Source organism: Castanea sativa, chromosome 1 (genome assembly GCF_040712315.1).
Source record: "Castanea sativa cultivar Marrone di Chiusa Pesio chromosome 1, ASM4071231v1".
Taxonomy (NCBI): Eukaryota; Viridiplantae; Streptophyta; class Magnoliopsida; order Fagales; family Fagaceae; genus Castanea; species Castanea sativa.
Genome location: NC_134013.1, coordinates 87,513,193 through 87,635,088, shown reverse-complemented (window position 1 = coordinate 87,635,088; position 121,896 = coordinate 87,513,193). Strand labels below are relative to the sequence as shown.

Sequence of the window (121,896 nt, the reverse complement as noted above, 5' to 3'; positions counted from 1 at the left end):
GCATTGGAATGTATAGATTGTATCGACAAATTTTAGAAAACCCTTGATAAAAGAGGGTCAAAATAACTAAAGTTTGTTGTAGAGTATATATATACTGCCGTGCTTATTTTAACCTCTTCCCATTGAACACTATAATTTGTCTTTTACATTTTTATATCCGTACGTGTATGGCTGACTGAGTCACAGCTCATTTTCTATATATAGAGTAATATCACCTATATTACCATCTTGCATTTTGTAGGAGACCCTTATCGTTAGAAATAAATCAATGGACGGTGTGATTCAATGCTCTGCAAACTTTGTACCTTTGACACCTGTAGGTTTCTTGGGGAGAGCAGCCATTGTGTATGGTGATGAGGTTTCTATGGTTTATGGTACTGAGAAAACTACTTGGGGAGAAACACATGAACGATGCATCAAGCTTGCTTCTGCTTTGGTCCAACTGGGGATTTCTCGTGGTGATATTGTAAGTTTGACACTTTGGTCCTCAATTGCTTCACTCTTTATGTTTCATGAAAATAGATATTGAATCACATAACATGTAATCAACTTTAATTAATCTGTTGATGACTATAGTCGATCTCCAAAATTCTGGGACTAAGATTTAATAATTGTTGTTGCTATATATATATAAAAGATCAAGTTATATTTGATATAACTTTCTATTAATGTTATGCCATTCAAAACCTTCATATTAGATTAATATTTTAAAATTTCTACCCTTGTATACTTAAAAAACAATGGGAGTAGATTATCATTATCTTGTCATTGTTACTATTGTACTTCTTATTTTTCTTAGAAACTGATATGTGTTTCATTTTTTTTCTTTTATAAGTATGATAGAATTTAATTTATGGTGTCCATTCCAAGATAATTGTTCCTTATCATTAAGTTAATAAGTCAGTTGGTTTTTAGTGTAAATATAGGGCTCAAATTCTTAATCTCTTCTTAGACAATAAGATGCATTACCAATTGAGTTAAGTAGAACTCACATTATTATGTGTATGTGTATATATAATTATATATAGAATGACAAGATCAAATGTAACTTTTTATTAATGTTACACCTTTCAATACTTTCGAATTATATTAATGTTTTAAAAATTTTATTCCTTGTACTTATAAATCAATGGGAGAAAATGTTATTGTCAACGTTACTATTGTCCTTATTGTCATTGGATACCCTCTGAAATTCCTTAACAAATTGAGTAATTTAATCTATAGTTAACTTTGATGCTTACTGTTTTTTTTTTTTAGTAGTGAGAAACACCATTAATATCTAGCAGTCTATAATTTGAACCCTACCCATAAGAGTTAAGACCCCTCAAACATTTTGTGGTAGGGGAGGTACCAACTCTACTAAGAAGTGCGGTAGTTGATCCTTACTATTGGAGATTATAAAGTTGGAAAGAAGCATTATTTGTTTAACTTTGGTTGATAACTTTGATGGGAAGTGGTATCAAAAGTTATATATATTAAATGGTTTCAAAACACCATGGAAAACACCATGGACTAAGTTGATACAATCAATAATTGAAAAACAAAATTTCTCCAACTCAACATTAACTAAAATAGTAATTTGACAAATATATATATATATATTAATTGACTTTTATGGTAGTGGAAGTCCTTTGATTCCCTCTTCGACTCGTTTACTAATTGGAGTGGCCTTGTGGTAATGCGTTTCACGAAAATTAGTACCCTTCAAATATATAGGATCCTTGTCACCGCTAGGAGACAATTTCCCTTATTCAAATAGATTTAAGATTCCTAGGATCTCATTGAATAATTTAAAATCTTTTTGATAAATATTGAATAATATAAAATCATTTAGAAATCATTTTATAATTTCAATGCTAAACTGCATGTGTATATTATATTATGAAAGATTTAAAAATGTATAGTGGAGACTATATGTTTAAATAAAGTCTAAAATTAATAATATGTATACAATGTTTGGATTCTAGTGTATTACATAGATTAAGTGAAAGTTTAATCATGTATATATAAGTTCTACTCGTGAGTTTGTATCATTTGGTATCAAAGTCAAACACCACGTCGAGTAATCAAACATAGCTCATTGAGTGTATGACCAAATAAGTTGAGGCTTTATGATCAGATCTCCTAAAGGCTATATTAAAATAACTAATAGGTGAGTGGAGTTACCAAGAGGAGAAAGGACTACCATCGAGTCAATGTTAATAGAGTGAGTCATTATGGATGTCGATTGCAGAGCATGATAATATATTATAATCCTAATATCTCATATGGATTAAGTGTAAATTTAACCATATATATATAAACTCTTGGACAATCTCCCCCTTCAAGCCAGTTTTCAAGGTACATGTAAAGAAGTATAAACATAGATTAGTACAACAAGTACAAAAGGCCCAGCTAAGCTTGAGCTAAGAATAAACATAATCCAAAAATTCCCTCAAAACTCAAGGTGGGCTATAGGACTTTGAGTTTGGAACCAAGTTCATTAGAGCACCCTAATGGATGGAACATAGTAAAATTATCAGCAAGTTAGGTTGGTCCTAATACTATGGTCTCAAATGAGATAATCGCCAATCAAGAAGCAAAAACCTATGTTGGAGTAGCAATCAATAACGTCTCTGTGGAGTTTCCATGAATTGACTTAGTTGATAAACAGCATAGGAAATGTCAAGATGGATATTTATCTCCAAAAAAAATGTCAAAAAAAAAAAAAAAAAACATAGCATGTATGTTTCATATATTAATACACACAGTCACACACACGCGTACACGCTCATTATATAAACACGTGTTCATCTTATAGTCATTGATTAGTTTCCTTTTCTTTCCCATCATAAATGTACGTATGATCTTTGTGAAATTCAAAAGCATCTGTTTAGATTATGATTTTGGTCCTTGAATTCTGTGTTAAGTACCAATTTTATAATTGAACTATGATTGTGTCTATATACAGGATTGAAAAGTTTGAAAGATGCTCGATTTGTATTATTTGATAGCCAAACTTTAATGGGAAATAAGATATAAAGTAATATATACTAAACCGTTCCAAAATCTTTATGGAATAAGTTGATATGATGATCAATATTTTAAGAATAAATTGCTCTAACACAAAATCAATCATTGATTAAATCAATCATTGATTAATAATTTAATATAGTAATTTGGCCAAAATATATTAGAGTGACCTTGTGGTCCTGCCTAAATTCGCACCCCTCAAAATGAGAAGAATCTTACCTAAGTCGGACATGACTTCATCAAGATCAATGTCACCACAATAACATAATTTACCTTTAATTTACTTAATATATTTAAGCTTCTCCCCACTAAGAGGTTCCTAGTATTGCGTTGAATAATCAAATCATTTGGAACTTTTGCTTGTCATTATATAATTTCTAGAAGCTTGGCATGTACTCGTTATTACACCTAACAAAATTGGACCCGAACCCGTTAATTTAACCCGATTCAAAGGGAATAACTTGACTCATTGGAAAAACGAGTCAACCTGCATCGAACCAGTTTTTTAAAGAACTGAATTTTGTATAAAAATAAAATGCTTATTTTTTTATTTATTTAAAGATAATATACAATTTCGGCTTTCTTTTGCTCCAATTACTGGATTATACTTATGAATTTTAAGTTTTATCATTGCTCCACGACATTTAAAATTTATAGTGATAATATATTGTACCTAAAAATTTATGGTCTACAATATTTAGTTTTTTTTTTCATTTGTTTATGGTGATGATATTATTAATAAACAATGGATTGTGTAAACTTAAAATTCTGGGCATTATTATTATTATTATTCTTGCTTGTGGAAAAATACAGGTCAACTCATAACCCAATTAACTTGATCAACTCAACCTACTCACAACCCATAATTTAGGATGACCTATTTCTGACATGAACCCAATTAGCTCGACCAGAACCAGTCAAGTTGCCAAGTCTACCCATATGTGAATATGAATGCACAACCATGGTTAGGTACTGTGAGAAGAGAGCAAATTAAAGTGATTTCACTGTACTCTTTTTTCTTTTCTTTTTTGGAGAAAAAGTCCATTGAGGTATTATTATTCTACTGTTAAATCAACCATTACAAAGGAAAAGCAATCAAAAGGAACATTCTCCATCCAAATAAAAAATGGGGAAGAAAAAGTTGTACTCTTTTTTCTTTTCTTTTTTGGAGAAAAAGTCCATTGAGGTATTATTATTCTACTGTTAAATCAACCATTACAAAGGAAAAGCAATCAAAAGGAACATTCTCCATCCAAATAAAAAATGGGGAAGAAAAAGTTGCTCTCCTAGCTAAAGCATGCACTACAACATTTCCTTGTTTATAAACATGAGAGAAAGAAAAATTCTGTAAAGAGTTTTATTACATGAATAAGGGTGTCTTTTATCAAGTGACCATAAGCAGATCGTAGAGTATCTCCCTACTTGAGGAAGTTTATGGCTATTTCAGAGTTGTCCTCAAAGATGGATTGGCTAATACCTATTATCGTCTCAGTTGGACTAGGTTTTTTGTCCTCAAAAGGATAGATTTAGACCCAATGGGATCTAATATCTAAAATAGACATCTTTGCTTTTGTTTCTATGAGCAGGTAGTGGCTTTTGCACCTAATGTTCCAGCGCTCTATGAGCTACATTTTGCCGTTCCAATGGCTGGGGCAGTTATTTCTGCACTTAACACCAGGTTAGACTCAACCATGTTAGCCTTGTTATTGGAACAATTGGAGGCCAAAATTATTTTTGTATACTATGACTTCCTTGAAGTTGTTCTTGGAGCATTAAACATACTTTCCGAGAGAGAAGGCAAACCACCCCCACTTGTTTTAATAGCCGAGTGTGATAAAAAATCATTCTCAATTGTTGAAGCAACCCCACCAAGTGGCCTAGACTACAATGACCTTCTTGCAATGGGACAACCAGACTTTGAGATAATTAGACCCAAAAATGAATGTGATCCTATTTCAGTGAATTACACCTCTGGCTCAACTGGGGTTCCTAAAGGAGCAATCTATAGCCACAGAGCTGCCTATCTCAATTCACTAGCGACACTTTTTCGCATCAATGTGAGAGAAAAGCTTGTGTTTTTATGGACTGTTGACATGTTCCGCTGCAATGGGTGGTGTTTTCCTTGGGCAGTGGCTGCTCTTGGTGGCACCAATATCTGCCTCAGTAGTACTCTCACAGCCAAACTTATATTTGATGCAATTCTTGTTCACAAGGTATGATAAATTACTCAAACATTTCTCCCTTAATAAATGAAATTTCCAACTTTTTAAACGAAAGGTAGAACGGAGACAAGGTTAGGACATAAAAAAATTTAACTCTAATATCATGACAAATTATCTATTGTCCCAAAAATTTAAGTTGTTAACAAAAGTTGAATTTAATCACTTAACAAGTATTCTGACAGGTAACTCACTTGTGTGGTGCACCCATCATTTTAAACATACTAGCAGAGTCTCTTGCGAGGCCATTGCCATTCAAAGTGGAAATTATTGTTGCTGGTCCATTACCACCACCCCAAGTTGTGACCAAGGTTATTGAATTGGGCTTCAATGTGAGCCATGGCTATGGTATGACAGAGGCTCTTGGCCCAGCCATTGTTACCCCATGTACACCCGAGTTGCAATATAGTTCAACCTTGGACGAAAATGCCAAAACAAAATGTCTTGAAGGGCTTCACAACCTTATAATGGATGGGGTCGATGTAAAAGATCCGAATACCATGAAAAGCATACCTCTGGATGGGAAAACCATTGGTGAGGTAATGTTTAAAGGCAATACTATGATGTTGGGGTACTTTAAAAAACCAAAAGTAACTCAAGAAGCTTTTAGGGGTGGATGGTACCATACTGGGGACCTTGCAATTAGGCATCAAGATGGTTATATAGAAATGAAAGACCGTGCAAGGATATGATCATTTGTGGGGGTGAGCTTGTAAGCTCACTTGAAGTAGAGGCAGTGTTGCTAAGTCATCCAAAGGTGTTTAAAGCTGCTGTGGTGGGAATAAATAAGTCTTGTGCATTTGTGAAGTTGAAGGAGGGGTGTGACAATTGTGTGCCAGTAGAGATTATTGAGTTTTGTGGGGAGAGATTGCCAAAGCATATGGTTCCTCATAGTGTTGTTTTTGGGGATTTGCCACTCAATTCAACTGGCAAGATACAAAAATTTGTTCTTAGAGAGAAGGCCAAGACCATGGGTATGCAAAATGGCTCTCTAATATGAGCTCCATTGATTGCACAACCATTGTACAATGTTTGTTGCTTGTGTGCTTGTAAGATGAAAATAAAGTAACTTGAGGTAGATCGATTTGAAATGTAATAATGTCCTAATCAAGGAACAATGCACACAAATAAAGCATGAAACTTGAACTTATTACACCATGTGCATTTGTCTTGGAATATGGTCCATTGTTACATACCACTACAAGTTGTCCCTATAACAACTACTTGCAACCAAGACAAATGGTGAGGTCCTCCAACTTAACCTTCTCTATCCTACACCTAATGAATTTCCCAATGGCTTGAATTTTCATTTTAAAGTTTTAGGTTTTATATTGAGATAGGGTATGTTTAGGATATTTCCCAATGGCTTGAAATACGAACAACAAAGAAAAGGATGATTCATTTGAAACCTCCTCTGAAACACACTAGCTAGAAGGATACAACAGTTGTTTAGCAAAATAGTCAAGAAAAAGTCATTGATTGCTTTGCAAAGAATCACACTGGATAAATGTGTGGCCCTGAACAGAAACATTACATGATGGTGTTGTCTTACTTTCCCATTATTCTTTGTCCATACAAGAAGTACATTTATCTTAAAATCATCATTGGAGACAGATTCAGTTAGAAAAATATTGCATATATAATTGCTAGCCATAGTGACAATAATGTGAATGAAAGAGAAAATTGGGTAATGAAATTTAGAGAGGCAATGGCCTTATTTATACTATTAAAAAAACATAACTTTTTGAAAAATATGACTATTAGGAAAGAATAAAGAAATAGTGAAGAAACCACATCAAATGGGATAAAAAAAAAATAGAGAATATGTTAAAAAGTGTATTTGAAAAAGTAAATAGAAAAAAAAAATTTTTAAATGAAATTTTTTTTTTCAAATTTGAATTAAAAAAAAAAAAAAGGTGTTGTAGGTACTCTAATTTCTCAACTGAAGACCCTTCCTCAACCTTATATATTCATTTCTCAAAAAAAAAAAAAAAAAACCCTTAAACATTCACTATCTTGACAAACCCACTCCAATCATACCCATATCAACAACCATCACTCTTTAGACCATCATTGCCATTTTGGCCCCATGTCACATGCAAAATTCTTCTTCAAGCCGAACTCATCTCCTATATAACCCACCTCATTCACCAAAGTCCAAAACTCAACACCAACCACCATATGAACATGGCAACAAAGCAGGGTAGGGACAAATTATAGGTGTCCCCTCCTCCTCCTCCTCTTTGGGTAAGGAAAATTCATGAGGATCTGGAATGGGATAAGTTGGGTGAGTTGGAGATATTTTACTAATCCAAATGAAATGGCTCCGCTATTGATAAGATAAAAATAAAACATTAAGTAAGCTAATGACTGAAGTAGTACCAAGAAAATAAGTAACAAGTGTTTTGAATATGGTAATAAAATATATATATATATAATAAAAAGATTGAATTATATGAGTAATTTAAATATAAATTAAATAATATATATATATATATATATACACACATATATTTCAGGATAAGACATGGTGGGACGAGTACAACCCAGACTCATTGCTTGCAGGAAACAAGCCACCGATATCGATTGAAGTCAAAATCCACCATTTTCCATACAATCCCACTACAATGTCAGTTGTGTCTAATTTTATGCGTAAATAACTGGTTGCTAGCTTCTCTTTTTTTTCTTTTTCTTTTTTTTCTTTTATTACCTACCAATTGGAAAAACAAAAACAAAAACAAAAACAATTGATATATCTGTCCGTGTTCGTAGCCCAAAAAAAGAAAGAGGGTAAAAATAAGTTGACGGTCAATATAAAATTTAATTACTCTTCTATAAATGGATTCATCACATACTAATATATTGAAAATTCATTGCTGACCCTCAAAATTTTATAACCTATCAATTCATGAGTCGTATATTTTATGTGGCATTCGAGAAAAAGTACTATGACTATAATTTTTGCTACAACTTACTCATGTGGCAAGTCATAAGTGATGGAGTTGTGAACTTTATATAGATCTACCAATTTTACTCTACCGCTCACAACTTATCACTTAAACAAATTGCGACAAAAATTGAGGTACTATTATTCACCTCGGAGAAAATTGTAGAGTTTAAGGAGGAGAACTGTACCGATGCAATGAACACTGAATAAACCATCAGATTCTTTTGGAATCAGAATCCTAGCGCCATGCCATGTGCCTTTCTAAAGGTGTTGGGGTCCTAGCCTTAGGGACCATGTATTCACTTATCCAAGAGCTCAAATTACTTTTCAAGTGGTTTGTGAAAGTACTGAAGTACCTCTATACCAAATTATACTAAACAGTAGGACAGTATCGGACTGCTTAAAAGGATTGTCATTTTTTTTTAAGGTTTAATTTTACCCTTTTTTTTATCTTTAACATTTCTATCAAATTGGTCATTTCAACAATGTACATTATCGTTAAGTTTAGTTAATGACATTATATCACATATATGAATGTTAATGACATTATATCACATATTTAACAGACGGTAGGTTCAACTTAACACGAATGTTAAAGTTTAAGAATTGATGATAAAAGATTTTTTTTTTTTAATCTTATTAAAAATAAAGTGGACAAGAAAATGGCCATTTGTGAAGAAAAAAAAATTTATTTTAAATTTTAAAATAATATTTTAAGTGGATTTTCACATCTTAATATATTAAGAAGATAAAAACAATGGACAAGAAAATGATCAAGTATGTTGTAAAATAGTTTGTGATTATAACATTACTTATTTTTATAATTATAATAATATAAAATATTTTTTCTTTTTAATGAAAGAAAATATTTTTCTATATAAATACATATGATATGTATAAGCATCTCATTTATGTAAGATTTCATAGAAGAATGGTGGTAAATTTAAGTGATTTCGGTCGTAACTCAACACAAAAATAAATAAATAATAATTATTATGCCTTCTATTTTTTAAAATAAATAAATCAAATGTCCCATAAATCTTGCAGTACATTTAATTACGAGGGATATAAAGGCATATATACCTTCTTCCTTTTTTCTTTTTTGTCAAACTTTCTCCAATAAATTTTATCACAACTTATTAAAATTATCACCTACAGGTAATGAACAATCACTTTCATATAAATTCACTACTTTCTTTCACTATTTACAGTACGTTTGGAGTACAGTGATGTGGTGTTTCCTTTTTTTCATATTAATAATAAACTCTACCATAAATTTAAATAGTGAAATCTATCATAAGGTCCCATTTAAGGGGATGGAAAATGAGGAAGGAAAAAAAGGAGAGGGGAGAGGGTCCTTAAATAGTGACCTTATTTAATTTGGGGTGATTTTGGTGGGGCCCATTGGGAAGAAAATGGGAGAAGAATGAGAGGCTAAGATAGAAAATTACTCATTTGCTATCTACCTCTCCTCTCTCCTCGTTAGTTTCTTTTTTCTTTTCATTTTTTTAACATTTCAATGTTGATGGTTAGTTATTTTTTCCTAAATTTAGGGTTTTTTTATAAATTATTAAAAAAATTTACATAATAAATGTATGAGAATAAATTTATATAAATATTATTTTTTATCATCTATTTTTTTCAATCAAATAAAAGATTTTTTATTTTTTTACTTTTTTTACCCCCAACAAAACATATGTAAGTAAAAGTTAAATATTTTTCTTTTTCCTATTTCTTGATCCTCTCAATCAGTGAAACACCAAGAATTACCGGTGGAATCCGAGTTGTGACAAAAAATATTTCAATCAAAAGTTTTCACACACAAGTTACTCCATTTTTGTGATTTTTTTTTTTTATGAAATTTCACAAACTTTACACGTGTCCCTACTCCCTAGACTTTTCACAAACATTAATTGGACGTGAACCCTACTAGACAGTTACTAAAATGCAAGGTAGTACGTGTTTCATTCTGCTTTACATTCCCAATAATTGCCAAGGACGACGTCATAACTCGTAATAAATAGAAAAGGCCAAAACATGTGAAATATGGAGGGAACAGTACCATTAGAAATAATCCTACCAAATTTATTCCAAAAAATTTTATAAAATATCAATGTAATAAGTGATTATTGATAAATAAAAAAAGTGAGGTTAATAGTGAGTTTAAATAAAAATTAGTAATTTATAAAAATGTTTTAAAATAATTGATGGCTATAGCATTACTATTGAACTAAAGTCCTAGAATGATTGTCCGATCTAAGTGATGGGATACAATAACATGTTTCAACTATTGATAATTTGATCATCATCGTAAACTCTTTATACGATGATTACTCTACAAGTATGAGTATTTATGGAGTTTGAATGATAAGGGTTGAAATTCAATTCTCCATTAAAAGAAACTTTACACACATATATACTTAAATTATGTTAGAATAGAATTTCTACTTTGTAAAATAAAATAAAAATCTATTGAAAAATATAGGAGCAATATATATTTTTGAATTATTAATAGTATTTGTTTCTAAAAAAAATACTAATAATATTTTTTTATAATCGATTTATAATATTTATAATGTGATCGAATCAATGCATTTTACTTTAATCACAATTCAAAATTTCAAATAATTAATAATTATGAATAAAATTGTAGAAACTATTTATGGCCTAGTATTTTGACAATTTCTCCTGATTTTCAATGATATAATATATAGAGGCAGATCAAAATCGAATGAATTGAACCGACAAATCTGGTTGAGAGTTTGAAAGCAATGGACAATACTATCAAAACCAGCATCTAATAATTTGTCATAAATTGTTCCTCAAAAAAAAAATTATTATTATTATTATTATTCATAAATTAAAAGCACAATTCAATCATTTTGTTCACGTTATTGTCGGTGTAAGAACAGGACCAACCCCTATAACTAGTCATAAATTAAAAGCACAAGAAATCATTTCTTTCTTCTGACATAATAGATGGCATGTAAAATTAAAGAGTAGTGTTGCGTTTATAATATCTTTATAATATTTTCACATCAAATTATAGGTGGTTAGTTGTTATTGGTTCAAATTTAAACATAACACTAAAATTACTTTTATACCCCAACAATAACAACCAGTGCATACCACTTAGAATTTGTTGTGAAAATATTGTGAATATATCATTTCTCAAAATAGAAAGGATCATGCTAATGAGTGCACTTAAGATAATGATTAACAATCCATTTTAAATATCAAACTTTTAATCATATTTATTGATAGATAATTTAATTGCAACAAAATTGATAATAATTTTATTATTTTCCATTTCATAATTCCTCTCTCCTTTTTTAGTTAATCCCAATTAAAAAAGTTAACTTTTTTAAAAGAACATTATTGAATACATTGTGTTTTTTATAAAAAGAGTATATTTTTAAAATCGGTTATCTTTAGTTTAAACTCAAATAAAGCTAATGAAAAAATGCATTAACTTTATAAATACATTAAATGATATGTTGTGTTTCCTATCAGTTCAACTAATATATAGTCTATTAAAAATAAAAATAAAATTTAATATGGATTTTTGCCAACCCATAAAGGACATGGGTTTGAATCCCACTTCAACTAAAACCAATTGGTACTGTAGATAAACCATAAAGTATAAATATTTTTTCTTTTGCTTTTTTAAAAATAGGTAGGAATAAAGATCAAATTGTGGTTTTCCTATTTAAGACCCGGCTTACCCAAGATCCAGTGTGAAGCCGACACGATTCCAAGACATGATAAAAATCAAATACATGTTATGCATTTAAATCGTGTCAGCTCTAATGCACTAGAGCTAAGTCTTGCTGCTCTATTTATGAGTGACTATAATATCATCCTAACCACAAAGTTGAATAAGCCATATCACTATTCTATACCCCATGCTACCCCACAAATGTAATACATGTTTTTTTTTTGGCTGAAAAATGTAATACGTGGTTATAACATAACATATGATATCGCTGGACTGTAATTTGCTTTGTATGGTGCTCATACTATGCTAATTATTGCTGCCAGAACGTGTTTGATTAAGACATCACTAAATACTTATCAACTTTTCTGCAATTTTCTCGTAAGTCATAACAAATGCAATCAATGTGCTCACCAAACTAATAATTCACAGAGTCACCAACTCAGTCTCACACGCCATAATATATTCTCCACCGCCACGAGTGTGACATTGTAGCAATCACATTTTAAGAAAAATAGTAGAAAAGAAAACACACACACACACACACACAACCATAGCCATTCGTTAAGCTTGTTCTTTGATTCTGACTAAGCTTTCCTCCAGCTAAAACCAGCTTCGCAGGTAAATCTCTGCGACCCACATTTTGGAATTTTCCGATGAACCTCTGCATTATTAGCTAACTATGTGTTTCAGTGGCTGGAATAAAATTCTGTCTTCGGTTTTTTTTTTTTTTTAATATTACCCACCTCCTTAAATTTTAAAAATTTTCTCTTTCCCACACGTTTTTCTAAGCAAACAAACGGAAATGAGTTATTTTAGTGATAATGCTGACTGCTGAGTAATGGGTTTGAAGTAGTTAACAGTTGCAGTGCAGAGGTTGTTACTATATCCGTTAGTTACTTAGTTGTCTAATTGGTTTCGGAGAAAATTGAGGGAAAAGATTGAATTTTTTAAACTAGTTTTTTGCTGTAACCTGTGTGAGTGGTTTTGGAATCCATAATAAGGAAGAATTCTATGCCACATTGTAGTTTTGTTCATTTTGGTGGAGGTCTGTGTTTCCTGGTAGCCTTTTCCCTGTGTTCTCTTAGCATCCAAACAAAACAAAAGTGTTTTCAAAGGACAAACCTGAGGAATTTCCTCTAACTAACCCACCTATTATGTGGCGGTTCAAAAGACCATCCACTTGTATTAAATTACATGATTCATTAAATAATTTAAACAAGCCACATGACTATTCGATAGGTAGTGTGATATAAGTACATGTGGACAGTCTTTTGAATTGGTGAGTTGGAAGAACTTTCTAAAATTCTGACCATACTTCGAATGAGAGCACATTTTCATATGAATAAATGTGAACAAAGAAAGAATGAGGAGAAAGGCATGGTATGGTATTAGTAACTTGTTCTTTTTTGAATGTGGTATTAAGTGTCACTTACATGCTGTTTGATCATTTGCAGCAGATTGCCTTGGATCTTACTCCTGATTCGAAGTTTTCTTAGTTTGGTTATCGCAATATGGAAATAACCCAACTGTCTGGTTCACTGGCTTGTGGAATTAATGTTAAGAAATGTGAAAGAAGATCAATTAAAAACATGGCGAAAAGATTTGGGTCCAAAATCTCAAGGGAAGGTCATCATGTTCATTACTTTGCAGTGTGTGATAATAGAAAATTGAAATTTAGCAATGTTGCTAGGCGATGTGGGTTGATTAGCGAGCAACAAACATCAGATTATGAGTTGAGTGCTTCTAGTTTGGAGGTTCAGGATATTGTAGCATCCAAAAATGTGACTGTACCGAGCAAGAGAACCTTGTAAGATGCCAGACTTAAAAACCTTTTTTATTTTTGCATTTTTGCTACTTGTTATTACAAATGAGTTTTGAGTATTCATTAAAAAAATTGGTACTTCAAATAGTATTGCATCACTGTGTGAGAACTCAGTGAAGCCCTGAGCTTTTTTTTTTTTTTTTAGCTACAAAGTTCTGAGCTTATCTTTTGATTCTAGATTTTTGTGAATTTTATTGAATTCCTGAAAATTTTTACAGTGAGATTGCTGAGACAGCCTCAACCAGTGAATCACACACTCCAAGTGTCCAAACTGAGCTTATAATGCTTTCTTTACCAGCAATTGCTGGACAAGCAATTGAGCCCTTGGCACAACTGATGGAAACTGCTTACATTGGAAGATTGGGTTAGATTTTTTACTCAATGAGTGCTCTCTATCAAATAAACCGCTACGATTAAACAATGGGTAATCATAAATAGTGGGGATGAAATCAGCTTAATGACATGTGTCATATCTAAAATTGCTGCAGGGCTCCTTTTAGCTTGAGTCACTATTGTTACTAAGCTTGTTCTGTCTTAATTAGCAACTTTTTGTCTTGATTTTGGTTGATGTGCATAATTGGTCATCAAATATTGTCAGCTTTGTCTACCAACTATACTGTCTGGTTTAGGTTTAGTCAAAACTGAGTTGATGCACAATTGGCTCCAATCACTTCCATATTCAAGAGATTATTTTATTGATTGATTGGGAGGGACGCACTTGGAATATGGAGCATGTAGGCTGGTTTATAAAGGCTCCATTTTTTGTCACAGAATTAATGAGGGAAAGGAAAACCATCTAATTGCTTGAGAAATTAGCTTCCTATCATAAGAATTTTAACCATTTTTCTTTCCATTCCACCCTGTTTCCTGTGATCTAAATGGAATCTGAGAGTTTGGGGTATCAATCTTCTAGGATTTTTGAGTTTATATACTCTTATGTTGTTCACATTTGGCGTATTAAACCTTTGGAATATGATGCATCATACAACTAATGGAAGAAATTTGGAGAGTGTGTAGTTGGATTTTCATTTATTGGTTACTTTCTCATACTGATTCTTGCTTCCTTCGGCTAAAGTTAATATTTTGTGCAAAAGTTCCTTTTTAGCATATGCTAAATAAGCCCTTGGTTTTACCAATTTGAAAAGGGCCCTTGGAGTTGGCATCGGCAGGTCTTTCTATGTCAATTTTCAACATCATATCAAAGGTTTTCAATATCCCTCTTCTCAGTGTAGCGACATCATTTGTGGCTGAAGACATATCAAAGAATGCAAGCAAGGAATCTAATTCAGGTGAAACCACAACAGATGCTAGAATTTCTTCTCTTGAACTTCAAAGCATGCCATTTTGAGTTCCTCGCTTACATTGGGAAAAAAAAATGAAACACAAGATAAATGACCCTGAATATTGAATCTTGTTCTCTATTTGAAATAATTGATGTACAGCTTTTGATGGAATGGGTGAAAGAAAGCTTCTACCCTCAGTCTCTACTGCCTTACTTTTATCAGTTACAATTGGTACTTTTGAGGCTTTGGCAATGTATTTGGGGTCTGGAATATTTCTGAACATTATGGGCATATCATCTGTGAGTAAAACTTTGCTAAGAGTACATATGATATTAGTGCGTTCCTATTATTTACCTCCTATTGACAAGTAACATTTGCATTGTAATTTTGATCTCACATTCCGTTTTCCATTTATAGAGTGAACTAACTTCTAATGCTTATTTCTGTAAAAAGGCTTCATCCATGCGCATTCCAGCAGAAAAATTTCTTAAACTTAGAGCAATTGGTGCTCCTGCAGTTGTTGTTTCTCTGGCCATTCAAGGCATCTTCCGTGGATTTAAGGACACAAAGACCCCTGTATTATGTCTAGGCAAGTGCTCAGCTTACCTTCTGAAACTTATATGAGGAAAGGAATATGAATGTCATTGGACTGCACTGGTATTCTATGCGATGAGCATGTGTCACTGTTCCAACATAAACCTGTATATCACAAAAAACAGTCATTTTATCTTGGCTTTTTTTTTACTATTTAAAGCATTTTCAGGAAGATTTAAAGAAAAAACTATTTTTTTGATGCATACTAACCCACCCTAATTTATATATATGCCGGCTAAAAGCTATTATAGCTGTATAAACCACCCTGTGATTTTGCACATATTTGCCTCCCTCTATTAGTCACATGTCTAATGCTTCAAGTAGTGCTCATCTTATGGTAATTTTTGGGTATACAAGTGTGTGTGGAAGTTCACATAGAGAAAAAGTAAAGAAGTTGATGAATTAATATGACCTAATTAGGTCCAAACCCATAGGCTTAATTTTTTGGGTTGTGTTGTTCCTATATAACATATTAAGGTCTAAATTGTAGTCTCCCCAAGTTGTTATCTACATAACAGGTGGAATCAGAGGTATGGTAGGTTGTGGCAAGGTGGCGACAAAATGTGTGTACTTGGAGCTCACACAAGTGTGCATTGTACAAGGCAAGCCCACAATGCCCATATAAATTATCTTGGAAAAAGGCCCTAGAATATAGCATTGTCAACAGTGCTAGATCAATGAAGAATGGCAAAACATGAGGTTCCCATAGATATGAACAGGGTTCCTATGGAGGGCGGGAAAAATTAAAGAAGTAGAGAAATTATTATAACATAATTGGATCCAAATTCATAGGCTTAAACTTTGGGGTTATGTAGCGTCCATATATGATATATAAGGGCTCAATTGAAGTGTTCCCAGGGTGTCATCTCCCTAACAGTAACCCCCCCCCCCCCCCACATCCCCTCTTTCCCTGGCTTTCCTTTGATCTCATTGGAATATAACATTAAATAAGAACCTGATAATGTCAAACATCACATGTGCAAGAACGTACAACTACATTACATATAATTTATTTTTCTTAATGAATTTAGTAAGATGGCCGCTATGATGCAATGAAAGTGATATATCAAATCATAAAAATGAAATCACTTTATTCAATTTCTATTATTAAATATTTCATCAATCATAGAACTCTGTTGATATTGATTTAGCTCCTTATTGTTTCTATCACAAAGTAAATGTTATTCTACACATGCCAGTTCCCATGGATTGAATCTTTTGCTTACAACCAAGCAGACCTCCAATTCAGCATTATCTATCAGATTTTTTGTTAACTAACTAATGGATGTAAATGATTTATTTGCAGGACTCGGAAATTTGTCAGCTGTGTTTTTATTTCCTTTACTTATGTATTATTTTCGCTTGGGTGTAACTGGTGCTGCCATTTCTACTGTTGTCTCTCAGTATGTGCTTCAACTGTTAGAGTTCTTCCTTCTGCTTCTGTTACTCATAGCCTCATAACTGAAACTATATGCTTTCACATTTTCCAGATACATTGTCACCATTTTGATGATCTGGTATCTTAATAAAAGGACTGTATTGTCAGTTCCCAGTGCAAAAAGTTTGCATTTTGGTGGCTACCTAAGATCTGGTGAGTTTTATTCTGCTCTTATATTTGGTTTAGGGACATCTTCTTTGACTCTTTTGCTGATTCCATGTGGCTATAATGGTAGTCATTCTCTCCTTTAATTGGATCTGTTATGTGTTTTTCATGTTATATAGTCAAAAAAGTAGGACAATCAAAATTTTGCATTTTCTGGATTGATTGACTGGTTTTTTAATAATGCTTTGATGTTTCTAGACAAAATTCGAAGCTACATAACATGCTACGAAATGGTGAATTTAATCACTTAACCACTATTTTAATATACCACCTCATGTGTGGGCCCAAACTCCCTCTTAATAAGTGGGTCCCAAGTCCCAACATGTGGAATGTTTAACTTTCAAATGGGAGGGAAGATGAAGACAAGGTTCAAACTCAGGACCACTGCTCTAATACCATGCTAAACTACCACTTGTCAAACGGTGAATAAGCACATTAATTTTTTCCACTTTCAATGTATATGACTCAGTATCTAATTCTTTGTGCACTGATCACTCACATACCAGAATTTTTTGCTTAGGTGGTTTTCTTCTTGGGAGAACCCTAGCTGCTGTTTTGACAATAACTTTGAGCACATCAATGGCTGCTCGTCTTGGACCATTAGCAATGGCAGCTCATCAGATATGCTTGCAAGTGTGGTTATCTGTGTCTCTCCTTGCTGATGCACAAGCTGGATCTGGTCAGGTATGCAATGTGTAATCACAAACCTTTTCTATTAATCTCCTATAAATCCTCCCTTCATTCAGAGTCTCCTAACTTTGTTATTTTCATAAATTTCTAATTATGGTAACATCCTGTTACACTTGTATATGTTAAAGAGAGATTAAGGTTGATACTTTGGCAATCCATTGCCTTTAATTTTCATGACTAGAAACTCCTTGGTTAGCCTACCTCAGCTTTTCATATTCTGGAGTTAGATTTAAAAGTTTCATTGATACCTATTTGTTGTCCTCACAGCTAAGGTGTTTGCATATGATTGCAAACTCCTTTTCTTTGCTTTTGTTCTTGTTAAATCTTGTGATTGCATCATTATTTTAACATGTTTACATTAATTTACCAAATTATTGAAGAGCATTTATTGAATGTAGGCTCTTATTGCAAGTGCCCTTGCTAAAGGTGACTACAGCACTGTGAAAGAAATCACTTACTTTGCTTTAAAGGTGACTTATTGCATGTTGTTATTGTTTTAGTTTTAGCACATACTTTGAAATTGAAAGAATGTGTTTCTTTTTTCCCGTTTCTCCCTTTGGGATTATTTTTTATGACATCATATATGTTTCCTCAGACGGGGCTATTCACTGGCATTTCCTTAGCTATCATATTGGGCGTGTCTTTTGGGTCATTAGCTACATTGTTCACTAATGATTCTGAAGTGTTAGGAATTGTAAGATCCGGGTTGTTGGTATGTATCTCTGTTAGCCTTGGATCATGTCCAATTTTTGTTATATGTTTCATCATTTTGTTTATAAGCTCCTGCCTAAATTTGCTACAGTTTGTCAGCGCCAGTCAACCTATCAATGCTCTGGCTTATATATTTGATGGCCTCCATTATGGAATTTCAGACTTTTCATATGCAGCTATCTCTATGGTAAGCTGCCTTGTCATATTGATTAACTATTTAGATAAGATAGTGGTCATGATATTAATCCATTCAATTAGTTTATATCTTTTCTTTTAACATATGCAAATAATTTTCAGATGGTGGTAGGGGCAATTTCTTCTGCATTTTTGCTCTATGCTCCCTCTGCTATTGGTCTTTCGGGTGTTTGGTCCGGTTTAACTCTTTTCATGGGCCTGCGAACAGTGGCTGGATACATGAGGTATGTGCAGAATTGTGTTAAATTTTTTTTCTCTCTCTTTACCTTCACTATCCTTTGCAAATTGCTACAAGGTTAAATTGGACATTTATAAGCTATGATTCAAGTTGATATGGCACATAGATAATCAAACTTTTGGTCAAGCTCATCACACACTTGTATGAATGTGATTATACTGTATTTATTTGAGGTTTCTGCATATCAACCACACTTTAGTATGCAGTGGATGAATTTGGATATGAATATTAAGATTTTGCTCTTAGCAACACTCATAAATTTAAATGTTAATTTTGCTTAGCGGAAAACAAACTTTGACATTGACTTCACATACAAGATCTCTTGAGATTGATATTATCATGTTATTCTGGCCATAGTTTTAGCATGTGTGATGGTCTAAATTCCAACTGGCCTCTTGTGTTTCCAGATTATTATCCAAAAATGGTCCATGGTGGTTCTTGCAGGAGGACATCCCTAGCTTAAAGGTTAGTCGAGAGAGGAAGCAAGTTCTTTATTTACAATGTTTTGTTTATTAGGTTAGATATTTAAAACAGCATTTTATCTATAACCCATGACCTTCATGTGAATGTTTATTACCGATTCGTATATTGTGACACGATATTTTGTGCTAAAGTAGCCCCAAATTATATCTATCTAAGATTCCAACAGTCTTACCAAAGGTTACTGCAATATAAGCAGGACAGTGAGGGAAAATCTAATTATAGCTAAAAGCATGGGGCTCCTTAAATCACAAGTAAACACTATGAAATCCACTAGATGAAAGAAAATAAATTGACACAAATTTTATTGATAATTAACTGCAATTTTCATTTTACAACTTAGGGACCAATTTATAGGCTCCATAAAAACCAAATTCTCAAATACCATATTAATACACTACCATATTTATAATATTACACGAAAATATCAAAGATTAACATACAACAAAAATTGACCCCATGTTCTGTTCTACATCATATACAAAATCCCTTTCTATGGTTGAAAAGTGCTAGGTAGGATGGCTCAATTTTTGTTAATGGAGGTCCCACGAGAATCTGGATTCTAGGATAAAGAGAGCAAGGGTGCCTTCACCACTACAGCTTTTTGATGAACCTAAAATATTGATTCTATAAACTAAGTTTGTTTACTGCGGAGAGGGTTCTCTCTATCTCTCTCTTTCTCGTGATGAAACAACATATACTATCACTTTGTGTTAATTCCTACTATCCAATTTTGGGGTCTTATAGTTTTTTATTTACTTCTGCATCAGGTTGCCATTTGAGTTGCAGAAACTTCAGGCTATGAACGTGTGGGCACACCTGTTATAATAGGAGATATAAACCAATTATTATGTAACTATTCTTTTTATTCCGTCTTCCTTTTATATTTGTTGTGTGTATTCTTTTTCTTTTCTCTACCCAGTTGGCAGGTAAATAGGAGTTGTGGTTGATGTATAGTTGATGTTCTGCAACTCAGATTTGCAAATCATACATTATTCTATATTCATTTGGTTTGGTTTTAAAATCTCTGCCACTGGGTTATAGATCATAAGGGTTGAAATATGAGGGGTCAATTTGTCCCCTATAGGCTATTATGTTCTGTTGTATCAGACACTTGCAACAAATATTCAATATTGTTAACTCTCTCTCTCTCTCTCTCTCTCTCTTCAAATGCTGGACAAAACTTATATTTATCTAGAAAAACTTATTAGAATTTGAGCAAAATAAAAAATAGTAGAAATTGGATAAACCTGAGTTACAGTGCCAATCGGCACTTATGAATTTTTCATCGTTCTTTTTGAATCTTCATGAGATGCACACTTATCCAATCAACACAAGGGATGAATATGAACTAAGATAACTCTCGAAGACTATGATTCAAAGTTCAAACTACATCACCTTGAGCTCCCACCTCTATAAATAAAGGTAGTGTTCTTGACAGTAGAAGCACTCTTTTAGAGAGCCATTAAATTGACTGCAAATCCTTTTTAGCAACAACACTCTCATCCAACAGCCATGATATTCTGAGCTCAATGTGTATGTAGGTATAGAGCTATAACCCTTTTTTTTTTCTACACGAAAACTTTTTCTATAATGATATCGGATGAATGCAACGATGAACATGTTCTCATAATTTAGGGTTTGAATATACTTGAATGCTCACATCAACAAAATTTGGTTTTATCCAACCTTAAATTGTTGCTTTGATTTTTCCATGCTCACTTTCCTTCTTTATGGCATGTTTAGATGGTTGTATTATATTTGTATGATTGAATGATATGAATTCATGGTCATTAATTTCTAGAAGACCGGTTTAGGCAGGCTAAAATGGGTGCCTAATCCCTTTGCATTTCCATAGCCTAGCTGCCAAACTTAGATTATTGGTTCTAGACTTTTCTCAAAAATAAAATAGTTCTAGACTAGTATTTATCCACGTAATTTTACTTCTTTTTTAAGAATGAAATCTATGGTCCCCAAGAACTTTTCTAACAACGGTGTTTGGGCCGCAATTTATTTATTTGTGGGCTATATCACTGTCCTACAGATTAGGCCTCAAATTTGCTTGGTCCATCTCATCCCAACTTTACTACCAATACTCCCGTCTAATTTCCCTCTATTCCCCTATGTTTCTCTCTTTGTTTCTCACTCCCTAACTTTTTTCCAACCCTCCCCCCCCCCCCCCCCCCACTGTGTTTACCCTCATCTCCTTTTATAGTCTCTCATTAGTGGGACTGTCATCATGAGTTTCCCACTTCTCACATATTCCCACATCTGTCAGTATCCTAGGGGATCTTCGCTACCTCAGAGGATCCTCTTGGAACTTGTTTTCAGATATCAAATAGTGTTTGGCAGCAAATTCTCTTATAGCACTATCAATTCTCGATTTCCAACCCCTACTAGATACGCATTCTACCACGACTTCCTTCATTATTAGTCGGTATTAGGCCAATCACTTAAAGACTTCCTTGGGGAGCCATTCCTTGGACTTGTTGTTCTAGCCTCTAGACCAGCTTGCTGTGATTGGGCCCAAAGCCAACTTCTTCCATACGGATAGTGCTCCGTTCGTCTAATGGACCTTGGGCCTTACACTGGGCCCTAATAGGATAGGCTATCACGTGCCCGCCTAGCCCAACCCCCACAAAACCAAAACCATATAATTTACATAATATGTACAAGAAAACAAAATTTTGTAGTTTTCCATTTTTATGTCTACCATGATGTAAATTTAACATCTCTATGAAATAAAGTGATGTATTTCGTTTATTTCTAGGTTTTTTTCCCCCTTTAATAAAAATAGATGGCAACTTCAATCTAAAACTGTCAATTTTTGGGGAATAATATCATTAGTCAAGCCATCATTTTGAAAAACAATTTTAATTTGCTCGATCTACCCTTTTACGTATGATCAATCCCCAAAGTCGTGGCTTCTTACACATACTTTGCATGGCCTAGACCTTTTCCTTGGTATCTTGTGGACTGTGGTGTGTGAATTTTTATGTCTCTCTTCATCATTTTAAAGAGCTAAGACTATTCCTTTCTCTAGATCCTCTTCTTTGATCACATCCACATCCTCTATTTCTTTGGCTCTATTTCTTTGGCTACGTGCATCGTTTTTCATTCAGTGTAAGATTATATTATAGAACTGGTTCCAAAACCTTTTGCTTTTTCTTATTGAATCATTTTTTACTGACCTGTAAAGATCCCATGATCTAATCAATGATCTTTGACTCTAAATCTTTTCACTCTTCAATTGCCACAATGACCAAATTTTGAAGCTAATGTCTGAAGGATTTTTTCTACCACCCAAGCATCATTCAAAATATCACCATATCTTTTAATTGACTTACAATGTCCAATACTCTTAAAAATATTTTTTGATTGATTTACAATGTCCAGTACTCTTAAAAATAATTTAAAATCTTTCATGTGTATAGTTTCAAAGTTGACTCTCAATGCTTGAAAGTGAACTTTTTGTTTTACATCCACATCCTCTGTTTCACTTTAGAGAGTTTTTGGAGAATCTCCCACTGCTTGCTTGAATAGAGTAGCATTTACAACTTTTTCAAAAATAGTTTTATTCAAAACCTAATAGATCAACGTAAATGTTTGTTCATATTTCTCTTCCAAGCCTTTTGCAATTGTTTCATATTTAGAGTCAAAGATGCTGCATCTTATGACTCGACATAAGCAAGAGACAAAGCTATGTTTGTGAGCGGGGGCCATCACAACCCCTCCCCCCCCCCCCCCCCCCAACAAAAAAAACAAAACAAAAATAATAATAATAATTGTATAAAGTAGGGGAAAATTGAGACCCAATTCATTTTTGTCAAAGCTGGCCCCCCTAAGAAAAAAGTTCCACCCACCCCCCCCAAAAAAAGTTGTCCACGTTAGTGTCCCCTTCAAGTTTAATTTAGGACCTTGAAGCTTCATGTTTTAGTATTTTCACTCTTTTAACTATTAGCTTGTCTTTACCTTTATCTTTTACTATTGAAACCCCTTATATATCAGACCATTGTTTCACGCATACAATTTCCAAGCTATTGAAACTCGCTCCCCCCATCCCCATCTTTTTAAGCTTCCATCTGGTGCTCTATTCTCTCATTATCACTTAGCATTAAAGTCCTCCATCTTCCTTAACAAAGAGTCTTGAGCTTATTCGAAGCTTATAGTAAAAATGGCTTTAAAACTTGATGGCTACTAAATTCTTCTTTCTCCCTTTTTCATTTCTATTTATTTATCTTATGGTTTATGATTTTTTTCCTTTAATTTATCAAACCAATTAATAGGCTTTATTCAATTTTTTTTTTTTTAATCTAGAACTTCATATTGGCTTGTATTAATTTTGTTATATTTAATTTATGTTAATATTATGTCTTCTTGTAGATGTAGTCTAAAACTCTAGATTTCTTATATTCTTATATTTAACTTCTTGAATGTTTATGGTTGTTCAAAGCTATAAAAGGACTTATGACTGTTCAAAGGTATAAAAAAAACATAGGGAGATAGTGACCTTAAAGATGCTCAATTGGTAGTTTACTTCTTCTTTTTTAATGTAGTTTAGTTTTGTTAGTATTTTGAGTTCTTATAAGAATTACATTGATTAAACTAATGTACGAAGGCGTATACATAAATTGCGAATCAAGAGGAGAACTTATTCTCACCCCCTCCCCCCAAACAAAAAATCATATTTCCAACTTTCATCTTGATTTAGAAAGGAGGAAAGCATTTGAATGTGTACTGCACCATACAACTTGAACTCTCTTTTTTTTCGATACATTGACCCTTAAGAGTAGGAGGGTCTGAACTCATGAATGTCTTAATTTGAAACATGTGAAGATTTTACTTGAGGTACAAGTCTCTTGACATACAACCTAGATTTTTAAGAAAAAAAAATTCGATAGTTACAATAAGGAATGAGATATGAACTCTTGACATCTTTGTTGAAACTTGAAAATACTTCCTATTAAATTATGTAACTTAACAAGTTTATTACTTCATACAAAACTCATTTTTTGTTGTTCATTTATTTCATTTCATAATCTAAATCAAGTAATTCTTAAGTACTCTTTAAGCACGAAAAATGGTGGGGTCTACTAATCTATATCTATATCTATATATTACTAAAAGTTAAAGCGTAGCATTTAATAATACTATGCTCACATTGAGCCACATCAATAACCACGTCGTCATTTTTTGTTTCCAATTTTTTATTTATATTTTTTTAAACATTTTCTCATTTAAGGTGACTTAAAAACTCCATTATTTAAAAATTAAAATATCTTTTAACCATTATTTTTATTATTAATTTTCCAAAACTCTCCCTCCCTTTTACCTCTTCATCTCTTCACTATTTTCTACCTTAATATCATTCTTTCTCTAACTTTTTATCTTCCTTTATTGTGATTCCCCCTATTTGTATATACTTTCAGTCTTAAAAAAACACTCATCTACAAGTGGTTAAATGTTCATCTACTCTCCCTCCCTTTTACCTCTTTATCTTCAACTAAAATAATTGTGTATACTTTTAGTCTTAAAAATACACACATCTATAAGTGGTTAAACATTCATCTTGGGTAATTTTAACTTTTCATATAATTTTACCTTTACATATACATCTATTTTAATTTAGATTTTTTTTTCAATAAAAAATTTTAATTTAGATATTTATAAGTAAACAATGAAATAATGATTCATGAATAAACAAAAAAAAATTATCTATACATATTTATCTTGTGCAGTTGTAACTTTACATATAATTTTGCATTTATGTATTCACCTACTTTAATTTAGATATTCATAACTTAATAATGAAATCTATAAAAAAATGTAATTAAAACAATCATATTTCTACAATTCAAAATATTACAATTTCTTTTTCAAAAAAAAAAGGCCTTTTATATTTCCTTGGAATTATTTTTAAAATTTTTTATAAAACCTTTGACATACCACTAACCTAACCACTTCATACATTAAAAAAATTTAAGACTCATTATTACTTCTGTTAATATATTATGGATATCTTAATTGATTGAAACCAAACTAGAGAAATGACTTTCATATTTCCTTGAAAATTTAGAAGAAAAAAAAACCCCTTTGACATACCACTAATGTAACTATTTAAGCCATCCATGATATCTACTTCTTATTGATAACCATAAAATTTACAACTAGTAAGAAAACATACAAAGTAATAAAGAATAAATGAAGGAAGAAAAAAAATGAAATTAAATGTCAATTAATAAACATTATTTGGAAAATAAAAGAATGGTCAAGAGGAGTAAGAAATAAAATAGAGATGGCTATAAATTTAAACTTAAAACTAATTAAACTTTAACTAGGAAAATTATATATATAATCATAATCTTCATACACCAAGACTTAAAAAAAATTTAATGAATAGTTCTACCTCTTATTTAATGTCTATATTATGCAAATTATCAACCAATAAATATATGATAATGGTAACAAATGTTATAGACAAGATTATGAAAAATATGATTAAACTATTTTAAAAAAACTCTTTATAAAGTCTAGGGACTAAAAAACTATCACATGCAACACGCAGGTTTGTGACTAGTTAAATTCATAATGAGCCCACTACGAATGTGAGAGGATGGAGTACAATTTTCCTGTACTCCAAAAATACTTAAGAAATTCTCATCTAAGGCTCCGTTTGTTTCAGGTGTAAATGAAATCAGGAAAATATTTTACACCATCACGTGTGTTTGGATGCACAAGTAAAATATGGTCAACTTAAAAATGAGTTCATTTGACTGTAAATACAGCCCCTTCACCCGTAAAACCATTTACAGACCTATTTTACCTTCAAAACCCATTTTTCGAAGTCTCACACCAGAAGAAAGAGAGAGAGAGCTAGAGGGAAAGTCACAAACTCCGCCACCCACCCCCGAATCCGGTCAGATCACGCCGCCCCATTCCCCTCCACGCATCACTCACAAGTCATGCCAAGCCCAAGCCAAAGCACGGAGAGATTGGCCGCCAATGAAGCCTAGATCGTCATCCTCAACCCACGGCCCCGCCGTCATGCATGCAACCATGATTTAGGTCAGATCGTCTACTCACGATCTCGTTGCCACCACCCATGACCAATCTCGTCATCTTTTTCTCTCGATCTCGCCGCCGCCACCTCTAGATTAACCCACCCATGACCAATCGCCTCTATCTCTTCCTCGATCTACCTCTCTTTTTCCCTCAATCACTCACTCTTTCTTCCTCTCTCTCTCTCAATTTGATCGAGGATGCAGTATTTGATAAATGGTTTTTTGTTTAGAGTTTTTTTTTTTTAAGTTTATATATTGAAATTTTTTATTATAAAATTTGTTTGGAAGCTGAGAAAATTTAAAAAACTTGTAGAAAATTAGCATTTCAAAAATGAAACTAAACACCTGAAAATATTTTCCAAAGCAATTTTCAAAATGCAACCAAACAATTGAAAATATTTTATTTTTCCAAAAATATTTTTACCTAAAATTATTTTACAGTAAAATACCTAAATCAAGTTTGCCTCTCAAGTCTCAACAACAAATAGGATCAAATCTAACGCTCAAGTGAGTTGTCCGATCGAATCAGTATAGTGAATGACTCAATCTTTGACTTGGAAAAAAACGAATCAACTTCTGCGAGGACCTTTGGAAATCGCTTTTGGACACAACGGCGAACTTTGTCGTCGCCTATAAAGTCCAACATGGTAATATATGCTCCATTAACATTTTACACGTAAAATTTGTCCAGCTTTCAGCAACTTCACACGAAACAATGTTAGGATCATAATTATTTATACAAATTTCGCTACGGCTCGCTATTCGAGTTGTGACTGAGAGAAGTATGGAATTACCACTTTTTTTTTCATTACTTACAATTTGTCACGCAATGAGTCGAGGCAAAAGTAGTGACTTTGCTGTGGTCTTAGCATTTTTCATTTCACACTCACCAGTGGCATGAACTAGATACCAGTAGAAATCAGCCACGTCACTCTCCAACGTAGTGGGACTGTTTGGTCGTTTGCATGTGAAGCCTAGTTTTTTTTGTTACAAGGATACTTCTCCCATGTGGGTTTGGTTGGAAACTTGGAATGGATTTGGAAAGAGAGTCAGAGTGGACAGCAATTTTAATGCAATGGAAAGTGGGTTTACTTAGAAAATCCCAAACAAATAACAATAAACTATAAATATGCACATGTTCCAGTGCAAACCAACCACATAAACCTTCACCTAATGATGCTAAAAAAGACTACAAAAGGATCTCTCACGTTTGCAAATTCAAACTTCTCCATTTCCTGGATATTTCACTTTCACTTTCACTAACTTTTCTCACTTGGGTCTCCATATTTTTGGAAATATATTCTATTTTTCTCTATAAAGTGCTTTTATAGAGTTGCATTGAGAGTTCATGGGCTTCTGTTGTTGTTATTCCTAGTGTGGGAAATGGCGGAAGTGTTTAGACAAGGGAGGTCTCTGGCAGAGACTCCAACATATTTGGTTGCTACAGTGGTGACAGTTATGGTCTTTGTGTGCTTGTTAGTGGAGAGATCAATCTACAGATTTGGAAAGGTAAAGCAATATTGAAGGTTCTCGATATTGTTCTATTGCTCTGTTTGGTTGCTCAAAAAAATGTGGGAAAATGAGAGGTTTTGAATCTTTGGATTTTTCATGTGGGACCCACTTTAGTGCTTAGTTAATTGTGTTTGGAGATGTTAGGGAAGTATCAGTTTTTTGTGATTATGCTGTGTTTGATTGCTGATATATTGTGTAAAGATGAAACGTTAAGGTAGTGTGTAAATTGAAGATTGAGTTTTTTTATTCCTTTGGAACCAGCATAACTATTTAGCTTGATTTAAGTGACACCAATGGTTAGCAGAGTAACAATCTTGTGATAATGTTGTGCTTGGTCAGTGCAAAATTATGAGAAATAGATAAAGATCTCACATAATATATAGGAGAAATAAAACTAGTGGGCTTTTTCTTTTTAAGTTTGGGAGAATAAACCATAATGCTGAACTTTTGCCCTGATGTTTGGGATATGAAATAGATTATTTGGCTCATTGGGGTAAACATGAATTAGCTAGTGAAATGATCTTTTTTCAAGTTGAAAAAGAAATCAAAATCTCATGTTTTCTGTGTACAGTGGTTGAAGAACACTAGGAGGAAGGCTCTTTATGTTTCTTTGGAGAAGATTAAGGAAGGTGAGTAATTTATCAATGCCAGCTCTCACTTATGTTGATTGTGGCAAGATACCTGATATGGGTTCTGGGTTTCAAGCTTTGATTTTTGCATTTGTTGTTGATTGTGTCTGCCTCTGATGTAGTTTGTTTTTGTTTGAGTGAGACTCGATCTCTGAGAGTTGAGACTATCAAATCATTCTTTATGTGGGAATTTGGTTTGATTGTAGTTGACATTGTTTTCCTTCTTGTTAGAGATGATGCTGCTTGGGCTTCTATCTTTGTTGTTGGCACAATCTGCAAGGTGGATCTCTGAGATTTGCGTAAATTCATCTCTTTTCAGCAGTAGGTTCTATCTTTGTTCCGAGGAAGATTACAGCATGAAGGAGAACATTATGATTAAAAGTTCTTTCTCTTCTACCAATGTTACTGATATTCCTCCAAAAGGTCTTTCAACAAATCAATGTGGGGAGGTAAATTAACTCTCAATATTTGCAAAAGTTAGGATTTGTGGGTGAATTGACCTTACTGATGCCAATAATTGATTGCAGGGTCGTGAACCATTTGTGTCATACGAGGGTCTTGAGCAGCTTCACCGATTCTTATTTGTTCTTGGGATCACACATGTTCTGTATAGTTGTGTGGCAGTTGGTCTAGCTATGAGCAAGGTGCATCATTCTTTATTTATATGACCCCATCTGAGCATGTTCACATTGAGAGCTTCTTGCTCTTTTAAGGGGCTGCTTGGATATTACATGAAAACAAATCAATCTGTATTGTGTTTCTATAACATTGAGGGGGTCATTCAAGCTTATCAAAGATGAATTCATTCACATTTTGGAGCTTACGTGTGGTTCTTTCTCCTTTGAAGGGGTGCTTGGATATTGCATGAAAACAGTTTGATCTATTGTTTTACTGTAATATTTGAAAGGCATCAATTCATCCTTTGAAATGGGGTTTTTCAAAATCATCAAAAATTAAGCCATTTAACGATTATACAAAAAATACAAGGATGGATCATTACCAAGATATGAGATTGAAACTCAATGTTTTCTCTGAAACATGATATGGTCTAATCAGTGTGATAAGATAGACTCACTAGCTTTATGGAGATCCCAACCCCCTTGGGGTTTGACACCCATATATTTTTCTTCATGTTGCGTCTATGTTAGGTACACATATACTGATTCGAATGCCTCTTCGAATACAATTATATGATTTCATTTTATGTGATGTTCTTTGCCCCTAAATTACCTGGGAGGTTTATTCACTTCTTAATTGCTTGGCTTTGTAGATTTACAGTTGGAGGAAATGGGAAATTCAGGCTAGCTTACTGGCTGAAGAGAATTTGAGAGGTACTCAACAAAATTGAACATTGGAATGATTAGTTGACTAGTCTTTGTTCTACCCTTTAGTTGTGTGACATTTGAATTCCTTAAATATTATCTTCTTCTTCTTCTTTTTTTTGAGGATCCTTAAATATTATCATTATTCCTCTGTTTGCTTACTAATAAAAAGCTGTGAGGTGTTTACCTGCCTATAAGCCCCAGAACCATTCAGCCCATCTTGTCCTACTTTTCCAAAGTTTGCTGAGATTAGATGATTTTCCACTTGAGCCAATCAAAGTTGCATTTTGTTGTGCCAAGAGTCTTATTGTTCAACTGGCACCTCCTAGTGTTTCCAATAGAAATGTCTATGGTTAAAAACCCCCCCCCCCCCCCCCCCCCCCCCCCCATTGCAACTATTGAATTATGAAAACAAAACAAAAAAAACCTTTCATTTTGTTCCTAAGTAAGAGCAGTAATCCTGCATTACTAAGAAGAGATTAATGAATTTACAGTTGGAGCCTTATATACAAACACTAGTGTTAGGGACTTAGTGACTTATCCCAAATGGGGTTTCTACGCACAGGGGACTTTCACCCAATTAAGGGCCTTGTTCCAGTGGAGGTTCGGCCCAAGTGGAGGGCCTTGGCTGAGGTGGTCCTCCCATAGAGAGAATAATAGTGTGGTAATTACTTTGAGGCTGAAAGAGGACCCAGTGAGACATACGCATAGGTTATGTGAGTTGGTTGTAATACTAATCACAAATTTGTTTCAGATTTGAGACTAAGATGAAATCAGAGAAAGTCTAATTAGTAAGATGGGATTTGAAGACCCCATAGGCAAAGCATGTAAAAAACTAAGACCATGTGGTTTTAGAATATTGGCTATCTGTTTTTTAGAACTTGATGTAAGCTTTCTGATTAAACAAGAAAAATGAATTACATAAAGAAAGATTTTAGCAAGGTGCAAACTGTTCCTTTATCTCAGAGATCACACTGTAAGATAAAGTAGACCACAAGTAGAAAAAGAATGAATAAAAATTATTTTTTAACTTAGGTTGTGCTGATGCTTTTTTTGTGGCCACTACACACTACAGTTAGTTTCCCAAAATGTAGACTGGCTAAACTAGTTAGTTTTCCTTTAGAATTGATTGCTGCAAGTATGAGATGTAACCTTCAGAGGCATCTGCTGCCTCTAGGTGTGAGACATTAATTCATGTGCAATGGGTGGTCAGAGGTGCGCAGCAACCCTTTTAAGTATTTCTGCTTCTTTCAATTGATAGGTATTTGAAATGTGATATCTAGATTTATCTTCCCAAAATTTGATAGAGATGCAATTTTGTATTTTAATTCTGATTATCTTTATATGTCCTAGTTTTCTACAATATTAGTTCTATAATCTTGGATCTGTTTTATAGCAAAGAAACCCAAGGTGATGAGGCGACAGTCCACCTTTGTTTTCCATCACACTTCTCATCCTTGGAGCAGGAGTCGGGTTCTCATTTGGATGGTGATTTTTCATCCTTATTATGAATATTTAAATTAAGATAAAAATGGATGTACTTGTTTGAAATTGTTTAGGTAAATGAGCTTAAACTCTACCTTGGCTGCCAAAAAAATTTTAAATGAACAATAAAATAAGCAGAAAAAAGGAGGGTAATTAGCTTAATATAATGCATATTGCATTCCCGCGCTTTGGAATATAAGATTGTTATGTTTCGTGTAGTGGAATTTACTTAAAGGCTTATAGATTATATGTCTTCTGAGAGGGTTTGATTTTCAAGTAAATTATCAGAAGAAATTTTGATTTTCAAGTAAAAGTTTCCAGCTTATGTTCCCATTCTCACATCATCTTCTCTTATATGTTGACTACTCAAGATATTTCAATTAGAATCATGCATATCTGTGATGATCTACATAACAGCTGTGGACGCCACATTCTTAATTAAATTACTGTACAAGGTTGATGCAACTTATGTTAAATGGAACTCGCTATGCCATGTTCTTTTACAAATGCATCTCCATCCATTAAGCTTTTCCAATGGTAATCATCAAAACATTTGTGACAGTCACTTAAATATGTTTTTTTTATAAATAATACTCTGCCAACTTAGTGTCTGGCTTTCAATTGTTTTTCATTCCTTTTTTTTTTAACAAAGTAATGTAGCATCTAGTTTTCCCAATCTATCTCTCTTTATCTTTCTAAATTCCTGTAAGGTAAAGTTGATTTGTGGGCTAATGGTGCAGCTCTGCTTTCTACATCAATTCAGGAGTTCAATAAAGAAACCAGATTACTTGGCACTGCGTTTCGGTTTTGTCACTGTGGGTACTTAACTTCTTATTAATACCGCTTTTTGAAATTTCAAAATGAATCACAATTTGATCATGATTTAATTTACCGAAAATCTTGCTAGAGACATGTTAGTCAATATTGGTTAAGGCAAACGAATGCCAAGATTAGCAATGCTGGTCTATGATCTAGTATAATATGTCTGCCTGACTATTTTTGGATTAGCAAAAAATATAATTCATTAATAAATAAATAAATAAAAGTATAATAGACGTACCAAAAAGATGAAAAGCACACTAGATTGTTTTAGTTTTTCCATTTTAATATTTATTAATAATAAGTAGTTTCATACTCATATTAATATATCAACTTTTTTTTTTTTCTTCCTTTTGCTAATTTTCTTTCATATAGCATTTTAAACCTTTACCTTCTAGGTGAACATAGATATTAGAAGTTGCACAATTATTTGACATTTTTAGGTCACATAAAGTCACGATCAGATTTCTCAAAAAAAAAAAAAAAAAAAAAAGTCACGATCAGAACTGTAACATCATTGCATGACAGTGGTCTCTCCTCATCATTGAATATCATTTACCCTGAACAGTAAATACCATATTATATTTGTACTGATTTTTTTTTTTGCATGCTTATTTACTATCCAGAAACACAAACTTCCACATTCTTATGATTTCCATAAATATATGGTTCGGAGCATGGAAGATGAATTTCAAGGCATTCTGGGGATTAGGTATGCAGTTTTCAAAAATAAATAATTTTTTTTCAGGCAACTCCAATTTAATTGATAGTAAATCATATCTTAATGTTAAACTTAGAACTGAGTTACCTTTTAACTTTGCAGCTGGCCACTTTGGGTATATGCCATAGTATGCATCTTCATAAATATTCACGGTAACCTGTCATATCTTCAAAATACAAATGCAGAGAACCTTTTTTTTTTTTTTTTTTGGCTTTAATTCATGAAATATTTAGTAGTTACCGTATTGCTGCAGGTCTGAATATATATTTCTGGCTTTCTTTCATCCCTGCCATTGTAAGTATACATTCACTCATCATGTCAGTATAAGGAATCTATATTCTTCTCAAATTAACATCTCTTGCTCAATTGTTTCGCATTTCAAAAAAGCTTGTCATGCTGGTTGGAACAAAACTTCAACATGTTGTCTCCTCTTTAGCACTTGAAATTGGGGAACAAACAGGTCCATCTTTTGGGGGTCAAGTAAAGCCACGTGACGATCTATTTTGGTTTGGGAAACCAGAGATATTATTATGGTTGATACAATTCATCATATTTCAGGTGGTGATGTGTAATTCATATCTTGTGTCTGATTTATGATTTATATTGTAATTTCTTCATTTGATTTAATGCTTAGCTTCTTTCTTGTGCATGAAGAATGCCTTTGAGATGGCAACATTTATCTGGTCCTTGGTAAGATTAGACTCTCTCTCTCTCTCTCTCTCTCTCTCTCTCTCTCTATATATATATATATATATATAGTGTGTGTGCGTGGCTGTGGCTGTGGCTTGTGTTTGTCTGCCTGTGTACATGCTTGAAAGAAGGTATAAATTTATAGAATGCAATTCTAAAGAAAGTTTTTCATTGTGGAATTCAAACTAGAGGAGAATGGTGCGGGAGACGCAGGAAAATTATTATTTAGTATTACTTATGTTTGCAAGTCAATTGAATTTTTATGTTTTAGGTCCTAGTAGTTAATTAGGCTATTAGTATTTTAATTTGGAAGCAAGGTTATTTTTGTAATAAGGCAACTAGGGTTTCCTAGCCAATTAAAACTCGGGTTAGGCAATCCTTTATAAGCAACCTATTGTACTCCTTGAGGAGATAGTTAATATTTTGATGAATGAAAAAATTGCCATTCAGTTTCTTTTAGTCTTGTGCTAACTCCAAGTCCACCCTAGGTGCTGACTCGTAGTGGTTTCCCTTCTTGGTGCTGACTCCAAGCAAGGCCTAAGTGCTAACTCCTAGGTCATATTCATTTATTTTATTGTTGTTTCAATTTTTTTCTAGTTGTCCTGCGTCATAATGCCCACATGATCTTGATTGCAGGAAAAGGTAGCAATTAGTGGCTTCATTGTCCTGTTTCTAAAGTATCTTAGGAATGAAACAAACAAGGATAGAGGCTGCATATTTGTTATTCAGAATTACATGTCATGATTAATTTAAATCTATGGGATGCAGGTTCATAATATACCAAAAATTCAAACAACTTCTTTGAGTAGTCCTTTGAAACTCTGGAGAATTTAAAACTAACAAATCTGTTTCCTTATTAATTGCAGTAATGATTAGTGCATTAGATAATTATCCGATTGCTACTTCTTTGTGCTTCTTTTCAATCATATAAAATGAAGTTATAATGGTCTTTCCTTTCCTTTCTTTTTTATCTTTTATTTAGTGGGGCTTCAAACAGAGATCATGCTTCATGAAAAACCGTTGGATGATAGTCATTCGGCTGGCTTCTGGGTATTTACTTTCTTAATGTGCAGTTCTATTGAAGATGTGTAAATTCCTTGTCATGACACTGATCTTGTAATGCATATTAATTTGGTGTCTAGCTGCCTGTATCATGCTCTAATGCATATAATTTTTTTGTAACACTCACCCATCAAAACCTAATACCAGGTTGAAAGACGAATATGGCATAGGAATGGATTTGAATGCAATCTTTAGGGCCCGTTTGGTTGGAGGGATGATAAAGTGGGAGGATAAAAAATGGTGGGAGGATGGAAAAGTGAAAAGATTTAATTTATCTCATTTTTGTCTGGTTGGGAGTGGAAAAGTGAAGGGATGGAAAAAGTGAATTTGTATAAATTTACTCATACATCCTTGTTAAAAAATGATGGCCAATTAAAACAAAAAAGTGACAAATAACCACACAAAAAAAAAGTAATCACATAATTTATTAAAAAATAAAAATCATGTTCCAAAAAAAATCATGTCTAGTTAAACAAAAAAAAAAAGAACTTGACATGAGTATTTTTGTCCATTAAGTAGTCCCATTTTTTCCCTTCAGTTTTCTCTCCATTTTGGAGAGAAAACTTTTTGGTGAGCTCGGGAGAAAACAGTTGGGCCCCACAATTTATTTTTCTTCCTTCCCATCCAACCAAACACACTCAAAAAAGTTTTCCTTCCCATTTTCTCTCTAAAGTTTTTTATCCACCCTGTTTCACCTCCAAACAAACATACCCTTAGGCTTAGAGCTGGAAAAGGGGGAAGGGGGGGCAGCGGCCGGGGTGGGGGTGTGGAGGTTGTACTTAAGTTATTAGTTTGGGTAAATTGCAAATTACACCCCTAAAGTTTGGGGGTGATTGGATTTTTCATCCGGAAATTTTAGAATTTAGATTTTATCCCTTAAAATTTTGGATGTTTGAATTTTACACCCTGACATTTTAGAACTTGGATTTTACCCCTAAAGTTTAGGGTTATTTGGATTTTACACCCCCAAATTCTAAAACTTTAGGGTGTAAAATCCAAACACCCTAAAACTTTAGGAGTAAAATCCAAACGCTTCTAAAATATAAGGGGTAAAATCTAAATTCTGATATGTGTGTAAAATCCAAACATCACCAAACTTCATGGGGCAAAATCCATATTCTGAAACTTCTTTGTGTAAGATCCAATCACCCCCAAACTTTAAGGGTGTAATTTGCAATTTACCCTATTAGTTTCATTAACTTATGATCAAACTTCAAATTGATTTCTTATGACTTTGTTATGTGTTCGTATGCATCTTATGATTGTCCTTTTTGGTAACTGCAGTCTTCTTGTCCAGTTCTGGTGTAGCTACAGTACGGTGCCTCTCAATGTAATTGTCACCCAGGTTTGCGTTCTCTTTTAACTGATCAAATTTTAATTCTTAAATATGCTGGCATCATCACGTATTTCAAGTTGGTAGTTAGGCATATAGTCTTTGCTCCATAGATGAAATAACCATATATCTCAATTAAGGCAGTTGTGAGAACCTATCAAAAAAAAAGGCAGAGGTAAGAAGAATTCCTAAATTTCCAAGTCTTACAGCAGATTCCAAGCAGTCATAACTTTTAATCCCATTAGAGTTACAAAACCTACAGCCTGAAGCTCTCAACAACTACTCTGACATTTGGGCCTCAAAATCTATTATCATCATTAAAACTCAACAATTTGTTTTTCCTATCTTTCTGGTATGCCAGATAGTCCTTAACCCTTTCTATCACACTGGTATATTTGTGGTGAATATGTCTCTCTTTCATGATATTTTCGCAAATAAAAGAAGTAATTACATTATTCTTTAATTTAAAAATTGTACTAACTTCCTTTGAACATGATTTATATTCAATCACCATGTATAATGCATTTGATTGGATGGTTGGTGTCAACAGTTAAATTGAGAACCCTTGGCCAACAATGATTCGTTCAAGTCATTTTTTCACCAGTTTTCTCACCTGCGCCATCATCTCTTGTATCATTATGTGCACTTTCACACACTTGATATTAAGGAGTATGTTATCTGCAAGTCAATCTTGCCCTTACGACCTTCATTCATCAACTTGACTTCTATAATATAGGCATATAGCCTTATTCTGCATGAATTCTATAATAGCCTTATTCTGCATGACTTTAATAAAATGTCTTGTGCAGGACTAGTATTGGTTCCCCTGACTTGAAAGAACTACCAAAGATTTCTTCTCTTTTAAATAGGGATATATATTATATCATAGTAATTTAGCTCATAGACATAATGAAATACATATATTAGATGACATGTTTTTGCATCAAATGATATACGTATAATGCTATTATCCTTAATGACTACAGATGGGATCTCGGTTTAAGAAAGCCCTGGTTTCCGAAAGTGTCAGAGAGTCACTCCATAGTTGGTGTAAAAGAGTGAAGGAAAGGTCTAAATTACGCGATTCTTTGCACTCACATACTACAAGATCAGTATGTTCGCTTGATACAACAATTGATGAGAGAGATGAAATAACAGTTGCATCTGGTACTTTATCTCGAAGCTCTTCCATTGGCTCACTCAATCATGGAACTGTGGCATCAGATGAACTTGTCAAACCCGTGCTTGAGACTTCTGACATACCTGGAGAAATCTCATTACGGGTGGAAGAGTTTTTATCAGACTCTATAAGGCTAAGTGAATCACACCCTCCCACCTATGATGAAGAAGACAATGCAAAAAGTGGAGAGGAAAGTAAGGTGGATACTCTTTTTGAGTTGTTTCAGAAGACATGAAGGTGTTCATCCACCTAGAGTTAAATCACTCTTTGACTGCATTATAGTTCAAGCTATCATTCTGAGCCAGAAAAATGGAAGTTAATCTGATTAGTGTTGACCAGAGTAAGGGAATGTTTGGAAAGGAGGGAGAGGAGAATAGAGGGAAAGGTAACGGGAATATACTAAAATGTAACAAAGAAGACATACATCCATTTGTCTGATGCATATATACAATTGCAATATGAGCCATTTTTTCTCTATTTTCATTGCAAATTCAGTTTTTGTAGATTTGTAGCTTACATTGTCGATTTGGAATATTGATTCAAACAAACTGCAATTCCTCATTGTGCCAGTGCAAAAGCTCCATATCCACAATAATCTTTCTTCTTTTTCTTTTTTATTGTGCTTTTGATTTTTGAAATAGAAAATATTATAATGATTAGAGCTACAAAAATGTTTCCATTTCCAGCATGTCCACAAACATGAATGATGCTTAATAAGACATACATAAGCCCACACACGAGCAATCTTGTAAGCAAAACCCATAGAAGCTTATTATTATTATTAAGCTACAACAGTTCATTTGTGACTACAAATGAAAGAAACAAAAAACCATAAAAAAGAGCTACTCATTTAAACACAAACAACCATTTTTCCCTGGACTTTCACCAAGCCACCAAACCAACCAACCAACAAAACATTATGAAGTGACAGAGGGAGAGAGAGCAGCCATAGTGAATGTGTATTCACATTTTTAGCCAGTGAGTTCCTCCTCCTTGTGGGTCTCAATGACAACATCAGACTGTGGATAAGCAACACAAGTGAGAACCCATCCTCCTTCAATCTGCTCATCATCAAGGAAGCTACCATCAGACTGATCAATTTTCCCTCCCTGAACTTTCCCTGCACATGAAGAGCAAGAACCAGCCCTGCATGAGTATGGGATGTCAATACCAAGCTCCTCAGCCTGGTCCAGAATGTAAACATCATCTGGGCATTCAAATTCTTGTGGCCCATCAGGTGTAATGAGCTTGACCTTGTGAACAGCCATTGCTGTTATACGTCCTCCACGACCACCTTTTACGCCGAAAAGAGCCTGCCCAACGCAAGGAAGTGATCGTAGACTTGTCACCGGCTGCCGGCGGATGAAGGAGGTGCTAACCATGGTGCCAGAGAGAGCAGCTGTGGTTGCCATTTTTCTTGCTTGGTAAGGCTGGGGAGAAAGTTTGGAAGGCTAAAAAGAGTGAGAGAGGCAACTAGTTTTGATAATGGGAAGGGCTTGTGGAAATAGTGTGGCTATTATGTGATGAACTGAGTTGGCAACAAACCCTATCTGCCACTTGGCAACCTCTCGTGGCTCACTCTATCTTTTTATTATCACCATAATTTTATTGGTGACTCTGGTTGACACGATCCTCTAATAACAATTTGTGTTTTTGGCATTTCTTTAACGAATGAAAATGGGTTTTTTTTTTTTTTCTTATTCTAATATTACAACAGGATTTCTATTTTGGGGAAGGGGGTAAAAGAGAATTATTTCCTTTTTTTTCTATTGGTTATAGATCTGAAAATACATTTGCCACAAATTGCATAGGTAACGTGCAATTCACATAGCCACACAACATTTTGAAAAAAGACAAGGCCACCACCAATTTCCCAATTTATCATAGACGTTGCAAAGAACAAACAGGAAAAGAGAAGGAAAAGATGGGCCAAATTGTCTTTTTCTAACAGCATGGAAAAATAATGGACCCTTGTTCTAAGTTCTAACAACAGGAATCTACAAAATGAGCATAAAAAATTTTCTTGAATGCCATGCACACATGACCTTAAAAAGTATTTGCTTAACTTCCTGGAATCAATAGAAATGTGTGTGGAATCAAAATTGACATAATGGAAAACAAAAACAGATTGGATGCGACCCCACCATTAGAAGACTAGACAAAGCATATATGCAGGTATAGAAACAAAATCTGTAAATTCTTACATATTCAGAAGCACAAAATTCATTACTAAAAAAGTATTTTCCCTCACAAGTTCTTTGTCCCAAAGATGTGCAAGTACAGAACTAAATAAAAAGAACAGAGGAAATTAGGCATCAATCCTTACACAGGGAACCTATTTGTAAAGGGACAAAGAAGAAAATAATAAATGACAAGAGTCCAATATTTTGCTAAATTTTCCATTCTATAGAAACAATTTCTGATTCCTAAATTAAGGCCTTTCACTTACAACCAGGGAAAACACAAAAAATCTCAGGGCATCCCCTAGTCTAGAGAAAGAAGAAGAATACATCCCCATCCTCAAACCCTGTGATTTGAATCTGTAGAAAATGCTGTCCCTCGTACATGACCACAAGCTTCCTCTCAAAATTTATTGTGTCCTAACCAAAGTGCTCCAGGAAGTGGCATGCAGTCTCTTTCTTCTTAGAAGAATCCTAGTCACACTTGATGTTTCTGTAGATCCTCCTCACAAACAAATTAGAGCCCAGGTAACCCACAGCTCCTGCACAATTAAAACGATCAAATCAATGTTCAAGCACCAAAAGATAACATCTTTTCTCAATTGTTTGGCCAGGCTGTATGTGGATGTGTCAGTAGCCTATCAACCAGATTTTCTTAGCCTCATCTCAGCCGCAAAAATCACCAACATGTACTGTGGTAAATGACTATAAAAAAGACCTAGTATCAAGTGCCAACAGTCTTGTAGCTCAAGTGGCACCTCCTGGTATTTCCAACAGAAGCATCCAGGATTCAATCCCTCAACCCCCAACTATTAAATTATCAATAAATATTTACAATGACCAACTGAAATTTTCATTTCCGCCTCCATTGCCTTGACAATTTAAACTTTGGCTGAAGCTACAATGATAAATAAAGATTTCGCTATGGATTCCAATCATACAAGGCTTTAGTGTCAGAATAAGAGTTGGATCCCCAAAAAATTGAACATAAAGATAATACATAACCTAGGAATCAACATTCAAGCTTTGCTTGGAATTGGCACCAGGCAAGAAAGCAAAAGCTAGGAATCCACAATTAGGGTTGCCTTGAAATAGCACCAAGATATTGAAGAAAACTCCAACAAATAATTTTTACTCAAGTAAACCATAAGCTTTTCCAGTGGAGTACAATAGTGTGCTTATATAAACTACACTATGACTAAACCCTAAATTTTCTACCTAATTATTAAATTACAAAAATACCCTTGATTCTAGGAATTTAAATTAAAATACTAATAACATAAATAACTAATAAGAACTAAATAAAATGCAACGGAAAAAAATGCAATTGACCTTAAAGAAAACTAAATTAAAATAAAATTTTCTTTCCACTGCCTGCATTAGAGAGAGCGCCAGCATTTTAAAATAAATAACTCATTGAGAGAGATATTGACATTTAAAAATAGGAAAAGAATGTCAAAGCAGCAAAAAATAAAAAAACCAACAACAACAAAAAAACAAACAAAAGGATTAATGTCACAATAAAATTGTGAAAACTTACCACAGAGGATTCCTAAACCAAGACAAAACATCAAAGTGTATCCAAAATAGAAGCTGGTCTGAAAGAAGCCAGACATCTTGGTCTTCACATAATAGTAGTATATCGAATACAGGTACACGTAGACAGCTGTCGACGCAGCAGAGAAGAAAGAAGTCCACTGCCAATGATAGTTCTCAGCATTCAGCAAGAAGTACGTCCCCACGATGGTCACACAAACAGTGACAATAATGAGAATCACGAAAACCAGCAGCATAAATCCGTACACATAGTACACCTGTTAAGCATAAAGAGCTAAGATGAGTTACTCAAGTTCAACATTTCCTCAAACTGTATTGTGCAGACATAATAATTTCTATTTTCAACATAAATTTTAACATCCATCTGTCTAAAGAGGCCACCAGGAAATATTAATACCCTTGTTATAAAATAAAATAAAAATAGAAGAGAGGGAGATTGTTCCAACAAAATTTAATAAGCTCTCCAACAAATTAAATTCCTGTCACAAGTAAACTTTCCAGACAATGTAATTGTCAATGCAAATCTGTTGTATTATAATGCTGAATATCAATGTCACTATGTAACTACAATTTAGTACTAAATTGCAATATAAAGCTAATATATGTTTCCTAAGGCACCGACAGGTATGCCATAGTTCATGGTGTATGCCATAGTTCATGGTATTTTCAGAGGTGCAAATCAGCCATTGGAAACCTGTCTTCATACTTTGTAAAAAGAGATCACGAAATGTGTTAAAATTTTCACTAGCTATGTGTGGTAGTTATTTCACCATCTCCTGTAATTCCAAACTAGACAATAGATTCATGCCTTCAAATGCCACACAATAATCACTTAATATAAATAACTCCAAATCTTCCTTATCAATCAAAACAACCCACAGAATTGTGGAACTCACCTTGTAATTCCAGAAGGATGTAAAGACAAAATACATCTCAATGAATATGCTGCCAAAGGGTAGCAATCCACCCATAATTGAGACCACAGATGGTGTGAGATACCATTTCTTTTCAGGAATTGGACGAGGAATGGTCTTCACACGACAAGGATTGTTTGGAGCACCACTCCAATTTCTTCCAACAACCGTACCAAGAAGTGCCAGAGGGAAAGAGATGAAGGCCCATATAACAAAGACAACAACCATAGTGCCAAAGGGAATGGCCGCTAGAGAACCATAGAAGATAGCAACTGTGTTCAAGATGAACCCAATACCAAAGCACATAAATGGAAATAGAGATGCTGTGAGGATCATGGACTTTATCCAATTTTTCCCTGACAGAATGACATAGAAGTTATACAAAAATTAATAACGCACAAAAAAGAAACATCTAAGAAAAGCATTACAAAGCTGAAACAGAACCCAAATATAAAAGCAACAGAATAACAGAAATAAGCAAATGAGGCTACTAATGGTAAAAAATTCCTACCCCCATGGCGCGAGTACATCCCACCACTCACATAACCAGAAATGAACGATGTAAGGGCATAACATACAATGAAGGTTGTGATAATCGCTCCTCTCCTGAGCCACATAAATAAATATTAAAAAACGTTATAACAGCAGTGAGAAGATCAAAGGAAACATATGCTACCAGCATATGCATCTATGTTACTGGTCAGGTTTATAAACCCCAAAGTATAAGGCTCCAGACACAAGATGAAATAAAGTATAACCCGTTAGTCATTAGTAACGCCAATGAGCTCTAAATTAAACAGCACCTCCTCCACTTGTAACAACAAGGAGGAGGGTAAGGTCATGAGTTCAAGATTCACCATGTGCTTGTGTAATTAACCAACAAAAAAAAAAGGTCATCATTAACTTCTCAACATACCCAATATACAACATTCCAACAATTGCCAATAAGATGACGAGGAGAACAAGCAACGCAAGCTGAGCACCTGTACCAACAACAGCCGAAAGAAGAACCAAATTGCGAGGAGGCCGAAAAACATCACCATGCACAAGTTTCCACCCAGACTCTTCACTAACATCTCTCTCCTAAGAAAAAAGCAGCAAAATAGTAACCAAAAACATCAGAGCTAGCAACAATTTTGATTTCTTTAATTAAAAGAAAAAAAGGAACATAATCAACAAACAATTAACAAAAGAAAAATGACAATTTTTACCTTCTTTTTGTTTTTTGATCGGTAAAAATGACAATTTTTACTTTTGTAAATGGTTTTTACCTTTCGTTATTTAAACCAAAAAACAAAAACAAAGATAACAAAAGAAAAAATGACAACAGAAATGCAAGTGAATTGAGCACTACCAGAGTCTCCAGATCATCATCTTCCCGAGCATATTTTGCATAGTCATTCCTAAGAGTTCGCATTAATATCATTGACACCAAACCAGTGAGGAAGATAACCATCATAAATGAATTAAAAATGGAGAACCAATGGATCTGCAGATTAACCATACACACACAACTCTCAATAATAGAAACAAGTATGGGAATAAGGGTAATCAAGAAGTCCGTAAAAAAAGAAACACTTACAAATATCCGAAATGACTTAGTCAAAAATACAAAATTGGGGGCTCATGATATTGGAAACAATGCAATTTACAGTGAGATAATAAGCAGCAGCCACATTATGTTACCTGATGCTCAAAGAAAGGATAATCCAGATAGACATCAAATCGACGTGCAAAAGTGACATTAGTTGGCATCCATTTGACAGAATATGTCATGTCTAATGTTTTCCCAACTGTCAATGGCTTTGGGCCCTCTTGAGTGAGATTCACATGAATAATCTGCAAGAATAGAAACATAACCATGATTCTATGAAGAATCCTAAATTCCCACCACAGAATTCATATGCAATTTTGAAAAGCAAAACCTGATCTTTGTTGAATTGGACAACAATCTTCTTATGCGTGAAAAGAACATGCTTGCCATTATCACTGTTCTTATCTGGATGCAACGCACCAACAAAACCTATAACATAAAATAAAAATAAAAAATAAAAAAACAAAACAAATTATCATGAGCCATCAAATTATATTCAAGCTAAATATAACCACCAGAGTGAGTTATATGCATACCCCATAAAGGCAGATCATCTGAACTTGTATCCAGCATTCCGAAGACCAACATTAGAAAAGAGAAAAGAGAAAAGAGATCAAGTGTAAGTGCTCTGATATACCATGAAATAGAGCTAAGGCAAAACAAAAATTGCATACAAAACATATACAACAGCCCACACATGACTTTTCCAGATTACAATAGTATAAAGCAATATGGTCATTAGATTAACATATCTACACCCGTGTAGGTGTTGCACTATGCAACAAAGAATATTGGTATAATTGTGCATTCAAAGAGAGTCACAAATGCTAGTAATGATTCCCAAACTATTTTTCATGAGTCAGAAACAGTAGTCACAGTATAATTGTGCCTTCAATGAGTCATAAATGCTAGAAATGATTTTTAAACAATGACTTTTTGTTAGTCAAAATCAATTAATTATAATTTCAATACTGGAGATTGTTGAAATTTTGGTATTGAACTTCAGTTTGGAACTCTAAACAGGTTGTAAATCCCAAGTATCTTAGAATTTCTCATTCCCATCAGTTCTTTAGGTAGGGTCTATTTAAGATTCACTTATTTTGCTGAAACTGAAAACTTTTTGCTGAAAGTACAGTAGATAAAGGTAAAAGTTAAATGAATTAGTACAGTAAGACCCATGATTAGTGCTAAAAAATGCAATGGAACCCATGAATAGTAGCAAAAATAAGCTGAATTTTTAATTTGATGCCAAACTCACACGTAGTCTGAACCAATAAAGTACATGCACCAACAAAAATTATTTTAAGTATTACAAGTTTTACAAGAATGTACAAGCCCATTCTAACTGCTTATAAATCTACAGTTTTCTTCAAAAAAAAAATTCACTTTGTTCGAATGTGCTCATGCTACTACACAAGACATATGCCTTAGGGAGGTAGCATAACAGAAAACCTACTACATTTCTGAGACTGCTGAGGGAACATGATTTCCCATCATTTTTCTAAGAACTATTTTCTTGTAATGCAAATCCAATAGGATTGAAGTTATTATTATATCCATATCTAGCTTTGCTTTCCCACAACAAATCCAGACCTACTTGCATCTAGCTTTGCTTCCCTCTCTCTAGAATTACATACTAAATGCATTTCAAATAAACATTATAATTTATTTCTGTACATGTTAGGCATGTCTCTAAACCTTCTACAGGACTCCCATATGCATCAGCCCACATTCTATAATTGATAATCAATACCAAAAATATCATCAACTTATATTAGAAAAACATCAACAGATTCAATGAAGAACATACCCACAAAGAATTCAAACCAGTAATTGTTCTCAATTGCATCCTTGAAATGTTTAACCGTTGCCTCATCAAGTTTTAGTTGACAAATGACAGCCTTTTCCACATTTTCTGTGCAAAGAAAAGTCAATACATAAGACTAAATTCAATTCAATTAAGCCTTAATCCCAATTATATTAGGGTCAGCTCAAGCAATTAGGTCCCCTTCAATGTCAAATTTAAGTGATAAGACAGAAATTGTACGTACTATCAAACTTTATATCGATCTGGCTATCTATAAGTTCATTTCCACCGAGGACCTCACCCAGACCACCCCATTTGTGACCAGCATTGCCTTCTGGACGACAAAACGGAAGGCTGTAATAATTGTAAGTTTCTTGTGGATTATTATAGGGACCAACTTTATTTACCCAAAGGGTAACTGGGTCATCTGGTTGATACTGCAGAAGAGACAAAAGGAGTATCAACAAAAGTATTTTAAAAATTCATATCAAAATGCAGATACAACAAAACATTAGAAAACCATTGGAGTTAGTAAAGGAAAATTCTGCAGTACAGTTCCCACAGCACATACTATACTACACAACAACAATGAGTACACAGAAAGAATCTAGAAAAAATAACAGGGTCAGCCCATCTTATATGATTTGTTTTTGAAAAATAAACAAGGATACATCCTCAAAAAAGGAAAATGTTATTTATATAATTTCCCAATCAGATTGATGTTTCTTTTCTAATACGTACCACAACTCATGCACCAATACCAAATTGAAACTGTTACTTAACTGATGCTTTTTAAAGGAAGGAGGGAATGCAATTTTGATTTAAACAACAATAGCAATTTGTGTCTTATTGTACAACAAGCAAATGAAGGAACAAAAAGTAGAAAGTGAATATGATAACCACTGAAGAAGCTCAGAAAGTTTTCTCTAGTTTTTTTTTCCCCTTAAATAAAAATACTTGACAACGAACCTCAATGTCAATAACAGCATCTCCCCAAAACTTCACAAATAAGTGTCACAGGTGCAAATTGGATGGGCAATTGAGATTCATTTCGGTAACCAAACGAAAAGAGATTGACTGTCTCCAATTACGCAAATACGTTCTTGGCCGCTAAAGTCAAAGCATTCTAAACAAGTCAACCAGTATAATTTCTTTCTCCACAACCCCACATGAAAAACCTCTCAAAACACATCCTATCAGAACTAGATCCAAACAAAAAAAAAAATTCCTTCTGATTGATAGGTTACACAAACACCCAATGACCTCACCATCCACCCAACTAGATCGATCCAACATGTAGCAATAACAAAAATCTTAGTCATAGTTCTAAAAACTTTAAAAAGCATACAAAAAATGCAACCCACCATTAAAAAAAACACCAGCAACTCTACAATCCCACTAACCCCCCCACCCCTACAACCAAAAATTTCAATCACATTGACAATAATAACACTCGCGATACAATCAACCCGCCCGAGATCTCTCCCTCACAACAATGAATATTAGGTTCATGAGCTTTACTGCATAACCAGAATTGAACTAATCAGTCACATTATCTCGAGCACGATCAAATGTACCCATTACGTTCATTGACTTAAGCAAAAATTAAAAAAAAATTGAGCTAATTTAGATTCAACAACGAGCAATAAAAACCCACTAAAATTCACAAATCAAAGTCCAAATCTTTCGAGAAAAACGAACCAAACAAAAAATCAAACAATTAGGTTCACACGAGCTTAAGCAAACAAAAATTGAGCTAATCAGATGCAATAACCGAAGTCCAAATCTTCAAACAAAATCACGAAAGCGTTACAAATCGCATAGATCTGAATCGGGAATTGAACAACAAGATCCACGAGTCGAATCTGCGAGTCGTTGACTCGGCTAGGGTTCGCAGTGGAAAGCTAGAGAGAGAGAGAGAGAATTTACCTTGTGATCTGAGTCGGAGGCGAGCGATACGGAGGAGAGAGAAAGGAAGAGGGAGAGGGAGAGGAAGAGGAAGGAAAGGAAAGAGAGAGATCGGACGGTGGAGGACATGGATGATGGCCGGAGAGAGACGGATCTGGGACGGTCCAGATTCTTTCTTTCCTAAAAGGGGTCGCTGCTCAAACTCAAAAGACTTTCCGTTTGATTTGATTTTCTTCTATTTTATTTTTTGTAAAAACAAAAATGTCTTTCCTTCCCGTGTGCTATTATTATGCTAAAACCACCCGCCCCCTTCCCTTTTAGAGTGGATTTGTGTTTTGAGTGTGTTTGTGTTTTGAGTGTGAATGACAAAGTTGAAGCCGTTTACTAACAAATTCTCATTTGTTTTTTCGGTTTTTATATATATGTTTTGTTGGGTATTAAATTATAGCCTTTTAGGCCCAAGTTTTGTAGTTTTAGGCCTTTATTTCTTTTTGGTTAAAGATTCATGTATAATTGGGCCTTCTTTCAAGCCCATGTTGCTTTTCTCCCTACAAAAATCCACCCTATAATAAGGTAAGAAAGTATCGCTCTCTGAGCTAGAGCACGAGCTAATACATTATTGTGTCCGTTTGGATAGAACTTATTGCTGAAAACTGAAAATTGAAAACACTGTAGCAAAATAATTTTTAAATGTGTAAATAGTATTGCGGGACCCACTTTTAATAAAAAATTGCTAAAAAAGTACATACACAGTGCGCGCACTGCGCGCTTGTCTTATGCAGCAGCCAAAAAAAAAAAAAAAAAAAGGCAAAACTTGGATGCAAAACGTGGACGCTGCATCCAAACCGCACCATTGCCTTGTCTAAGTGTGTGAGCGAAAGAAAAAGTTATGTAGAGAGCTAGTATAAGACAGAATATGTTTCACTAGGTGAAACTTAACACTTTGTTGCTTTGATCAATAAAAAAAAAATAGTGTTGTCTTTTTTTAAGAACAATTAAATTCAATGTATTCAAGTGTTTGAATTCAATAGCGTATGTGATATAATTTTTGGTAAAATATCAAGAGAAAGTACATTTGGATGAGTCTCTTTTCATTAGCTTATACAATTTATTATGTAAAAATACAATTGTGCCTTAGAAAAAATAATATTTTAAAAAATGATACAAGATTTGGTACAAACCTTAGACTGCAAGCTTACAACCAACAATAGAAAAATGGCATGTGATCATTTACTACACTACACTTTGAAGTGATTTTATACAATTATTTTAAGTGAGTTATGTGTACTACACATTACATGATTATACATCATCTTCCTATTGTTGATTGTAACTTTGTAGCCAAACTCTAGCCTTTAATACTAGGTGTACAATCCTTTTTTTATCATGAAAATAAGCTGAATCAAACGAGCCTAGGTTGCAAAATTTTCATCAGTCAGAGCAATTATTCAATGGCAGCCGAAGCATTTAAAGAGTTTGCTACTTTGCTTCCCCGTAATTGGGTCTCTTACCTCAATTCTTCCCCAAAATATGTCTAGGCCAAGTTAGGATGCTCATAGTTCATGCATAATTGGGCCTGTCACCCTTTTTTTTTTTTTTTTACCTATAGCCCAATTATGTAAGATTGAAAGAACCTTCTTGCACTCTTCTCCCTTTTTCTTTTTTTCTATTCCTATCCTCCTCTATTTGTCCTTTGAAAATCGGGGCTAATTGACAAGAAATCAAGGAAGAATTGCCATGCCAGGTTTGAGTTTTTTTCACTTTTAAATTAACACTTCATTTGTTTCGATGTAAAATATTTTTAGGAAAATATTTTTTAATTTCATGATATTTGTTTCCACATAAACATTTTTCCAAAAAAAGATATTTTCTAAAAAATTATTTTATTTTTTTATATTTGATAACAACCTTAAAATAAGTTAAAAATCTATCTTTAAACTTCTCTTATTTTATCTTAGCACGAAATAGAGTTGTTTTTCATTAAAATTTTATGGAAAAACAGCTTTATTTCATGCCAAACTAAATAAAAGAAGTCAAGTAATAACTTTCTTTTAATCATTTTTTTTTTCTCATACTACCAAATACAAGAAAATGCATAAAAGTAAACAAGCGAAGCAATATAAGATCAAGTCGTACTTTTTTTTCCTAATTACTATTGATAAATTTATTCCACAGCAAAGGAACCAAATTCCGTGTTCCTTATCTGAATTCAGGCATGATAAGTATGAGCCCACTCAAGAGTCAAAATAATTGAGTCAATGTACAGCAAGTCTACTCATTTCAATTTCCTAAAAAAAAAAATACTCATTTCAACTTCGAAGGGATGTGTTCACATTAGCATCGTACTTGTTATGTACTAAACTTATAATAAATAAATAAATAAAATTTACTTAATGTTTTAAAGAAGATATATTGTGTGAACGGTCAAGACTTAAGAACAATTAAACTTTAAACTTAAAATAAATAAATAAATAGCTTAAGAACAATCAAACTTTAAACTTAAAATAAATAAATAAATATAAATAGTCATCTCAATAGGCCTTTTTCACGGATTTATAGATCCACCGGAAGAACTACTAACATGGTCCTCCCGGACCTTCCAACCAATAAAATGTTGTTATTTATGCAAATATGACATCATCTAGTAATTTTTATTTTTTATGTCTTGTGCTGATTAGGAAGCTCACTCATACATTTGCATAGATGACATCATCTCGTTGGTCAGGGAGGACCACATCCGCAGTCCTCCCGATGTAAATAAAAATTTCTCACCCATCTTAGTATAACATGACAGAAAATTATTGATATTCTGAGAGTACCATAAATGCATACCACTCTTCTCACATAAACTGTGGGTCTCACCATGAATTTAATTAGTGGATCTCATAATTATGTGATAGGAAGGATTATACATTTATGATACTCCGGGAATATTCTATAATTACCCTGACGTGACCACTAACCCACGGATCTTTTCTTCCAATCAATCATCTCATTGATCAGAGAGGACCACATCAACAGTCCTCCCGATGTAAATAATAATTTCTCACCCATCTTAGTATAACATGACAGAAAATTATTGATATTCTGAGAGTACCATAAATACATACCCCTCTTCTCACATGAACTATGGCTCTCACCATGAATTTAATTAGTGAGTCTCATAATTATGTGATATGAAGGATTATACATTAATGATACTCCGAGAATATTCTATAATTACCCTGACGTGACCACCAACTCACGGATCTTTTCTTCCAATCAATTGGCCACTACAATAGTCCTCAAAAGCAACGCCCACTTGCTTCTTTCAATCAGAATATATTGTGCCCCACAACTTACCATCACATTTAAGAGAAATTATATAGTCCTCTGATGGACCACGTCACTTGTCCACCATTCTACTAAAAAACTCCCACTTGTTTAAAATTGCTGAGTCAGTAATCAGTTTCTGTTTAAAAAAAATTTCTAATTTTCTATCTCAACAATTTTAAACAGGTTGGAGTTTTTTAATGAAATGATGGACCACGTCACTTGTCCACCATGAGAACCTTATAATTTCTCCACATTTATTACTACTAAACAAAATCTCATCTACCTGTGAATTGGTCCTTGTTGTCTAGACACACATCTCCTTAGCTGAACTGAAGGGATGACTAGATGGCGAATCTTGAGGGAAGGGATTTCTTGCCATCCATCCATTGAACTAAAGTATGCAAAACTTTGATATTGTTACTTTGTCAATTTTTTACTTCTCTATTTTTTCACCAGTTTAGTGATTGAAACCATTGGTCTGGCCAACCCTCAAGTTGTTTGGGACCAATTTGAATTTTTTCTTTGTTAGGTTGTAAGGTCAGGTTGTAAAGATTATTCAGACCCATCAAAATCCTAGCGTGGTTCTATAATTCCTTTGAAAGTTTACTCCCCACATGTATCATATGCCATTTGCATTACTTGTCAAAGATTCTCCAATATAAACTAGCCAACAACGACTCTCACACATAAAATACTAATATTATTTGCTAAACCAATCCAATTAAACAAAATGTTATGCTACAACTAACATAATAATTAAAAGTGTCATTGATGTGATCTTCTCATGATGAAAATAAAGATTGCGTGGAGATAATGGAATGGATGGATCTAAATAAAACTATAGTAGATGTGATGCGGAGCCAAATTGATTGGTAGATCAAGTGGAATAATAGTATAATACCCAAAAAGAAAATGTGCTTTCTTGTTTGGTAATATAATCTCAAACATGTACATTATCAATCAAAATGTTAGGCAGAGAAAGATGGTCATGGACGCAAAAACATGTGATATGGCCCATTGGCCCCCATATAGCCCATGCTTTGCTACTATTCTCTCTCAACTTGCATTTGTCATCATCTCAAGCTTATTCTTGGGTTGTTGACAAAAAAACCATGCATCTATGTCAACATCAGAAGATGGTTCTTGATAAAGGATACTGATTCTTAGAACAAAGGTATGTGTTCTAGCAACGTATGAGAAATACCTTTTGTAATAATATACTTACCAAGTCATATATATATTAAAAAATAAATGAATGTGATAGGTTTGTCTTATAAAGAAGTATATAATTGACTAAACTAAACTTTCTACATGGGTAACTTGGTGTACATGTTATAAGAGATGCTCTACATTTCATTAAACTTTATTTTTCTTCTATAAAACTTCACAGTAGGAATAAACCACATATCTAGTTGCTCTCCTTATCTGCCTTATATTACTATAAACAAAAGTTTGGTTTTATATTTTTGTTTTGTATAATTTCCAATGACATCCTCCAATAAATATTATGCAAATATAAAAGAACTTTAATTTTAATTAAAGTAAAATATATATCTTATTTTAAATTTATTGATACTTTTTGGTAAAAGAATTTTAGTTTTTTATTATTATTATAGGAAATAGGGTTTTAGCTATAAAGTAGCATTTTAAATTTATTGAAACTTTAAGCAGTTGAGTTTTACATAAAATAAATGATCTTAAATTCTTAAGAATTAATAAGTCTCTAGGTATTTGGGTATCAGAATTGAAACTAAAGTAAACTATTCTATAATTAATGAGCCACATTTCAAGAGCACATATGAAGAGCTTATTATATGAGGTGTAGTACATACACTGAGGCCATTGTGGGCTTTGTCCCACATTTTTAATGAGCTATAACCTATAAGAAGTTGGATGTTGACTTTATAAGTGTCTAAACTACCCTAAGAGTTAGAGTATTCATTTTGGGGTAGACCTAAAGTTTAGACTTAAAGTCTTTGTCTACTCCACCCATTATCCTTACAATTGGGACAACCTTAGTGTTGTATATATAGGTATATACAATGATAGGTTGTAATAATGATGTTTGAGTTTGGAGAATATTGTTTCATAAAGTTGTTAAAGTAAAAATTCAAGTTCTGAAATTTTCTAAGTGAAAATTCGAAATACAGCATTTTCAATCGGTCGAAGCTTTGGCTCGATTGATCGAAATAGTAAAGAAAAAATTGTGGAGTTTCTAGATGGTTCGATCGCTATTTGATTCCTGTTCGATCAATCAAAAAGAGTATTCGATTGATCTAAAGGACCTCTTGATCGATCGAAACTCGAAAACTGAATTTTATGCAGAATTTTTCTAGTGACTATTCGGAAAGGTTGAAGAGATTTCAAGCCTTGTGAACGGTTTTATGAAACATTTTAACTCTCCGTACGTGCCTTTTGATGAAACATAACCCTATGGGTATAAATAAATACTTATGTTCACTTGAAAAAGTAACTAACTTCACAAAATAGTAAGTTTGAGAGAAACGCAATAAATCATATGGTCATTCTCCAAAATTGCCATTTGTAAAACCCAACATCTTGGTTATATCCTAGGGACAAATTTGCGATAACACTTTAGCAACAATAGTGTGGGAGGGAAATATTGTCTAAAGAAAACAATATAGTGCCTCCAAATTATCTATTTTCTATTTGTCTTTTGTGTTAACATTGTTCTTTCATTATTACTTTGTGTAATATCCCCAACAATCTTAGACAATATTTCCTACAATGGAAGGAATAAGTGATGTTTCAACGTTGAAGATGTTGAATCATGAGTTGGTGAATTTTGATCGTTTTGATGGAACCAATTTCTCTCAATGGAAAGACAATATGAAATTCCTACTTACTGCACTGAAACTTTTCCATGTCTTGGACCCGAATTTGATGTCTTTTCCTACTGTGAGTGATGAAGATACTAATGAGATTAAGACACAAAAAAATAAACGGGAGGAAGATGAATTGATATGCAGATGACACATTCTCAATACTCTTTCAAATCATCTCTATGATCTCTACACATCAATGAAGTCACCGAAGGAGATTTGGAATAGGAACCGTTGAAGTGAAAATGAATTCCAGCAAGATGATGATCTTGACTAATGTTTTTCATGTACCCGATATCAAGAAGAAACTTATATTTGCCAATCTGTTATGTAAGAGTGGTGTAAAAATTGTACTTGAATCGAACAAGTTAATCTTGTCCAATGATGAGATATTTGTAGGAAATGGATATGCTACTGATGGCATGTACAAACTAAGTATTATTAATATAAAAGTTTATAGTTGTGCTTATATTGTTGATTCTTCATATTTGTGGCGTGCTAAATTAGGACATTTAAATTTCAAATACTTGAAGTTATGTCAAAGCATGGTATGATTTCATACAAGCATGATGATGAAAAGAAATGTGAAATTTGTATTCAAGCAAAGATGACAAAGAAACCTTTTTCTAAGTCCGATAGAAATTCTATTATGCTTGAATTTGTACATTCTGATGTATGTGAATTGGATGGTGTATTAACTAGAGAAAGTAAAAGATATTTCATTACATTCATTGATGATTTCTCTAGATTTACACGTGTATTTAATGAGAAATAAAGATGGTTTTTTGACATGTTCAAACGGTATAAAACTGAAGTAGAAAATCAAAAGGATAGAAAAATAAAGATGCTATGAAGTGAATATTTTTCTAATGATTTTTCAAAATTTTGTGAGGAGCATGATATAATACACCAAAGTTCAACCCTTTATACACCCCAACAAAATGATTTGGTTAAAAGAAAAAATAAGACTCTTGTAGACATGGTAAATGCTATGATCTTGAGTGCAAAGCTTCCTTTTAATTTATGGGGAGAGACATTGCTTACAGCATGTCATGTGCAGCATAGGGTATCTTCCAAGAAGATTAAAGTATCTCCATATGAGTTATGGAATGGAAGGAAACCAAACCTTTCTTACATCAAAGTATAGGGGTGTTTAGCCTTTTATAGAGTGGTATATTAAAAAAGAACAAAGTTAGGACCAAGAGCTATAAAAAGTATGTTTGTAGGTTATGCTGAAAATTCAAAGGCATATAGATTATTAGACTTAAGTTCTAATACAGTGGTGGACTTAAGAGATGTTGAGTTTATTGAGGATAAGTTCAGTAAAGATTCCATGGATGCTTTGATACCTACTCAAACACAACAAAGTAACTCTAGTCTAAATACTACTTTAAGTGATACTAAAAGGATTGAAAGTGGTTCACCACTTGAACAAAGAAAGAGTCAAAGGATAAGAAAAATAAAGGACTTTAGTTCAGATACCATTTCTTATCAAGCTCAATTGTACCTTGTTGAAGATAATAGACAAGTGGTCCTAAATAAAATACCTATAGTGTTTAACATAGATGATGATCCTAAAACATTTGAGGAAGCTATGACCTCTAGAGATTCAGCTTTTTGGAAAGAAGCTGTGAATGATAAAATTGACTCAATATTTTCCAATAATACTTGGGTCCTAGTGGATCTACCTACTAGTTCTAAGCCAATTGGTTGTAAATGGGTATTTAGAAGAAAATATAATATTAATGGATCAATACAAACCTTTAAAGTAAGGTCAGTGGCAAAAAGCTTTAAACAAAGGGAGATAGTATACTATTTTGATACCTATGCACCAGTGGCTAGGATCACGTCTATTCGTGTGTTGTTAGTACTTGCATCCATATATAAGTTGATTGTATATCAGATGAATGTTAAGACAGCTTTCCTAAATGGTGATCTTGATGAAGAAGTTTACATGGAACAACCCGAGGGTTTTGTACTTCCTATAAATGAAAAGAAAGTTTGCAAGTTAGTCAAGTCTTTATATGACTTGAAACAAGTTCCAAAACAATGCCTTAAGAAGTTTGACTCAGCAATTTTGTCGGATGACTTTATACATAATAGTTCCAACAAATGTATGTATTCCAAATTCACAAAGGAATATGGAGTCATTGTATGCCTTTATGTAGATGATATGCTCATATTTGGTACGAATATGAAAGGTGTATGTGAAACCAAAAAGTATCTTTTTTCTATGTTTCAAATAAAAGATTTAAACGAAGTAGATACTATTTTGGGAATCAAAATTAAAAGACATAGTGAGGGATTTGCACTGTGTCAATCTCATTATGTCAAGAAAGTGTTTCAAAAATTTGAACATCTTAATATAAAGGAAGCAAATACACTTTTCGATCGGAGCATAAAGTTTGGTGAAAACACTGAAAAAGTAATAGCACAACTCGAGTATGCTAGTGTTATTGGTAGCATGATGTATGCTATGTATTATACAAGACCAGACATATCATTTTAAGTGGGCAAACTTTCTAGATTTACAAGTAATCAAACTGTGGATCATTGGGAAGCAATTGGTAGAGTTCTTGGTTATTTAAAGAAAACTATGAGTTTGAGACTCTTTTATTCCGAATTTCTAGCAGTGTCGGAAGGTTATTCAGATGCTAGTTCGATTACTAGTGTGAATGATAACAAATCCACATCTGATTGGATATTCACTCTTGGTGGGAGTGTCATCTCTTGAGCATTAAAGAAATAAACATGTATTTCTCACTTCATTATGGAATAAAAAATTATAGCCTTGGTGGTAGCAGGCAATGAAGTGGAATAGTTAAGAAATATGTTATTAGACATAGAGTTGTGGCCACAACCAATACTAGCCATTTCGGTATACTGCGATAGTGAAGCCACCTTGGGCAAAACATACATTAAAATGTAAAATGGTAAGTCTAGACATATAGGTCTAAGACATGATTACATAAGACAATTAATAAAATCTTGTACCATTTTAATTGTCTATGTAAGGTCAAATAATAATTTGGCAGACCCTTTAACCAAAGCAGTGTCTTTAGATATGGTTGTGGTAACATCCATTGGAATGGAACTAAAACCCTTCAATTAAAAAAATCACCAATAGTGGGAATCCAACATCAATTTGATTTAACATAAGAGGTTTAAAGGGTAAAAACAAGGTATTGATACGTGGTTAGTAAAGCACTAAATTGTAAGTTAGAGACAAAACACAAGAAATCTTGTGGTTATTCTCTAAAATTGTCATCTGTAGAACCCAACATCTTGATTATATCCTAGGGACAAATTTGCAATAACCATTTAGCAATAATAATGTGGGGGCCAAATATTGTCTAAGAAAAACGATATAGTGCCTCAAAGTTATTTATTTTCTATTTATCTTTTGTGTTAACTCTATTTTTCCATTATTATTTTGTGTAATATCCCAACACTTAGGACCCAAATTTTTGTAATATAATATATGATAATATGACTTCCAGTGTAAATTTTTCCAAGTTGATGTTTGATGATAACTTTTTTTTTTTTTTTTTTGAGAAGCATGTTTGATGATAACTTAACTTAAGAAAAAGGGTTAAACACACAAAAAGGAAAAGAAATGGACAAGGTTACATAGTACTCAAAATTTATTTGGAGATTTTTTTTTTGTGGGTCTAAAAATGTTTGCTTTTTTTTTTTTTGGAGAATTAGAAATGAAAAATTGGGGCTTATAGTTTGATACTTTGACTGGTAGTTTGGTACTTAACGTAGAAGGAAAAAATAAAATAAAATAAAAATAAAAACTTCCTGCTCGCGCCGTCAAATATAAGATTGCACTACATTAATACAAATTTGCCCGTAATCTAAGCATAATCCTTCAAACAGAAGTAACATGGAATGATATCTATAGAATTCCAAAACAATAGCCTAATAAAAGTGATTGATTCTTTCTTTTTAAGAATTCCAAGACAAATTGCCCATTAAAAGTGAATGATTCTTCCTAAAAATATTGGTGAGAGACTCATGGCATACATACATAATAATAATCATATTTTTAAAAGAAAATAATTATAATTATAATCATTTAAAAAAATATATATAATTATAATCATTTTACCAAAAAAAAATAAATTATAATCATATTTTTTTTTAAAGAGCTTCTGATGATAACTGTTTATCATCAGATCAAGACACTAATTAGTTTTTGGTGTAGGCAGAGATTGAACCTCAAGTCTCTTATTCAACTATTAGAGATTTACCAATTGAGTTAATTGGAACCAACATAATAATCATTTCTTGTAGTATGTGATTTGTCAAATTCCGCTTAATAAAATTATGGATTTGGTTTAGGTCCAGTGCATCCAGTGCACTGGATACAGTCAGATAGTGACACATGTCTAAAAGTAAACATATGTTATTTTCTTAACGGGTCCAGTACTACCGGACATTGGACCTAAGCTTGGTCTTAAAATTATTATTATGAAGCCCTACTTTCTCTCAAAATTATTTTTTGAAGCTGTAGACCCACCTATGAAACCTTACACTTTGACACTTATTATAGGATGAAATGTGACCATTGATAATGGAACATAATAATACATCTGATTGTAATTTATATCATGATTTAAAAAATACAATTTATATCCATATCTATAGCCTATATATATGTATATAAATAAATGAATTAAAAATGCAATTATAGAGATAAAAAAAACCTGAAAAAACTACTAGATATATAAAAATTCAAAATGTAAAACTTTTGATTAATTTCATAATATTTTACTGCATAAGTTTTAGAGTTCTTACAATTTTATATATGATTATTATAATATAATATATTTTTAATTGAGTTTAAATTGTATTTTTTTTAGAAGATTCTATTATTTATTTAAACATCCTATTAACATTTTTTGATACCATTTCTTTAATTGGTATTGTGGCTGGCCAAAATTTAGCAAGCTAAATTTTAACCTCACATAATTAATTTATAGAGATGGGGTGTCAATCAACCTTTATTACCCTTGTTAGAGTGAATTAATCTTGTGATAAGAGAATAAGTGCTTGGAATACATGCGAGACAAGGAAATTGAATAATACTAGTTTTGGATTGATTAAGTTATGTTCCTCGGGATGGTTCGAGGTATGGATATACACTTGTTCTTTGATTATAATGATATTACTCTCTTTTCTTTTCGCTTTAGAGTTTTCATTTCCCCTCTTTACCTTATATAGTCATCCAGGTTGTATCTTGGCCTTCCACTTGGAAGGCTAGGGTTTATTTCCCTTGATACTTGTCCTACCAAGGTCTTATTAGAAGGTTTCTATACCAGGCTATAAACTGTGATGACACTATTTAGGAATCATTTTTTCATTTATGCGTCAAGCTAAGTGGGTTTAGAGCATTGAATGCGGAGGTGATAGATGATTTATCTATATTCTTCCATCTCTTGCTTAATGACCAACTTTCCTTCTTTTTCTTCGGTTCGTGCCTGATGGTCTTCAAAACTGGACTTCGATCCATTCAAGGACGTATTAGTATCCGTAGGCCTTCTAGTCTTCTTAGGCTTGTGGCGGAGTTGTCATATTTGCTCCGAGGATTCATTGATAGTACTTTTCGAGGTGTGCTTTTCTGGCATTGATCTCTTCTCACTCATTCCTATCCTTGGCTTCTCATCCTCCCACATATACAATAGACAGTTTTATATATAAACATAATTGTTATAACAGTTGTTCTTCTAAAAAATAATAATTATAACAAATTTCAATTAATAACTATCATAATTATCAATTTTATTTTTAGACAAAAAATATAATAGAGAAAAAAAAAATCAAACTTGATTAAATTTTAATGTGCATGGGTTACTAAATAGTAAATACCAACTAATATAATACAAAATGAAAATTTTTATTTTGTTAATTTTCCTCTAATTTGTCACACAAGTTTTCAAAACCTCACATTTTTATGTCATTATTCTAATATTATATATATATATATATATATATATATATATATATATATATATATATATATATATATATATATATATATACACAAACACACATATTAGTTGAGATTAAATTTTCTAAAATCCCTTTTAGATCCGTTATACACTTTATTAAAATCCTCACATTTTTATGTCATTATATATATTTTTTGAAACTTATTCTAATATTATATATACATATTGTGTTTAAATTTTATAAAAAACCTTTTTTAGAGAGTTTAACCTATGGTATCTACTTTTGATAATAACTATTTATTATCAAACCAAGATACTAATCGATTTTTGGTATAAATAGGGATTGAACTCCAGATCTCTTATTCAATCATAAGAGACCTTACCGTTATACATTCTATTAAAATCTTGTTACATCATATTTTATTTATATAGTAACAATAAACAATTATATACACAAAAGCAATTATAATAAATAATAGAAGATACTTATCAATAACTATCAATACTCAATAGTTATCAAACTTCATTCTTAGAAAAAATTAAAACAGAAAAAAAAAAAGGATCACATTCTATTAAATATTATTATACATTACACAAATCACTCACTAATAATTTTTTATGGTACCCAATTAAAATAGAAGGAATATATATAGCTTTGAGAATTATCATTATATATATATATTTTTTTTGAGAAGAAGTTTTGAGAATCGAAATAGAAGTACTTACGCTCTGTTTGTTTTAATAATGATGTTTTCTAGAAAATGAGTCATTTTCTAAAAAGTATTTTTTATAAAACTATCTCATTTTCTAATGTTTGATAGCAACTTTAAATAAGTTGAAAAACAACCTCTTAACTTCCCTTATTTAGCTTGCTGTGATATAGAGTTGTTTTCCAAAAAAATTTAATGAAAAACAATCTCTAAAAATAAGCCATACTTTTTATATTGACCAAAGATAGTTTTTCTTTGATTGATATTTTTTTATGCTACCAAACATTGAAAAATAAGGAAAACTATCTTTACACAAGATTTTCCATTAAAACAAACGGAGCGTTAATATATTGGGCAATACCTTATTTGCATATATGATAATCACCCGCCGATAGGTGCGTGTTCCGCATTTCACGTCTAGATAACCCGCTAGGCGCGTGTTCCGCATCTCTCTATTCCGCGTGTTTAACACGCGCTATCTCTCTCTCTCCGAGGTTGTTTCTTATTAGTATTTTGTCGTCCTTTTACATACATAATACAGTTCTTACTTAGGACACCTCTAAAACATTATACACACAATTACAGTTTCGAATCTCTCTCTCTCTCTCTCTCTGATTCTTTGCTTTTCTTCTAATCCCCACTCTCTCTTTTATATTCCCAAACCAATTTTTAGTCTCTAAAATCAAACACCATTGCCACCCAATTTTCTTCTTGAGCTGAAAACCATGAATCAAGCATCGTTTTTTTGAAAAAATTTTCCAAAATTGAAATTAGGGTTTGTGAATACATTTACAATCACTGAGTTTGATTAAAGAGAGAGAGAGAGAAAAAAAATGGAAAAGTACGAGCTTGTGAAGGATATAGGTGCTGGGAATTTCGGGGTGGCTAGGCTCATGAGGAACAAAGAGACCAAAGAACTCGTTGCCATGAAATACATCGAGCGAGGTCACAAGGTACGTGGCTTTTTCTTTTTTTTTTTTCTTTTTCCCGATTCATAAAATTGAAAAATATTACATACCCATGTTAGATTTTGCCTCAAAATTCTTAAAGCAAACCAAAAGTTTGGTTTTTTAGAGCAAAAGGAACAACCCAATATAACTCCACTTGTGTTGATAACATAGGAATACATGTGGCCGACCCTGACTAGTCCATTGAGGATCATAGCCGATCCCAAAAAGTTTTGGACTAATGCTTGGTTGTTGTTGTGTAATTTCACTGTATGTGTATGTGTTTGTATAGCTTCTGATTGGTTGTTTTATTTGCTTGTTTGGTTGTAGATTGATGAGAATGTGGCTAGAGAAATCATAAACCACAGATCCCTTCGCCATCCCAACATAATTCGATTCAAGGAGGTTTGTCTGCTTGTTACACTTTTGCTTTTTATGAATAAATATATATGGGTTTTGTTTGAGTATATAGGATAAGTTTGGATTCTATCATAATTATTTTCAGTGGTTAAATTTGGAGGGTTTTTTTTTTTTTTTGGATTTGTAGGTGGTTTTGACTCCGACCCATCTTGCCATTGTGATGGAGTATGCTGCGGGTGGAGAGCTATTTGAGCGAATTTGCTCTGCTGGAAGGTTTAGTGAAGATGAGGTTTGATCATTGTTCTTGACTGATAACAAGCTCCATCTTTGTAAATTTCTGGTTTTGTGATTGTGGGTTTGTAGTATCATGTTTGTTTTCTCTGAGAATGTGTAGGAAAAGAATATAAAAATATTCCCCTTTAGTTTCAATATTATGAATAAGATTCATGTATTTTCCTTTGCATCTTATCAGGCCAGATATTTTTTCCAGCAGCTTATATCAGGAGTTTGCTACTGTCACTCTATGGTAATATAAATACAAAGATATTTAGAGTTATTTCTGTTTCCTTTCTCTGATTGGTTTTGACTTTTCCTTTAATTTACTTTGTCCTGAAGCAAATATGCCACAGAGATTTGAAGCTGGAGAACACCTTATTGGATGGAAGCCCTGCTCCACGTCTGAAGATTTGTGATTTTGGTTATTCAAAGGTTTAATTACAGATTCAACTTGGTATGGGAAGTTTTTCTCTCAGGTATATGTGAATTTTTTTTTCCTCTGATTAGTTATATTTTTGCAGTCATCTCTGCTGCATTCAAGACCCAAGTCAACTGTTGGAACTCCAGCATATATTGCACCTGAGGTTCTTTCTCGGAGAGAGTATGATGGCAAGGTTTGTTGTCCCCTTACATCGTGCATTAACCCTTGTTGCATGCCTCGTTTTAATTTATTTTTCTGTTAATAAGACAGATTTGGATTTGCTTTTTCTTTAGATGATTCATGCATTCTAATTCTAGGCAACTGAGACAATTGAATAACAATGTGTGGTTATGAGTTGAAAAGCTTCCGATTAAACTTACAAAAAATTATTATTTTTTGAGCCAGAATGGTGTTTTAAGGACTGGGTTTTACACTGGGTTGATGAGTCAAAGCTTGAAAGAATACAATGGAAGTTGTGAGATATATGTCATTCTCTTTCTTTGGTTATAGTCAGCCCAAAACCCTAAAGGAACCCACTACCCAGTTACTTTAGCCCTGTAACTAAAGCATAAAAAAACCATTATAATGCACTTTCGGCTATCTGCAGATGCCCCTGACCCAATAAGGAAAGTCATAATTATACAAGTTAATTTCTCCTGGCACTATTTTCAGTTAAAAGAAATTATTTATACAGGTTTCACCAACTAGTAACCTCTTGAACAAGGCTGAATATTTCAGCACCATAACGGTAAAGCTTGTGCAGTCTTGTCTACATTCCATCAAAATAATAAGCAAACAAAATGCAGTTGTGTACACTTCAGCATTTTTGGAGAATGATTATATGAAAGAATCGGTAAATTTGATAATTGAGGCACTTTGCTGACTACATTAGTATTTATTTATAAGGAATTTATTGATATGCTACAGACTAGCATGATAAACATTTACATTTGGCAAATCCTGTTTCCCGTCAACCTTTCAGCTGAACTATTTTCCTTCAAACTTGCTCCGTATCATATCCAGATTACATTCTGCTTTGAAGACCTGATGCATGAGCCTTGTGCTGATCATCTTAACCATTGAGTTTCTGCTTGCCCATGTTCTTGTTTAAGTAAATTATAAATCACCTATTGCTCCCACAACTTTGATTTTTTTAGAAGAGGTGGGCACCACTCATATGAAGCAACAAATAATGATGCATCTAGTTAAAAGCATCAAGGACTATGGTCATGATCTTTGTGTATTTCAATGAAAAGGCAATAGCAGAGTACACAATGAGTTTTGCCCCCTGGCGTCCCTTCCCCCACCTATGCCATTTGTGTCTCCTTGAAGCCCCCTTGGCGGGCTGGTGGAGCATGGTCATATGTGATCCTTTTTAAGTTTACTTCTTTTGTTTCTGGCATATAGTTTTGCCTGTCAATGTGTTATAGAAATTGCCGATTTTAAATTTTTAATAGAAAAACATCCCACCATAGTTATGGATCAATTAAGGCCATCCTTTTTGTCATCATATATTTGCTTTAGTCGCTACAAAGCCCACTCACATATTAGACACTTTCAGAAGGCAAACATTCAAACTCTTCTCCTGCCTGTGAAGTACAAAAAGTTGTTAAACTATGTTCTTCTCTCTTGTTTGACAAGTATCTTTGTTTATTTATTTTGTGTGTGCAAAGGGTATAATATCATTTACTTTGCTGGTCATATATAATTTTTCTTTTTGTTTGTTCAGATGGCAGATGTATGGTCATGTGGAGTGACTCTGTACGTTATGCTGGTGGGAGCATACCCATTTGAGGATCCAGCAGACCCTAAGAATTTCAGGAAAACCATTAATGTAATATATTTTCATTTTGGCTGTCCTTAATATTTATAAGTTTCTTATTTTAGCAGTTGAATGGCTTCCTTTATCATTCTTATGCAGCGAATAATGGCTGTTCAATACAAGATTCCAGACTATGTTCACATATCTCAAGAATGTAGACATCTCCTTTCACGCATTTTTGTTGCAAGTCCTTCAAGGGTACGTATGAGACTGAGTTGCTGATCTTTGCTAAAGAAATTTGATCTACTTAATTGGAAAGACATGAATGACATCAAACTATTTTGTATCTATACTTGTTCTCAAACGCTGCTTTTTTTCCCCCTTAAAATAAATCTGAAATGTATTGAGAAAATTTGAGGTTTTAGTCTCTTGAAAAATTCTGGCCTTCTAGGAACAGAAACATTTCTCTCTCTGACATAAAGACAAAACCAAAACTTGATGCAATGTGAAAGAATTAAAGAACAACAAAAAGAATAACCTAGGAGCCAGCACCTAAGGTTGCTTGGAGTTAGTACCTAACGGGATAGAAAACCTAGGAATCAGCACCTAGGAAATAATTCCAAGAGAAACAAGCAAACTGTGAACTTCCTTCCCCCATAGGAGTATAATGCTGTGCCCATATAGACCATGCCTGAATTCTAATTCTTGCTGACTAAGGAAACCTAATTCTAAATGACTTGGTTTAATCCATTTGTTGAATTACAAAAGTACCCTTGACTATAGGATATTAAATAAGATACTAATTAGCCTAATTAACTACCAAGAACCTAAAACCCTTCATCACATTAAAAATCAGATCTGCTTGTATTGTGCCTTTTTGGTATTTCTTTAGAGACAAGCATGTGGCAAACTATACTAAGAATCATCCAAGATCATTTGAAGTGCACAGTGTGCATCTAATCTTTTTTTTTTTTAAGATGCTCAATTTTTCTGTTTTAAAAAGTTATATAACTCAACAGGCACAAGTATGGTGTGTAGGACCTGTTTTATGGAGTATAGGAGAGATATTGTTGTCTAACAGGAGTAAGAGATAGACATCCTATGTGGGAATAATTGTTTTATTTGTTCCATGTTCTTGATCATTTTATTGTTATCGATGAAGTGCCCTCTGTCGCCCATGTTGATGTCATTCGTCATGTATGATAGATATATTGAGAAATGATGCTTTATACTTTTTATCATGTTTGCCTTCTTTCTTTTTATTTTTTCTTTTCTTCTTCTTTTCAGAGGATCACTATTAAAGAAATCAAGAGCCACCCGTGGTTTCTGAAGAACTTGCCAAGGGAACTAACAGAACCAGCTCAAGCAATGTACTACAAGAAAGAAAATCCAAGCTTTTCCCTCCAAAGTGTTCAGGATATAACAAAAATTGTTGAAGAGGCCAGAATTCCTCCACCAGCTTCCCGATCGGTTGGAGGCTTTGGTTGGGGAGGAGAAGAAGATGGTGATGCTAAGGAAGAAGATACTGCACCTGAGCAGGAGGAAGAAGAAGATGAATATGAAAAGAAAGTCAAGGAGGCACAGGAAAATGGAGATGTTCAAGTCAGTTGAGGACCTACTTTATTGCTTCTTAATTATTAGAGACCTAAAGAGTTTTGGTTCTTGAATATCTCTTGATTTCAGAATGGTTTTGTGTTGTATAAAATTCAGTTTTCTGCTCAGCACATGGTGTTGAATAAATGTTTGTAAATTTATAGTGTTGTCGTAAAGTCTGTGAATTTAAATTTTATCTTTTGAGTATATTAGGCTTTTAAACACCCCATCTTTTTTTCCCAAAAAACAGGTTTAGAATTTGTTTACTTCCCCGCTTCTCTTCTGGGGTCTGGAGAGAGGGGGGGAGGGGTTGAGCTGTAAGGTTAACCTTAAAGGTTTTGTATGGTCTGCAGGTTCTATGAAAGAACCTGAAATTGTTGTAAGACTATTTGACTCCCTTAAGTTGTATGTAAGGAGGCTTGGCTGTTAAAAAGTAACTATTTCAATAAAAATCTGTTAGTGTATGCCAATTGAAAATTATAATTTTCATCTTTTGTGGACTTTGAATTCCAGGATATGGTATACCAATGAATGAATTGATGCAAGATTTATTGAAAGAAAAAGGACCCTTGCTATAGAACAAAGCACTGAATTGAGCTTTAGAAAGCTGCTTTACGCATCTGCCAAACCCCAAATAATTATATCCCCCTCCTTGCCTCCAACACAGGGACGAAGGGAGACTTGGACTAAGGGGGTCAAGTGTGAAGCTTCTTGAATAAATAAATAAAAAAATTTGTTGGTCCTTGCCTCCTACAGAGAAAGTGAGACTTGGACTAGGGGGACAATGACCCCCCCCCCCGGGGTAATTTTTTTTTAATTTAATATATACATAGACACCAATTTTAGAAATTTTGTTTTATAAAATCACACTTTGCCCCTTAACACTATCATTGATTCTTTTAAGAGTAGTACTCTAACTATAGCCTTTCTATAATAGTTTTAAAAATTATTGTGATAGTAAAATTTTATTGGTTTGTATCTGGATCCATTACTTATGTCATATTTTTACTTACTAATAACCATTTACCTCATAAATAATTTGTAAAAAAGTTTGTAATTCTAACATTTCCCTCATTTTAAAAGCTAGATCTAAAATCTAAAGCAAAATAAACAAGCCCAAAAAAATTATTCAACAACAAAAATTACTTAGTAAAGCTAAAAACAATTAAAGTCAATCAACCAATTTTATCCAAAATAAACAATCTGACCATTTAAAAAAAATTTGTCCATGTTTGGATGCACAAAAAAAAAAAAAAAAAACCATTAGCTGTTAAGTAACCGACCTGAAAGCTAGAGCCACTGCATGCAACTAATAGCAAAACTACCTCTAACTTAAAGTCCTGACTTCATTCTTATTCTTACACCCCACATGCACTCATACTTGGTAAGATGACTATTAGAATTTAAGATTGCATTGCGATAAGAGATGGAAGTCTCGGACATTTTGGAGAACACTCGGTGAACTAAATAACTAATGAATAAAAGGTACTGCCGGAGAATAAAGTTTTATCTATCTGTTTGGTTGTGAAAAGAAAATTACTCTCTTTTACAGCCGCTTAAAAATAGATGAACTTTCCTCAATCTGACTAATTTTACTTCTTCATGGAGGATCATTTAATGTTACATTACGTATTTTTCTTTAGCTATCAACTTTTTGGCAAAATGACCCAAAAAAAAGAAAGAAATAGTGGAAAAATGGAAAAATTCTCTGGAACATGCTTGCCACTTGCCAGGCAATGAAAGAAAGAAAGAAAGTGACTTGGAAATAAAGAAGGGTGGTGTCATTCACTCACTCTCTAGTCTTGGGTCCTTAATGGTCGTTATGGTCGTCCTAGTTAATCGTCAGGCCTTGCGTTTGGCATGTGGCGTTAAAAGGACTTGACCTTGACGTGTCTTTTGGGGAATAAGAAAGATACATTAATTATTGTCATAAATAACGCGGATTCATTTGGTGGCAAAAGTTCTAGTATTGTTTCATATATTATTCTCGGTAAAAATTGAGTGGTTCAGAGCACTTCAATAAATGTGTTGTGTTTACAATAATAGCTCCATCAAAACTTCGGTGAAATGTGTGGCGTTTCAACAAATATATTACGTTTACAACAATAACTCTGTTAAGGCTCTGATAAAAAATGTGGTATTACTCTTAAAATCACTTAAAATCAAAGAGCTCACCCTAGAGACCTTTTTTTATTCATCCAAAAAATAATATTAATAACTGTCATGATACCTTCAACATGTAATTAATTCTGTTCTTATGGCTGTGCCAAAAGTGGAATATTATTTGCAATTTACCATTCTGAATTATTGCTTGTGTAACAAAAATAAGCCCATTGGTCAATACCGGTCTTCCACTAATGATTTCAGCCCCTTTATTTTCTTTGTAAGATTTGAACTCAAAGCTTTATTTGTCTATTTGATCATTTCGTTCAAAAGGGGGCAGTTGTTGACAAATTAATGAGTCTCTCTAAAGTTCTAAACTTCTCTAGATTTGCTTGTGGTGGGCTTAGGTTAATGTAGTTTTGGAATTTAAGATTTATAATTTTAGTGGATTATGGTCCAAATATCAATGGAAGATTTGGTAGGGAAAGGGAAAAGGTATGATTTACTGTTCAAATAATGCTGGTCTTCCACTTTAGTAACAAAAAGTGCCCGTTGTATTAGCAACCTTTTCTGGTTGGATCTGTGGGCTCTTATCTATATATTTTCTAAGTTCTTTTACCTAGCAAAATACTCCTTCTGTTTCAATTTGTCAATTTGTTTTTCCTGTTTGAAAAGTCAAATTTATTAAAAAAGCATCATTTATCATACTCCAAAGGCGGCAGAAGCAGCTTGCTTACATGCTCTACACAATTAAGCAACTGCAAAGCAACATTTTCATCAAATTTTGCATGGACTATCCAAGCAAAATCCATAATAATAATCCTCAAAAGCTAATTCATCTTTTACAAGTACAACGTATGGTTGGCTCAAGGCAACAACTTGCCTATTGTCAATTGCAACAAAAACCATAGGGCAATCCATACAAGACCCTTATTAAAGATTATTGAGAAGGCCATGAAGTATGGTACAAAGAGCATGTCTATTTGTGCCTTTCCCACATCAACTGTTCTCATTTGGACTAGAAGAACCAACTAAAGTAGTCAAGAAAACAAAAGGTCATAAGATGATTGTGATCGACCTCTTTTACCAATAATATAATATTTGAATATGATTGAAAGATGCCTTCAGGCCCAGAATCTCTCTACTGGTGTGATACCTTAAATCTGCAGAGCATATGATCCAAAGTAGCTTCAATGTGTTCTCTGCAATGACATTGACTCTGTCAGAATCGCATGCAACTTCCTAGCCTCTGTAAGAATACATTCCCTATCAAAAAGAGCTGAGACAACAGCAACTCCTTTCAGATTCGGCACACCAATTTCCATCACAGAACTTGCATTTGAAGCACCAATGCCACCAATCGCAACCACAGGTAACTTAGAAGCTACACAAACAGTTTTCAACCCATCCAGACCAACAGTGAGATTGTTTTCCTTCGTATTAGTTGGATATACACCACCGCACCCAATGTAGTCAGCACCATCAATCCATGCCTGATGGGCTTGCTCAGGTGTCTTGCATGATACACCAATGATCTTATCAGGGCCAAGAAGAGTACGGGCCACACGAGCAGGCATGTCTGACTGACCAACATGAACACCATCAGCATCACAAGCAAGCGCAACATCAATGCGGTCATTTATCAGTAAAGGTACTCCATGTGAATGGCATATTTTGAGACACGCTTTTGCTGCTTCCAAAAAATCCTGTGTTTCAGAATCCTTTTCCCTGATAGAGCAAGTCAAATAATGTCAATAACAAAAACATTGTGTTCATTAGCAAAATATCTTGCACAGACAACCTCCTTCATGGATAGGTCAAGCTAAGAAAGTATAAGACAATTAAATTCAAGGGAACCTCCTAAGCTCTTAGAAGAAAGTGAACAAATAACAATGCTATTTCCACTCAGCGACTCAAGTTGAGAACATATAAGAGCAATAATGAAACATTTCAAACTTGTGTGCCACTTATAAATTCATTGAAATTAGAGTAGAAGGCATCTTTTAGCTACTTGTGAGAATTTAAGATTACATTCTATAGTCAGAAGTTGCAGCAGCAGCAATAAATGATTGTTTGAAGCTTGCTACTTAAATTAAAGAAGGATTTAGTTTTTTCTCTTGGGAGGATGTAAGAGTGTGGAGCAGATCACTGAGTTCTTAAACCATAATAAAGCTAGCCAGCCAAACAGCCAATTGATATTCTATTAAACAAGAAAGCAAACTGTAGAAAGTCACATTATATTTGATGTACTTTGTTCAACTAGTCACATCCTAGATCTAAATAATTTCTTTTGTGAAGAGAAATTTGTCTGAATTAGTAAACCAAACTGAGGTTTAGCAAATCACTTGTAAATCTTTTTTTTTTTTTGAGAAACAAAATCACTTGTAAATCTAAATAACTTTTTAAGCTCAAGTCACACTCGATGTAACTTTTTCTCAATGTCACACCACTAGATGAATACTTTTAACAAATGAACTGCCAGATTATATTGTTCCATTACCTTTTATGCTAGCAAAATATCAAGATGATTATAGATTAAGAACTATTTCATCTATAACACGTTCTAATTTCTTTTCTTTTTTCTTTAAATTATACGAAAAAAAAAAAATCTCATACAATGTATGATTAATATGAAATTTGACATGCATCTTAAATACAAAGAGAACTAGAAATTTAACAGTGAGATTGTCAAACATTTGATAGTTATTGAGGTTTTTTTTTTTTTTTTTTTTTTTGCTGAAGATAGTTATTGAGTTGTGTAACATTAACAAAGAGTTACACTAAGTATAACTTAAAACCCCCTCCCCCTCCCTCTCCCCTTCCCCCACCTTTTTTTTTTCTTTGCTAATAATTTTTGAAGGAAAGGAATAGATGAAGGCTTTATAGATGTACCCTAAGCTAAGCTAAGACTGATTCCCATGAAGGCTTAAGAGGTCAAGAGGTGTAAATTAAAGCTGATTTGTCATATATATAGCTTCTTCTTTTTTATTACAACGGTATAAATTTTATTAATGCATTACAAAACACAATAAAACAGCCACTAAACAATACATCAGCCAATAACAGATGAGAGAGATCAAGTCCAAAAACAAATGTTTTCTCATATATATTGAAAAATGCGAGAGAAAGAGAGAGAGAGAGAGAGGCTAAATTGTAATTCTATTAAAAAAGTCAAGAACATGATTTGAAAGGGAGCAAGGCTAAATTGTAACCGATTGTATAAAATAAGTCAAGAACTAGATTTGAGGGGATTGTAGAATATTGCTGAAAATACTTTGAGAATACAGTTGGTATTCACATTGGTAAATTGGAAGATATCACTAGGATTATTGATATGAGGTATAAAGCCTAAACTAGATAAGAATTAGGATGTGACTAGTTGAGAAAGTATATAGAGAGCAACAAACCTCAATTGAATAATGGTAGCACCTCCGTCTATGGCAGCTTTAACAGCATCTGTAATGGAACGGCCCCACCTTTTATTCATCCTAGAGTCTGTAACAGCATACAAGAACAAGTCACTTGGATTAAATCCCACTTGCCTGCATGAATTATGAACATAACTCTTAAGCCTAAGTAGGTGGTCGAAGGGGCCTTGAGGCCCATTTCCAATGGCAATGTCTTTGCTGTAATCCAAAGCCGTCTCGATGTAGTGTTTAGCTACCTGTTAAAAAGATGGTGAATAAGAACTGTATATAGATCCTCCATTTTGTTTAAACTCTCTCTCTCTCTCTCATATACAAAACACAGGCACAGCATCAACAATATGGCATGACAGGAAAATAAAATTAAGCTGACAAACATCAATGTTCAAGCAAAATCCAAAAGGCCAAACACAATTCAGATTTATCTCTCACTCTCTCTCTCTCTCAAACAAAACACAGACACACAGCATCAACAATAAGGCATGACAGGAAAATAAAATTAAGCTGACAAACATCAATGTTAAAGCAAAATCCAAAAGGCCAAACACATTTCAGATTTATTTGACAAACGTTTCATATATTCATTGCCAAACATTAATTCCACACAGCAAGTCTTGTCTCACTGGCTAGACCATAAAAAAAGATTAGAAACTAACAATGTTTCACTAATTCATAAAATGTTGCTTGCTAAGTAGTGCTCAGTGGAGAAAACTCACTTGCAAACCAAAGTCCCTGCATCAATAAAGTAACAGAACTTGGAACTAGAAAACAAAAATTATGTACTTACCTTAACAGCTGGCAGCATTGAAGAGCCTTTTGCCAGCTCAGCCGCTATACATGATGCCAAGCTGCAACCAGTACCATGAGTGTTGCAAGTTTTAATGCGCATAGAACGCAGCTCATGGAAGTCCTTACCTGCACGATCAATTATAAAAATTGAGTTTGTTATTAATATGAAATACTTGGACATATATTAAATTAGAGGAAGCAAAATTACCATTAATTCTGAAGGATTCTAAGTAGTTTAAGCTTACCATCAAAGAAAATATCAACAGCATCCAATGAATCGGGGAGGTCACCACCTTTGACTAGTACATTTCTGAATTCCAAATTAACAGTTTGTGTAAAGTTTAAACACCGCTAATTTTTCAACTAAGATTAATTTTAGCTATTCCTTCCTAGCTCAAGCTAATGCATCCATTTTGTCAAAAAATATTTGCGTTATGAAGCCAAAGCCCATGACATAAGCAAAATTAGCAAATAGAACTATGAAATTCTATTTCTTATGAGAAAAAAAAAATTAGTGCAGAACAACTTAAATGTGTTGGGTTGATATTAGTAGGTAAGTAATATTTCACGCCCATCCCAGCAATAATGTGCAGATATGACAACTTGGTCCTTTGACTCATTTTGAATGTTCAAGTATTACACTTGTTTGGCAGAGCATCACTTGGGATAGATAAATCTTTTCTGGTATGATTGATGTCCAGAAACATAAGAAGACTGTAATGTGTCTATGTAGCTAGTTGTGAAATACAACAGTCAACTAATCAGGAGAGATAGAACTAAAAATTCTAAAAGAATTTTCTAATTACTAACCGTGGGCCCATGTCATGCAACAGTTTTGCAGCAGAACACATGTCAGCAACCGTTTCAAGTTGCTGACCACCAAGTAACGCAGATGCCTCTTTTAAATTTGGTGTGACTATATCAGCGATAGGAAGAAGCTGCTCTCTGCATTTGGGAACCAGAAAAGCACAATTATCAATGACTTCCAAAAGGAACGATTTTGGAAGGAAATAAAAAAACATGGGACTTCTTCCTTTCTTGAACGATTACTATGAATAAGATAATGCAATCATTTCTGATTCAAATTGGCATAGAATTAGAAAATATGGAAAGCTTTGAGAGACAATGGAGATGTGTGAACATGTAAGTGGCAAAAAATAATGTCTATGCAGAGGACTTAGGTGAAAAAGAGAACACACTAACCACAAAACACATAATTGAAAAGGGTGTCCAATTGGCTAATGTGGTTCACATAAAATTTGCAGAATCAGTTGGGAGATCATATCAATTTCACTTAATGTTACACAGAAAAGTTTATCATACCTGAATCCAGCAAGAATGGAAGGACCAGCTAGTACATCTCCACTTGTAGATACCATAACAGGATCAACCACTAAAGCTGCCTTCATTGATAGGACTAAGTCAAATAAAAAGCCTCTAGAATTTTATCTAAAATATTCACCATTAATTACCGACACTACGTTATACCTCGAACTGGAAACTCCCTTAGACCTTGACTAAGAACATTGACAATGCCAATAGAGGGTAGCATGCCTGTCTTCACCTGAGTACATTTCACGATTATGTCAAAATCAATTTATTATTACTAAACTTAACAAAATCATATTTGAAATGATTCTAATTGAACATTGAGCCGAATGTCAGGACAAGTTAAGCGGAAACCCAAGCTGACCAACTCACCACACATCCTACATCAAATTATCCAAAACGTCTAACTTTTTTTTATATTCTTCCATAGTATTATTTTTTGACAAGGAAAGACATTGCTAGACAATCATTTGGAATTCTTGCGAGCAAAATTTTATTGAAAAAGACTACTTCGTGCCAAAAGGGCACGAAGAAGCTAGAAAAGTACAAAGAAAAATCAAAACTATGTACAAGATAAAAGAGACTATAAATCAGAAGGGAGTCAACTTATCCCTCTACTGTATACCAAAAACTAAACCAAATAATTTTATTAAAACATTCAAGATTTAAGTGGCATAAAAGATAGTCATTCTCGTTTAAAATGATGAGGAATATTAAATAGTCACACATAAGATTTAGAATAATCTAATAGACACAAACACGTGAGCTCCAATAATGATAAAAACAGGTCTTGACTTAGTACTTCCCACAAGATTGGCTTGGCATACGACTCATAGATCTAGTAGAAAGTAGAACTTACAGTAACCATTAATTCAGACTTACCACATCAACTTGCATATCCGATAACACAGACTTAAGCTGCTCTGCCACGAAATCCTCAGGCACAACACTTACACCCTGACAATTGCAACAAAATTCACAAACACATGTGCAAGTCTGAGAACTGTCATATATAGGAAGACACCACATTGTAAACCCTACATTCACCGAGATATATGGGGAGAATACAAAGAAATAAGACAATTATAAACTTTTAGCTTTTACTTTTTTTATAAGACAAGTTGGTTTTTAATGTTGTTTTAATCTCTCAACAATTAAGCCAAAGATTTTTCATATCACACTAAAGTAGAATTGAACATCTGTTTTCCATGGACCTAAATAATAAAACAAAATATAATTTCCTTCATCGGAAACAAATGGAGCATAACTCAGAAAGACAATAACAAACAGCAACCTGAACCCCAACGGTGTTCTGTGCAGTGACAGCTGTTATCACAGTGGAACAGTATACTCCTCGCGCAGCACAGGCCTTAAGATCAGCCTGGATTCCAGCACCAGCTCCCGAGTCAGAGCCAGCAACAGTTAATACGTGTGGAATTTTCATCTTCTTAGAGTGATCACTAGTCATTGGAGCACTGTCTTCACGTAACTCCACAAAAATTCGCGTTTGTAAGCTGCTGTTGATTCTTGAATTCGTAAATGGTAAGTTCAAACCCAAAGATTGTTGAAACCCCTGCGGAGCACCCTGCAATAGGTTCAATGCCAAACAATTTCAAAGAAAAGTTTCAGTCCAAACTCAGAACAAGTCTTCAATAAGTCTTAAGGGCACAACAAATTTCGCAACTGCTGAGGTGGCAGTTTGTGATTGATGTGCAGTAAAGGTGATATCAGTGGTGGTCCCATGTGAAAGTAATATATTATAAATCGCAATCTGCCATCTCAACAAGTTGTGAAATTTGTTACGTTTGTAGTATTGTTGATAAGTCTTAGGATACAATCCTTTGTTTGGTTCCCAAGAAACTAAGAGAAACCCTATTTTGTATTTTTAGTTGAGGGGGTGAAATTTGATCCAAGTACAATTTAGTCCTAATAAAATCTCAGAAGTATTAATTTCATCCCTCCATCCAACATGACATAAAATAAATAAACCAATCAATAAATAGATACCTTTTAAATCTTTCCATGATGAAATTTTTTTTTGCAACCTTTTAAATTTCAGCCTTTTTTTTTTAATGTTCTTGAGTTTGGAATTATGTTCGAAAAGAGAAACCAATCCAATTAAGCATCCAAACAAAATAGGAATTGATAAATTACTGATTGTTCCAAAAGCTTAAGCAGCAAAAAATGATGAATTTAATCATTATTCTATGGCTCCCCAACAAAAGTGGGACCTTAAACTTGTGATTTTTCACCTTTTTTAGATGAGAGGTAAAGTAGGTAAAGTGGAGACAAGGTTCGAACTTTAAACTCAATACCATATGCTATGATACCATGACAGATAAATTACCCAATTGGCCAAAAAGCTAAAAGTTTTTAAGAAATGGTGAATTTAAATTTAATTATTTAACTATTATTCTAGTAAATTAATTGAGAAAACCCTTTGAGCAATTCTCGGTTCAGATTCAATATTTCTTTTCGTTTTCCCACATTTTCTTAGCAACCAAACACAGCAGTCTTACCACAAAACTCAACCCAGAAACCGTAATTCTACTATTCATGCAAATCAGTTCTCACTCGATATAAACGCGAACACTATCAATAACTTAATAACGTATTCTTCTTCTTCTTCTTCTTTTCTTTTTTAATATTTTCGTGGAAAATTGACTCTCTCTTTTTTTTTTCTGAGCAACCAAACGGAATTAATAAATAAATAAATAAAGATTTGACAGAAGTGTTTAAAACCAAATAGTTGAAATCAACAATTTAAATTAAAAAACAAAAGGAGAGAATGTGTGTGTTGTGTTCTGTACCTTGTGGGAGAGGAAGAGGCAAGAACTTGAGAGGCCCTGAGTGTAGGCCATGAAACAGGACATTTTATTTTTTAGGCTTGAAACAGTGAAAATCTATTGTCTCTCACCTTTTTTTTTTTTTTTTTTGGTTTATAATTGCTCACATGTACTGTTGTCATTGGAGTAAACTTTAGCTAGCAGTTTTGGTAATGTTTTTCTAGTAACTTGTTTGTATTATTTGAAAATATATATGCGTAAAAAAATATGTTAAAATGTATGTAATGTTGTTTAAAAACTGAAAATATGTTGTTAAACTACTATACCAAACGTGACTTCAATTTTGGAGTCTAAATGTCCGCTATATCGAAAATCGATTAAAGTCTTTGTTGGGCAATAAAAATGCAATCATCACAGTGTGGACTTAAAATTCTATTTTATCTACAAAAAAGTGTCACTTTTATTTGGATTGTGCCAATTATTGAGAATTTATGTTCAGTTTAAAACTGAAATTTCAGTATTGTCCAATTATGATGGTAATAGACACTGGGGCTTTGCAATATATTAGACTTATCAATGTTTGCGTGGAAGATTTTTATTTTATTATATATATAAGGAAATGATGTCTCAATCTTTGGTCATGTTATTCCACTTCATATTTAGAAGACTCTCTAAAAATCTTATTAATTGGTGTAGTTGATTGAACTTAAAGACTTTTAGATTTATATCACGCTCTAGACCAATGAGTCTACCACCTAGATTCCCCCATATAGGGATGATAATGGGGTTAGGGTTGGGGTTATGGCTAGGTCAGACTATGGGTGTTCCATCCCGTGATCCTTTTTGTAGTGGGGAAAACATGTGTAAGGCAAGCCGATTTTTGAGGATGGGTTGAAGATGTTTTACTAATCATACTAAGGTTGATAAGATAAACATGAAATAAAAAATAAAAGAGCGACAACAAGAGTACTATAAGAGAATGTGAAACAAGTATTTTGGAAATGATAATGAAATATGTAGAAAAGATTAATAGATTATAGTTAATATATGTACATAAATGATTAAATTATATTTATAAATTTTTTAAATATATGTTAAATAAAATATGTATATATATACATTAGGAATGGGGTAATCAAAACCAGTCTCCGTCCCGCTAAGCATATTTAATATTAACTAAATCAAGGTTAATTTGATGAGTTACATACATAACCTAAAGAATTTGCTGATAAAACCAGAGTTAAATTCATATAGATAATCAAATTAATATCATAATTTGAGCATACAAAATGATAGTTTGAGTGTGGGTTGGTATTTTGGATAGGGTTGGGCTTGAATTTGAGTGTGTATTGGTATTTTATTTGAGAGTGTGACTGTGTGAGCATGTTGGGCTAAGGGGCTGGCTTTGTCAGTTGAGTGTGTGGGCTTGACAAAGTTGGGGCCCAAGTTTTGTTAGATTGAATCTGGGCTTGTTTTGAGAGAGCTAGGTTCAACCCAATGGGTCACACGGCTTGGACTTAAAAGTTGATAGCGGGCTGGATTTAAGTGTTGATTGGTATGTGGCTTGGCCCGTTAGGTTCACTTGGTTGTGGCTTTGGTCTATTTGCTGTTGCCGGGGATTTTTTTTGGGAAGGCTGACATATAACTTATATAGACTTCAAATCACCATACAATTCATCTTTGAAACAATACAATATATGGTCCAAAGTTTATACATAATAAGTGATTTAAGACAATAGAATATTGGATCAAAGTTTATATCCCTTTTTTTTGGTAAATAGAAGATTGCATAAGAAAAACGAAGGAACAAAAGAAATCTCAGGAGTTAGGACACATCCTAGTTAAATACAAACCATTCAAATCAGAATTGAAAATACTAACTATGTCCACATGCGGAGTGCGGACACAAGAAAAGATTAAACTGAGTTGAACAGCCCCCATCCTAGCAAGCTTATTTGCACTTCAATTAGCTTCTAAAGTATATATCCTCAATACTTGTAAAGTTTATGATTGAAAAAAAAAAAAATATCCTTACAAATTTTGATAATTTTTTTTAATCGTTAATAGTAGTTTTTTTTTTATCGGTGCTTTCAACAAAACAAAAACACAATCATATTATTTTATTTCTCATTTATCTTTTTTTTTTCTATAATAATTTCTACAAAACACAATATTCATAATGCTAAATAGGCTACCTTCAATTTTGTCGTTGTAAAACACAATAGTAAAACACTGTTCACACTGTGCCGTGGGTCTGCATTTTTCTTCATTTGTTTGTAACAATTCTGTGGGTCTCACGCTTAAAACGTGTGAACAGTGTCTAATGCTGCAAAATGCGTTACCCAAAGGCATCCTTACAATGTCTCAATTTTTTTTGTTTGGTTGAGAATAATACAAAAATATATATTTTTTATTTATAAAAAAGAAAAAAAGAAAAAGAAAAAGAAAAACCAAAACCAAAGGCTAATCACTCGTTAAAATAATCAAATAAAGCAAAATGAAAATGTCCCGCCACTCCCACACCGCGCTTACATTTTATTTAAAGTGCTCTCTCTCTCTCTCTCTAAAAAACTTGCAGCAAACAAAGCAAACACAATAAGCCCTAACAAAGATTTTCCACATTCCAAAGGTAATCAACTTCAATCCCCTCAATTCTAGGGTTTCTACTTCATTTCACATCACACACACACACACACACACACACACACACACACACATATTTGTATAGGGTTTCAATACGCCGTGTTTGGATTCAGAGCCCCAATTGATTCCGTATTTTTTTGAATTTGTATATCTCTGTGTACAGTCGTTATTGTGGGTACCTTGGTTTTAATGGAGAATAAGTAGAAAATGAAAAATGTATAGGGATGTTTTCTATAATACCCATTTTGTTTAGTTAGAAGAAGAGTGATGTGAACTATGCTAAGTGGGATATATACATAGTTTGGATGTGAAATGAGAAATGTGGTTATGAGTGTATAATTTATATAGCGTTGGGTTCAAGTTACACTCGGATAACTCTTATGAATACTAAATATTCAAATGGTCAGAAATTATATTTAAGTTTCAAGTGTTTTTTTTTTTGGGTACTCAATACTTTTTATTGCTGGAGCTTTCCTTAACGAGCTGAAAACGGTTTGGATTGGATATATGTAACATTCGATTTGTACAAAATATGGCATGCCTTTTAAGAACAAAGAAAACGTGTAATCCAACGGGTTTATATATACATTGGAGATGGGCTTGACCTATGATCATGAATTTTTCTGATTGTCGGATGGAAAAGATGAAGAATTTAAGGGTAAAATTTGTGAGGGCTGGGTTGTTTAAAACTCTTACGAACTAGTGTTCTTTGGGTTTACTGAACTTGATCCAGATTGTCTTGTTATTGATAAGAGGGCTTGGTGCATTTGCAAATCTTACATAAATTGAATGAAGAATTGTTGGAGTAAAACTAGTTAGAGACGCCATATTGCGACCATATCATTGATATGATGCAAAAATCTTATCATCTTCCTGTGGTCTTTGTTTTCTGATAAGAATAGATAATCAGTTATTTGGTTCTTCCAAGGGCTGAAATTAAAATCCACAAGTTAAATGCACATATGATATATTGGACTAAAGAGTTCTTGGTAATCAGTAATTCGATTTCCAACTTTCTCTTAGATCTTCTGATTAATTTGCCTGTATTTTTTTCAAAGTGCTTTATTTTCATAATTGTGAACATAGAGTAGTTGTTTCCATTTTCAATAAAATTCTATTACTTATCCAAGAAAAAAAAAATCTCACTCTTGCCTCATTCATTGGATTTGTGAAAACCACATGTCTGCATGAGTCATGAATTTGTGAATCACTGATGATAATGTTGCAAGTCATAATTATCTAATGCACATCACTACTTTTCCTTAGAAGTTATTTCTACTTGCTCTTTCTTTTTTCTTTTTAGAACATGTTTCTTTGACTTTTATAAAATTAAAAAAAGAAAAAAACATGTTTCTTTGAATTGATATTTATGAGGATGTCCTCTCCAGTTTTTCATTTGTGGATGCGAGTGGGAGTGGTTGAATATGTTCACCATTTGATGAGGAGCAGAAATGAATTCACAGAGGTAATCACTCTTGTTTTGGTTTTATGTAATTTTTTTAATATTCCAGTATCATTATGTCTACTTTGGTTAGCTCAATTAGTTTGTTACCTTGGGTTTTTTCAATTTCGACTTTAGTTTTGTATCTTCTCATAATTTCTTGCAGACTGGAATTCCTTTATTTTGTAGTACATTGAAATTTGTTATTGAGGAGGTTTTATATGGCAGGCTTTTGTATAAATATGTGGATTTTGAGAATGGGGAACTGTTAACTTGGTAGGCGAATATGCTTATCAATGACTATGGAAATGCACTTGAGGCAAGAGTTATAATTGTTCTCTTCTTTTTTGGGCACCAATTTCCTTTCCTTTTTCCTAGCTTGTGTAGTTAATTTTTTGTTATTTATATGCAGCCGGAGCAATTCAGGTCAAGGGCTCAAATGTGATGATAACCTTCCTAAAGTTAATTTGTCACAACATGCTAATGCACATGATAATTTCTTAAGCCAAAATAAGTTTTTGAGTTCAAATTTCCTTTTTTCATTGTCCTCACAAAAACCTGGTGCTGAAGGAGCAATGTGGGCACGGTATGTTACCATTAAACACACTGTTTTATTTTTATTTTGTAGAGCACTCTATAATCTCTCTTCCATAGAAAATGAATTTTTATCAATTGATTATATATTGATGTAATGCATATTTTTCTGATGGGAATCAGGGCTGTGCAGTTGTTAGAGATGCTCATTTGGCATTCAGTGATTGCAATTTAGAAAAAATGCGAATACCTTTTACCTAATAACAATAAATTTATGGTGTTGGCTCATTTTCTTTTGATCCCTTATTTTTTGCATGGACATGCTTTTTAATGGTTTGCAATTGACATTATAAGTTAAAAGGCCTTATATGAAATTCCCAAGTTCTTATTCCTTAGAATGTACAACTCATTTGCTACTGTAAGACAATACTCCATCAACGCAAGTACTTGTATAAAAAAACTCCATCAACACAAAGAGATCACCATTTTTTTTTTTGGAAAAATTTCCTTTACTATATATAAGGCTGTTTAATTTTTTTTTCTATAACTAAAAGGTGTCAAAGTTGACTTATTCAGACTTTGTTAAGCTTTTAATATTTGTTTTAATAAAATCTTTATTTTTTCAGGGCAATGGAATTCCAAAGTCAAAATATTGCAAGGTTACAGAGCCAGAGTGCACAAGTGGAAAAGGTAAAGTTGTTAGGCAGGATCTATGTTCATTCTCAGCTGTCCTAATTTTCTAATTAAATCGATTTATAGCAGTGAATATGATTTTTAATGTTTCATTTGAACTGTGTTAGCTAGTAGTACTTTTTCTAATTCATTTTGTAGTTGAAGCTGCTTGCCCTGTGCTCTTATTTTTATATATATATATATATATATTTATAACAAATCTTATGTTTATGATCTTGTTATTATGCTTGGTGTTGACAAACTCTGGTTCTTGTATCAGTTTATGGTTAAGTCAATCAAAAGTAAATGTTCTTAACTTGTTTATCCATTTGTGGACATTCAATGGCCATATTTGTTCATAACTTCTAATCTGGTAATAACTTTTCAATGGAAAACTTTTGGCAGGCTTGGCATACTCTTTCCAATCTTCAGATTTCTTGCAGGAAGTACACAAAACCTGGAAAAACTGTACAGGTTAAGGATCTTCATAATAATGTATCTCACAGTGTTGGAGGAAGAACTATTTCCCAAAGCGCATATAACCTTGAAAGAAGCTCGGAAGGTATACAAACACATAAAAATTTCAGCGAAACCAACAGCAAGATTAGTCAACCTGGAAGGTCCATGGGCAATCATTTTTCATCAAGTAATGTTAGAGCCATGGAAGCTGAAAATAGTCAGATAAGAGCATCAATAGTCAACAATTCTCATTCTCAGAATTTGGATAGATCATTCAACAATAATACTGTTCATAATGACCAAGTAAAAGAGTCTGCAGGAATTTTTGCCGGTAACCTTGATGATGATGACATACTTGAGGTAATTCATATCACTATTATTTATGAATTACAATGAAACTTGGATAACCTGAATTAGCTCTAATCAATTTAACCTGGTTAGGAGTAATTCATGTTGGAACTCTATGTTTTTAATTGTTTTGATATCATCAAGTTGGCAAAATTTTACCAATAAAATTGTAATAGTTTCAAGTGCATCAAATAGTGCTTATCAAGCAGCTAAATTTGAGTTTGTTTGTAATATGGTATCTGTTGGATTACATTTTCAAATGCTGTTTTGCTTATGAACATATGCAAATGAAGATTTCATAGGTTTTTTTCTGGTGAATTCAGGTTGCTGGTTAAAATTTATTTCATGTACTTCTGGATTAAGTGTTGAAGTAGTCCTCATATTTTTTTGTATCTAAAGTCGTATGTTGTTTTGGCTTTATTGATGTCAATGTTGATTTCTGTGCATTCACCTGTCTCATTTACTGCCTTTGGGTTCAGAATATTGATGTGGACCATATAGTTGAACGATACCAATCAACTTGCACACCACAACCATCAATTTCTAAGCTGCCACCCATTACTCCAACTATAGATAAAGATAATTTTTCTAGGCAAGATGAAAGTAGTTTGCCACTGGAACTGTGCTCAAACTGCAGTCATGGTCTTAAGGTAGGTGTAACATATTTTTCTGTTCAATTGTGACTCCATTTTAGTATACTGTCAGCTTCACATGCCTGATTTTTGGTCGTAATGCAGCTAGGACTGTGCCCCGAAGCTACGATTCATTTGCAGGAAATGAAGGACATGCTAATCATTATATCAAATGAACTGCTTGATAATGTTAATGAACTCACCTCAGAGCACATTGAGAAGCTTCGCCAAGATAGGTTTGCTTCCCACCTGATCTGTAATTATTGTTCAATATTCTATTTGCTACATATATTGGATCTGTTCAGAGGAAATGGCAAAGTGAAATAATGAATATACAAAGAAATAATAGAATATGATGAATAGGTGAATTCATGCAGAATGGTTTATATTGCCTTTTGTTGTCTCATAGTAGCACTCTTTCATGTTTTTGCAATACACTTATCATCATTGTCTAAGAGGTATGAGCCAATTAATGTTTGTTTGTTGTTAGGTCACAGCTAAATAAGCAAATTCAACAGCTTGATGGGTATCTTCGTGTCAATTCAGTTGACGAGGAAAGACAAAGGTCACATTATTCTACATCCACAACAGCCATCAGGTCATTTCAATATGAAACACCTCAAGCAGCTGCTTTCAAGACACCAATGAGATTTGAAGCCCAGGTAAACCTGAATAATGAGCTGGGAGGGAATGAAAGGTGGAATTCATTCTCCTCTGTAGATAGATTTGATGTTTCATCAGGCCCTTTGGAGAGGGAACCGTATGTTCCTAAGTATGTTGAAGTTAATTATATTGAAGGTTCTAATGACAAAAAGTGGAGTAGTCAGAACTTCCCATGGACAAAGAAGCTGGAGGTGCTTATCTGAATTATTGTCAAGTTTCTTATTTGCATGGATGTCATCCTGATGGTTATTTACATACTTCCACTCTCAGGCCAATAACAAGAAAGTGTTTGGGAACCACTCTTTTCGCCCCAACCAAAGAGAAGTTATTAATGCTACGATGAGTGGTTGTGATGTTTTCGTTCTAATGCCAACTGGAGGGGGAAAGAGTTTGACATATCAGGTAAAAAAAGCTTGCAAGGATCTTATGGATCATGGTTCTTCAATTTCTGGGTAATAAGATACTGTTTACTATTTTAATTCTCAGTACATCTTAATGATTGTGCCACCTTACTGATCCCTTTTTTAAAAGTGATTTCAGTCATCTGTTGTTTCTAATTTTCTGATCTATGCTCAGTACATCATTGATAATTCTGGCCTGTTTTTCTTGTTATTTTTCTTATATGCTTGATTTTAGTGGTATTCTTGATCAAGCGACTTGTATAGTGTAGGGTTCCCTTGTTAATATTGGGAAATTTAACTTTTTGCGGTTTGCATTATGGGAGTTTACACTTTGGAATTTTTTTGTTTGTTTTTTTTCCTTGCAGCTCCCTGCTCTTATCTGTCCAGGTATAACATTGGTAATTTCTCCCCTTGTGTCACTTATTCAAGATCAGATAATGCATCTATTGCAGGTAATATTTGCTTTATCACTGACATCTGCAGCCTTCCATACCATCTGGACTATTTATGTGCTGCTTATTGAACGATATACATTTTTTTTTCTCTTTGAGTTGCACTTAGGCGAACATACCTGCTGCTTACTTAAGTGCCAATATGGAATGGACAGAACAGCAGGAGATCCTTAGAGAGCTATGCTCTGATTACTGTAAATACAAGCTGTTATATGTGACACCGGAGAAAGTTGCCAGGTGAGTGTTTTTTTGAATCTTCATGATTACTGTTTTACAAAAAACCATGCACTGATATGTCCTATTACTTTAGCTACATTTCTTGACTATTGCTTGATGTCAAAGAAGAAACACTAGAAATCGACAAGTGTGCTATATATAACAAATATAGGACAAATTGATACTTCTAGTAGTCCAAGATGAACTAGCCATCTTTTCCCCAATTGTTGATGTAGCTCAACCATTCTTGAGCTTTCTTTAATCTCCAAAGATTTAAACTAAAGCTAAAGCCATGACCTAGTTTTTTCTTCAACCACTTTTGCACAACCAATAGAACAATGACTAACAAACCCAATTAAAGCAATGCTGAAGTCCATTCTTCAAGGTGCTGTATGATTGGATGTTGGTGATTGGCAGTGTCCCTTCGTCCTCTTCTTTTCTTGATTATATGGATTTTAGATCCTAATTCTTTAATGGATTCTTCAATACACTTCCTACTTCCTAGGTGCTTGTTCCTCCACTTCCTTTAAAGTGCTTGTTCCTCCACTTCCAATTAAAGGAAGTGGAGAAATTGAAGGGAAAAACAAAGGATCTTATATGAATTTAAAATTAGACTAAGTGGTCTGTGATAATGGTTTGCTGTGTCATTCAGTGTGTACACAATTGTGGTTGCAAGTTGACCACAATGGTAATGTTAGTGGATGGTAGACTAGGGCATGTCAGTGATGTAGCTTAATGGATTGTAATGGTGGTTTTGTTTGTGGGTTATTGTGTGCTACACATGCCGGAAACTTTTAAGATAGACCTGCAAGTAGAATATCTGATTATCTGTCTTTAAAGTTGGTAATGAGTTGGACATATTAAACACTTAAATGTGATCTGATGGTCTAATTTGCTTTTAAACATCAACTAAGCCACTTAAATAATGGTTCTTTGAGTCAACCTTGGGTTATATGTGATTTGTTTGTCTTCCTTTTATAAATAATGAATAAAGAATATTTTATTTAAAATTATGAATTGAGAATGATTTACAAAGTAGCACAAATATTATATGCATGGTACTCTATATATGCGTGCGTGGATGTGCACATGGTATTTGTATATAAATAAATATGTATTTTTGTACTCTTTTGTCTCCCTTGTCTTGTGATCTATTGTGTCATGTCATGTTTGAGTTTGTGCTGTCATGTTTCGTGTCTTCACAGATTAGAGTTGATTGTACAAACTGGATATTTAGAAGGGACATTGTAAAGACCAAAGTATGGAGTTGAAAAGTGCAGTCAAACTTTTGTTTCTTTTCTTTTCATTATATTGTTAATTTTGGAAACCAATCTTCTTGAATGCAGAAGTGATGTTCTTTTGAGGCACCTGGAGAGTTTACATGCTCGGGAATTGCTTGCCAGGGTTGTTATCGATGAAGCTCATTGTGTGAGCCAATGGGGGCATGATTTTAGACCAGATTATCAGGTTGTGGCTTTTAAAACCTTTTTAACTTCATGCTATAGGTGATAGAGCTGCTGCTTAGTGCTAAGCTGTTTTGCAAAATGTCCAGGGTCTTGGTATCTTGAAACAGAAGTTCCAAAATACTCCTGTGTTAGCTTTAACAGCTACTGCAACCGCCAGTGTAAAAGAAGATGTTGTGCAGGCTCTAGGCCTTGTCAACTGCATTGTTTTCCGGCAAAGTTTTAATCGCCCAAATTTATGGTTAGTGTTGAATAAATGTTCACACCATAGCAAAGAAAAGAAAATAAAAAGAAAAATAATTTAGACGTTCCCACTGAAAATAGAATTCATCACTCACCATGAACGTTGCAGGTATTCTGTTATCCCCAAGACTAAGAAGTGTGTGGAAGACATTGACAAATTCATCAAAGAAAACCACTTTGATGAATGTGGAATAATTTATTGTCTTTCAAGAATGGACTGTGAAAAAGTAGCTGAAAAGTTACAGGTCAGTATATCTTATCATTACTTTCCTTTGCGGGGTGTGTGTTTTAGTACTTTTAAGAAGGGCGTGATACCATGAATGATTTATTAACGTATTAATACTCTTGTTTTCCTTTATTTGATTCACTTTATTGCAGGTCTGAATATTGCTTGTTTAGTCTATTTTACCTTTGAAATTTTGCAAATTTATTGCCTTGCTTGGAATCTGTTTGGTATTGAATTTTTGATATTATGGTCATACTAGATTGATCTTGATTGCTTGCTAGTGTTTAATGAAATTGATTGTCCTGTATACATTCTTACGTTATGGTCATCTGTGTGGGACTGTGTAAGTGCAACATGACACCCATGTTTGAAAATTTGGCTATAGCAGTGCTTGCTTCTGATGAAGGGACTTTTATATTATTTTTGACTAATAAGTTTTTCCAGTATTGGAAATTATAATCATAGTTGTTAAATCATTGAAACAATCTTTTGAGTTCATCAAATGTGCTTGCTGTATTTAACATGTTTACATGACGTTTGTCCATCTAATTTGTGCTATTTGTGTATGTTGTACATTCTTGAGCAATTGGTTTGTGTGTGAAAGGTAAAAAAAAGGGAGGATCTAAATGTGGAGTACTTAAATAGTGATAAGATAAAAGGCGTTTGTTAAGAAACAAGTATGATATTGAAAATTAGAAAGAGCATGCAAATAATGTAATAAATGACAATTGGTCAACTGTAATGTGGATGATTCTTTGGCATTGAAATGGCAAACCCCTGAAAACCATCAAATTGATTATTATGCTACAGGGAATTTGTGTGGAAGGCTAAGGGGTGAGCCAAAGATAAAATAAAAAATCAATATATGTATTTTTTAATTTTGTGATTCATGTTTGCTTAAGTCTATCATTTCTTCAGGAATGTGGACATAAAGCGGCATTCTACCATGGTAGCATGGATCCTGCTCAACGTGCCTTTACCCAAAAGCAATGGAGCAAAGATGAAATCAATATAATTTGTGCTACAGTGGCATTTGGAATGGGTATCATTGACTTTCACTGCTTGCTGCCTTTTGATTAATTACAAAGAACAATGTAATAATAGTAATGTGTGCATTTCAGGTATCAACAAACCAGATGTCCGCTTTGTAATTCATCATTCTCTCCCAAAATCTATTGAAGGTTACCACCAGGTAATTAATAACAAGTATACCACTACTTGGACAGTGATACTTATGTCAGTAGTTTAGAATTGAACACAACAGTGGATGACTTTTTAATTTCAGCTTAATGATTCTTTTAGCTCATTGTATCACTATTATGTCTCAGGAGTGCGGCCGAGCTGGTAGAGATGGTCAGCGGTCATCTTGTGTGTTGTATTACAGTTATAGTGACTATGTAAGTCACTCTAATGAAACTCATAATTCTTGTTGAGATTTGTTAATTCTATATTTGAACAATGATTTTGTATTTAAACATTTTGTCTTTATTGGTTCTTTTTCCCCACTCGTCTTTTTTTGCAGATAAGACTCAAGCATATGATTAGCCAAGGAGTAGCAGAGCAAACTCCATTGACATCTGGATATAATCGTGTCAACATTGCTAATTCAGGGAGGATATTGGAAACAAATACCGAAAATATTTTGCGCATGGTACTTGATATAAGCTTTGCATTGCAGTTTTTTTTTTGTCTGTTACTAATACCCTATTGATTCGAATGAAAATGTTCTTAATTAATGTCAAATTGTTTCAGGTCAGTTATTGTGAAAATGATGTTGATTGTCGACGTCTTCTACAGCTCATTCATTTTGGAGAGAAGTTCGATTCTGCAAACTGTAAAAAAACCTGTGACAATTGTTTGAAGAATAAAAGTCTTATTGAGAAGGATGTCACAGGCATTGCAAAGCAATTGGTTTGAAAGCATTTTCATCTTTTAGTTACACCTTTTTATGGATACTGTATGTCATTTTAATTCACTTATCATTTCATTAATCACTTTTTTATTTGTCTTGCTAGGTTGAACTGGTGAAGTTAATGGGGCAGCAGTTTTCATCATCTCATATTTTAGAAGTCTATAGGGGCTCCTTAAGCCAATTTGTACGTTCTTTTAAAACTTGTGCTTTGTTTTCTATGTTCATGTCACTTTCTGTGCTTTAATTCTCTCCGGCTTATTTCAACTAGGTCAAGAAGCACAGACATGAGACTTTAAGCCTGCATGGAGCTGGGAAACATCTAGACAAGGGTGAAGCTTCCCGTATATTGCGTCATCTTGTTACTGAGGATTTCCTTGTGGAAGATGTCAAGAAAAGTGATGTTTATGGATCTGTATCATCAATATTGAAGGTAACTGTAATTTCTTTATACTTTCATTCTGTATTTTGTATATGAGATGACTTCGATTGAAAGGGGTTAGAAATTGCTCCTTGATTTTGCCCACTAAGGTTAGTTTATGCATATAAAATTTCTTCATTTGTTTTAATTTCTTGTATGAATGTTTAGTGTTATTTTAAATTTTGTTCAGGTGAATGAGTCCAAAGCTAAAAATCTCTTCCTCGGGCAGACAATCATATTAAGGTCCTTTTTAGCCCTGTTGTGTCATGCTTAGTTGTAAATCTGACATATGCCAAGTCTAGCAAGTCTTTTTGCGTGTGAATATGGTATTGATATGATATGTAAAATTTTGTCAGTCAGATGCTTGCCAACATGACATGTTAATGTCTGATTTGAGTTGCATACTTGCACCCATGTCCATTACCTTTTGTTTCTGAAATCTGTGGACTGTGTTATATCCTTTCATAATTATTTTACTAAAATTTCCTTTTTTGATTATATGTAATTAATTAGGGTGTTAATTACTCAAAAAGCATTTTATGTTGGTAATACTGTTGCTAGTTTCTCATGTCATGGATTTTAAAAAATAATTTTTTTTTGATAAGATGTCATGGATAATGAAGTTAATTGTTTATGGCTTGTCCATAGAAAATTCATATATGCTGCAAGTCACCAATGCTGTTGAATTAACATATTATCTGTTTCACATGTGGTCTGGTTGCTGTGTCTCCTTGATGGTATATTCGAGACTCTGAATGCTTAAGAACTTGCTTCTGTGTCCATCTTTATTGCTTGTCTCAATTGTCTCTTCATGATAAAGGCACTTTAGTGTTTGACCTGGCCTAGTTGTTTTTGGTTTATGATAGATTTGTAATCAAGTAGCATGCACAAATGAATTAGTCAAATTGCGATTGGGGCTCCTCATAATCACTTATAAACCCAAGATATATCTAGTAAACACCTGATGCGGGACTCAGCACACACCCGCACAACACACTGAAACAATCTAATCCAATCAAATCCGCACAATCTGGGGTGTGAGGGTATCACATGCCCAAACAACTGATTGAAATCTATATTGATGCCTCTTCATTTATTTTTACTAAAATTTTTTGCTACTAGGCTGTGCAATTTTGGACTCTATCTCTATGTTGGGAATGTGTTGTATGTTTCACAGCATACTTCTGTATGTGAAAGAAAATGGGGTACTGACCTTAATTCTGAAAAGGGGCCATGGCTTTTTTTACACTGAAAGGCACTAGTAGTGAAGGTGTGGTTTTTACTATGAAATGAAGTTCTTTATTATGCCTTCATCACTGTAATTTAGATCTTTATTGTTATTCTATTTTTCGTTTCTCGTCAAATATTTTTACTCTATCCTACACAGTACACGGTTTAATAAATTATGGCCTTGTTGGTATAATTTAACCTTTAAAAGTTTGATTTCCAGGTTATCATATTAGTTTTTCAAATAAAGTTCTTGCTTGGATCCTCTCCTGGATGTTTTGTAATCACCGAGACATGGCGTAGATGAATTGTCTATGTATTCTGTCGTTTTCTTATTTTTGGGCCTTCTGAAAGGCCGAATTCCTGTAGGCTTTCTGTTGGGTTCCAGGAAATAGGGCTACAGCTGCTCTGTTCCTGGATCAGCTGTGTCTACATTTCAAGGTCATTCACTCTTTTTACTGTGAATCTTGCTTGTTGTTTGGAGTACTATTGTGAGTTTAGCAGATTGTTTCATGTGTCTTGGTGAAGACTTAAGCTTGTTATTGAAAGATTAGACTAATAAAAGCTACATTTAAGGACAAAAAAATGCATCTAACACTTACTAGATCAGTGAAAGCTTGTTTTGATCAGAATGTTTTTGGTTGTGTTTATCTATGACCTGTCATCCTCTTTATTTCTTAAGCAAATTTCAAGCAAAGTTTTGTTTAACCGACATGCATTGCTACAATCTCATGCACCGATTCCTTGTATACTTTGTAGATTCCATTCCTCTGCAAAAGCTGTTAAACTGAGCAAATCTGGAGTGACTCCAGCAAAAGGCTCATTGACATCTGGGAAGCCAAGTCCTCCTTGGATTGACACTCCTGCTGAGCCTCAACCTGAAGTAGACTTGGTATTTTTGATGGATATTATACATGCATTTATGTACACACACACACACACACACACACACACATATATATGCATATTTTTAATCATCCTTTGCAATCTTCTGCTTTATGAAATTTATGACTTTCATTAAATGCTAAATCAACCCTTTGTTTTGTTTTATTTTATTTTTCTATCGACGTGTTCTACATCAGAATCTCTCAGCCAAACTGTATTCAGCTCTGCGAATGCTCCGAACTATTCTTGTCAAAGAAGCTGGGGAGGGGGTCATGGCATACCACATATTTGGGTTTGTTCTTAGCCATTTCCTATCCTTCAACAATGTTTTCCATTTATGACTATTTTTGTTTATGAGAATAAAAGATTGTACCCAGTGCACAAAACTTCCACCTTTGCGGGGCATAAGAGAAGTCATGGAAGCAAAATAAATTCATTTGATTTTTTACAATTTTTTCAGGATGCAATATTCGTCATTATACAAACTTACAGAATTTTCATTGATTTTTTTCATTTCTTTCAGGATGCAATATTTGTCTTTATACACATTTATATATTGCTGTTCGTTATCTCTATCCCATTTTATTTTAACATATGTCCTAATAAGTTGCTTTTACCCCCCTTCTCGACTTAGTAATGCTACGCTGCAGCACATCAGCAAAAGAATTCCCAGAACAAAGGAAGAACTTCTTGAGATCAATGGCATTGGCAAGTAAGTTGTGAGGTTGGTTAAGGCCTGGTTACTCCAGAGTCAATTTTATTAACTTTCTGGCTTTAATTCAGGGCTAAGGTAAGCAAGTACGGAGATCGGATACTTGAAACCATTGAGTCTACCATTCACGAATACTACAAGACAGAGAAAAACAATAGCGGCAGCAATGACAGTACTGATTCAATGAAGAGGAGAAGGAATACAAATAGCAACCAAAATACTAACTTTGAGGATGATGACTTTTCCAGAAGTACTGGTAGATCAAAGAAAAGAGCAGTAACGGGGCAGAAGAAAACTGCTGAGACTTCTAATGGTATGAAGCCAGATTCTTACAACCAATGCATAGATGATGATCTAGATTTCTATGATTATGATTTTGAAATGAATGGTTCAAATACAAAGGCTAGTTCGAACAATGGAAGAGTGCTTCCTTTGTGGTCAGCACCTGGAAATGGGATACAATCTTGATTATTTCAAGAGCATGTATAGTAGAAAGCAATTTCTTGTTGCATTTAATTTAATACTATGGGGAAGAATTTTGTGTGACAACTATGCACTTCTAGGTGTCTGGACCAAAGGCTTTGTACCATTTACGTAGTGGATATTATAGTGTGTACAGTTTTGCAAAACTTGTTAGTAGCCAGTTTCTTATGTATCACACCATGACCAAAGGTAATTTTATAATCGTTGTAGAAAGGCATTAAATGACATTGAGGGCTCGTGAGTTGTGTAATCTGAATGTGATGGTGTCCTGTTTGACTCAATAAGTGTCTGTCTGTTAGTCATTATCGTGTAAGTTATATTAGTGACTGAAAACGTAATGTCTCTCGACAGTTGAGCACCCTGAGTTTGCTTATACACTCTGATTTAATGGCAGAGTTAGGGGCCCAATTGAGATGGAAAATTCAGCATGTTTTTTAGGTATATAGTGGGAAAGGAGGTGGGTTCAAACCACAGACATGAGATCATCTTGTTGAAAGCTTTTGCAACAATTTATAACTTGAAATTCAGCATTTTGCAAAGGGTACTATGACCATTGAAATTTAGCAATTGAGTGCTTTTGCAATATGGTACAGCAAGCAAATGAGATCATCTTGTTGTTTCTTGTAACTTCGAAAGTATTTAAAGTTTGGGAGGTTTCTGTTTAGCACGAGAGATTTCCTTTCAGCCAAAAAAAGAAAGAAAAGTAATCTAAATAAATAGTCTCTTCGAACATACACAAGAAAGAGGTTTGTCTTTATGAGTATACACAAGAGAGAGGTTATGTTGAACACCAAAAACAAGAGAACGGTTATGTTTGTTCGAACAGATATATATTGTTCAAATAGTTACAACTGATCAAATCGACATCTGCTCAAACAGACAAGTAGAGGTCTATACAATTTCTACAAGCTCCCTTACCAAATTACCTACACAACACTCTTTAAGAGAGAGAGAGAGAGAGAGAGAGAGAGAGAGAGAGGTTGTGTTGTAAAATTAGACAAACAACTTAATTCTATGCTCATTATATCATACAATTGTTAATTAGACGAACAACTTGATTCTATGCTCATTATATCATACAATTTGTTGAGAATCCTATTTACGTCAATAGAGCCCAAGGCGAATCACTTCTTGAGGAAAGTGACCAAGTTACGTGCCATGAAATCATATCCTTCAATTGGTTTACCAAAACCTCAGGTTGAGTGACGTCAGAGATACTATAAATTTTAGGGAAATATTAACAAACACCGTGCGGTGCTTGTTAAGATTTCTCATTATAAATCTCACTTAAAAAAAAAAAAGGAAAAAAGTTGTCAAAAAAACTGCAAAAATAAAAATAAAAAGCTGCTGAAAGCTACCAAAAAAACTGTTGTTAACGGGCACCTTACAGTACTCGTTAATACAACCTTAAATTTTATTAAATAAATCTTACAAATTGATCATAAAAAAACTACTATGACGATGTTCATTTATTATTTTGTTGAAATTCAACAATTACCTTCATTGCTACGTTACTTTGTAAACCTTTATATAGCTTTGGCATTTTTTATGACCCAAAAATTTTGACCTCAGCCTGAAGTATGAGTACCACTAGGGTCTTGAATCTCGACAACTCCATAGATGGACTCCTCACCATGAGAAATTCCTTCGTGCCTCAAGCAAATCGATCCAATATTCCTAATGACCAATTGTCAAAAGACTCAAAACCATAGCACCGATAATTCCACCCATATCAATGTCATAAATATAGAATACCTAAACGAGAATGTTAAGGTGATGAAGCAAGAATATTCTTTGAATAAGAGCATGATGAGCTGCTCATATGCATGTTGGAGAATGAAGGAAGGGTGATGATACTAGTTATCCTAGCTCTCTAATACAAGACATCACCGCCTTCTGCATGTTGAATCGGGAAAAGTTCATGAGGGAAAACTACTTGCCACGCAAGGTGCATTAACACATAAATGCCTTAACTTGCTAGATAGTATCCAAATTCCAAAATCATGACTCATCAAATTCATAAGATAATTAGACGAGATTGACCAATAAAATCCAGTATAAAATTCATAGCATATCTCACCCCTGGAGAGATGGAGTGACATAAATTTTGAGAATTAAAGAGAAGGTCACGGCGAAATAAGAATGTGAAACACAATTCAGCAAATAAGTGGATTAAAAAGAACATGGAAAAATATAATGCACTAAAAAAGAGAAGGGAAAAATGCCAAAAAAAAGAAAAAAGAAACCCTTGGAGTTTGGGTCAGTTGCAAGCTGACCCCATGTGCTATTAATTTTATATTTTTGATTCACCAAAGATTTAAGAATTGTCTAAATTGTTCCTCAAAAAAGAAAAAAAAAAGAAAAAGAAAAAAGAAAAATCGGATCGAACCCCATGAAAGCAAATGTGTAATACTAATATTGATGATGAGATGCTCGACACTATAACCTTTGTGTATATGATTGTAGCTATTTTTCCCAAAAAAAAAAAATAAAAATAAAAAAGTAACCCGGTTTATTGCTAAAATTTAAATATCATCCCAAAGAAAAAAAGAAAAAAAAAAGCAACAAAGTGAGAAAAATTAAAGGATGCGATGCAGGATCAATAGCTTCATTTTGTTGCTTAAAATTACCCTAATAAATTTCTCTTCAAACCTTTATTATTATTATTTTTAAATGAGTTTTGACTATTTGACACTTAATGGTCCGTTTGAATTGAGAGGGAGGAAAGTGAAAGTAGAGTAGATAAGAATCGGACCAAAATTAGTCTATTTTAAGCTAACTCTACTCTACTTTCCTTTACTCCCCCTCCCTCCCCCCTCAATCCAAACATTCCCTTAAGTTCAACCGATCAAACTTCATATATGCTAAGGCATTTTTTTCTAAGACTTTAAAGCTACTCTTTTGAGATCTAAAGGACTGGATCTAATATGAAGATGGACAATTCTTAAGACCTTATTTTCAAAATCTTCCATGATATTAGATACACCTTTGTTTATTATATTTGATATGAAACATGAAACAAATTTTCAAATGGAGAAGAACCTAATTCATCTCAACTTTTCAAGTATGCTTAAGCAAGTACTCTGCTTTCTTCCGCATGAAGCTCCTGTGGCATAAGATTTTTGTGTTTAAAAATTTTCCATGGTACCCAGGTGCCTTTTAAGACAGTGAATTCAATTAAAGGAAAAGCATAGTGCAATTCGACATGCTGTCATTTATTTAGAACAAATATACATAACTAATAACTTACATAACTAACAACTTCCACATAGCTGGCCTCAATTTTTGCAAACCAAGCGAAACAGAAACAAAGACAACTAAAACAAAAGAAAAATAACCCTTCAATTAGTCTAAACACTATTTACATCTTGTTCTTTTACAGCAAAGAATTCTCCATAATTATTTATACGCTTCCAATCCATGTACATACATCTACATACTACACACACTAGTATGTACAAGTGTGTATTATTTTATTCTGTACTACTACACCTTCTCTTCGTTCAAATCCATCACATAGTAGCAATCATATTTATATACCATGGCTCATGAACACTAACCGACACGGTGGCAGCCACCACTAAAACTTCAGAAGCTTCCACCACCCTCTTTGTCAACACAGCAGCTCCAACTTGCCGCAATGCCGTTTCTGCTAATTTTATTCCACGAGGTCCACTCCCACCCAGCACGACTCCTCTAGCAGCCAAATAAACAGCGTGAGATACCCTTTCAAACACGGGATCCCCAGCTTGCAAGCTCTTTGCTAGCATCCTGGCCATTACAACCCTCCGGGACTGAAGCTTCTCGGTGTCTACCACTTCATCACCATGTTCTGAGAAGACACTAATTATTTCAACAATTTGTTCAATACCTGCATCTTCAACACGATCCAATAGATCCAAAAGTTGCTCAGTACACTTTGATACTATGCTTTCCATGTCTGCAGGGCTGGCTATCACTTTTTCACTCAGGAGGGTCTGTCGACAGATTAAAATGCTGCATTTTACATAACTTTACATTAGTAAGCAACTCATTCGAAAAATTGAACAAACAATATTAATGACAAAAGACTGTTGTAATATATAGAGGATTAAACCATTTTGAGTTATGATTCAAAAAATTGAAGAAATTTCAAAATTCAACGCTGAATGTATTTTTACCCTCCAAATATATAAATGATCAATACATACATTCCCATATAGCATTGCAAGCCTTTTTACCTTGTTGAAATTACAATAATCTTCTGGATTTGAGCCTGAACAGACCTCAACCTTAAGAGGTTATGCATAAAAGTCTCCGGCAGAGCTTCTTGTGATAGACCTACTACTCCATTTACCAACTTCAACAAGCCAAGCCTCACCAGCAAGTCAACTTTCCCTCCCTTGCATTCTGGTTGTTGATTTCCTGAATCAAGGACAGAACCAAGTTTATAAAGACTCAATGTGACATCTGTAACAACTTATTTTTCTTCTCGTATTCAGTATGAAATGTCAATTTTTTCCATCAAGATTCAAAATTTCCATTTTTTGGATGCTCAAAACCAAGTGTATCAAGACAAACATCAATGCCAAATCTGTAACAACATATTTCTCTTCTCAGTTTCATTATGAAATGTCAAATTTTTTTCATCAAGATTTGAAAATTTTCATTTTTTGGATGCTCAAAATCCTTTGTTATAGTTCCCCATTAGAAAATACCTAAATGTTGAATCATACCAGTGCTCTTATCAGCAAGGCTTCCATTTGTTTTAACTGGAAAATTTCCACCAGTTCTAAGGGTGGTGGAAGGAAGAAACCCACGTGTTGAATTTTCATTGCTCATCAAAGCAGCAAGAGAATTTGTGTGTTCTTCCCATTCCTGATCTTTGCAATCCAAAAGGGAAGAAAGCCACCGCAACGTCAATGGCAGAGAGGTAGATGCCTCAGATGGAGATCCATAGCGGTTGGCAAAAGCATTTTTAAGGTAATCCAAGCCTGCAGGACCCTTTAACAAAGGCTCCATAATTCTTAAACGTGCTTTGCTTATATCTTGTTTAAGCACCTGTCGAAATATGAAATGCAGTTAGATTAGCAGACATGCAATACACCAAAAAAGACAATTCTTTTCTACAAGTATCTCTGCAGAAGAACAAAAATATATAAATAAAAACTAAACAAGGGCAGATCATGAAGTTCAAATCCTTTGCAGTTCTCATTTTAAAACATCAACGACCTGCCACTAGTAAGGTGCAAAAACTATCCTAAGGAAGTGGTTTGGATGATATAGGTAAACTTTCCAAGGCATGACCATTAACCATAACAACTGGTGTAGTAGGTGATCACCAATCCTAGGTCAACCATTCATTTTATAAAAGCTTGGCTATAGAAGATGCTAGCAGCATCAGTAAGAGTTTATCATGCTGACGAAAAAGGGAAACTGGAACTGAGACAACTTCAACACGAATTATAAAAATAACCATTGATTATTAAGTGAAAAATAAAGCACCAATCTTGTAAGAAGTTAAAAAAAAAAAAAAAACAAAGCATAGTGTCAACAACGACTGGTAACAGACAATTTGTTTTGGGGCTACAGGGCTGAAGCATCTCATAGCAACCAAAAAAAAAAAATTATAACGAAGGAAGTGAGGCCATATACAATGCATATTTCCCTTCCCAAGTAGCAATTTCATATGCGCTAAGCATGGAAATAAGGAAATCCAATCCCAAACTCCCAACATTTTACTTGAATATGTCTACAAATATGCTTTATTAAGCAAGTAGGCAACCAGCATGATAAAATGCAATTTTTCCTTTCCCTTTTAAGGACAATTCCAGATCAAACCACAAAGCAAAAACAAATGAAAGAGAACGCATGAAAACACACCTGAATCTGCTCTAGGACAAAGCGCAGACCCTTGATCATTGCAATGACACATGAATATCTTGATTCATTTGTGGTGTGACATATCTCAAATAACTCATTCAATAACTTCTGATGATTGGCTTTCATTTCATCATCACCAGCTGGTGCGGAAAGCTTCTGCAAAGTTACCAATGCAAACTCTAGAATCCTTCCAAGGTAATCAATGTCCAGGTTACCTGACTTCAGCACCTTCAGGAGGGAAGAAAAGAAGGGTTAATGTTTATTAATGATGGTTTTAACAGTAATATCAATTACTGGCTGCAGCAATGGAATTACCTGAGAGAGCACCTCTATATCAAAAGCGTCAGTAACTTCTTGTTTCCAGCTCTGTGGAGCCATCTCACACAGTTCCTCCCTCACCTCCCTCATGAGCTGAATGACACGATCATAGTCAGGATCATCCTGTTTCATAGATTCTATGATGCCATCCCAGAAAGCATTCTCCATTGTTGCTCTTATCTTTGCCTGCAAAATAATGAGGCAAGAAAATGAATTACCCATAAAAAAATTCATAATCAGCAATGTGTGAACTTCATGTTTCTGCATATTGACAACAGGCAGATATACCATACATTTTTTTTTCCAGGCGAGTAAAAAATTACCATATAAGTGACTATAAATATATAAAAGGGTCTTGGGGTTATAATATGTTTCAATCACAAAATATGAGTATCAAGTTGTTTGGGGATGGCAGAAAATAAGTTTAGTGAACTTAAAAACACTTTCTTCCTTCTATTTTAGAGCATTTTTCCAACACTCAATACTCTAGCAAAAGCAGCAGCAGCAGAAGAAGAACCAACATACAGAGTCCTCCATCATTCTCTTGATAAATATGAAGGAAAAAAAACATTATACTCAATTACTAACCTTAAAACTCTCTTGATCTTCATTAGTGACACTTGGGCTATCTGAAGAAGCATAGCGCTGCTTATGAAGGAATTCATTTACAATCAGTTCATTCTCCGTGATCACCTTTTTACCTGAAGAACCCAGTTGACCATCTAAACTGCTACTATGTGTAGAGACATCAAATCCTTTCACTGGGGAAATATCATCTTCCTTAAATAGGGAGCGAACTACACGGCTTGGCTTCTCAACACCCTCAATCAGATTACTCCTATTATCTGAGCTAGGAAAAGAAGGACCAGCCGAGGAACTAGGTGGGCTTGGAGTTATGAAGCGTGTGATTGGTGATCCCACTGGGCTTCCATTTTCCTTTGCTTGGAAGTACTTTGATCGAGTTTCAGATAGAGCAAATTCCATACGCTCGATCCCCGCATCTCCACTCAGGTGTTTCACCTTTTCCCTCAAGAGTTTTTGATCTTCTGTAACCTGCATTTCCAAACATCCAAACATAACCATTAGTAAAATCTATGAACAAAATTAAAACCTATCAAAAGAACAGTTCAATATCAATGCCCACAACAAAATTATACAAAATTAGCTTGCATCAGGAAAACATCTTCTCTAAGTAATTTAAAAGCCCATTTTCAGTGACAAAAAACAAAGTTGACTAATGGTAACTTCCAGCAGTTGCATGCTGCAATGCTTTACAAAAGCCTAACACAATAATTGCATGTTTGATAATTTCTCCAGAAAAGATTATTAATAAAAGGGGGGCTAAGGGCAAGACCTGTTTCTGAATAGCCTTCATATCATGGGTAAGAGCACCACTCTCTCCTTCTGGAGTCAGCTTGCAAGTTTGAATCATAGAGAGCTCAAGCTGGCAAGCTGCCCTCACCAAATCATCCTCCAACAACTGAGCATCCTTAACCTTCCACACCACAAAGCAATTTAAGTAGGAGCACCAAGCTTTATCAAATGCTGCAAGCTGCGACCTGAAGGTCCAACGTTTTTGCAATCCAAAGTCAGACTCTTCATCAGAACTTTGCATGGGCCCCTCCAGTATAATCTTAATCAACAACTCAAACTCTCGAATAAATTCCTCTGCAGACTTGGTCAGAGCAGTTTCACGCTCTCCTTGACCACTGAAAACTGCATCTGGATGACCCAATATCATGTAAGCACAAAGAACCAGTCTCACTGGATACCTAGATAAGTTTTCTGGGCTTCTGGCAGCCTCCCTGACAGAACCTCCTTTCTTTTTATCTCTGCTCCTCATAGAAGTCCTGGGAGTAGCCCTTTTCTTTGGGGAAGCAACTCGTTTAAGAAGGTGGTCAATGTTATCCAAAATGGCATGATTAGCAGAAGATATGGCCCTGGAGACCTTCAAGCGGCTCTCAAACCGGTCAACCAAAGCTTTCACTGTTTGTAGGGTAGCAGATGATTCAATCAGAACAGCAAGCTGATCAAAAGGCACTGACTTCACAGACTGCTCATTGATTTTCAAAGCATCATATGCTTTTGCCAAGGCAAAAGTAGTTCTCCTCAGCTTAAGAAATCGCCTCCAACACCTAATAGAGCAACATATTAGGATAAGAAATGTTCAGTTTCATCCAAGAGAGAAAAATTGCGCGACAAATAATTTTTTTTAAAAAAAATGCTGTTTTTTCCAATAAAAGGAAAAGTGTTTGATATATTTAACTTCATTTACTAAGTTCTGAAATTGAAAAATTATTTGAGCACTGAATTCAAGCAATACCATTAGGCAGTTGAATATGATTTAACTTCCAATTAGACATTTGGTCAAAAAGACTTCAAATCAGACATACCTAAATTGCAATAATATCATAATTCATAAAAAGCATCACGAAATGCAAATTTCAAAAATTATTTCCTCTAAAAAAGAAAAAGAAAAAAAAGTGGCATTATTGTTGTCCTAAAAAATCAATAAGTTCTTTGAAGAAAAAATTGTCACAAACTTGTCATTCATCTGAAAAGCATAGACCAGATATTGCAGGCATTAGATAACTCCATCAAGTTCACATAACAAATAAAAAATATCAGCAACTAGGCCCATACAGAGTTAAATGCTATAAGTTTCTAACCCAGCTCAAGAATGCACAATAAAAATTAACAACAAAATGCTTTAGAATTCTGTAGCAGTTTTTTTCTTTTTGCATAGGGAAAAAAAATTCTGTATTAGTAAAGTTGGGTTATATACCATGCTAATTTTCTGGAGAGATGATCAGCCTGCCTGTGCATCCTATTCCACTTGGTGTGAACAGGATTATTTAGTCTTCCTCTCTGCCTCAAATATTCTGCTCTTTGTCTCTTTGCCTAAGTATCATAATAATTTATGAGAAACAATACTAATAAAAAAAAATTATGAGAAATAATAAGATAATCAAGCCCTATGAAGGCCACATCAAGAAAAAGTAGATAAATATAATATAATATAACTTCAGGCAACATGCATACCCTCTGAAGTCGATCTTCCAACTGGTCTTTCATTCTCCTTCTCTCAACTTCACGTTGGTGAGAGACAGATTTAGCCACCCGTCGCACTTGCAACATCCGAGCACGTGCCCTCTTTTTCTCTGCTTCCAGCAAATCCAGTCGCTTTGTCTCAGCAGCTGCACGCTTCTGTTGAATTGCAGCACGCACACGCTCCTTATACTTGCTATCCCGGGCCATCCTTCGCAATAATGACTGAGATGACCTCTCCTTTAGTGTGGCTCTTCTTTGCCTGTAAGCCTTGAGGATAAGCATTCTATTTACTTCTGCCTGCTGAACCCGTGATTCCACTTTTGTGCCAAGCTTCTCACGTTCCTTCTCAAAACGCATTTGTACCCCAGTTTTAGCTGCTTGCCGCAACTCATCCAACTTAGCTAGCCGCATCTGGGCCTTTGCCAAAATGCTCAACCTGTTGGTTTGATGACAAGTAAGCTTAAAAGAACAAACATCCTAGAATTTCAACAAGCAAAAAATACTTTGTTTCTCGTCAGTTTAAGGAAAATGTTTCTTTATTTACCTAAGCAAACATAAGATACCATCACATTAATCACTTGGAGGACACATTTGTAAGTCTTTACTGGAACTTAATCCACCTTTATATCCAATTCCAATAATCAACAATCAATGATCTCTTTTGAATTCCAAGTTTCTCTTTTAATCTAAGTTCCATAATTGACAAATGTGAGCAAGCAGAGAATGCATGCAGAGGCAAGACATAGTAAATTACAGCCAGGTAGTTATTTCCGACACTGATAATACAACGAGGATGAAAATTTTTGGTTAACGTGGTTCAGAGTTATACATCCCAATTCAGTGATGATAAATATATATAGAAATGTATTTCCATTACAATTGAGTGTTTATGTGTTCTCATATCCCACCCATAATAAATGCACCATATATTCCCCATACACAAAATCAGATTTTGAATTTGAAACTCTTCTTGATATCTTGGTTTTTCTCCTTTTTAATAAATATTTTGGTCTCATGTCTCATGTAAGAAAAAAAGGACAATGATGTCACATCTGGAACAGAAATTTATACTCATAGTAGAGATGTGTATTGGAGTAGTTACTAAGATCACTAATGAGTGGCAAAGTTATAAAGGAAAAACTTAGAGATGAGGCTATTGGAGACAACTCAAAAGTTCCATATAAGCCATTTGGAAGAACAAGTAGACAATCAAATGGAAATACAGAAAAGCATTCATGCACAAAAATTCTACAAAACAATGCCTAAAGGTTGATGCGCAATACAGAAGAATGTATAATTGAGATAAAAAACGTATGCATGTTTGGTAATGCATTTTCTAACGGCACTTTTTCAAAGTACAACTTTTTAAAACTTCACTTTTTTCCTAGGTGAAGCTTTCTCAAACAACCCCATTTTCAAAAGGCTGAAAAATAAGTTATGCAATACAAAAATATTACCTCTTCTGCTCAGCAGCTTGGAGCTTTGCTTCAAGGCGCTGACCAAGGTCTTCCTCATTAGATGAGGACCGTGATGGGCTTCTGGGCTTCGCTCTAGCCTTGCTTGACAATTTCTCATAGTATTGCTGCACCCAAAACAACATGACAGAATAAAGCTTATGTAAGATTCACTATTGAGAGGGACTAAAAAAAACCCAATGTAGGATTCAGAAAATGAAAACACAGAAATGCCTACAAAGTGAATTTTTTCATGAAAATAAAGATAGTGATTACAAAAGACTATTTTAAAAAATGGGTACAAGACTAAATTTCAAATTGAAAAAGTAAGGGATAATTTAAATTCAATTCAACAAGTAATCATGTTCTTTTTTTTCTTTTGTTTAAGGAAAGAATGTTAAAAAGCAAAATAATTTGAAAATGGAACAAACAGAGGCCCACCAGACATGTGAAAAGGAAAGACCAGAAAGTGCAAAACAGAAAAAATTCAAACAGAAGAAGCACCCACCTTTACCTAACACCCCCCCCCCCCCCCAAAAAAAAAAACCCTTCAATACAAAGCTTTTAGCTTTTAACCTCCCCAAAAAAAAAATTTATTTATAAATAAATAACATAACCCATGATTCTTTGAAATTCAGAAAGCTTATATCCAAATCCTATTACCATGTTCGGTTACCAAGAAAAAAAAATCAAAATTTTGATCTGGCTCCTGAGAAAATTACAGACTGTACCAACTTTTATGAAACGACCACACCGTCTGGTGATCCCTGAAGATTTTCTGTAAATGAAATTCAGATTGATAAGTCTTCAAAATGTTTAATTAACTAATCAGCACGTTTAAAACAAGAATCTTTAAATACCTGAAGAATTAATTAGCTCAGTTAATTTCCAAGTAATTTCTTTTCATTGAATTTGATTTTCTCAGTAAATAATCGAAAAGTTAAGAAATTAAACCATAACCAAACCGACTTTAAAAAAAAAATAATCATAATTAACATGAGATTATGATAATTATATTTAATTAACGAAAAAAAAAAAACAGTAGAGTTGAGTCTTCAATTTCAAGAACCAGACCAAAAAAGAAAGGTTCAAAACTCTCAATCTTTTTCCGTTATTTTTCTCAGTAAACAAACACGAACCTTTTTGTTAGTGATAATAGTAATTAATTAAACGAATTCAAAAAAAAAAACAACAACAGCTGAGAAGAGTAAAGTTGAGAGAGAGTCTTCATATTCAAGAACCAAACCAAAAATAGAGAGAGAGAGACCTGGCGGCGAAGATCGGCGTCTCGGAGCTTGGCTTCGATATCTTCGACAGTGAAGTTCTGCGGGGACTTAGACTCGGAGAGTCTCCGGCGAAGCCTGCGAGGCAATTTGGGCGAAGAAGAAGGAGAAAACGACGTCGCACCACTGTCATCATCCAACGGAAAGTCCATTACCATCGCTCCTCCAATAACAACCACTTTCCCTTCTCCTCTTCCCTCAGGCGGCGACGGAGACGGAGACGGCGACGACGGCGACGGAGACCACGATTCCACTCCCCCGGCCATCATCGATACGATGAAAACGATCACAACGACGCCGTTTCAGTATATATATATAGAGAGAATCAGATCGATAACGATAATTGTGGAAAGATCGCGAAGGACTGAACAACACAACTCTTTTTCTTTAATAGAAGGCTGCGTTTGGTGTTTTTCAAAAAGAATAGAAAGAGAGTTTGGTTTTTGTGTTTGGTTTTGTGTAATAAAAGAAAAAGAGATTGGTTTTTGTGAGATAGAGGGAGTATGAAAGCGTGTTTATATTTTTTTTTTCTTTTGGGTGTTGTGTGAAACACTTTACTTATCCATGCCACGTTGGCTGAGGCCCCAACGGTACTCTATCTACTCTTTCTTTTTTCTTTTTTTAATTACACCAATCAAATTTGGTTTTTGTTTGAATTTTAGTCATAAAATTTTAGAATTTAAATTTTACATCGCGACATTTCAAGATAAAGGGTTTAACTCATTTTAGGAGTGTTTGGATTTTACTTTCTAAAATTTAGAGTGTTTGAATTTTAAGCCTGAAATTTTATATTTTAATAGTTTTTTTTTAATAAGTCCTAAAATTTTATATTTTTTGGTGTAAACTTTAAATGCTCCAAAACTTTAGGGAGTAAAAATTCATATTCTGAAAAAATCAAGCTGTAAAGTCTAAGAATAAGTTACTACTACAACAGTTTTCACAACTTGCTTACATAATGAGTTAAAAGTTGTAAAAATAAAATAATAGGTCTATAATTTCACTACTCGTAAGTCGTTACGTGACAAAATTATGAAACTAATAATGATTAGACTTAACTTCAGAGAATAAAATTCACAATCTTAAAGTTAAAGGGGGTAAAATTCAAACGTTCCAAACTTTAAACGTGATTTGCAATTTTTTTTTTTTTTTTGTCCTTAATTCCTTCAGCTTTGGGTTGCGTTGCTTGGTTGAATTGCTTTGCTTAATTCAGTTGTTGTTTGTGGACTGCCAATGCCCCTGGGCCTACCTTTTTTTGACTTCAATGCCCCCCTGGCCCCCTGCCTCTGCGCCTGCCGCCTAGTGTTATTTATTTATTTTTTGACCATTTTGTCAAAACAATGATATAATAATCATACAAATTAATGCTACTTATGTATTGATTTTTTGTCCAGTTTAAAAGGTCAAATTTTTTTAAAAAGTATTATTTATTATTTTGTTTGTTTTATAAAAATGTATAAATTTTTATAACTACTCTTAAATAAATTTATTAAAAAAATAATTTTGAAAATAAAATAGAAGTATAATAAGAATATTAGTAAATTAATAAATTTAATTTTTAGAAATAAGACAATATTTTGAGACATTCCAAAATATAATAAATGATAAACAAACTGAGACGGAGGAAGTAATAGACTTTCTTTTTGCAAAATATTTGATTTTGAAAATTATTTTATTACAAAACTTTTATGCCAACTTATTTAATTATTTGGCCTTTTGGGGAACTTAATTTTGCCAAAATTCGTTCTATATTATTGAATAGAATGTATAACTTAAGTTTGAGAAAAACGAGTTTCAGGTTTACCGCCTTTCACTTTGACAAAATTGAGTTCTAGTTTAAACCATATTTTGAGAAATTCAAATTTCGAAAAATAATATATAACTAAATAAATTACAATAAAGACTTTTTAACAAAATAATTTTTAAAAATTGAATATTAAAATAACTATAATAATAAATATAAATTTCAAGTTCTTTCTTGTTGAATCTGACATTCTTCAATTAAATTGAATCATTTCTATGTGTTTACCACTAAATTAGTATTTAAATTTATTTATTTTTATAAAACATATATTATTTTTATTGCATTAGTTAATAAAATCATGTAATTGAATTCAATTTAGAAACCGAGCAGGCAATGTCAATCTAAAATAATATTATTTTACTAAATGTTTGTTAGGTCGGTGCAAGGAGTAAAATGACGTAGTGGTTGCATTAGTTTTTGGAACATCTGGTCACATGTTGTAAAAGCTATACAGAGGGCAATGGAAGACATTCTTTGTTTTTTGTCTTGAAGAGGGTAAAATATTTCATTTTTAAACTTTTAATAAAATATATAATATAAAAATAATAAAAATGATAGCTATTATCCATTAGCTTCCACATCATATCATATGTAATTTAATATTGTAAAAGTAAGGTCTTTGACTCTTTGCACATGGTTTTATATATATATATATATATATATATATATATATATCATATCATATTATTACCTTTTCCTTTTCTCAAGAAAAAAAAATATAAATAAGAATTTGAACTTTACCTCCTTAAATATGGAAGTATTTAGATTTTACATCTTGATATTTTAGAATTAGAATTTTACCTCTTAAATTTTAGAAGTGTTTAGATTTTATTCTCTAAAGTTTGGAAAGTATTTAGATTTTACACCGTAAAATTTGAGAGTATTTAGATTTTACACCGTAAAATTTGAGAGTATTTAGATTTTACACTCTAAAATTTCAAAATTTGGAGGTGTAAAATTCAAACACATCCAAATTTTAAGAGATAAAATCCAAATTCTAAATGGATTAGGATGGATTAGAAGATTACATATATAAAGTCTTTACCATAATTAATTTAATGAAAAAGTTAACGAATACCCTAAAGACATTTGTTAATAATCAATTTTAGGAAAAATTTTGAGGGGAAAAAAAATTAATGTTTTACCAGCTTTTTCTATTTTCTATAAAAATTATGTTAAAACTTTTCTAAAATGGTTTATTAACAACTGTCTTAACATGACCCTTAATTTAAAAGTCTTAAGTCCATTCGACAAATATTTATAGCTAGTGTACCTTCATTTTGAACCCTTTTTTTCTTTTCAATATTGAACACACCTTTTTTCTTCCTTTAATAATACTAATAATAACATTTTTCGACTTGACATAAATGTATCTTATTTAAAATCATCACATCTATTTTGAGATGACAAGGGTAGCGATACACTCTGTTTAGTTTGATACTAATATTTTTTAGAAAATGAGTTATTTTTCAAAGCATATTTTTTATAAAATTATCTCAATTTGCTATGTTTGGTAGAAATCTTAAATGAATTGAAAAATAATTTTCTAACTTTCCTTATTTAGATTGTCATAAAATACAGTAGTTTTCCAACAAAATTTAGTGGAAAACAATCTCTATAAATAAGTCGTACTTTTTATATTGACCAAAAATAGTTTTTTTACTTATTTTTTATGATATTACCAAATATTAAAAAGCTAAAAATTATCTTCACACATGTTTTCCATCTAAACAAATGGATAATATAAAAAATTCTTACATTTATAAGTGCTTCTAGTCAAAAGAATTATCTTACACAAGCCATAATTCTACATATATATCATGTTGGACTCTGAAATAGTCTGAATAAGATTGCTTTTTTTTTTTTGGACGGAAAAGCGGTAAATAAGATTGTCTTAACTCTTAATAGATAAAATAATACTACTTATTTAATTACTATTTTTATTTTCTCTTCCTTTTTCTCTTCTTCCTCTCCTTTCTTTTTGTTTTGGGCATCCATTGCAATCCACTGAATTACGCCAAGTACCAACGACTTTACTCTTCTTCTTTTTTTTTTTTTTAACTTTATTCCCCCATAGTTTTCAACTTTTTTTTCTCTCTCAAAAAATATATGTAGTTCTAAACTTTTTCGAGAAACCTCGATCTTCGCTTTTATTCGATTTTTGTTTGGTAAATACTCAACCATTAAGAAACCTTTCGATAATTTGTTAATTGAGATTGGAATAAATAGTACATCGCAACTCGCAAGTAATTCCCTCATTAAGTAATTGATACTACATCTCACCACTATTATGGCCTGTTTGGGAGTTTAGAGAGGGAGGAGAGTAGAGGGGAGTAGAGGAGAGGGGAGTAGTGGGGAGGAGAGTAGAGGAGAATAATTACCCTCTACCTTGTTTGGATGTTTTTATAATTAGTAAGGGGGAAGGGAGTAATTAGCCCTTCCCCTTGTTTTTAACATTGTAATTTTATAAATATAATAAGGGTAAATTAGGTAATTTACTTTATAAATAATTTTATGTGCTCTACTCTCCCTCCAAATCTCTCCAATTTGGGGGAATTAAAAATAAGGGGGTTGGAGGTAGTTGAAACCCCTCCAAACCCCTCCAACTCCCTCTCCCTCCTTCCTTAAAAAACTCCCAAACAAGGTAATTGAATTACTCCCCATCCCTCTACTCTACTCCCCCTCCTTTTTTAAACATCCAAACATGCCATTAAATATTTTTAGTATTAGAATATCACCTACTTCCATTTTGTCTTAGCTCAATATTGCAATGATACAGAAAGATTAACATGATCTTTTAATCTTTTACTCTATTCTCTTGTACCATTCATATATTTAATATAATTTATCACTAAATCAAATCACCATGAGAGAGAGAGAGAGAGAGAGAGCAAAACATTTATTCAATATTAAGTGGATAACATCTTGCAATTGAAAGGTAATATATTTATTTCTCAATTCTAACTTCTAATTATAAAATCAAATGAATTCATTATTTTATATGATGCAACAAATGAAATCCCTTGAAGTTTTGGGTCACAACTCTTCTTCGTTAGCCTTAGTAGGTAATGTTTGACGAGAACATTAATTAAGAATGAATAATCAGCATTTTTCCTCATACTTTTTTAAGATTTGACCAATAATTAATATTGAAAGAAAATCATAGATGCATGCATACTTTATGGTGTTCATCAAAGAAAATGGCTTTCTCCCATGTGTGACCAATGCGTAACACTCAAGCTACAATAATCATTATTGCCAACATAAATATGACAATATCAACATCCTTTTTGAAAAGCAAAGATCTTCTCGAAATAAATACATGAACTGCAATTAAAAAAAAAAAAAAAATTGTTAATAGCAATTAATAATCACTAAACTCTTCATGATTTCATTGATTTGATCACATGCATTATCTTGATTTTTTTTGTACTTTTTTTCCTTCGCTAATTTAACCTTGTACACATTTGAAAGAAAATAAATAAGGTCATAAAGTCACATCAAACGCTAACTTGTATCCAAAATTGAACACGTTTACATCCTAACGTGTCCACGACTCCACTGTAACTTATGCATTCGACACAAGCATTTCCCAGTTTTACATCTCCATTATATTTGTGTATATAAAATCAAATCAAAAAATGGTTTGGTTCTCTCCACTCCCTAACCACTATGGTCCATCCTCATCCTCTTCCTCTAATTGGGAACTAATTAAATAGACGTGCATGCAACATTACCTTTTCCTTAATAATTAAACATTCTTTATAAACCAAGTAGGTGTGATTCCTTGAATCACAAAAATTTGTGGTATTTGCTATTTCTGATTTGTATTTTTATATCAATGATCAAATGTAAAATGGATGAGACGTGATTTTAATTTTATTCATTTTTGTGCTACCCCAACAACCAACTTCCAAGGCAAAAATTACTGCCGATTCATGAAAAAGTCATGGTGAATTGATGCAATAATGTTCCTTCCATCGATTATCGCAAGGATAAGTCATGACTCATGATGGTATCAAAGCTTTTTTATAATCAAGACAAATTAGGCTTAAAGGTCCACGATTACAAAGAATCTTAGGTTGAGGCAGTTTGATCTGACTTTTTTTATCGTCTTTTACACAATTCCTTTACGACTTGCCTTGGATCCAGGAATATGTATATGATTCATTGTACAAGTTTATCGTTTAGCAAAAGGAACGAGGAGAAAAAAACTGACATCAAGCTACCAATAATGGTATAAAGTGTGTTTGAGTAATGCAATGGGTTATGGATGATTTAGGAAATTCATTTTAACATGAATTGTGTTTATTTATCTCTAATAAGTTATTTATTCTATCTCCATTTCAAATTAATTATTTAAAAAATATAAAAAGAAAGAAGTGATCATTAATAACTAGGCTCCACCACCAAACCTAGGTGGCTTCTCGCTATTATTATTATTTTTAATTTATATATATTTTTTGAGGAAACTAAGATGTCATTATCTTTACTTGTGAACCATAAAATTGTTTGGCTAAGCTTTAGACAGTTGTTATAATTCACTCAATTTAAATGTTCCTTTAAACTTTGTGTTTAATCAAATCCCTAAATAAATTAATTCTAAGAAAAGCAATGATTTTTGGATTCAGATCAGTTCATTAAATCTAACCACTTTTAATGATTTAATGGTACATTCTTTAGCATTTCATTAACAATCATCTTAATTGTTTTGTTTACAACATTATTTTATTATTTTAAGAATATTATTAATGAAATCCGACATTAATCTAAACCATTAAATCATTAAAGGTTAGGATTTAATGAACTTACTTTTAGAAACTAAGAGATTCGAATCCATGATTTTTAGGTCAATTGACACTTTTAATGACATGTGTTTTTAATGGGTTTTTTATTTTTATTTTTTTAACCGCATGTTATCTATGAGATCTTTCCAATGAATTTATTGGATAGATACTCAAACCGTATAAAATAAGAGAACTACATGCATTGAAGGATTAGTCAAGTGTTCAAAGGTTTTTATTTTTTTGTGGCAATCAAGTGTTCAAAGTTTTAAACCTTTTTTTTTTTGGTGCTATCAATAATTTTTTTTATTGAAATGATGTTAGTTAGTTATCTTTTTTTATTTGTTATTTTGCTAAGTTGCAAGAATGAGAAAATGATGGATGTTTAAGTGTAATCCCAAATTAATTTAAAATGGGATACTCTAAATGATCTATTTTAAAAAAAAGGTAAGACAACAGGTGAATTATGTCTTCAAAAAATTGACTTGATAATTATATAATTTTACCAATAAATATAACCCAAATGTTTTACTATCGCTCTTTTTTTAAAGGAAAAGATCACTTCATTGGAAAAAAAAAAAAAAGGAATTAAAAGTACAATCATGTTGAGCCATAATTGTTGTTGGTATGCGTCACTTACGGTTATTTATGGAAAGAAACATAGTATATATCACACTTTTTCAACGCTTAATAAAGCATGTAAATTGTAGAGTTCAAGGGTCTTTGTCTTTCATACATCTTTTTGAATTTATGCTGCCATACTTGACTTGTCCCTTGAAAATGCAAAAGCAATAGAGGACTTCATTCTCACCCAATTAGCAATGCCTGGCCCCAACCAAAGAATCAAGAAAAGAAAAGGTGAAAGAACAAAGAAAAAAGAAAGAGTTGGACTTTTTAATATTTGGTTAAACTAATGAAAGTGGAAAGTCCCAATAACCCAATTTAGAATGAAAATTATCTTATAAATCCTCTTACATCAGATTCTTCTCGTTTAGGGGATAACAGTAAGAATCATAAGTTATTATTATGAAAAATGTTAATGAATGTCTTAGAAGTATTGGTTTAGAAACTATTTTTATAAACATCTTAATGGAAAAATAATAAAGTAATTAAATTTTCTAACATTTTTTTTAATATTTTTCATGAAAGTTGTGTTAAAAACTATCTTAATATAGTTTATTAACAATTCCCCTAAGAATATCCGTTAACATGATTTTATTATTATTATTATTAAGAATCATAAAACAAACGAAATGAATCATAATACACCAACAAAATAATTTCCGCAGGCAAATAACAAAATCCATAAAATCCTACTATTGAACTGCTCCATTTTTTGTTAGCTTAGGTTGTTTACCCACTAATTTGCCTCTGAATGGTAGTGTTTAATTTTTATATTTGGTATTTGTCCCATAAATGGCATGCAGTCTTATATGAGAATAAAGTAGACAGAGTTAAGACAAGAACTATTTGACACAGTCCATTATAACTGTAGCATCAAGCTAAATTTCAACACTTGTGATTCTACTAATTACTCTACAAAACTTTTTAGTATTTTCAATATAGACATCAAATTTAAATCCCCTCTTATTAATTATTGAATTATAAAAAATAAAAAAATCTACCAAAGAATTTTTAATAAGCTATATAAAAAAGAACAAAGGGGTAGTGTCGTAAATTCACATAATTTATTACTATTTTATTTATTTTTATTATTATTTTAGATAAATTACTTTTTTTTTCTTTCAATAACTTCCGGAGGTCACCGAATCACCGATAAAAAGATGTGACGCTTCGCCGCGACGTTACACGTCCTTTCAAGGAGCGGTGCCACGTCATCTAAAAGTCGTCTCCTCTAATACCGACATGACCTTCCACGCGCTGCGAGTACAAAAAACACAAACTACTCGCTCTATCTAACACCCACCTGTCCACCTATCTAATTTGGCAGTAAGTAAATGCGCTAGAAGAACTCTCTTGACGGTTTTGCTTTACTTGTCAATAACAATAACTTGCGTCTGTAGGTGAGTTATCGTGGATCAGTGAAGCAGCAGAATTTTACTCTTATTAAACCCCACGAAAAGCACGCGGGTTTGCCACGTGTCCGACAATTTTAAAACTTCTGCGGTTGGTGGGGTCAAGTGGGACCCACTCACCCTCTGAAAAGTGAGCGGCTCTGGTTCAACCAGGGCTCAAGCACTTGGACAAGAGGTAGGCAGTGCTTTCTGCTTACACGTTTGAGCCTACACGGCCATACAATGAGGAAAAGTGCTACGGTGACCCATCATTGCTTAGTGCTGAGTGAAGCCACTATTAAAGGGTTCTCTATTATAATAACTAACTTAGTATGCGAAGTACGGGGGATGTTGTATATGTTTGAGAGAATAGTTATATACTTGAACATATCTAAATTCTTTTGTTTATAAAAAAATTGGACTAAATTAACCTAAATTGATCATTAGTCTTAAATTTATTAGTAGAAAAGGTTTAACTCCAAAAATGTTTGAAGTCTTGGCTCCAACCACTAATAAGAGAATGACATTTGTCCTATTATGTAATTCATATGACTTTTTGTTTTTACTTTTTTTGAATGATTCACATAACTCACTTGGTTGGTTAGGTTAAGTGAATCGCATAACAGTTACAAATGTCATATTCTTATTGGTGGTTGGAGTCTAAGACTCCAAACATATTTGAATTCAAACTTTGTTCTTTATTAATCAAGTTTCATTTTCTTTCCTTATATCAATAGGTTTGTCCATTGGAAATTATATTGGTGAAATTTGATCTTCTTTTTTCAAGTTTTTACTTTTCACTCAAAATTCAAAACTATAGTTGAACAACCCAAAATCTACATTCTTGTTTGCTATAAGAGCGTCATCTCATTTAATGAAGCTCAAAGGCATTGATCTCATTCATCAATCATCATAATCAGATAACTTCAATTCATGGATTCATTTTACTTTGAAAGTTTTGTTTGTTTTGGCATTAACATTTTCTGAAAAATGATTCATTTTTCAAAGAGCATTTTTTGAAAAACTATCTCATTTTTTAGTGTTTGATAACAATCTTGAAAATGGGTTTGAGAATATTTTTTGGCGTTTGGTATCCACAATTTTTATAACATTTCTTGTATAATTTAAAACATATATAATGTGTATTGTGTTAACCCAACTAATGTAATCAATATAAAAAAATAAATAAAAAACAAAAGAATTTGGTTTTCAAACGAAAACTTTGACAACGGATACAATCAAAATTAGCTATAAACTTTTCATGATCTCAAATACTCATCTTGATCATACATATGAATAGTAACATACATAATATATATTCAAACCATACTTCTCATAATTCAAAATAACCATTGTAACTTTAAATTCCATTTCAAATAGTTCAAAATGCCACATAGGCCAAATAGTTTAACTGGCAAGCTAATCCACTACAAATAGTTTAACAAATATACCAAAAATTTTTATAGAACCGTTGAACGATCTGTGAGGAGAAAAAAAAAACTTATTAAAGAATAGTGTTATAGAGGGTAGAAGAAATAGGGAGAAAAAAGAGAAGAGAGGCAGATAGAGAGAAATCTGTGGGAAGAGAAGGGGCCAGAGGAGGTGATAGTGAGGGTGTGAGAAGAGAGAAAAAACAAAGGGAGGAGAATAAGTGAGAGAGTTTATTGTGAGAAAGACTGATTGAGCGAAATAAAATATTTTTTCCTAGGTCAGGAGAATATCATATTTATAGGAGCTATGCACTGTGCAAGAGAAATTATTTTCTAATTTTTTTTTTAGAAAACAACCTATAAAAAATAAGTCTTATTTTTATAAGAGTTTTTCGTTGACCATTTTTTTTAATGCTATCAAATGCTAAAAAATGTGAAAAACTATATTTATAGAATGTTTTCCAACGAAATAAACAGAGCGGAAATAACTAGTTCTCTAGTGGTTTGATTTTGGTCATCGAGAGAGAGGCTTTCACAAGTGGGACCCACTCACTCTCTGAAAAGTGAGCGGCTTTGGTTCAACCAAGGCTCAAGCACTTGGACAAGAGTAGGCCGTGCTTACACGTTTGAGCCTACACAGCCATACAAAGAGGAAAAGTGCTATGGTGACTCATCATTGCTTGGTGCTTAGTGTGAGTGGTCTAAACTATAAAAATTACTCCCTTCAAAAGAGTTCTACCTTATAATAAGTTGGTGTGTGTAGAATGGAGGATACTCCACATGCTCGAGAAAATATTTAAATACTCAAAAATATTTAAATGCTTTTGTTTATAAAAAAATGGGACTAAATTAACCCAAATTGATCATTAGCCTAAAATTTATTAGTGGAAAAGGTTTGACTCCAAAAATGTTTGAAGTCTTGGGCTCCAACCACTAAGATTATCCACATCAGTATGTGGAAATTTTTTTTCATTTTACACATTTAAAACCTATTTTTATATTTTACACACCTATTATTACAAAACACCCACATTAGTTTTTCTATTATACACATTTATTCAAATAAAATATTCATTTCTTTACACGGTGAACAGTGTAAAATATTCAAATAAAATATTATACATATTTCTTTACACGATGAGGTGAGTCAGAGGTAGAAAGAGGAGAGATAAAAAAGAATAAAAAAGTTATTTACATGGTGAATAGTAACCGTGCAAATATGCACGGTTACTATTCATATACACGGCCATGGTGTATATTTGCACATTTTTACAAAGACTGATGTGGGTGTTTTTTGAGTTAGAATGTGTAAAATTGGTACTTTTCCTATTTTAGAAGATTATAAATGGGTTGATGTGGTTGCTCTAATAAGAGTATGATATGTGTCCTGTTATGTGCAATTCACATGACTCACTTGGTTGGTTAAGTTAAGTAAATCACTTAACAATTATAAATATCATATTCTTATTGGTGGTTGGAGTCTAAGACTCCAAACATATTTGAAGTCAAATTTTGTTCTTTATTAATCAAGTTTCATTTTCTTTCCTTATATCAATAGGTTTGTCCATTGGAAATTATATTGGTGAAATTTGATCTTCTTTTTTCAAGTTTTTACTTTTCACTAAAAATTCAAAACTATAGTTGAACAACCCAAAATCTACATTCTAGTTTGTTATAGGAGCGTCATCTCATTTAATGAAGCTCATGTCATTGATCTCATTCATCAATCATCATAATCTGATAACTTCAATTCATGGATTCATTTTACTTAGCTAGTTATCTCGTGGTTTGATTTTGGTTATTGAGAGAGAGGGGAGCAAGGTATTTCTTTATTTGTTTTTGAAAAAATAAGCATCAATCATTAAAATTAATGATAAGTACACAATATGCCAAAGTATTCCAAAGAATTTCCTTTACTTGCATCATTAGATTGGAATATTTAAGGAACTATATGCTCAAAATTTGAAGTATAAGAAACTACTTAGTGTTTGCTTAAAAAGATGTGTTGTGTGTAGCATGACTCGCCCTACCCTCCCTTAAAAGTTATAATGACATTTGAGTTGAGTTTGTGATGTGTCTTTGTGTTAAGAGTCTCTTTCTCTCTCCCTTCTGTGTATGTGTTTGTTTCTCAAACTTATGACGTCTGTTTTATGATGATTGCTCTTTATCGTTACACCAACAAGCCATTAATTAATACATATTGAGCCTCTTTATATATTATTTTAGTATTTTTCTTGTTCTTTTAAAGTTTTTGCTTTTAAAAACATTGCAAGCTTCCCTCAGATTAGCCCAATTGTAACACTTAACACCCCCCCCCCCCACCCCAAAAAAAAAAAACACTCTTAATTGTTTCACAAATTATAAAACATGCCATATATCACCAGGACTAATTGTATAATTATTATTAATCTAAATTACAACAAATCTTTAGTTAGGATCGAGATAGGACTTATACCCAAATTGTGGGATCAATATGAACTTAGTCTTACAATGATCCAAATTTTTCATTTTTGTGATGCTTATTTCAAGGACTCAAACAAATTGTTCAAGTTGCCAACTTTACTTATATATAATAAATTATCTTCAGCATCAATCTTGTAATGTATCGAAAAAAAAAACAAAAAAATGTACATTTTAATTTTGTCCTTCTTGTTCAAATAAAATGAATAAGATAAATTTGGTGGTTCCTTTCATGATTCAAAATCAAGCAATATCGATGAAACTTGATTAACTTCTTTGGCATTCACCCCATATTATAGGATATATACTCTTAAATCATGCTATTTCCTCCGTGAATATTTTTTGTCAATACCTAGGCACTTATCACAAAGTTGGTTTCATTTTTTTTATAAAAAAATGTACATTTATCTGAAGTATCAATGTGTACATTGCGTAAACGCCTTTCAGATTTATTAGTTTATATTTGCAAGCAACTACTAATCTTTTAGTATGTTCAAGGCAGAGTTAAAATTTCAGAAGTGAGGATAGGAGACTATTATTAGAGATAGGTTAGAGATATATTAATCCATTAGTATATGTCCAAGCTCATCCTCATTTTTAAATGTGTAAAACAAGTCTTCTACTTGTACTAAAAGTCTAGGATTTAGACTTATTATACACTCATGTTATGTTTATTGTAATATAGGATTCGTACTACACTTTCATATAATAAAAATATAGCCCTTAAGAGTTTTTTCATGGATGTAGGCCACATATTCATCGTACATTAAAGCTAATATTAACTGAGACCAAAAAAGAAAATGACAATTTGCAAAAATAAGAAATAATATGAAGTTTTGGGGAACCATAGCTATGTTCTTATGCAAATTTTTAACTAGATATATAGGTAAAAATTGAATTATATGGAAAATTTGGGGAGGGAATGGCCCTTCTCAAGCCTCTACAAAAAGTTTCCAGTTTCCACCCAAGGTCTATGTAGCTTTGCCCACAATCAATATACTAAGAAGCGTTTCCACATGCTTCTCCTTCAATTAAATCGTTGGATTTTAGGCTTTGCTATGCTGTCATACACTCATAGCAATCAACCAGTCTAATGGTTGAACTGTTTGCCCAGTAGAGAGGGCTTCAACTAACTTTCAATTTGGGTCTAAAAAGATTCTATATTTGAAGTAAATTTGTATTTGATTTGAAGTTTCTAATGAGTCCTTCCTATCCTTGTCTTTAATACATTGCAGCAACCTCCTTTAAGGAATGATTTGTAGAGATTCATCACATCTACAAGGGAGCTATTGGTTGTGCTAACATGCTAGCTGAAAAGAAGGTGCTAAACTTCCTAGACCCAACCAAGTCTACCACAAATGTCCCCCACCTTTATGTATTATAAATTTATAACTGTTTCGTGGTATGCTATTAGAATGGTCATCCTTGGTTGTATTAAACTATTATCAAATGGTAGAAAAAGCTTCCCTTTTGAATTTTGACTTAAAAAAACAAACACGGAAAACTATGATAATGATTTTGGCAGGCAAGACATAAGTCTATGCTTTTATATATTTATAATCCATTTAATAATATAAAACTTACAAAAAAAAAAAGAATTTCAGTACTTTATTTTTTGAAAATAAAGTACCACAGAAAAAGAAAGGAAAAGAATAAAGAAAAATCCATCCACAGTTTACGGTCCATACTCTAAATACTAATTATTATCTTAAATATTTATAATTCACTGAATAATATAAATTTACAAAAAAAAAAGTGAATTTTTTTTACCCAGTACTTTATTTCTTGAAATTAATTAAAGTACCATACAAAAAGAAAAAGAAAAAAATAAAGATAAATCACTCCACAGTCCACAGTCCACATTCTAAATACTAATTACTATCTTAAATATTTATAATCCACTTAATAATATAAAATTTACAAAAGAAAAAAAAGTGAAAAAAAATTATACCCAATACTTGATTTTTTCACAGTAAAGTACCATACAAAAAGAAAAGAAAAGAAAAGATAAAGATAAATCACTCCATAGTCTTGAAAGTAAAGTACTATACAAAAAGAAAAAGGAAAAAAAAAGATTAAAAACATCACAACATAGTCCACACTTTAAATACTAATTACTATCTTAAATATTTAGAATACATTTAATAATATAAAATTAACAAAAGAAAAAAAAAGTGATGAAAAAATGGACAAAATTTAGTTACAAAATCAATTGTAGTTAGGCTATAAACTCATTCAATATCTTTTTATTGAAGGTGAATTTTGACAAATCCATCATTGGATTACATCTTTTTCTTATATCCTCCATATTTGCAAAATTTCAAAAAGATTAAAGATTAATAACTATATCATCAACAAAATTTTAAATTGCAAGTTTTTGTAATTTAAAATTATGTATAAATTACAACTTTATAGATTATATAGTAAATAATATTTGATTGACACAAAATTTGATATGTGTATTAAGAATATAAAGAACATACAATTCAACGGTTAGATTTTCAAAATATGCAATAATATTTGTTTTATTGAGTGAGTTTGTAGTTTAAGGCTACAACCAATTTTGTAGTTAAACTTTATCCTAAAAAAATTACTCAGTACTTGATTTTTTGAAATTAAAGTACCATACAAAAATAATAAAAAAATAAAGATAAATCATTTTACTGTCTACACTGATCTAAATATTAATTACTATTTTAAATATTTATACTGCACTTAATAATATAAAATTTACAATAGAAAAAAAAAAATTACCTAGTACTTTGTTTCTTGAAAGTAAAATACTATACAAAAAAAAAGAAAAGATAAAGATAAATCTCTCACAATCTACCCTCTAAATTCTAATTACTATATTAAATATTTATAATCTACTTAATAATACAAAATTTAGCTGCACAGAGCTTTAAACTTTTTTGAGGATAAAAGGCAAACACAGAGGTTTAAGCTTTGATATACACAATGGTGGTCTGTGGGGGTGGGTCAGGCTTTGTAGATTTTGAGCTACACGTTGGTGAGAGAGTTTATATTTGGGTCATAAATCATAATGGTTGGGCTTTGGCTTTTTGTCTATTTTGATAAAGTAGTCATTTGTTTTTAAAAAATTACATTTGTTAGTCTAATTGTCAACCTCAGCCCATATCAATAACTAATAATAAAAATAAGTTATTATAAGTTATTGGGTAATAGTTTAAAAACTTAATGAAAAATGTATAAAAAACTAAATGAAAACTTAGAGCGTCACATAGCAGGACCTCATGCATTCCCACATGAGGTCTCTGCTTTTATATATATATATATATATATATATATATATATATATTGAATTGAATATTGATATTGATTATTAAATAATCTAAATTACAACAAATCTTTAGCTAGGATCGAGAAAGGAATGATACTCAAATTGTGGGATCAATATGAACTTAGTCTTACAATGATCCAAATTTGTCATTTTTGTGATGCTTATTTCAAGGACTCAAACTTCTATAAAATAAATGATCTTCAGCGTCAATCTTGTAATGTATCGAAAAAAAAAAAATGTAAATTATAATTTGTCCTTATTGGTCAAATAAAATGAATAAGATAAATTTGGTGGTTCCTTTCATGATTCAAAATCAAGCAATATCGATCGATTAACTTCTTTGGCAGTCACCCCATATTACAGGATATATACTCTTAAATCATGCTGTTTCCTCCGTGAATATTTTTTGCCAATACCTAGGCACTAGTATATTACAAAGTTGGTTTCATTAAAAAAAAAAAATTACAAAGTTGGTGACCTTTTTCTAGTTTGGTCGATTTTTGGCTTCTTATTGTACCTTTGCATAATCTTTTGTTGGACCTCGAATTTTAGTTTATAAGAAAAACAGAGAACTAGGAAAGAGAGAAGATAAGCTAGAGAGAAAAGATTGAAGAATGAATTTTGTAAATTGCATTGATTGATCAAAAACTAATTGTACAATGTATATACACTAGAACTCACACAAGGAAGCAAAATAACTAACTCTAACTAACTCCACACTATACCGATCCACTCTAAACAACCAATCCAACCAATTTCAGTATTAAACGTGTCCATCATTACATCTTCTAATTAACTTAAAGCTAAACTACAAGTTGTATACTAGAATTCGGGTATCTCAGTCGTTTAGCAAGCTTCATGTATATTCCTCCAATACTGCCTGAGCTAATTCTTCAAACATTCTTCCCTTCAATGCTTGCATCTATCTTCTTCTTCTTGTTCTTCAGGTATTTCTTTATTTGTTTTTGAAAAAATAAGCATCAATCATTAAAACTAATGATAAGTACACAATATGCCAACGTATTCCAAAGAATTACTTTACTTGCATCATTAGATTGGAATATTTAAGGAACTATATGCTCAAAATTTGAAGTATAAGAAACTGCTTAGTGTTTGCTTAAAAAGATGTGTTGTGTGTAGCATGACTTGCCCCACTCTTTCTTAAAAGTTATAATGACATTTGAGTTGAGTTTGTGATGTGTATTTGTGTTAGAACCACTTTCCCTCTTCCTTGTGTGTGTGTTTGTTTCTCAAACTTATGACATCCGTTTCATTATGATTGCTCTTTATTGTTAAACCAAAACACCATTGATTAATACATGATGATGCGAAGAAAATCAGTAGGCTAGATGCTCCGAACTTGAAAGGACCACTCGCTCTACCTATGGCCTGAAAAACAAAGGAAAACGATCAAAGGTGACCGGGATCGCCGGCCAAGTACCCTCCGATGGCAAAGTCAGTTTTCTCTCTATATTTTTGGAGTTCCAATTTCTTGGGAAATGTTCAACGTACCTTCCATTGGTCTGAATGGGTGTTTATATAGTGTCCTGGGGACAGTTATTGAAATTGTAACCTCCCTTGGATTTGAGGAGGTCCGGGGTTCTTGGATAACTCCCATAACCATCTAATAGTTGCATTTTTTCATACAACGGTCATCGAAAATTATGCGTGTATTACGGAGTGGTGAAATGTATATAGTAATTCCCAAGTGTACATTTTCGTCCAGGGGTCCTCGTGTGGACGAATTCCTTCAGGACGGGGCAGTCGCCTTCTATGGACGAGTGATGTGGGTTTAACTTTATCCATGGACGGCCATGGCGTTAGCCCCGTCTTGATGCTTTCTTCTGGACGGCTACTGGTATGGATGACCGTGGACGATCTAGAGTACTTCATTCCTTATCAGTTGCCCCTCATCCAGGGGTCATGCAGTGTATCACCAGATTTTAGGATGAGTTTTTCAAAAACATTTATTACTTTCACTTATTCTCATCTTTTTTTTTTCTTTTTTTTTTTATCAGTGCACCACGTGTCATACTTTCATAGGTGGTTGGCCGCCTCGATTTACTCCTTCGAGGCAGGCGCCACGTGTCACTTTCGCATTGGTCTCGTCGCTGTGGATACCGAGACTTTTCTACCTATAAATAGTGGTTTCCCTCTTGTGCCCTTCTCACTTTTTCAGATTTTCTGTTTTGACATCCTCGTCCA

The 121,896-nt window shown here is 33.2% G+C and overlaps 8 protein-coding genes and 1 pseudogene across 10 annotated transcripts; 5 read left to right on the top strand and 4 right to left on the bottom strand.

The window, feature by feature from the left end:
* The first annotated feature begins 268 nt into the window (after positions 1–268).
* On the top strand, positions 269–10,455 carry LOC142637493 (putative CoA ligase CCL13; annotated as a pseudogene).
* Positions 10,456–12,293: 1,838 nt separating this feature from the next.
* On the top strand, positions 12,294–20,659 carry LOC142622682 (protein DETOXIFICATION 45, chloroplastic-like). 2 transcript variants are annotated; one of them, XM_075796210.1, is made up of 15 exons: positions 12,294–12,514; positions 13,354–13,703; positions 13,937–14,082; positions 14,864–15,007; positions 15,161–15,300; positions 15,455–15,590; positions 16,902–16,998; positions 17,086–17,186; positions 17,719–17,882; positions 18,287–18,358; positions 18,484–18,600; positions 18,691–18,786; positions 18,897–19,018; positions 19,440–19,497; positions 20,283–20,659. In XM_075796210.1, exons 2-15 carry the CDS (start codon positions 13,408–13,410, stop codon positions 20,292–20,294), a joined length of 1,701 nt encoding a protein of 566 aa, XP_075652325.1. In that variant the 5' UTR covers positions 12,294–12,514; positions 13,354–13,407; the 3' UTR covers positions 20,295–20,659. The 2 variants fall into 2 exon arrangements, with proteins under 2 accessions (XP_075652325.1, XP_075652324.1); XM_075796209.1 differs by having other exon boundaries at positions 12,377–12,514; positions 13,351–13,703.
* Positions 20,660–27,917: 7,258 nt separating this feature from the next.
* Positions 27,918–37,801, top strand: LOC142618174 (MLO-like protein 4). 2 transcript variants are annotated; one of them, XM_075791109.1, is made up of 15 exons: positions 27,918–28,082; positions 28,657–28,714; positions 28,946–29,163; positions 29,242–29,358; positions 29,985–30,045; positions 31,433–31,524; positions 32,262–32,336; positions 32,967–33,052; positions 33,164–33,213; positions 33,315–33,355; positions 33,449–33,619; positions 33,716–33,751; positions 34,734–34,801; positions 36,098–36,158; positions 37,133–37,801. In XM_075791109.1, the coding sequence occupies exons 1-15, from the start codon at positions 27,957–27,959 to the stop codon at positions 37,559–37,561; spliced, it is 1,689 nt and encodes a 562-aa protein (XP_075647224.1). In that variant the 5' UTR covers positions 27,918–27,956; the 3' UTR covers positions 37,562–37,801. The 2 variants fall into 2 exon arrangements, with proteins under 2 accessions (XP_075647224.1, XP_075647225.1); XM_075791110.1 differs by lacking the exon at positions 33,449–33,619.
* Positions 37,802–38,072: 271 nt separating this feature from the next.
* Positions 38,073–38,851, bottom strand: LOC142618200 (ferredoxin). The gene has a single exon (XM_075791112.1). It carries the CDS (start codon positions 38,736–38,738, stop codon positions 38,298–38,300), a length of 441 nt encoding a protein of 146 aa, XP_075647227.1. The 5' UTR covers positions 38,739–38,851; the 3' UTR covers positions 38,073–38,297.
* Positions 38,852–39,531: 680 nt separating this feature from the next.
* Positions 39,532–47,683, bottom strand: LOC142618158 (transmembrane 9 superfamily member 1). The gene is made up of 12 exons (XM_075791108.1): positions 47,308–47,683; positions 45,623–45,815; positions 45,382–45,486; positions 44,108–44,125; positions 43,903–44,000; positions 43,664–43,816; positions 43,332–43,466; positions 42,894–43,060; positions 42,489–42,583; positions 41,960–42,333; positions 41,047–41,320; positions 39,532–40,048 (listed from the first exon to the last, which is right to left on the bottom strand). Exons 1-12 carry the CDS (start codon positions 47,413–47,415, stop codon positions 39,981–39,983), a joined length of 1,788 nt encoding a protein of 595 aa, XP_075647223.1. The 5' UTR covers positions 47,416–47,683; the 3' UTR covers positions 39,532–39,980.
* Positions 47,684–60,641: 12,958 nt separating this feature from the next.
* Positions 60,642–65,947, top strand: LOC142618142 (serine/threonine-protein kinase SRK2A-like). The gene is made up of 9 exons (XM_075791106.1): positions 60,642–61,064; positions 61,389–61,463; positions 61,606–61,707; positions 61,891–61,944; positions 62,034–62,126; positions 62,216–62,308; positions 63,845–63,949; positions 64,037–64,135; positions 65,165–65,947. The coding sequence occupies exons 1-9, from the start codon at positions 60,945–60,947 to the stop codon at positions 65,486–65,488; spliced, it is 1,065 nt and encodes a 354-aa protein (XP_075647221.1). The 5' UTR covers positions 60,642–60,944; the 3' UTR covers positions 65,489–65,947.
* Positions 65,948–68,329: 2,382 nt separating this feature from the next.
* LOC142624092 (thiamine biosynthetic bifunctional enzyme TH1, chloroplastic) lies at positions 68,330–76,028 on the bottom strand. Its single transcript, XM_075797598.1, has 10 exons — positions 75,927–76,028; positions 74,411–74,701; positions 73,999–74,073; positions 73,276–73,351; positions 73,111–73,186; positions 72,598–72,732; positions 72,033–72,097; positions 71,786–71,913; positions 70,981–71,237; positions 68,330–69,301 (listed from the first exon to the last, which is right to left on the bottom strand). The coding sequence occupies exons 1-10, from the start codon at positions 75,987–75,989 to the stop codon at positions 68,764–68,766; spliced, it is 1,704 nt and encodes a 567-aa protein (XP_075653713.1). The 5' UTR covers positions 75,990–76,028; the 3' UTR covers positions 68,330–68,763.
* Positions 76,029–78,451: 2,423 nt separating this feature from the next.
* On the top strand, positions 78,452–92,213 carry LOC142640092 (ATP-dependent DNA helicase Q-like 4A). Its single transcript, XM_075814187.1, has 27 exons — positions 78,452–78,531; positions 79,934–80,010; positions 80,215–80,305; positions 80,399–80,572; positions 81,147–81,210; positions 81,598–82,011; positions 82,479–82,649; positions 82,737–82,867; positions 83,122–83,485; positions 83,565–83,696; positions 84,061–84,147; positions 84,257–84,384; positions 85,710–85,830; positions 85,916–86,067; positions 86,179–86,314; positions 87,214–87,337; positions 87,417–87,487; positions 87,624–87,692; positions 87,818–87,946; positions 88,048–88,206; positions 88,311–88,391; positions 88,476–88,637; positions 88,816–88,868; positions 90,612–90,744; positions 90,935–91,029; positions 91,372–91,449; positions 91,521–92,213. The coding sequence occupies exons 3-27, from the start codon at positions 80,283–80,285 to the stop codon at positions 91,915–91,917; spliced, it is 3,648 nt and encodes a 1,215-aa protein (XP_075670302.1). The 5' UTR covers positions 78,452–78,531; positions 79,934–80,010; positions 80,215–80,282; the 3' UTR covers positions 91,918–92,213.
* Positions 92,214–95,250: 3,037 nt separating this feature from the next.
* LOC142618085 (uncharacterized) lies at positions 95,251–104,427 on the bottom strand. Its single transcript, XM_075791066.1, has 11 exons — positions 103,885–104,427; positions 102,621–102,745; positions 101,155–101,599; positions 100,898–101,013; positions 99,467–100,247; positions 98,701–99,165; positions 98,110–98,298; positions 97,795–98,022; positions 96,648–96,972; positions 96,153–96,336; positions 95,251–95,928 (listed from the first exon to the last, which is right to left on the bottom strand). The coding sequence occupies exons 1-11, from the start codon at positions 104,167–104,169 to the stop codon at positions 95,445–95,447; spliced, it is 3,627 nt and encodes a 1,208-aa protein (XP_075647181.1). The 5' UTR covers positions 104,170–104,427; the 3' UTR covers positions 95,251–95,444.
* Between the last annotated feature and the right edge of the window lie 17,469 nt (positions 104,428–121,896).

What these genes read in the sequence shown, in the direction of transcription:
- LOC142622682 (XM_075796210.1), top strand. Translation starts at nt 13,408, where the DNA reads ATGGAAATAACCCAACTGTCTGGTTCACTGGCTTGTGGAATTAATGTT. An exon ending in GTACCGAGCAAGAGAACCTT is followed by an intron (nt 13,704 to 13,936) that starts GTAAGATGCCAG and finishes AAATTTTTACAG; the next exon opens with TGAGATTGCTGAGACAGCCT. An exon ending in CACAAGCTGGATCTGGTCAG is followed by an intron (nt 17,883 to 18,286) that starts GTATGCAATGTG and finishes TATTGAATGTAG; the next exon opens with GCTCTTATTGCAAGTGCCCT.
- LOC142618174 (XM_075791109.1), top strand. Translation starts at nt 27,957, where the DNA reads ATGGCGGAAGTGTTTAGACAAGGGAGGTCTCTGGCAGAGACTCCAACA. An exon ending in TGCGTTTCGGTTTTGTCACT is followed by an intron (nt 32,337 to 32,966) that starts GTGGGTACTTAA and finishes TTTACTATCCAG; the next exon opens with AAACACAAACTTCCACATTC. An exon ending in CAAGGCATTCTGGGGATTAG is followed by an intron (nt 33,053 to 33,163) that starts GTATGCAGTTTT and finishes TTAACTTTGCAG; the next exon opens with CTGGCCACTTTGGGTATATG.
- LOC142618200 (XM_075791112.1), bottom strand. Translation starts at nt 38,738, where the DNA reads ATGGCAACCACAGCTGCTCTCTCTGGCACCATGGTTAGCACCTCCTTC.
- LOC142618158 (XM_075791108.1), bottom strand. Translation starts at nt 47,415, where the DNA reads ATGTCCTCCACCGTCCGATCTCTCTCTTTCCTTTCCTTCCTCTTCCTC. An exon ending in TCCAATTCAACAAAGATCAG is followed by an intron (nt 43,817 to 43,902) that starts GTTTTGCTTTTC and finishes CTATTCTTGCAG; the next exon opens with ATTATTCATGTGAATCTCAC. An exon ending in TGGTTTAGGAATCCTCTGTG is followed by an intron (nt 40,049 to 41,046) that starts GTAAGTTTTCAC and finishes TTAATTGTGCAG; the next exon opens with GAGCTGTGGGTTACCTGGGC.
- LOC142618142 (XM_075791106.1), top strand. Translation starts at nt 60,945, where the DNA reads ATGGAAAAGTACGAGCTTGTGAAGGATATAGGTGCTGGGAATTTCGGG. An exon ending in GGAGAGAGTATGATGGCAAG is followed by an intron (nt 62,309 to 63,844) that starts GTTTGTTGTCCC and finishes TTGTTTGTTCAG; the next exon opens with ATGGCAGATGTATGGTCATG. An exon ending in ATTTCAGGAAAACCATTAAT is followed by an intron (nt 63,950 to 64,036) that starts GTAATATATTTT and finishes ATTCTTATGCAG; the next exon opens with CGAATAATGGCTGTTCAATA.
- LOC142624092 (XM_075797598.1), bottom strand. Translation starts at nt 75,989, where the DNA reads ATGTCCTGTTTCATGGCCTACACTCAGGGCCTCTCAAGTTCTTGCCTC. An exon ending in TCCATTCTTGCTGGATTCAG is followed by an intron (nt 72,733 to 73,110) that starts GTATGATAAACT and finishes TCCCAAATGCAG; the next exon opens with AGAGCAGCTTCTTCCTATCG. An exon ending in TGTTGATATTTTCTTTGATG is followed by an intron (nt 71,914 to 72,032) that starts GTAAGCTTAAAC and finishes TTGATCGTGCAG; the next exon opens with GTAAGGACTTCCATGAGCTG.
- LOC142640092 (XM_075814187.1), top strand. Translation starts at nt 80,283, where the DNA reads ATGACTATGGAAATGCACTTGAG. An exon ending in AGAGTGCACAAGTGGAAAAG is followed by an intron (nt 81,211 to 81,597) that starts GTAAAGTTGTTA and finishes AACTTTTGGCAG; the next exon opens with GCTTGGCATACTCTTTCCAA. An exon ending in ATGATGATGACATACTTGAG is followed by an intron (nt 82,012 to 82,478) that starts GTAATTCATATC and finishes CTTTGGGTTCAG; the next exon opens with AATATTGATGTGGACCATAT.
- LOC142618085 (XM_075791066.1), bottom strand. Translation starts at nt 104,169, where the DNA reads ATGATGGCCGGGGGAGTGGAATCGTGGTCTCCGTCGCCGTCGTCGCCG. An exon ending in TGAAGGCTATTCAGAAACAG is followed by an intron (nt 99,166 to 99,466) that starts GTCTTGCCCTTA and finishes TTGGAAATGCAG; the next exon opens with GTTACAGAAGATCAAAAACT. An exon ending in ATATAGAGGTGCTCTCTCAG is followed by an intron (nt 98,023 to 98,109) that starts GTAATTCCATTG and finishes TCCCTCCTGAAG; the next exon opens with GTGCTGAAGTCAGGTAACCT.